At 33.2% G+C, this 144,179-nt stretch overlaps 2 pseudogenes; one reads left to right on the forward strand and one right to left on the reverse strand.

Annotated features, from left to right (window-relative positions):
* Nucleotides 1-26,140: 26,140 nt before the first annotated feature.
* On the reverse strand, nucleotides 26,141-86,613 carry LOC143389918 (lipase member I-like; annotated as a pseudogene).
* Nucleotides 86,614-107,526: 20,913 nt separating this feature from the next.
* LOC143389947 (splicing regulator RBM11-like) lies at nucleotides 107,527-115,859 on the forward strand (annotated as a pseudogene).
* Nucleotides 115,860-144,179: the final 28,320 nt, after the last annotated feature.

Consider the following 144,179-nt stretch of genomic DNA (forward strand, 5'->3'; position numbering starts at 1 on the left):
AGAATGAAAATTTTCTGAAGGACTAAAAATAAACAAGTACATGTATTTTCATGGGTTAAATATCCCTTGGAATAAGATAAACACATCAATTGATTTTTAAGTATTAGGTTAATATCAAAAGTTTTTTTGCAGTATAATGAAAACTTTAACATAGTTTTCTGGTATTTAAAAAAGAGGAATTTTGTTTCATTCCAGGATTCATAGTTTTACTGCCTTTACAGTACTATATCTTAACTTTTTCTTTAACTTATATGTTTTGATTTTGTTGCTCTGTAAATTTGTATCTATAGAATTCTTATAGACAAAAACAAATCAAGTAGTTTGGACCTGATATATATAGTATCACTTATAGCAAATATTTTCTGATAATACTCTTGACTCTATGTTACTTATCTGCAGTTGATTTCTTTTTGCCTCATTTTTCTGATTTTTAAAACTTTTTAAGCTGCCATAAAGATCTAAGTTAAAATAAACGGAAGAAGTATTAACTCATTAGATTTCTAGGAGTTTTACTACTTCTCCAACACCCCATTAAAGGTCATATTTTACATTATTGCTCATAACAAGAGATTAATCTTCAAGACTTAGATGTGTATGGTTGTGCACTTGTACAGTATGGTTGTGCATGTATATACATAGCAACAAGAATATTTGTTAGGGGGCTGGGAATGTGGCTCAGTGGTGGCGCACTCGCCTGGCGTGCGTGTGGCCCGGGTTCGATTCTCAGTACCAGGCACAAACAGGGATGTTGTGTCTGCCGATAATTAAAAAATAAATATTAAAAAATTCTCTCTCTCTCTCTCTCTCTCTCTCTCTCTCTCTCTCTCATATTTGTTAGTATTTTGTATTGAATATCAATTTATACTTAGAAAAAAATTATAATAGCTTTAAAACTATATAAAAGTTCACTGTCAACTTCACTTTATTCTTTGCTTCTATTATTATTATAGACAAAATGGATTTTTCCACCAACAGTTGTGAAAATTACTAAAACAATAGAATTGTATTTTTAAGGGAATAACCATGCATTTATTTTACCTTTGACAGGGGAAAGCATTCTTGCCATCATATCCCCAAATGACTGATAAAATAGAAGTATGGTTCGGTAATTTAAAGTGCCTATTTAAGTGTGGTAAGGAGAAGATGATGTTTTTTTTTTTCCTTATACCTGATTCCCTGTGTCTATAACCTGAAAGATTATAAGATCATGGAAGAATAATATTGGTATCTAAAGAGACTGTACAGATTGATAGTTTTATTATCCAAAAAAGATTGATAATTTTAATAAATTTTAAAGCTTTCTTTATTTAATCAAATAAAATCTTATTTAGTTGTTTCTTAAATGTATAGAATGTACTTCAGAATTTATAATTGAAAACTCTCTGATCAGCAGCTTCAATACTGGGTATATACCCAAAGGAAATGAAATCAGTATGTTGAAGAACATCGATTCTCCTGTGTTCATTGCAGCACTATCCATACAAAGAAATGGAAGCAGCCTAAGTGTTCATCAGCTTATGAATGGATAAAGAAAAATCTAATACCTATACACAAATGGTGCATTATTCAGCTATAAAAAAAGACTGATATATTGTCTTTGCAGTAATAGGGATGGAACTGGATGTTGTTATGTTAAGTGAAATAAGCTAAGTACAAAAGAACAGGTACCACCTGATCACATTCATGTGTAGAATCTCAAAAAGTTGATGTTACAGAGGTTGAAAATAGAATGGTGCTTACCAGGGGCTGGAGAGAGGGATGGGGAGAGACTGATCAATGAGTACTAAGTTTTTATCATAAATAAATGATAAATGTTAGACTGATCAATGAGTACTAAGTTTTTACCATAAATAAATGATAAATGTTTGAAAGATAGTTGTATTTAATCTGTTTTAAATATTGCACAATATATTTTTGTATTGAAAAATCACTTTACACCATTGATACATATAATTTTATGCTTCAAAGTACCAGTTCAAAATTAAGTTTTTAAAAGTCTAATTAAAACATCAAGTGTTTATATTTCTTTCCTGTAGATTGACCCAACATTAAGAAGCATCGAGAACAGTTAGTCTTTGAAGTTGGATGAAAACTAGACAAAGCTCAGATGATTCATTTTGAAGAGAGAACTGGTTATTTTTCCTCAACGGATTTGGGTAGAACCGCCAGCCACTGTTATATTAAATACAATACCATTGAGGTAATATTCTGAGAGGAACAAATGCAAAAATGTTTGTTTTTTATAGTCAAATACTTTCTAGACTTCAAAATATATTAATAATGCCAAATAACAAAAGCAACTTATGAGCAAATACGTTTAGTTTATATGAATTCAGCAATATACTTTTAGTAATGACAAGAAAAAAAATGACTTTAGATAGCAATGGTGCTCTTCTGCCATCCTGTTTCATGAACATATCCTAAACACTACATACACCTGAAATAGTTGAAGCCTATTGGTGAGTCTTACGGAGTGTATGCCAGAATGATTTTAAGCTGGACTTGATAGCTTAATTATTTCCTTGAATAAAAAGTTGAAAACTTAGTTGCATATTAGTAAGAAACACTAAGGAAGAGTTTAAGAAACTACTAAAATTACCAAGTCAGCCTGTTTGTACTAGATGAGTAATTTAAGGAACTTTTAAGGCCAATTTTGACCATACAATTATAAGAGGATTTGTTGCTTTTTAACTACGTCCTGTTTAATACGATGTGATACTTTAATATTTTTACTTTTAAAAAGCATATACATTTCTTTATGTGTTTTCATGTACGTATATCAGTACATGTCAATACAATGATAACCTGTTGGGAGAATACTTAAATATGAAGAGATTGAAATAGGTTAAGTTGAATTTTTATACTTTTTTCAATAGATAGTGTTTTGAGCTTTTTCTTAAATTCATTTTTGCCTTTTTTACATAAAGTTGTTTTCAAAATAGGAGAATAGAAATCATCAAAAAGAAAAACTCAGCTTATTTGAAATCTCGAGTTTGTAGATTTAATATTTGCTTATATATAAGACAGGTTTCAGAAAAACACCTTTATGTGCTTACTTGGTTTTCCTCATTTTTTCAGAATAACCTATATGTGTATGACACTAGATTTCTGCAAGACCTCTTCACATATTATCTCAGAGCTGTGATTTGGTGGTTCCTCAATCCCAGACCTAGTCCTTCCTCCTTATATCACCTACTCTCATCTCATTGTCTCTATGAGACAGCCTTTCTCATTTGTCCTCTTGCTAGTAGACTGCTTCCAAACTACAGCCTAACACTTTCTTTTTTTGCAGTTCTTTTTCAGCAACTCTAGCCCTGTAGTACCTTTGTCTTCTCCATATGGCCTTTAACTGATTTTTCTGTGTATTCTCACTATTCATATTTTGAGACTCTTTGAATTGCATGCTGTCTAGTTATTTCCCTCTGAATTTTATATGATGTATGTGAGCTTATAATTAGTAAATGATGCAGATTTCCATATGCCTATACTGAAGTCAAGACCAGAATGTTATGTTGAACATTTTTAGACATTTAGTATAGATTTCATTAGATGATTTTACTGATCTTTTTTTGGTTCTAATGGCTTTCTTAACTATGTTTAAGAGTGTTTTATAATCTTTCATAAATTTGATAATATCTTTTGATATTCTATTTTAATTAAATGTGACACTTACTTTGGTAGACCTTTAATGAACTCTTCGATGCTCACAAAACAGAAGGTGACATATTTGAGATAGTCTCCAAAGCCGAATAATTTGATCAGATCAAGGTAAGATTACTTGAAATTTCAGTCAGATATGTACAACATAGACACATTTATTCATTTATGAAAGTTTGAAATTAATTGTTTTTCCTGATACAATATAAAAAAGCCATATGGCATATTGGAGTATCAGCAGTGTTTTCTATTGTACAAGAAAACTCAGTGTTCTAGATAATAATATCACAGCATACCTAACATCATGCTTTGCTTTGTATCCCAAATCAAGAAATTTAAATAGGTTGTGTGTTAATGAATTTATGAAAAATATATTGTATATGTTTTGGTTTATTTGCAATATAGTTCACTGAAGAAAATGTTAAGAAAATCCATGATTCAAACTAATACAGAAATGAATATTTCTGTACCCATATTATAATTTAATGTTATTAACAGTGAAAACTTTAATACTTTGAAATAGTACTTCACAATTTTAAGCTATGAATGCATTATGCCATATAAAAATATATGACTATAATGAATGCATTTGAAGATAATCAATTTTGCCCTAATCAGTCTGGGCAGAGGTTTTACTCTGGTCAAATAAAAAATGAAACCTCATCAGTTGAAAGATGGTGAGGTCAGATGACTTAATTTTTGTGGCATATCAAATTTTAATGTGTCAATGGCAACTTTAATATTGGTGATGAACAATAAATATAATTGTACCTGCCTCAACATAATTTTATATTATATTTTATAATTTACCTATGGGAAAATTACTGTGTTTTAGCTGTACAAGAGTAAAATATTACATTATACTAAAAGGCAATCTTAGAAACATTCAATATGATTTTTAAATAAATCAAACCAAATATTAGTATAAAAATATTGACTCTTCTAGGTCAGAGAAGAAGAAATAGAGGAGTTAGATGCTCTATTAAAAATTTTTTGTGAACTCTCAGCTCCTGGAGGTGTAGAAAATAGTTATGGGAAAATAAACATCTTTCTTCAAGCTTCCACCAGCCGAGGAGAGATGGATAGTTTCCTTCTTATGTCAGATTCTGCATATGTTGCACAGGTAAGAATCTTACACCCCATTTTCTCTTCTTTGTTTATCTCTAGAGACCAAGGAATTAATTCTATTATTCTGTGAATACATTGAGAAATTCTATGAACTACAGTTTCTCTTTAAAGATATTGATTTGTACATCTTTTATGTAACCTGTGCTTGTAAATCAGGACTGGGGGTGAAAGTTAGTGGTTTGTTTGGCTTAGTAACAAATCTATCTTATATAAGGCCTAATATATATATTCCAGTATGATAGGTCTCTGATTTTAAATATTGAATACTGAAAGAAAATTGTTCCCTAAACCTACAGCTCATTTAATTTATAACTTTTAAAAACTGTTATTGTAAAAAATTCTTCATATATTTAAACCATCATGTGAAATAAAGTAAGTTATTTTTTGTCTTCTTTGTCTTTCATTTCTTTTCTTTGTTTTGTTTTTCATAATACTACAGATTGAACTGAGAGGCTCTCTATGACTGAAATATATCCTCAGTCCTTTTTTACTTTTTTCTTTTAATTATTTATTTTAGTACTAGGGATTGAAACCAGGGGCCCTAAATCACATCTCTAACCCTTTCTATTTTTTTTTTTTGAAATAGGGTCTTACTAAATTGCTCAGGGCCTAGCTAAATTGCTGAGAATGGCTTTGAACATGCAATCCTCCTTTCTCAGCCTCACACACAAGCACACCTGGCTTTATTTTTTCCTTTAAGACAAGGTCTTGCTATGTTGCTGAAGCTGACCTTGAATTTATGATTCTCCTCTTCAACCTTTGGAGGTGCTGGGATTGCAGGTGTGTGCCACTATACCTGATTCTAAGCATAAATTTTTTAAAAAAATCCTAACCTTTAAAGTATACATTTTGATTATTTTTATTTAGAAATACCTTTATTAATTTGAGAAGTAAACTTTAATCTTATATAATTATGTTATCTCATGTAATTATTCTATTACATTATATTTGTAATTTTATTCAAAGATTTAATATAGAAAAAGTATGTTTTAAATGTTTTTTGTTTTAAAATTCTTATTTTTATTTAAATGTAATGAATAGTGTTGTTGGGTTTTTAAATTTTATTTATTTATTTTAATTAGGTATACAGGACAGAAGAATGCATTTTGATTCATTGTACACAATTGCAGCATAACTTTTCATTTCTCTTGTTTGTACATGATGCAGTGTCACATCATATGTGCAGTCATTTATCTACCTAGGGTAATAATGTCCATCACATTTCACCATCTTTCCTTCTGTCTCCCTATCCCCTCTCCTTCCCTCCCACCTCTTTGCCCAATCAGAATACCTCCATTTTTCCCATGCCCTCCCCCATTATGGATCAGCATCCACTTATCAAAGAAAACATTTGACCTTTGTTTTTTGGGGATTGGCTTACTTTGCTTAGCATGATATTTTCGAACTCCATCCATTTTTCTGCAAATGCCATGATGTTATTCTCTTAATGCTGAGTAATATTCCTTCGTGTATATATACCACAGTTTCTTTATCCATTCATCTATTGAAGGGCATCTAGGTTGCTTCCACACTTTAGTTATTGTGAATTGAGCTGCTATAAACATTGATGTGGCTGCATTACTATATTATGTGTATTTTTAAGTCTTTGGGGTAAAGATCCAAGAGTGGGATAGCTGGGTCAAATGATGGTTCCATTCCAAATCTCCGTACTGCTTTCCAGACTGGTTGCACAGTTATGCAGTTCCACCAGCAATGTATGGGTGTGCCTTTTCCCCTCGTCTACACCAACACTTCTTTTTGTTTGTATTCTTGATAACTGCCCTTCTGACTGGAGTGAGATGAAATCTTAGAGTAGTTTTGATTTGCATTTCTCTAATTATTAAAGATGTTGAACATTTTTTTCATATATTCATTGATCAATTGTATATCTTCTTCTGATAAGTGTCTATTCAGCTCCTTAGCCCATGTATTGATTGGGATTTTTATAAGTGTTTTTTGAGTTCTTTATATATTCTGGAGATTAATTCTCTTCCAATGTGTTGTGGCAAAAATTTGCTCCTAAAATGTAGGCTCTCTCTTCACCTCATTAATTGTTTCTTTTGCTGAGAAGAAGCTTTTTAGTTTGAATCCATCCTGTGTATTAATTCTTGATTTTATTTCATGTACTTTAGGAGTCTTTTAAGGAAGTTGGAGCCTAATCAGATGTGATGAAGATTTAGGCCTACTTTTTCTTTTTTCCTCTGTCAGGCTCAGGGTATCTGGTCTAATTTCTAGATATTTGATCCATTTTGAGTTGAGGTTTGTGCATGGTGAGAGATAGGGTCTTAATTTCACTTTGCTGCATATGGATTTATAGTTCTCCTATCACCATTTGTTGAAGAGGCTATCTTTTGACCAGTGAATGTTTTTGGCTCCTTTTTCTAGTATGAGACAACTGTATTTATGTGGATTTATCTCTCTGTCTTCTATTCTGTACCATTGATCTACATGTCTATTGGTGCCAATACAAGCCGTTTTTGTTACTATAGCTTTGTAGTATAGTTTAAGGTCTGGTATTGTGATGCCTCCTGCTTCACTCTTCTTGCTAAGGATTGATTTTACTATTCTGGGTCTCTTTATTTTTCCAAATGAATTTCATGATTGCTTTTTCTATTTCTATAAGGAATGACATTGGGATTTTAATTGGAATCACATTGAATCTGTATAGTGCTTTGGGTAGTGTGGCCATTTTGACAATATTCATTTTGCCTATCCAAGAACATGGGAGATCTTTCCATCTTCTAAGATCTCCACCAATTTCTTTCTTTATTATTCTGTAATTTCCATTGTAGCGGTCTTTCACCATTTTTGTTAAGTTCATTTCCCAAGGTTTTTTTTGTTTTGTTTTGTTTTGTTTTTTTTTTTTGTTTTTTTTTTTGCTTTTTTTAGGCTATTGTGAATGGGGTAGTTTTCCTGATTTCTCTTTCAGAGGATTCATCACTGATGTAGAGAAATACATTTGATTTATGGGTATTGATTTTATATCCTGCTGCTTTGCTGATTTTATTAATTCATTCTAGAAGACTGAGTTTGAATAATAAATTAATGACAAATTTAAAAATACATTGGACCTAACAACCAATCTCCCCCTTTTATTCTTCAGAACGCAGCTAGAATTGTTCGTGCCCTTTTTGAAATTGCTCTGAGGAAACGTTGGCCTACCATGACCTACAGGCTCCTGAATCTTAGTAAAGTCATCAACAAGAGGCTTTGGGGTTGGGCTAGCCCTTTGAGACAATTTTCAGTGTTACCACCACACATTCTAACAAGATTAGAAGAAAAAAAACTTACTGTAGATAAGCTGAAAGATATGAGGAAAGATGAATTAGGTAAGAAGGGGGAAAAGTGCTTAAATGAATTTTTCTGTGAAAATAAAATATTTTACCAGATATAAAAATATTGTGGGGGCTGGGGATGTGGCTCAAGTGGTAGCGCGCTCGCCTGGCATGCGTGTGGCCCGGGTTCGATCCTCAGCACCACATACCAACAAAGATGTGTGTCTGCCGAGAACTAAAAATAAGTAAATAAATATGTAAAAAAAATATTGTGAATTTTCATATTATTTAACATAAATTTATTTTCTTTTTTTTTAAAGAGAGAGCGAGAGAGGGAGAGAGAGAGAGAAAGAATTTTAATATTTATTTATTTATTTTAGTTATCGGCAGACACAACATCTTTGTTTGTATGTGGTGCTGAGGATCGAACCCGGGCCGCACGCACGCCAGGCGAGCGCGCTACCGCTTGAGCCACATCCCCAGCCCCAATAAATTTATTTTCTCACTTCTTTTTTTATTTGTTTTTTTAGTACATTATAGTTTACATTGTTAATTTTGACATATCCATGAATGCGTATAACTCAATATAAATTTTGAACCTACATGTGAAATCTCTTTATTTATCCAAAAGAGCAAAAATCACTCCAGATTTTATGAAGTTATTTAGCAGAATTAGCAATTAAGGCTGGATGTGGTCACACATGCTTTTAATCCCAGCAGTTCGGGAGGCTGAGATAGGAGGATCACAAGTTCCAGGTCAGCTTCAGCAACTTAGCAAGACCCTGTCTCAAAATTAAAAAAAAAAATTAAATGGGCTAGGGATATTGCTTGGTGGCTTAGCTGCTGGCCCTGGGTTCAACCCCCACTACCCCCTCCAAAAAATTAGCAATTAAAATAGTTTATATTAGCAAAGTTTTAAGTATTTTAAATGTAGATCCTACCCATAAATGATAATAATCATTCAGTGATATTTATTATCATTTTGTTTCTTAATATTGAACTAATTTCAAAGATGTTATGTATATCAGCAGTATCACAGTAAAAGTTTAAGTGAACAATAAGCTCTACATTCTCCAGAGTTTCTAAACAAGCTTAATCACACATAGATGCCTTTAAATCCAGTTGTCATCAGTGCATACATAGTATTCAGTGTCCAGCATTTTGTGTAATATTGAAAAGTTATTCCTAAACAGACATTTCCACAAATCTGAACATTTATGGAATAAATGTATAATGCCTTGATTAGACAGTATTGACTTCTGCAGAGGATAGACATTACACATGAAAAGAGTCATTCTGAAGATGAGTTAGGAGGAGGGTTACTGTTGGCCAGAATTCTAAAGAGGAAACTGAGCTCGTGGCACACCCCAGGAATCCCAATGGCTGGGGAGGCTGAGACAGGAGGACTGCAGGTTCCAAGCCAGCCTCAGTAAAAGCAAGGCACTGAGCAACTTAGTGAGACCCTGTATCTAAATAAAATTACAAAATAGAGTTGGGGATGTGGTTCAGTGGTCAAGTGCCCTGAGTTCAAGCCCTGGTAACAAAAAAAAAAAAAAAAAAAAAAGAAGAAAGAATTCCAAAGATGTTTAGAGAGGCTGAGATAGTCATAACATTTGTACTCTAAGATAGAGTAGGAAAAAGGGCAGAAAGAAAGACAGACTATTAACAAAAGTAAGTTGACTGTACACATATTGCACACTTGATGCTTTAAACATGATCTATTTTCACTTAATTGCTCAAATCAGTTAGTCACATTTGTTTTTTAACAGCCTCTACCCTTGGTATTCCCATACATGTCTGCATTCCAAAACCTGATTATTTTATGTTTTCTAGAAGTGGGCCTGGGTGGATGAGTTGTTTTTAATTCCTGAAGCATTTCTCGTGATTTTAGAGTTCTAAAGTAGACCGTGAATAAACCAGTGGCTATGTACATAAAATGTTAAATATTTCTGTATGTGTTCTAAACTAACTCAAAAAGAAGTAGTTCTGTTTAAAGTAGTTTAAGGACAATATCAAGGCTCAGAACCCTAATAATACCTAAAGGAACCTTGATACTGATTTCCAGAGCTATGAATTGCTGCCCGAGGCAGCAAGAGTCACCCTATTGCCCAAGGCAGCAAGAGCCACCCTATTGCCCAATAGTAAAGGTCAAATATACAACTCAATCAATCCAGCATCACAGCAATTATATATAGCTTAACTCAAATCATCATCTCAATGGTTCACTGGCATCACCTTTCAAACATTCCCTCTGGCAAATGCCAGGCATCATTCTGACTGGGCTGTGGCTCTCAACAATGCCAGGTCAAGTCAGATTATATTGCTTTTTTTCTGTCTGGACACATTACTTCTATGTGATATTTTTCTTTCAGGTCACATTTTGCATTGTGGATATTGGACGGAAGGTCAAACAATGTGTTCATCAGATTCCTTCTGTTATGATGGAAGCATCCATTCAGCCTATCACATGGACTGTCTGCATCTACCCTGATTTCACATGGAATGATCAGGTAGAAGTGGAAAATATCTATATCTATATTAAACTAAAACGTCTGTACCTCAGATTTTACTACACCTCCGTCCTCAGAGAGCCTAGGGAACTTAACATTGCATCACTGGACACTATTTTAGTGGTTTCAAATCCATGAGAACTTTGCCATTTATTTTTGCCCTCTCTATTGACTCTCATTTTTACTTACCAAAAATCCATTTTTAAATCATGATGTCTCTCAAAATACTGTTCTCTCCTTTTCTTAAACATTAGACTTGTAGAGAAAGGTATTCTACATTTTCTTTCTTGTCACCAGTTTTTTTTTCTGCTGAGACCACTTCCTCAAGGATCTCTAATATCTGATTGACCAGATGCCATAACCAGCCGATTTTTCAGTTATTTCCCTTCTCTGATTAGATAGCATTTTATATGGAGCTCTTCCCTAGGAGGTCCTTTCTTGATTCTTATCATGTTTCTATTTCTACTTTTATTCCTCCTTTTCCTCCTTTAATACTTAGAAGTTCTTCAATGTCTTATATGTGTTTACCAACATAATGGTAAACATACATGTAAAAACCTACTTTGTATCCTCTTCTTATTCTATCAATAGTTTTTAAGATATATCCTTTGACTAGTTACTGTGTTAGAAATTGTACATACAAAAGGCAAATAGGACTCAGTCTACAGTTTCAAAAAACTAACTGGGGAAGGCAAGTAAATCAGAAACTGTATACAACAATGCTTTACATCAAGTAGTCTTTTAAAATTCTAGTTAAATGTATTTGGATACTTCCTATATTAGTTAACATTTGTACATCTTTAATGTAAATGAATTTTGTTCAGCAGTGTGTTCTAAAATCACCCATCCATGTTATAATTTAATTCCACATTGTCATTAAAGCATTCAGACCTTTAATTCCTAAAGCATTCCTCATTCCTATTTTTCTCACAGTATATGAGCATTAGTTGATAACACCAAATTACAGTTAATATTTTTATAAATATGAAATTTTATATAAAATATTAAATTATATTTAAGTATAAGCTCATATTTGAAATTTTTGATTGTTTTTAAAGGAATGGAAGTTTCATTATTTTTTCACATGGTTTTCTACTATTGCTATTCATAATACATCATAATTTAGTTTTATTAATTAATAGGAGAAAGTACATGTTTGTTTTTATGATTAACTCTCTTATAATGCTATTAGCTTCAAGAATGTAAAACCTAACTTGCCTCAGTCTGATTTACGTAAGGTAATATATCCTTTTGTACAATAAAAGGTCCACAGATCAGATGGGCCCTAAGGAGGGTCCAGTCTTGAGGTTAATAGTATTGTTCAAGGCCCAAGATCTTTCCACTTCTTTGCTCTGCTCACGCTGTTGGATACTTCCCCAATGTTTTCCTGCTTCTCTTTCACTTTTAATGGAGTAAGGGGAACACATACCCACTTCCTCAGCCCACAACATAAACTGTAAGCCCTCTTCCCACAAATACATGCTCCCCCCAGTCTAATTATGCCAAGTGTTTGTTATGGACTTCTCCTTTACTATAGATATTGTCACTAGAATGTCATGAGGTGATTGGCTTTATGTGAATCAGAATTATCCCAGGGGTTATGGTTTAAATGTGGTGTCCCCCAAAAGCTCATGTGAGACAGTACAAGAAGATTTGGAGGAGAAATGATTGGGATGTGATCTCCTTTTCATGAGTCCCTGAGGAAGAAGTGAATTCTGAACAGTATTGGACCATATAAGGAAAAAAGAGAGATTGGCTTATATAAAAAAAATATGATATATGTGTCCAGTGGAATATTATTTGACAATAAAAAGAAGCAAAGTACTGATGCAGTTTAAACATGGATGATTATAAAAATAGTATGGTAAGTTTAAAAAGCCAGTCACAGAAGACCATATGTTATATCATTCCATTTAACAAAGTGTTTAGAATAGCCATGTCCATACTTCTAATGAATATAAGTACTCTCTTGGAGGTGATAAAAATGTTCTAAAATTAGATTATGTTCATAGTTGTACAACTTTGTAAATATGTTAAAACCATTGAACTGTATACTTTAAATGAATGAACTTTGTTTTATAAATTATATATCAAAAAAGTTGTTAGACTAATAGGTGCTGATATGTGAACAGTACTGTTACTTGAGTTATGATTTTCATAGTAGTAGGATAATTTTTATTCTAGGTCCATGGGACAGTAGGAGAACCCTGGTGGATTTGGGTGGGAGATCCTACAAATGATCATATTTATCATTCAGAGTATTTTCTAGCTCTTAAAACCAGGTGAATATAACCTTATTATTTAACTATCATAAAAAAATATATAAACAATTTTTGTTTTTTACTATCTCTCTGATTTCAGAGTGCCATGAAAGTTTTGTTATGTTCTGTTTTCCTGTTTTGTTTCAAAGGAACAGAGATTCAGTGTGACAATATTGATTATTCAGTCTGATCCTAGTTCAAGAAATTCATTTATAATCTTTACCATGGTTTAAGGCATGGCTTCTAGAGGCGTGGAATATATAAAATAAGGAGGGTTAAAATAATTTCCTGGAAAATAATAAATTGCTTAGTGAAAAGATCATTCCTTGTAAAATTATCTGTAAAGACTCAATTGTTGTTACATCTTTAACTCATGTTTTATTTGTAATTTCTCTTTTTATCAAAGAGAAAGCAAGCTTCCGTTTGAAAATCTTGACTAGATACCGATAGTATTTTATAGCAATATTTTGTTTTCATGCATTTATCTTCTTGATAACCATGTAACATATATATTTTAAAAGATTTCAGATATTCCACTTAAGATACTGATCAGATTTAAAGAAAAATATTAAGTAAATAATAATATGGTACTTGAAATTATAGAAATTATGAAATAATTGCATGAATCATGTTTGGGAAATTCTGATAATGAATCAAACTGGTAACATGTCATAATGATAACTTATATATACATAATATAAAGTGAGTAGAAATTTTTACCTTCTGTTATATCAAATAATCCTCAGAAGGAAATCATCTACAAGTTACTATAGTACCTGAATATCTGAGCTATTTAGAAATCCAACATAGTTTATTTTTATTACATCTGGTATAGATACTATTAAGAATTGACTACTAAGAACTTTATTTATTTTAGACTTTATTTCACATTAGGTCATTAGTAAAGAAGCTCAACTACTGGTATTTGCAATCCCTATTTTTGAACCTTTGCCTTCCCAATACTATATCCAAGCAGTTTCTGATAGACAGTTAGGAGCAGAGGCTGTTTGTATTATCAACTTCCAACATCTGATTCTACCAGACAGGCATCAGCCCCATACAGGTAACAAATTGAACATTAATGTGTTGATGTGAATTATTGACTTCCCAAAATTGTTATTTTAATTAATGTTGACAAGTATAAAGTTGTTTTATTCTGAATCAAAGTCCAACTTACTTGAAAAATTGTCTCTAAACTGTATGTTCAAAATTTTCAAAATCAAATATGTATATGTAGATAGTCAAATTGTGGACCTTTAATTTTTGTTTATTTAAGCCCCAAAAGCATTAAAGTAGGCTTAGTCAATTCTGATAACCATAGTAATGATAAGAGTTACTATTTCTTTGTTACTGGACTTTCATCTGTACATATAATCATTATTTCTCCATATAGCCTTCCTTTTTCATTGTAATTGTCATTTATCATTTAATCTGTATTCTCTGTGAAAGTTTTGAGATATCTCTTTTTTCTTACATTTATTCCAATTCACATAAACTTATTTCTAGTACAGGTTATCTTTTATCCAAAATGTTTAAAACCTGAAGTGTTTCAAATTTCACATTTTTTTTTTTTTTTTAGATTTTGGAATGTTTGTATATATATAACAAACTATTAAAAGGGATATATAGTAAGAGCATTCAGCAGCATTTTTATTGTTGTAATGTATAAACTCTAGGTTTTCATAAAATGAACAAATGCCTTTCTGTTTTGATTAAAAAAGCAAAATTTTATGAATAAATCTTTGCAGTGATACTTTCAAGTACCCCTGAAATCTATTTTTAAAACATCTCAAAACTAGTATACTAATTTTATTTTTTGAGAATTCATAATTGAGGAGTATTGATTTTCAGAGGTCCTTAATTTACTTTACAGACATAAATTAGGAGTCAAATTTTCTTTCCCATGTATATTTCAGACACACTGTTTGACTTTTCAGAATAAAAATGTTTTTCTGACTACTTTAAATAGCATGCTATTTGACAGTCCTTTCAGAAGTGAAAGGAGACCTAAATATGACTTTATAATCTTTCATTTTTTCAAATGTACACCTTATTCATATTATTCATTGAGAGATTCTTTATACTACATCTCAATTTCTCTTTGATATCTTGGCATAGCAAAACCAAAATATTTTATCAAAATAGAATGATATTGAGACTGTATAATCTAGTAATCTACTTATTGCAGAGGGTCTTTCTGGTCTTATTTCATCAAATGTGTTTATGTGATATCTAGAATCTCATAAGTTCAAAATATGTGGAAGTGATGATGTTTTAACTTAAAATATACGCTTCCAATATCATTGCTAGGTTTCTTTCTTTCATTAAAGTACTTAATTTCACATATATTAGTATTATATGTTAATGCCAATTTAATAATTTCTTTCTTAAGCAACCAAATACATATCAACCTATTTATATAATTAGCTGATATTGTATAAACATACCATTTAGGTAAAATCACTGTAATAGATCATCTTAATTTAACATTGTCAATAACTGTGCATTTGACATTGTACAATGTTTAATTTTTAGTCTTATATTTTAAAAAATATGTTTGATTAACATTGCATGCCTTATCATGCAATGTCTTCCTCCTTCCTGGATTTCCAGAGCTATGGAAAATTTAAACAATCATAATCAGACACAGAGAGTATGAAGTTAGCTCTCAGCTATCCTTGTAATAGAGTAGAGCAATGGGTGGGGCAAAGATAACTTCTTAAAGTCATCTTTTTATTTTGTTTTGTTTTGTTTTTCCTTTAGGGACAAGGTACCCAGGATTGAACCCAAAGTGCATTTAACCACTGAAGCACATCCCCAGTCTTTTTATTATTGTTATTATTTTGAGAGATAGGATATCACTAAGTTGCTGAGTCTGAGGTTTTCATTGTTTTACAAATTATGGCAGATTTATTTTTGTACCATAACATACATATTGTCATGTACTTTTATTCAAGTTATTTCCCTTTTTGGAAGAGAAATATATAGTTGGCTTATAGGGGATTCTTCAATAAAAGTGTTCTGTTATCAGTTATGTTAAATGTAGTGACTAAATAAGATGTGTCACTGGTGTATAAGAACTTATATTGAATATGTTCTTTTCTAGAGATAATTAGGAAATGTTATTCTTTATAATACCGTATTCAGTATTGTGCATGTTTTTTCAGTTATTGTATAGAAGTAACTGTTGGATCTTTTCAGAATTACTGGATCTTCAGCCTTTGCCAATTATGGCTTTAGGATGTAAAGCATATGAAGCCCTGTACAACTTCAGCCACTTTAACCCTGTGCAGACACAAATATTTCATACACTGTATCACACAGACTGTAGTGTCCTAGTTGGAGCACACACTAGATCAGGAAAGACTGTTGCAGCTGAATTAGCTATTTTCAGAGTCTTCAACAAGTAACCCTCCTCAAAGGTATGTTGAACATATTGTGTGCTTATTACATTCAATCAGAAAAGATAGTTAATGTCTCTAAACTAGCCAGGTCCAAATATTCTGGCATACCCTGGTGAATAGCTTTGTTATACTCTCAGTGAATTTTCCAGGGGGCCAGATCAGTATTAGAATAATTGTTGCAAAAAAAATTGATATCAACTTTGGAGTCTTCTAGGTGAATTTCTCATGTATATAGTGCTCACACATCCTCATATCTATAATTCATGGGTACTTCTTTTATGAGGTAATTAATTCTTAGCTGTACTTGTTAGGTATATAATGATTCATAATAATTCTTTGGATATGAATGAAATGCTAATACTTTAAAACACTTCGATTATACACAGGAAATATAGACATAATTTATGCTACATTCCTCCAAATATTGATATTATCAATTAATGTCAAATAACACCAGTAAATTTTTCCCAATACTATTTTATTTTTATTTTTAATAGAAATGATTATATTTGAGGTGTTCAATGTGATAATTAAATATACATATACATTATAAAATAATTGATAGAATGAAGATAGCTAGATATCCATCACTTCAGATAATCACATATTTTTGCAGTGGGAACATTTAATATCTAGTCAGCAAATTTCAAATCTATTAATACGATATTATTAAATACAGACACCCTTCTGTACCTTAGATGTCTAGAACTAGTTCTACATAAATGAAACTTTGTATCCTTTAAGCAATATCTCCTCATATCCCCCACTTTCACCCCTCTTAACTATTATTTTAATCTGCTTCTATGAATTTGACTTTTTATTATTGCACCTGTTAGTGAAATTATTCAGTGTTTTGTTGTTTTCAGCTTATTTCTCTTAACACAAAGTATAGTATTGCAAATGGCAAGATTTTCTTCTTTTGTAAAGCTGAAAGATCTCCCATTGTGTTTCAGTTTCTTTTTTCATCCCTCTTGGGTCACTTAGACTGTTTCTTTATCTTGGCTTTTCTAATCAATGATGTAATAAACATAGAAGTGTACATGTCTTTGAGACATTGATCTCATTTCTTTTGGATATGTATTCAAAAGTAGAATTCCTATGATGATGATGATGTTTTCCATGTGTAATTTTTTAAGGCTGTTCATGTGTATTTTCCATAATGGCTTCCCCAACTACATTTCTATCAGCAGTGTGTAGCAGTTTCCTTTTCTCCACATCCTTGCCAATACCTTCATTGTTTTAATATTATTAATTCTAACAGATGTGAGGTCTTGACTCATTGTGATTTTTTAAAAAATATTTATTTTTTAGCTGTTGTTGGATACAATACCTTTATTTTATTTATTTATTTTTATGTGGTGCTGAGGATCAAACCCAGGGCCTCTCACATGCTTGACATGTGCTCTACCACTGAGCCACAACCCCAGCCCTCACTGGGATTTTGATCTGCATTTCCCCAATGATTGGTGAAAGTAAGCACCTTTTCATGTCTATTAGCCATTCTATATTTCAACAGAATGATATCTATTGGCCTCATTTGTCCCTCCACCTTTTTTTTCTATAATAGAATTTTTAGCCTTTTTGTTCTTGGGCTATATAAGTTCCTTATAGGTTTTTGATATTAACACATTACTAACATCTGTAAGTATTTTCTCCTATTACATATGTTATTTTTAAAATTCATTGATGGCTTCCTTTTCTGTGCAGAAGGTTTGTAGCTTTGGTGCACCCCTATTTGTTTATTTTTACCTTTTTTTCCTGTGTTCTTGGGAACATATTCAAAAACTCATTGCTAAGACCAGTGTCAAGATCTTTTCCCCTGTTTTCCTCTAGGAGTTTTATGGTTTCAGATCATACATCTAAGTTTTTAATAAATTTCTAGATGATTTTTGCATATGGTGAAAGACAAGGTTCCAGTTTCGTTCTGTTAAACGTAGATGTTCAGTTTTCTCAACATCATTTATTGAAACCTATTCTTTTCCTTCTTGGTGTTCTTGTTAGATTAGTGACAGGATGTTTGTTTATTTCTAGACTCTTTTCTGTTCTGTTAGTCTATATGTATATATTGGTGCCAGCACCATACTATCTTAATTATTGAAGCTTTGTACTATAATTTGTAGTCAAGAAGTAGAATGCCTCTAACTTTATTTTTTCTCAAGATTTCTTTGGTTTTTTGGTTCTTCATGGTTCCTTAATAATTTAGATTTTTTCAATCTCTAAGAAAAATGCTATTGGCATTTGTCAGGAATTATATTGAATCTGAAGATTGTTCTGGGTAGTTAGTTTCTTACTTTTTTTCAGTTAAACATTTAATTTTATTTTATATGCTTATAAAACAGCATAATGTGTCTCAGTTTGCAATAAAGTCTACATTACTGGAAGTGGAAGCTGGAAAAGGAGACTGTGATCCAGAATAGGTAGACACTTTTTAATACTTTATGATGGCAAGTTTCACAACTTCACTGGAGCTTTATTCCTTGATGAAACAGATGAACTGTGATTGCACACGTTTATTCTGGTTCTCATTGTTGAAGAATTTTTTCTGTTGTTGTAAGTACTCCTTGAATAAATGTAGGAACAGGGCAAACTTAATTTAACTAAATAAAACTCCAAAGAAAACATAATGATTTCATTACATGAAATCAATCAGGGGCTTCCAAATTTTTCCACAGTTTGTTAAAGAAAGAAAATCAGGTTTTTGTTCTACCCCCACTGCTAATTTATTGTGTGACACAAGGAATGTCACAACTTCTCTGGAACTTTTTCCTAAAAAATTGTATGAAATCATTTCTAAAGTCCCCATCATTTCTGAAATTCTAGAATTCTTTGATTTCAGCTATAACATTATGAAAAAGAAAGGGTTTTTTTCTTTTTTATCATTATTATTTTTTTACATGACAGTGGAGTATACTTTGAAATATTATACATACATAGAATAAGAATAATATAAATATTATACATACATAGGATACTGTTACTGTGGTTGTACATGATGTAGTGTTACACTGGTCATTTATTTATATATGAGGATAGGAATGATATTCCATATTCATTCTACTGTCTTTCCTATTGCAGTCACCCCCTCCCTTTGCTTCAATTCCCTTTGTCTAGTCCAGTGAATTTCGAATCCCTCCTGTTTGTTGTGACTTATCATCCACGTATCAGAAAGAGCATTCTGCCTTTGGATTTTTGTGACTGACTTATTTAATTTAGCATGATATTCTTTAGTTCCATTTACTTACAAGCAAATGCCATAATTTCATTCTTCTTTATGACTAAGTAATATTCCATTGTGTATATATACCACAATTTTTTCATCCATTCATCTCTTCAAGGGCACCTAGGTTGGTATCATAGCTATTTTGAATTGAGCTGCTATAAACATTGAAGTAGCTGTGTCACTGTAGTATGCTGATTTTAAGTCCTTTGGATATAAAGAAAGGAGTGGAATAACAGTGCAATACAATCATAATTTTTTGCATTACGATTCTTAATACACATTTATACCATGATTTATTAAATCTCTGTATTTATAGTGTTGACTCTAGCTCAGCAGTTCCTTCGACACAGAATGTACAACCAGTCCAAGTGTTCTAAGGAATCTCCAGACTGCTTTCTGAGTATTTTCACCAATCTCTGCTGTTTGCAACAATCCTGCCCAGAAAAAAAATCACTCTCAATTGATTGTTACTTTTTCATGCTGCAAACAATTGTACATCTGCATCTTCTATTTCATTTTGTCCTTTTGTTATCTTTGTCCACAGTGTTAATTATTTTTGGATGTTTCATCTCATCCTCAAACAATATACTTGAAACACTCCTGGGGATGCATTGCATAAATATTGAATGTGTTAAAGACAGAGTCTGAGGTAATTCAGAATGAATTTAAGTAAGTTGACTGGAATCAGTTTTTACTTAGGAAATCTTCTAGGAACAACCCTGGCATATTTAAAATAACTGTTCATAGAGATGCAATCTGCATGTGCATTCCAGAAAATCCATGAATCACAATCATAAAGGAAAAACACCAATTAAAATGCAGGAAAACTGCTAAAAAGGAATTTAGAAAAACATTACCAGTTACAATAATAAAAAAAAAACTAGGAAAATGCTTCATAACAAAAATCTTTTAATAAGATCAGATGAATGGGGCTGGGGATGTGGCTCAAGTGGTAGCATGCTCGTCTGGCATGCATGCGGCCCGGGTTCGATCCTCAGCACCACATACCAACCAAGATGTTGTGTCTGCCGATAACTAAAAAATAAATAAATATTAAAATAAAAAAAAGATCAGATGAAGATAATGTGACAACAATGAGATGTTAAATGAAAAAGGAAAATGTGGAGTATACACAAGCTGCAATTACATACATGTTTTATGGATTTAGTGGACAAATAGGAGATCTGTTCCACCTGACAAACAGAGAAGTGGCAACAGTAATTAGAAGTCAAATGCCTTGCATTGCATTTGGAATAATGTCTTGGGTCTGACACCAAGGACACAGGCAATTAAAGAAAGGAAAGCAACCCACAGAAGAGAAGAAAATATTTACAAATCATATCTAGGATACATAAAGAACTCCTAAAATTCAATAACAAAAACAAACAACTTGGTTTTAAAATGAACAAAAGACTTGCATAGACATTTCTCTAAAGAAAATAATCAATAAACACATGAAAAAATACTATAATAATTATTACAGAAATGCAAATCAAAGCCACATGAGATCCACTTCATACCCATTAGGATGGCCCTAATTAAAAAAAAAATCAGGAAATAAGTGTTGGTGAAGATGCAGAAAATGAGAGCTCTGAGGTATTGTTGATGGGATCATACATTAATGCAGCCACTCTGGAAAACAGGATGGCAGTTTCTCAAAAATTAAAAATAAAATCACCATATGATCTAGTAATTCTATTAGTTGGTATATAACCCCCACCATTTGAAGGCAGGGTATTGAAGAGATACTTGTATACCTGTGTTCATAGCACCATTGTTCACAATAGCTAAACCTAAGAAGCAGCTTAAATGTCAAAGGATGAATGAAAAAGCAAAATGTGACATAGAAACATCTAATGAAATATTATTCTGACAGATGCTACAATATAGATGAACCTTGAGGATATTATACTAAATGAAAAGAGCCAGCCCCCCCCCAAAAAATAAAATACCATATGATTCCACTGATAAGAGGTACCTAAAATAGTCAAATGTATTGAGGCAGAAAGTACAAAAGTGGTGCCAGGGCTGCAGGGAGAATTAGGAGTTATTGTTTAATAAGTTCAAAGTTTCAGTTTTGTAAGATGAAAACTTCTGGAGTTGAAAGGAGGTGATAGTTGCATAGGAATGCAAATGTACCTCATACCATCTATCTACAATGTTTAAGATGGAAAATGTTATGTTGCGTATTTTTACCTTAATACAAAAAAGGTGTTATTAAAAATTATTCAAGTATATTTAATGAAAAACAATGAATTACAATAAATGACAATATCATCTAAATGTTCATTTAAAGTTCATTACAAAACACTATTCGGCCAGAATTATATAAGCAAAAGCGAGTATTATAAACAGAAAAGTTTCAAGACCATTTCACCAGTTCATTTCATTAAAAATTTATTTCAGTAACCTACTAAATACTAGAGATGAAGTTGTTGTTTCTATAAATCTTTAAAAATAAAGTGCTGAAACAAATTTCCATTCATGAAAACTTAACTATGCCTTCTCCTGCCAGGATCCATATCCCTAAATTAGGGGAGAGTAGGGTTAGAGTGTGAGGGTGAGTCAGCTTCCCTATCACTCAATGTAAGACTGTCTATTACATACTAAAATGTTACTGGTTGACTAAATAGTGGTCCTTTAGTAACACCAGAACCTCCAATAAAGTGAAACCGAAGCAAAACAGATAACCAGAGAGTCAGAGATTCCCTCTCCTTTATCTCTCACATCTCTGCCAAATATCTGAAACCCATCCCAGTGAGCTCACAGAAAATAGATGAAGGGGTTTTAATTATTTGTATTTTGCTCATTCCTTAGTATTGTGAAATATTGTAGACCTATCAAAAATACAGAAATGTTAATGTACATTTATTCACTGTCTCCCAAATTTATTGAATTATAACATTTTTCATATTCACTCTTTTTTTAAAGAGAGAGAGAGAGAGAATTTTTAATATTTTTTTTTTTTTTTTTTTTTTTTTTTTTTTTTTTTTTTAGTTTTCAGCGGATACAACATCTTTGTTTGTATGTGGTGCTGAGGATCGAACCTGGGCTGCATGCATGCCAGGCGAGCGCACAACCGCTTGAGCCAAATCCTCAGCCCCATATTCACTCTTTTAAAGAGAAATGAAACATTACAGGTACTCTTCACCCTTTCCCAATCCTGCTCCCACCTTCTATTCCAAGGGCCAGACCTCACCCAAATTTCATATGTTTCTTTTAATAATATTATTATTGATGTTACTACAATTTTTTCATATTTTATACTATTTTAGCATTTATTTTAATACATTAAAAATAGTAATCAGTTGTAACAGCCTCCACTTTGTTCCCTGATGATCCCAACCTTCTGTTCTTCACACCCTTGGGGAATTTTCTCTCATTAAGTGAACAGAATATGTAATGTGATGCCACTTAGAAGGTTAGGTCATAAAATGACTATGACTTCTATCTTGGGTGATCTCTCGTATTCTTTCTAGGATTCATCTTTTTGGAGGAAGTCAGCTGGCCATGCTATGTCATGAGGCAGCTCTGGAAAAAGATCTACATAGAGGCACCAATAGTCAAGAAGTGAGTTTGAAGGCAGCTTCATCAAAGATTCTGAGCCAGAGTGAGCTGCTAAATCCTTCCAGGATCCCTGATTAACAGAACCTACAAGATAATAAGTGTGTATTTTTTTAAGCTAACATGTTTGGGGTTTATTACCAATAAATAACTAATACAGAAGTACCTACCAAGCTTTTAAACTTTTTTCACACAAAATTAGTTTATCACACTGTATGAACATAGCACAGTTTGCTCATTTTTAAGTTGATGAGCTTTTATATGCATGATACTACAAATAATTGCTGCAACAAAATTTTCCCCACTTCTGATCTTATCATTTTAATTTAATAAAAATGCACATAGCCAGGATGGAGATATAGCTCAGTGATAGAGTATATGCTTAGCATGCATAAGGTTTTGGGTTCAATCCCTAGCAGAAAAAAAAATGCACATAGGTAACCAATATTCAAGTTCAAATTTTAGTTCAGGGATCAAAAGAAATCAGACAGAATAAATAATTATTTGCCTAGAGTAATATGACTTTTGGGGGGGTGAGGAGCTGGAATTGAACTCAAAGCCTTGTGAATGCTAAGCATGTGCTGTACCACTGAGCTACACCTCCAGCCCCTTTTCTAAGCAGGTGATTCTGAAATTGTAGAATGAAGGCAGCCACAGAACATATTTCAAACCCAGATTGAGGTACACAGGGCAACAGTTTCTCACAATTACCCTAAAGATATCAAGATGACATGGTTAGCATGCTCTTTGCTTTTCTGCTGTTCTAAACTAACGTTCAACTGCAAAATTTCCCAGTAACTCCTGTGATTTTTGTGATTGGGGAGATATCCTCTGGGAGAATTTCCTGGGAATCACATGAAAAAGAGTCAAGAGCCCCCTCTTTTCCTGCTCTCCCAGTGAGACACAGCAAGCTCTGCCCAAAAGTGCACAGTGAAGCCCCTGGGCTGCCCGTGTCTCTTAGTGAATCTCCTAAGCAATGGGAATGTGTCCTGCATTCTCTCTCCTAGCAAACCAGGGTGGCTAAAATGCTAACATGAATTAACAGTGCTTCATGGTGTGACAAAGGTCTTTAAGGTTCTCTTCTATTTTTGATTTACAGAATTTTAAAGCTGACATTAACAATCATTCCTTCCTTAGAGTATCTTGGATGTAAAATTGTATTCTCTGGGGTATTCATACTAACCATATTTCTTTATGTTTTTATATTTTCTATCACATGGATAGGAAAAGAAAACCCAGGAAATTATTACTTCCCAGTTTTAACTACAACCATTGAAACCAACTACTTCCAACATCACTACCTCCAACACCACCCTCACTGAGACATAAAAGTGCTAAATAAGAAAAGGTGGCTTTGATGAGAAATGCAAATACAGCAACACCATGCAATGAACTGCCTTGAATGGCTGCCGTTCTTATGCACACCCAAATGGGGGGATCTATTTAAAGAGATGTCAGACTTGTCAAAGCACCTCAGTCACCATTTCATCACAACTTAAGATTTATTAAAAAAAAAAAAACAACAAAAAGATCATGTATAAAATTCCTTCATCATTTGAATCATTTTTAGAAGCAATCCGTATTCCTCTCAGAATAGATTTCACCTCATATGCATCATCAGAAGAAATACATACAAAGTCCAACCTTCCACCGAAACTGACCTGTGCAGATGCTTCAGAATAGAAAAGACAATAAGAACCGGCCCTGGATGGTTTACTTGGCCCTGTCCTGCACCATTTCCACCCAGTGAGTCACCACCACCTCTGCCAGGACTGTTCTCTGTTTTCAGGCACAAGTTCACCTTGTCTCCTCACCTGCACACACAGCCTTGTACAGAGGAAGTGCTTGAGAATGATCTGTGCAACGCATACAGATTTAAAATAATGGACTTAAGGAGTAAAACAGACAAACTAACAGGAGAAAATGAACATTTCAATAGAGCTTTCTCAAGCACTCCTCATGCTCATTGTCCCATCTTCTCTTCAAAGGATCAGTTGTGGCTCCAGTGAAGGTAAATAGAACAAAGTGAGGTTACAGAACATCCTTCGTGCCTGCAGGTCATTAGGGAGACAAATGCCCTCCTTTGGCAGGAAAGCTGACACGAAGGAGTCCAAAGTACTAACAGAATCTCGGAAATTAGAGGTATTTTTCAGACAAAGAGTTCTATAGTAAAACTTGGTCCCTGACGTCTAAAAGCCACTGCTGGAGAATATTCTCCAGCCTCCACCCCAGACTGCTATTCACTTAACAACATGTTCCCTACTAAGTGTGTATTGTCTAAAGAACTCAATGCTCTCCATAGAATAATTCTGGAAGGCAAACAGAAAATTTATGAGCAGTGGCTTCTTGAGGAGGGGACTGGAGGGAGAGACTTCATGTTTAATATATTGCACCATTTGAATTTTTTTGTAACCTCATGCTCACATAGTAATTTTCCATTGAAAAGAGTTGGTTTCAGGCTGGGGATCCAGCTCAGGGGCACAGCACTTGCCTAGCATGAGGCCCTAGGTTCAATAACCATCAGGACAAAAAAAAAAAAAAACGTTGGTTCAAATGTTGGATAAAAGAATATGTTCAAACATGAGGGGGGGGGAGAAAAGATGGATCCACTGAAAATAGAGCAGTGATTAGTGGAGTGAAGGAAGGGGATTGAGAAGGAGGGAGGGAGGACTTGAGAAGGGAGGAACTTCATAATGAAATTAATGAAATCATGATATGAACACATATGAATAGACCACAGTGAGTTCCATCTTTATGGATGTCTGTAAAGCACGAATTAAAATAATAATAAATAAAAGGAAGCCCAGTAGAGGAGAAGAAGGCAAAAAGGAAGAAGGAGGAGGGGAGGGAAGAGAAAGTACTTGAGACTGAAATAGAGCAAATTGCATCCCATGAAGATATGACTCTGTCAAAATAAACCCACTATTATGTATAACCATAATGGACTAATAAAAACATTTTTAAAAAATAAAATGCTCAAAATCATAGCCTGCTTCCAACACACAAAGCCAAAAGATGAATACAGTGTTTCCTTCACAAGCGGTTCGTGAGCTGTGTATGTGAAGGGAGAGGATTCCATGGGGAGTTGAGGGAAAAGTTTTCATTTCCTGCCAAGGACAACTTAGGGGGAAAGTGATTTTTCATCCATGAAGAGGGTCCATGTGGAGACCCTCCTCTGAGAAGGCACAGGTCCTCCAAAGTGTTTGCAGTCTGGGGAAATCACGCAACTGCTGCCCAAAGCCCTCAAATCCTCCACAAAACTCTGATCCTGAGGAAGATGGTCACCAGGGATGAGTCTGTAATAGAGGATGATTAAAACAAAGGTAGACCTGCATTTTGCTTTAGGCAGAAAAAAAGTTGTGGGTTTTTTTTTGGGGGGGAGGGGGGTGGTTAGGGTGGAGGGGTGTTAAAATTTATAATAATTTTACAGGATTTCTTAGGTTCTCTCTATTTAACCCGCTCCTTCCCACATGTGAAAATAATATTGTAAACAGATAATAAAAAACTCCTAATAGATATATTAAATAACATTATTAAAATTAGACTACTGTTTATATGACTGAATTCATTTTTTTCTTTTTGTGTTCTTTAACTCTTATCTAGAATGCATTGATTCCAGTGATCCACATCTTATGATTCACCTAATGATTAATAAGTGACCTAGTAACTAGTGCAAAGCTAGTCCTCAGCTAGTCATCAGTCTTTCGAACATTATTTAATTCTGTTTTCAACTTTTATTTAGTTTCATTTGAACCAGTGAATTTTGATTTGGATGAGAATTGTGGGACACTAACTATCTGGCCTGGTTTTCAACCTGACATTGCCCTTTTTGCTAGAGGATTCTGTTTTTTCCTGTAGTGTTTCCCTTTTCACAGAGCACACAGTTTGGTGATGTGTGTTTCTATTACACTTGCAGTGGTCACTAATGGCAGACAGACTTATTAGTAGCTTTGACTAAATTAAATAATTGAATATATCTAATAATTAACCATAACAGTTTCTCCTGATAAATAGAAACCCATTTTCTCATATTGTAAACCCTTTAGATTTAAAATAATTAAATTTTAACCACTGTTAAATATATATGTATGTATATGTATGTGTATATATATAAAATTTGACCAAAGGAAATGTATCCTGGTTATAAAAGGTAAATATTTATAAATTATTCTTTATTTAATTCTTCATGTAAACTTCACCTGTTAGATTGTTCAAATTTATATACTCTAATGCATATTTCATGTACTCATCTCCAACATTTAACAAACTAGTGTTAAATATTTAACTTTTATTAAAGTCTTTCATGGTATGATGAAAAAACTTGAGGGGATTAAAGGTGGAGAATTTTAAAACAGCGAATTTGGCTTATGCAGTGGACTAAGCAGAGGTTCCTGAACATTGAACACTGTTGGGTTTTAAAGTTGATCATAACTGAGATTGATTTCAGTAGGACCTGCAATGCCACTGTCACCAAAGAGAAAGGCAGTAATAAATACTTCCTTTTTTAATATCCATACTTTTCACTTTAACCTTAATAACTATCATGTTTTTATTTTGTTGATGGAATACATTCACATGTCATGTAATAACAGCTGATAAATATGGAACATGTACTGTGTACTAGGCACCATTTTATATATGCTGAGATTATTTAAGGATCACAGCACCTTTTAGCATAGATATGGTTACTTTTTATAGATGATGAGACTGAAGGTCACAGAGACAGTAAATGGCATGCTTCTTGGTTCTGCCCCTAGTGTTGACCCCATAGTCCATTTTGGGGATCACCATTATGGTGAGCTATCTTCCAACATAAAAAACTTCTATGAACCTCCCTCTGGTTTAAAAAGATATACCTTCAGCACACTAGGTGATTGAATTCTGATCAGTGCAAAAGTACAGTTACTTGGAGACTATTGGGAGCACATCCTGAAGGACACAGGAGAATATATTCTAAATGGAAACTTGTGTATTACTTAAATAACTGTGGTAATTTAGGAAGTCTACTTTCTAGCTGTAAGTATTCCTGTGTTTGGAGCCTTTCCAATCTTTTGTATTAGGATATATATACAGTATACATATCTAAATACACCTAGCTTTCTTGGCTACAATCTAACCAAGAAATACTTAAGTGTTCTAATGTAAATACTCCATCTTTTCCTGCAGACTTTCACCCAAGAGAAGGATATGTTCAGTAGATACAGATCATCTTTTCCTCAAGACCAAGTACTCCTCCAGGTTTTCTTAGTAGTGATATTTTAGTCAACCCCCCAAAACTTCAAATTTGACTTTTAGTAACTTTCTTTGGCTGTTACCTTAGCTGACTGAAGCTCTTTTCTAAGAGTCTCTTTTTATAAAAACAACTAACCTCTTCTGTATCCCATAGGATGACTGAAAATATAAAGCTATTTTTTAAATGCTATTACTGGTGTTACATCTCAAAATTTACATTTCTATTATTAATCTTGTGTTGATTATCTAATCTCACAATTCTTATTAATTCAGAACTCCTGCTTTTGAATCATCTTATACTAATTGTTACATTTATATTTTGTCTCTTTATTTAGCAAGTTTTCACTATTAATTATAAGATGGAATCTAGTTATGATAGGCACAAGTTCTACCTCATATCAATTAGTAAGAATCATGTCTCTCCTAATGTCCTTGTTATGAGGGTCTGTGGTTCAAACTGCAACTCTAGAAATGTACACCCATTTATACCAGTGTTTTGTAGAATGATTATACCGTATATGCTTCCCAAGGTATCCATAGCTTTGCATTCCCTCAATTGTCTTCATAAATGCTATTTAGTTATTCTGACAAATTTCAAATTTCTTGTTCATAGAAATATACATATTCTGTACAAAAATGCTAGCTTATTTTAGGATCTCCAGACTCATAAATATATGAATATGTGAGTATTCTGTATTTGAGTTGTGGATATGTTCACATGAATTTGTGAGTATAAAAATTCCTCTATTTTTAAAATTTCTATGCTGTCTGCTTTACTGTATTATGAAAATCTTTAGCTCTTAAACACTATTGTCTGTGAAGTTCATATCATGACTGCTTTAAGCATGTAATAGGTGAGATCCATAAGTGACAGTGATTGAGAATATGGCCTAAGGTAAAAGTATTTTTATTATATACCTCATGAAAGCAATCAGTCAAAACATGAGAAACATGAAACTAAGGAGGAAGATCAAAGATGTCATACTTGGTGTGCTTTTACTGCATTGTTACTAATAAATCAGGTCTGCAGTGAGAGTGATGCTTGGATAAGGCTAAACTGAAGTCAGTTTCTCAAGAAATAACATCTTTAGATTTTTATACAAATATTTTAAAATGTTCTTTTAGCATTTAACCATCTCCTTGAGTTTCTCTGAATTTGCTAATACTATGAGAGATCAAGTGAAAGTTTCAGACCACAGAGGCATTATAATCTACTCAAATCAGTATTTACTGCTAATTCCTCACTATGTTTCTATATCATCTGTTTATTACTGAGGATCCTTCTCTTGAATTATTTCAGAGGTCTGTTGGGGATCCATCCCATGACCTCCCGTTGGGGGATGATCACAATAGTTAATCAGAATTGACTTTAGTGGTTCAGAATCAAAATATGAGTTTGAGTGGCAGGTTTTCTTTTCTTGCTAGATTATTAGAGGTCTGAGTTCTGAAAGAAGGAACAGCGTAATGTGATGGCAAGGGCTAGCTATAACTATATACCAACTGTTATGGTAGAAGTTTAATATTTTTGGGGATGATGAGATCACCAGCCACCTTATCTCTCCTTCCTTAAGAGGAATTATGAATGAGGGGTTTGTATAGTATAGAATCTGCCATGTAGGCTTGTGTTTCTGTCCCTTTAGTGATCCATCATTGTCTTTAGTATCTCACACAGTTGGCAATGATGATAGCTTTTAAATCATTTTTTTTTTCTTTTGGGGCAGGTTTCTTTCCTCTGGCAGAAGTATTAGAAAGTTATGAAATAGCAAATTCATCACTTTTTTCTGCATGTATAGCAAAGCACAAAGACAGAGAACTTCTTATGTATTGGACTATTTTGCTTGGATGTACTTACATGGTCCTGTAAGAGTGGAATGACCCAAATTTACACAAACATCTAGTCCAAGTTTATCAAGACTTCTTACCCATGAAGAAGAAAATACAGAATTCATTTTCCACTCATTTAAATATTTATTGAGAAACTTCTGTATGCCAAACAATTGTTCCAGAATTATAGCAATGAGCAAAATAGAAAAACAAGTTCCTGCACTTACAGCCAATTCCAGTGGAAGCAGATAATTAACAAGTAAATAAGCCAAAAGCTGTTGAAGGCTTATAGTAAAAAAAAATAAAGCTTGGAAATGGGATAGAAAATTTTGGAGTCAGGGAGGAAGGCATTGAAAGGTGACATGTGAGAAATAACCAGAAGGAAATGAGTGAGGGAAACATTAAGCTATCAGAAGGAAGAATGTTGTAGGTATAGGAACAGCCAGGGTAGCCATCTCAGGAACTCTCCAGGCACCATGAGAGGCAGCAAAAAGGCCAGTGTGTCTGGAGTGAGCTATTCTGTCCTTGCAGATGGTCAGAGACATCTAGGAACCAGGACATCAATTAAAAGGACTTAGATTTTCTGTGCCAATTGGGAAAATACTAGAAGGTTTTGAACAAAGCATCCTAAAGTGACTTACACACTGTAACAGGATCCTTTTTTTCTGCTATGTTGAGAAAAGACAGTTGGCATGCAGCGTAGAAGCAGAGCCCTGTTAGAGTGTTGTCAATGATTCAGACTCTATGGTAGAAGTCAAGCTGATGCTTGGTGTCTTTTAAGGGAGGAGTCAACAGGGTAGACTTGTAATGGATGATGAGAGAGGAGATGACAGCAAATAGAAAAATGACTTGCTTTTTGCTGAGATAAAGACCATGAGAAGTACAGAGTTTGGGGTAGAAGGAAGAAAATGAATGACTGCTAAGATTTCAGGTTTAGACGTGCTAAGTTGAAGTGGCCTTGATGTGGAGACCAAAACAGGTCATCAGATGGAGTACACATAAGTTTACAATCATCAGCATGTGTATAAAACTTAAAGAAAATAAATCATCAAGAAAGTGTGAGTATAGATATAAACAAGAATATGGCCAGAGTTCTGGTGACACCAATGTTGGTCAGAAGATGAAAAGTAATGCACCAAGAAAGCAGAGCAGCCAGAGTATGGATCTGTTGAGAGTGAGAAATGTGGTGTCCTGGGTAAGAAAAAGCACTACAGAAAGGAGGTCATGTGTGTTTATTGCTGCTAACAGGTCCAAAAAAAAAAAAAAAGAGTTCTGAGAAATGACCACTGATTTATTTGTAGTCAAGGTCATTGGTGATTTTGAGAGGAAAAGTGTTAATGGGTCAAGGGTTGGTAAAAGTTTAATTGGGAAATTCAAGTGGGAAAAGATAAATTGCAGAAATAAAATATGAACAATTCTAAGTTTTGTTATAAGTGAAAGAGCATAGATGGTGTGGCAGTTGGTCAGGAGGCATCAATCTGCCTGAGGAGGCAGGATGGTCCTAGGTTCTGCAGACATTCACCTGCCAGGAATGTGAGCAGTAGCCATTTGTAGTCTGTGACCTCAAGGACCTTATCTTGGGTAAATATAAATTCTTGAAACATTTTCCACTGATACACTGGTGCTAATAAGAGATAGATTAACCAAGCCAGCTATTAGTGTACCAGTATTCTTCCTCTTTTTAACCCTTACTTTGCATTCAATAATTTCTCTGATTCTTCTGTAAAAATTAGTTTTTAATTGTATTTCTCAAAAGCCTTTTACACTTCAATTTGTTATTTTCATATTTGTCCCCTGTCCTAGTCTAAGTTAATTGAGGAGGGATATATTTTATTTTTCCTTACATTTTACCTTACATCTGCACAGATTTTCTTTTGTTCCATAACTATTTTTTTAATAAATTACTATTGTGCTTCATTGTGGTAGATGATGGATTTGTTTTAAAGGTCAGTGTCTTCATAAGGTTTGCAATTAATTTCTAAATATAGGATTGTGTTTGGTGGTTTTGTTTTTTTACAGAGTCCCTGTGAAGCAAGCATAGTGAGAACAGGTTCACTGCAGCTCAGTAGCTCCTCCATCTGGGAACTTCATCTTTGAGGAGAACAAAGCGAAAAGCACTTTCCCCATCCTCCAAAGCAGCCCAGCGTTCGAGTGATGGAAATGGCCGAGTGACTGGTAATGTTACTTTTCCCATTAACACTATCATTTGTATTATGTTCTGCTTAATACAAACAGAAATGATATATGTTTGTCTTTTTATTAAATAATGATATTTAGGATTTATAAATAGTCCCTGATTATTCTCACTTGACTGCTTTCTATGAATCTGCAAAACAAAATAAAATGACAAAATTATATGGCTTCATTATCCGAAAATGAGCAGATTGTAATTTGTAAACTTGTTTAGAAAACATTGCCACTCCAGGATTGACTTATATAGTGAGAGGAATGAATCTAAGTGGAATTTTGTCATTTCACAGTTGGGTACTAAAATGACTTTTAGCAAGGTCAAGGCTCAATTCTTTTTGGATTATACATAAAAAAAGCTACAGTGAAGCTATAAAGGTGCTTTATGTATGAGGCTTGTTTATAAATTGTGTTGTTCCTTTCAGCCCTGCAGTTAGTAGATGGGATTCCTCCAGACAGTGCTTTGGAAACAAGCTCTCCTGAGAGGCCATCCAGCCCAGGTATGACACCTTGACTCCACTCTGTGTCAGTACTGAAAAACAATTTCCATGACAGTTGAGGAATGGATTTAATTAGAATGCTCTATGAAAGAGATCAGATTCTTTGACCTCATTTCCCAAATTTATTTCGTGAAATGAATTCTCCTTCCCTTACTCCCCACAGGAGTAGAGATTAGAGTCTGAAACTGGCACACAATCAACATTTCAGTTCTGGAATTATACCTGGAGGACTTTCCCTGTTTGGTCTCTTGTTTTGCCTTATTCAATGTCAGGTCGACATTTGTTAACCTCCTTCCCAAGTGTACTGACACATCATAGTCAGAAACGTTTAGTATGTTTGGGGAAAAAATTTACATTAAAATTTAAATTAAAGTAGGACCAGGTATCCTACCGTCATGGTAAAAATTTGTTACTCTGAAAATACTTTCTATTATATAACTTGCATTATCAGTTCTCCTCAAATAAGTAACTGAACTAAATTTTATTAAAGCATGTACACTATGATAAAATTTTATGTGTATTTTGACTTATATGTTCAATTATCAATATTAAATTTGCATATATACTGGTATATATTGTTTATAGGATATATTCTTCATCCCCATGTTTACCAAATTTGTAATCACATGACTCACATTTTACTTATGCCTGTATCAACATGTGGTTTTATATATGCTTTCATACATAATTTCACAGTATATTCTTATGAATATTGATATTTCCCAATTCACATATTCATTCTTACACTAAAACCCTAACACAATCCAAAATTTTATATTCACCTTTATATTACTTCTATAAGAAAGGCAAATTTTACTTCAATCCTTGTACACCAACAAGAATTTTAAAGTGTATTTTGACTTTTATTTTCAATGATCAATATTAAATTCACATACATATCACTGTATATAATTTATAGGGTATATCCTTGAAATTCCCTATTTACAAAATGTCTCATCATATGATTCATACAGCAGTCTCCCTAATGTCATACCATGCATGTTTTTTATATATTTTTAACATATTTTCACACATTCATCTTATGAATACAGATATTTCCCAGTATACATGTTCATTCTTTAACCCTAATCCTAACTCAAACCAAAATTTTATATTATCTTTACATTACCTTTTTATCTAAATCCAGTAACTTGAATCCATGAAGTCCAATAAATTTTAAATTGTATTTTGACTTCTATTTTAATTGTTTAATGATAAATCTGCATCTATACTAATATATGTCATTTATAGGTTATATCCTCACCTCCACTTGTATACAACATGTGTAATCACATGACTCATATTGTATTTTTCTCTATGTCATATGATGTATGTTTATATATGTTTTGGTTCATTTTTAATGTAAATTCTTAGGACTGTTCATATTTTCACATATATATGTTAATCTTTAACCCTACCAATAACTCAAACCAAAATTTCATATTAACCCTAACCTTTCCTCTACATATTAACCAATTTTACATAAATCCATGTGATCAGGTGTATCAGGTGTATATTTATGCCTGTGAGTGCTAGCTGTGCTTACTGGTTCAGATATGTACATGTGTGTATATGTGTATATATATATATAACTGACAGGAGACCTCAGCAGTCTTGTTCAGCCAAGTAATTGCATCATCACTACCAGGTCCCTGGATTGGCACCAGCAGGTTTCCATGTTTGGCCAGAGTTATTTAGTGCTGAGCACCGCATTGGCCAGAACTCCAGTCCTCCCACAAGTTGAAGCCAGGAGGTCTGTGAGAACTCCCTTGGCTCCAAAAAGCAAAAGTTGTGCATTGACCCCAACCTCAAGCGCAACTGCAGTGGAGGGGGGGAACAACACAACATCCCTGCGCTGCCTCCTATACTCTGGCCCAGACAAGGAAACGGCAGGCACCCTACGCCACCTCCTGGGCAAGTTCTGCAGTGCCCCCTCCTGCAACACAAGCCATCCTCCCCATCTTCCCGGGAACTCTGCTTCCCCCTCGCCCTCCCTGCACATCATGTGGCCCCACCCCTTTGTTGTTGGGCACAGCCCTGCCCTCAACTCATAAGTGAATGCAAGATGCGTGCACGGACGCACACACGCAAGCACACACGCAAGCACGCAGGCATAGACGCACTGCGAACTACTTCTGTGCAGTGGTTTCCTGTGGCCTAGAAGTTTCAGGCAGATGGTGGAGAAACACGTGTCTTCAAGTAGCTGAGGACCTACCTTTGGAAGGCTGCCTGGCCTGCTCTGCTCCTGGCCAAGAAGCTTTGTTGCCCTCTGGGATGAAGTCCCTTCCAGCTTTCCACCTTGCGGTTCCTGGTGAGGATGTGAGGCCTCCCACAAAGGCAGCCTGGCACTCACCACTGTGTCCCTGTTGGCCATTGTGGATTCCAGTGGAGAACCTCAGGTAGAGAGGGCACCAGTGTGTCCAGCAGTTTGTGGGGTGCACACTGGCTGGAGTGGCGTCATGGGACCAGAGCTGGGTAAGTAATGCATGGGAAAGAGGCAAAGTGTGTCTCTCTCCCTGTAAGGTGGTTCATGGATGCGCGGACCCTGCTGAGTCCTGTTTGGGATAGGAACCTTGCTGGATAGTTCTTAGGGAACCAGGAGCAGGGTGGGGTAGGAGGTGTGAGGGGTAGGATGTAGGTGATGTAGGCTCTCCGTGGGGTAGGAGCTGGGTGGGATAGTGCAGGGGAGGGGATGCTCTGTGCTATCTCTGGAGGCAGTGACTAAAGGGGTGACCATGCTGAGGCTTGTGGGGGAAGGGTCCTGGATGGAGATCTTAGGGGACCTGAGCTGGGTGGGGTAGTGTCTGGGGAGAAGGCGCACTGTGCCTGTTGCTGCTAGGCATTACCTTGTAACATTCCTGGGCAAAACCCCACCCTCAACACACAGGCAGGTGCATGAGGCACACAAGCTTGGGCGGGCATATTGCAAACTGTTTCTGTGCTCTGAGTTTCCAGGCATCCAGAAGTGGCCAGTAGACAGTGGAGAAGCATGTTCCTCAAGTACCAGAGATCCTTCCTGCTGAACTTGGGAGCAGAGCCAAGGTAGGGAGACCTCCAGTGTCCTCAGCAATGTGTGGTGTATGGCCCTGGCTGGAGAGGTGTTGGGGGGACCAGACTGGATGGGGTAGGTGCTAGGTGTGGTAGTGTGTGAGGAGGGGGCATGCTGTTTCTGTAAACTGGTGCCTGGAGAGGAAGCTCATGCTGAGGCCTTTGGGGGCATTGCCCTGGCTGAAGAGCCTTCAGGGGAACGGAGCTGGGTGAGGTAGTTGGTGGGAGGGGGCACACTGTGTTTCTACCTGTGAGTAGATGCCTGGAGGGGGCGCTCTTGCAGAGGCCTGTGGGTACAAGGCCCTCACTGGAGAGGTGTTAGGGCACCAGGAACTGGATGGGGTAGTACATGGGGAGGGTACTTGCTGTGCCTGTCACTGCAATGCAATGCCTACAGTGGATGCTTGTGCTGAGGCCTGTGGGGGTGCAGTCCTGGCTGGAGAATTATTGGGAGACCAGAACTGAATGGGGTGGAGCTTGGTGGGGTAGGAACTTTTGTGAAGAGAGGTGCACTGTGCCTGTTCTTGCTAGGGGGTAGCTGGAGGGGGCAGTTGTCCTGAGGCTTGTAGGGGCACAACCCTGGCTGGAGAGGTCTTAGGGGACCAGAGCTGGATGAGGTAGTACCTTGGGAGGGATGAACTGTTTCTATAACTGTGAGGTAGGGCCTGGGAACATCCCTGCACATAGCCCTGCCCTCAACACACATGTGCATGCAGTGTGCACACATTCACTGATTCATGCAGGAACTTATTCCAAACTGCATCTGCACAGTGAATTTCTGGGCAGCCTAAAAGTATACTGCAGATTGTGGAGAGGCTAGGACCTTCAAATCACAGAGATCCTTTCTACTGATGGCTGCCTGGGCTGCTCCAGTCTTGCCCCTGGACTATGTCACCCTCTGGGAAGGTGTCCTTGCCGTCCTTTCTCATTCATGGTTCCTGGTGAGGATGTTGGGCCTCCCACAGGGGCAGCATGGCCCTCACCACCACCTCTTGTTGGTCTTTGTGGACTTATGAGGACAGTCTCAGGTAGGGAGGACTCCAGTGTCCCCAGTGGTATGTGGCATATGGCCCTGGGTGGAGAGGTTTTAGGGGACCGGAGCTGGGTGGTGAAGTAGTTCGGTGGGTAATGTGTGGTGATGGGGCACACTGTGCCTGTCTCTGCGAGGCAGTTACTTGATGGGGCGCTCATGCTGAGGCCTGGAGGGGGCGCTCAGCCCTGGCTGGAGAGGCATTGGGGACTGGAGCTGGATGAGTTAGAACTGGGTGGGGTAGTGTGTGTGGAGGGGGCTTGCTGTGCTGGCCCCTTGAGAGGGCCCTCTTTCTGAGGCCTGTTGGGGTTGGACCCTTGCAGGAGAGGTGTCCTGGGACCAGCGGCTAGGTGGGGTAGTGTGTGGGGAGGGGGCACTCAGTGCCCGTGGCTGCAAGGTGATGACTGGAGCAGACACACGTCTTGAGGCCTCTGGGGGTGCAACCCTGGCTGGAGAGGTGCAGGGGGACTGGCAGCTAAGTGGGGTAGTGGGTGCATGCTGTGAGGGAGTGCCTGGAGGGGGCACTAGTGCTAAGGCCTGTTGAGGTGGGGAAGTGTGGCATTGGAGTTAGTGTGCTGTTCCTGGGTGCTCTTGGCAGGAGCTGAGTGGGTGTGGCAGAGGTTGCAGGGCAGTGGGGCAGAGGCACTTGGGTGCTGTTCCTGGGTGTTCCTGGAGGCAGCTGAGTTTGTGTGGTGGAGGTTTTAGGGCCGGTACCTGGCTTCAATAGTGGGACCTTGTTGGGGGAGTAAGTGTGAAGGGAAACTTTGGTTGGGGGCTGACCTGAATGGGGGAATGTTGAAGGGAGAAAGAGAAACACCTGGTTTAAATGGGAGTACACATGTATCATTTTTAAAGTTGTGCATATGGTGTATCATTTTAAAAGCTGTGTTCTAAACTTTATCTGCCAGTGTTTTCTTTTGTTTGTCCCCCCAAAAGAGTAAATTACAAGTTTTCAGTGTAAGTCTATTCTCTACATTCTGTACATATAATTTATGTGTTCTTCTTGTACCTTATATTTTATTACAATTAGGTGATTTGTAATGATTCATTGTTTATATATCAATGACTTTCATATTTTAAATCAATCATTTTTATGGATACCATTTTTGTAAGTCCTCATTTTCTTTGCTTTTTAGTTCACTATTTCCCAGTAAGTACAATTACTCATCCATTGGCATTTCCCTTTTTGCTGTGCAAAGGGTATATTCATTCTGAAATACTTTGATGTGTATTTTGTCCAGTGTGTCTTACTCAAGCTTCATGGAAATTTAATTATCAGTTGTTTTTGTCTTAAAATTTGAGATAAACTATTGTTGAAATGGTCAGGTTTTTAAGGCATTTGTCTTATGTTGACATGACATTTTGCTCTTTTGAGACATGCATTTTGTAAGTACATGTCTTTATAGTAACACCCATATTTCATGTCAATTTTTTTGTTCATACAACCAGTTTTAGTAAAAAAAGGCTTTCTATTTTTTCACTTCATCATTCGATATGTTTGAGCCTCTGTTCATATTCTATAGGTGGGAATTGATTATGATCACCATTCTGATAAAAGAAGCTGGTAGCAAAGTTAGGGCTAATTTTTATTTTTACCACAAGGTCATTTGTCATAACGAGTTTTTACTTAGGGGTTTTACAAGTTAGCATCAAAGTAGGCAATTCAGAATATAAACATTAACCAGCACTATTATAATTAATTTTTTTTTACTTTTGGGATTTCACAGTGGGATTGAGAACTATATGAGGAGTATCATTTCTTAGAAGTATTTTTAAGTATAGCAGCTTAATAAATATGCCTAGATGCAACCAAGCATATTAATATTTAACATTAATATTTCCATATTTTAATGGAAATATTAAGCCCTGAATTCCTGGGCTGGGGTTGTGGCTACACCTAAACATATATGCGTGGTGTGTGTGTGTGTGTGTGTGTGTGTGTGTGTGTGTGTGTGTGTATGCTCTGAAATCCTGTCACTTTTGATTTTCAATTATGTAGAATACCTTTCTGAGTGTTGATTATATTTGTATAAGTTAATTTCATAGTTTTTGCTATTTAGAATACCTCAAAATGCAAATGAGGGCTCTCGTGAGGAAACTAAATGTGTAAATTTTGGTTTCCCACAGCAGTTCTGTGACATACCCCAGGGTCTCCAAGCCCCGACTAGTGGTTTGGTTTAGAATGATGATGGTATAAATGGAGAAAAGGGATGCATACTTGATTGATTTATTTGTTCATATGAGTTATAATTGACAATAAAATGTATTTTGACATATCATACATAAATGGAGTATAACTTCTCATTCTTTTGGTTGTATATGATGTAGATTCACACTGGTCATGTAATAATATATGTATATAGGGTAATAATGTCAAATTCATTCCACTATTCTTCTTAACCTCTTACCCTCCTCCACTCCCTTCACTCCTCTCTGCCTTATCCAAATCACCTGTATTCTTCCCTAGAGGGCATCCTCCTATCTCAGTCTCTAAACTAATGGACATTACAGGTGTGCACCACAGTGCCTGGCTTTTCTTCTCATTTATTCTGACCTCCCAGACAATATTTCTTCTCTCAAAGATTTATTTTGTTTAACACCTCATAAGTACATATTAGTATGTGCAATGTAATTACTTTGATTCTTGGGTAATATCTATCTCAACTTTTATCATTTTTTATTGTAAATATACTTTAAATATCCTCCCTTCTATCTAGTTTCAGTTATTCAATGCTATATTCACCCTCCTCTGCCATAGAACACAAGAACTTATTCATCCTAACTGTAATGGTGTTCTGGTTGACCAATTTCTCTCCATCCTCCAATCCTCTACACTCTTCCCAGCTTCTGGTAACAACTATTCTCTCAACATCTATGAGATTGACTTTTGTAGAATTCACATATACATGGAATCAGGTAATATTTGTTTTTATGTTCCTGGATTATTTTATTTAACTTAATGTCCTCCATGTTTATCTCTGTTGTTGCGTATGACAGGACTTCTTTTAATTTTGTGGTCGCATAATATTTCTTTGTATATATCACATTGTCTTTATCCATTTGTCAGTTTATGGGCACAGCTGTTGTTTTCATTTCCTGGCTATTATGAACAGTGCTGCAATCAGTAGGGTAGTGCAGGTGTTTCTTTGTCATGCTCATTTCATTCCTTTTTGTATACCTCCAATAGTGGAATTTCAAGATTATATGGTAGCTCTATTTTTAGTTTTTGGAGGACTCTCCATACTTTCTTCTACAATAACTGAATTAACTACATTCCAGCCATCACACTCTTCAAAAATGTTTTTTGTGTCTTGCCTACCACATGTATCCCAATATTTTCCTAATATTATGGCTTTCCAAGTATGAGAATATCTACCTAGCCAAACCGTTATCTCACTGTCCTCAATACTGTCATGTAAATAAAAAGTTTTTATAACTGTTTCTCAAACACACAATGACAGTTTCTGTTTGGAAGTTTACTAAATTTTTATGCAAAATATCTTTAACTTTCTCAATAATTTACATAGTTCATTCCAGTATACGTAATTTTAAGTGTTTACTATGTTATTATAAAATTGATTTGTCATTTTTACTTTACCATATTTGTTAATAGTAGCTCAATTTTACATTTATATCCGAAGGGGATTGAATCTAGGTCCTTGTGCATGTGAGGAAAGCACCCTACCAACTGAGCTATATCCCCAGCCACAGACTATATTATAAAAATGGGGAATTTCATAGATACCATTAAATTTATGTATTGAGATGCAAGAATAAATAAAATGGCCACACGAGTCATGAATAAAGAATATTTTGAGATTATTCAAGAATAATATCAATAATGATGATATAAATTAAGATATTAACAATAATTAAAATGTCTATTTTCTAGCACTTAAGACAAATAATCAACATAGTCAGCAAGAAAATGAGCACGTGCATTATTATCTAGGCAGTATATATATCCATGTAAGGTCTAAAAATATTTGGCTTTTATTTGGTGCTAAAGTTAAGAAAAGTCACACATCACTATTGCTGCATTATGTAAATAAAATTCTTTTTGTTAATCTTTTCTTTTTTGCTGGCATTGTAAGGATTTCTAGTAGGCTTAATGTATTAATTTATTGAGGTATTCTGCATAACTTGCATCATAGACTCCTCAAGATTTACATTTAATATGTAAAAATATTTTGACATGCATAATCTATTTTTATTTCATCAACACATTTTCTTAAGTGATGTATTTATGAACCACATAAACAAAAATATTCTACAAAGGTAATAACAAAATGAAGAGAAGTAAAACAATTCCATTAAACATATAATAATCTATGTTCACCGTTGAGCATCAAATTTTTAAATTATCATATCTTGGCATTTTTCCCTTATTTCTTAACACAAATTATATTATTCAATACATCTTATACAAAAACCCTTTAATTCTTAATGTTTTCCAGCTAAAGCAGAATTTTCTGAATATTTCTGTGTGTGTGTATGTTTGTGTGCATAAACGTGTATGACTGTGTGTGTGTGTGTGTGTGTGTGTGTGTGTGTGTGTAGAGAGAGAGAGAGGGGGGGTGTAGAGAGAAGGGCAGAAAGACTTTCTATGTTAGGTAAATATATTTGGATACTCTGGTATAATTTTGCTATAAAATTTGAACTTAAAAATGAAATATCTGATATAAATAGTTTATAATCAGAAAAATGAAATATCTGATAATAAACAGAAAAATGAAAATTGAAAAAGTATTATTTGCTGGTACATTCTTTATTTTGTAATTGATCTTTTAATATCAGATATTGATCAGATAATAGCAGTACACAGTGAGACTAATTATTTGGGATGATCATCAATATTAAATGCATTTGAGAAGTCCAAAATAACAGCTATGTTTCCATTTTGTTTTCCTTTTATTAGTTTTATCTTAGTTTTTTTCACTCTTTGCAAAGTATAAACTATCACCACCTCTTTTTCTCATATACTATAGCTACCTAAATAAATTGTTTAGAAAATTTACAATGTATTTTCCAGTATGTTACATGATCTTTAAAGTTTGAGACAAATGTTTTCAACTCTTTGTATGTTGTTTACATTGTTGTGATTTTTTTTATTTTATTAGAATACATGTAATGGGAGGTAATATCTCTATATTTCAATGTTGAAAATTTTAAAGGTCTTAATCACAGTACTGGTTGTAATATAGAGTTATATACATACCAGAGAATAACATTAATTTGAAAAGATAGGACATAAGGGCAATTAAACAGGAGGATTGAAGGTTCAAGCGCAGCCTCAGCAACTCTGTGAGATCCTTTCTCAAAAATGGTTTCATCTGCTTCACTGAAATAAAATGTTGGGGATCTAGCTCAGTGGTAGTGCATCCCTGGGTTCAATCTCCAGTGTTAGAAAATAAATGAATAAAAATAAATGAAAAAAAGAACCAATTAGTTGATAACAATTTCATGAAATGAATGTGTATTTTATAAGATAACACATGAAAGGTTGTTTTTTTTTATTTAGGTAGAACAAACAAAAAGATAAGGTTATTTTGTCCTAATCATAATATTTATGACTTATGGGATTTATTTTGATAATTTTAAATTACTGAAAAATTGGTATATTACTTTAGTTATTTATATTTCTTTTTGTTAATAACTAGTTGTCAGCTAGTTATATCTAGTGTATAGTGGGCATGGTTTGGCCACCATTCTTTGATGATATAAAACATTTCATCATAAATATGGCTTAAGAATCTTAATCTGGAGGCTTACTGAAGCTGGGGTGTGAGTGGCAAATAATGAACTATAAAAATAATAACAAGGACTTTGGAAAATGTTTATTTTTCTCTCTTTCTCTGATTGATATAAGAGTCTATCTATATGTTTATCCATTTATTTATTTACATGTTTGATTGGAGATTGAAAAGGCAATTTGATATGGTTTCTTTTTATATGACAAGGGAGGAAAAAGATCACCTTGTCCTCTACAAAGGACTCCAAGATGGGTGTTCTGTCATGACAAGTCATCAAGATTTGAACCATTTGCTATTTGGGAACTGAGGCAATTTTTTTCTGTTCCTATTTCTCTATCTAAAAGATAGCAATAAATATAGCAGCTTGTTTATAATTTCCATTAGTTTTAAATAAATGATGTGGAGACAAGCTGCCATTTAGACAGTGCCCAACAAAAATAGCAGCAGCTCTTGCCACTGGCATCTATCTTGTGGTCCTTTATTGTCATATCACAACAGTGTTGAAGTATCAGAGAGATATAATCCCTGACAGTATCATAAATTCTCTGTGATCTAAATAGTGACAGCTAATCATAAATCAGTTGGTGATGAATGGTTCCTTTTCCACACAGGTGTTTGAAAAATTTTATGCATTGTTCATACACTGTAGGGTGACATTCTTGGAACACATTCAACTGCAGCTATTTGAAATGTTATTACTAAGAGCCCCCCCCCCCAATTTTCTTCATGACACCTATCTTCTGTAGCTTTTCCTATTATTTTCACTTACATCAGAAATTTCTTTCTAAAAATGTTCACTCTTGTCACATTATTTCAGATGTACCTTTAGGATAAAAATACAAACAAAAAAGAAACTAACATAAACATAATGATAATGAATTCTTTTTGTTAGTTGATAAGCTAAACATATTATAGAAGTTCTCTAATTTAGTCCTTCCAGTGATTCTTCAATATGGGTGATTGTTTTCCCAAGTTTAACTGCTGAAGACTAGCCGAAGTAAGATGAATCATGTTTTAGTGGCATCATCTTCTCTTTGTTATTGAGACTTAATGAAGAATCTGTCAGTTATTTTCTCCTCCTTGCAACTTAGAACTTAACATGCTTTTATGCACTGAAAATAAATACTAAAAATAAAAGAAATTCATGTTGCACATCTTTGTTAAGGGAATAGTATACTAAAAATCCTCAGTATCAGCAGTCAAATATAAGGTAAAAATAAAATTTTTTAAGATATCTGCATCAGTATTTCTGAGAATAATTTGAAAAAGTGATCTAAGGTATATGAAAAAATGTTACAACACTTCACTGAAATAAATAGCACTGTTATTGTTTTTGAGAAAAAAAATAAACACTCAGGATATTTTTAATAAAAAATAAGTTATAAATTTAAACTATAAAGGATAATACTTAAATAGTTTAAATTTAACAAAAACATTTGTGTAGGATGCATAAGTGTGCATCAAGAATAGCTAATCATAATAGAGATACCTGTAAAATAAAAATGAGTAGTTCTACAAAATATTTAACTGTATCATTATACTCTAGTAAAGCATTATAGTGTGGACACAAGGTAGCAGGTCTATTATATGAGAATAAAAATGGATAACTAGAAAATTTCTAATTTTTGAAAATAAATCTAATAAGTTAATTGTAGAACTTGAAATTTTTATACTATTAATTTCATTTCTAAAAATCTTGTCCAAACTTACAGAAAAAATGTGTGACGTCTTATGGATGAGTACATGCATTGTAAGTTAAACAGTAGAACACATTGGTGTTCAAGTTCTTACAGGCATGACATTAAGCACCTTGCAGCAGAAGAACAAGCTGTAGGTAAATTCTTCTCCATTACATTATCCCCTGTTTCTTTAGTAAAGTTCAGAATGAATGCAAATTTAATTCAGGATGACAGTAATTTTTATGAAGTTTTTTATCTGCCATCATTAAAAATGTAATTAATATATAATTTTCCTACAATAAATATAACATTAGAATTTCAACTATTTTGCAGAAATATTATTCCTGTCTCATCACAGTGAAAACTTTAGTAAACTTTGTATAATCCTTAAAACATTTTTATAAATATTATGCTAATTCAATATTAATAAGAGATCAGGCTAGTTTATATTTTTTCCTAAAAATGGCATTTTAAAACAAAATTGCATATTTATACCTACTTCCATTTTGTTTTCAGATGTGCATCTATAAGAAAAAGTGGATTTTTGTGAAAAGTAATAAAAAATACTGTTTTGTTAGCTACAATGTGTAATATGCAATTTTCAAAGAACACTGTGAATTATGTACACATTAAATACATATAATCATATATGTAAATATTTTAGTGTATATATATATATATATATACACACACACACGTACGCATACACACACAATATAAAGCAATGTTTTGATGTTCTAGAACAGAAGTATCTAGGGAGTTCTTTCAGATTTCCTTACACTAAATTCTAAATCAGCAAGGTAAAATGGATGTATTTCTCTCAATACAGCATAAACTAATAGAAATAAAGAAAACTATGATTTCTAAATTAATTTAAAAACTACCTGTTATGTTACAAAATGGCAAGATTGGGGCTGGGATTGTGGTTCAGCGGTAGAGTGCTCACCTAGCATGGGCAGGACCCGGGTTCCATCCTCAGCACCACATAAAAATAAAGGCATTGTGTTGTGTCCATCTACATCTAATAAAATAAATATTTAAAAAAATAGCAAGGTATTAAAATTAGAATTCAAATTCATATCTTTATATATTTTCAAATATTTGAGCTCTTTTTATTTTTGCACATGAGTCCAAAATAACAATGAAAATACCTAAATCCACACCATACTAGCCAAAATTTTCACAATATCTAATTACATACTTATTCTATCCAGATTCCATGGTAACTCCTGGCAATAACTAAAAGTGTTTCTAGTAGTAGTAGTAATAGTAGGTAAATGTTATTTTTTTTAAATCTAAAATTATTTTTTCAATTTGTAATCTCTTTATGGTTTATTTATTATTTCTGCCCATGTGTGGTTTAGAGTTATGTGACAGAGCAGCCCTGAATGAGGCTATGTAAGTTTTCTGGAAGTTTCATAACAAAATACCGCAAACTGTGTAGCTAACAACAGACATTTATTCTCTCAAAAATCTAGCTGTCAGAATCTGAAATCAAGGTGTGAGCAAGGCTGTGCTCCTTCTGAGACTCTGGATAAAATCCATTCTTTCCTCTTCCTAGCTTTGGTGATAGCCATTAATCCTCTTCAATTTTTGTCAGCTTGCAGCTGCCTCACTCAAATCTCCTTCTGTTTTCACAGGTCCCTCGCTTCTCATTATCTTATATATAAGTCCTTCAAGCATATTGGTTAAGGGGCAACATTAATTCCTTCATGTTTACTGCAAGTAATAAAAACATAATGGATTTTACCATCTTAGCCATTATTATAGACTGACAGATTAGTTTTGTTCAAATTATAATTTAAAATAAACAACTTACAAGAGTGACAGGCTTATTGCATATTTTATTTTACAGTCCCAACCTCTATTAAGTATCCCATTTTGTAATGGCATTTGAACATTTTTAAGTTAGATATGTAAATAGTTGTTTTGTATTAAAATATGCTGGTATTTTAAATCGATAATTTTCAGTTAGGAATAAATTTTCTTAAATGGTACTAAAAAATCAAATAGTAATTCTTTTAAAATAACATCTTAGCCATTTTAAGTGTGTAATAGAGTAATATCGACAATTCACATTGTTGGAACAACCTAGGTACCCTTCAACAGATGAATCCATTAAGAAAGTATGGTATATATACACAATGGAATATTACTCAGCCTCAAGGAGAATGAACATATGGCATTTGCTCGTTAATTGATGGGACTGAAGCTGTCATGCTAAGTGATATAAACCAGTCTGAAAAAAACCAAAGGCCAAATGTTCTCTCTGAGATGTGGATGCTAACCCATAACAAGGGAGGGGAAGTATAGGAGTTCACTGAATTGGACAAAAGGGAATGAAAGGAGGGGTGGGATGAAGAAAGAGAGTAGAATTAATTGCACATGATCTTTCAATGTGATTATGAACACATGACCAGTATACCTGCACAAGAATGGGATAAAAATTGGAATGGTTTGCACTTTATATGCACATAAGAAAGGCCTTAAAAAGACACAACAAGAAGGAATTTATCTGCATTTCAAGGAGAGAGGCCTCACAGGAAACCAAACCTGCCAACTCTTGATCCTGCACTCCTAGGCTCCAGAATGCTGAGAAAATACATTTCTGTTGCTTCTACCCCTCAATATATGGTATTTTGTTCTGGAATCTATGAAAAACTAATACAGGAGGTATGTTAGTTAACTTTTCATTGCTGTGTCTAAGACACAAGACAATAACAAATTAGAGGATGAAAAATTAGTTTTGTGTTCACAGTTACAGAGGTTAAGTCCATGGTTGACCAATTTTATTGCTCTGTGGCCCAGGTAAGGCAGAGCATCATGGCAGAAGGGACTGGTGAAAGAAAGCTGCTTACCTCAAAGCAGTCAGGAAGCAGACAGAGAGAGAAACTTGAACCCAAGGTACTAGATGTAATCCCTAATAGCATGCCTCAGAGCCCTACTTCCTCCTGTCATGACCCAGTTATCATACAGTAAGTAGTCCTTTTAAAGTATTAATCCATCAAATGGATTAATCCACTGATTAGGTCACTGTTCACATAATCAAATCCTTTCACCTCTGGCCATTCCTCATTGTCTATTACCTGAGTTTATTGGAGAACACTTCATATGCAAACCATAACAGTAGACAATAAATACTATAGATACTGACTATTGGTGATAGTCTGCTTCAGAGGAAAACATAAAAGACAGGGCATTGAAACATAAGTGAGAGGGAACCTTGCCCAGAAATTCTTGAACTGAACAGATAAGTTGGAAAATTTCAACCGTGTTCATATTATTATTTTGAATGTGATAATTAATAAATATGGCTACTAATATGGTTAACACTCATAAAACTTTGAAGAAACAAACAAACAACAACAAAAAAAAAACTATAAACCCAAACTTCTTAGGTTTGAATTCTGGTTCTATGTGTGATCCTCGGTAAGTCAGTGAACATTTCTAGGCCTTAGTTTCTTCATCTATGGAGAAAACAAGACTAACTTCATGAGTTTTTGTAATATTCAACTATTTAATATTTTCCAAGAACACAATGATAAATATATGTAATAGCTATCATCATTCTTATTATTATAGACATACACTATTTGAAGTTCTTTATTAAGTCAATCTTCACAAAATTTTCTTAGATGATTGAGACATGTTAAAATAAATTAACTTACTCAGGATTTCAACATTAATAAATAATGAACACAGGATTTAAACATAATTTTAGAGGCCTATATGTTATTTATTTACTATGTTCCATACTAGCAAATACTTTATTTACAAAACTTTACCAAAAGTACCAAGTATTTATATTTACAAAGATTACATTAGCCCAAATTTATAATTTTTAAAAAATTAATTTATTACTGCAATCAGAGTTGTACAATGATATTGATTAGAAGGAACCCACTAAGTTCTTCACCATTTTTCCTTTAGAAAATGTTTTAACATATGAGGTAAACATTCAATGGTAAGTATATGATTTAGGAAGTAGATGAGGTAAAGAGAAATAAACTGCTTTAGAATCTATCCAGAACATTTTTTCATATGCATTTTTATTTTTAATATTCTTGATTCTTAAAATTTTACTTAAGAACTCAAAGCATCTGATTGAACAATGCATTCTAAAAGAAAGAATGATGGTATTTTTCTAATTTAAAAGTTCTTTAATTCACAAATAAGTTTGCAGTTGATGGGAGAAGGAGTTTAAATATTCTTTGCTGTACATGCACGTAGTTTAAGAAATATTTATTTTCCCTCTTTAAGTGTAAAATTATACCTGCAGAGTGGTGGTCTGTAAAATAGAAAAAAAAAGAGAGAAAGATATTGATTAGTAAAAGAACAAATTTTATTTCCCTTTTTTAGAAGTATTAGGATAGTCTATGCCTGTAACTAACTAGTTCTCCAAATGCACACATTTCCAACAAACCTACAGACTCAAAGACATTACATCTCCTTTAGTCATGTAGGGATGAAGAAGATATAACACTGATGAAGAAGAAATTCTCCATTTCAGCATATGTACTTTTTGCTTTACTGGAAAGTTCACATTGTATGGGAGACATAGTTGGACACTGAAATAGCTTAACCTGTATTCACTAAGTGGCCAGGCCACTCTCATGACTACCTCAAAAGAAGAGTGAAGTTAATTGTATAGGCAAATTTTCCCTAAATTCTTCAATCAGTCCCTTTTTTTTCTTTGCCACCTATTAAAATGGACATAACAATACAATCTCTCTTGGAGAGATTATATGTATACTACGTGAAGAGTGTATCTTCAAATGCAAGATAAGGCATCTTGTCAAGCTATAAACTTTCCTTTTAATGTCTTGAAAAACTATCAAAAAAGTGATGAGCTAAAATAAAAAAGGTGGTAAAATCTCAATAAAAGACAAAGTAAAATAGTAAAAATAAATTTTAAAAAATCTGTATCAGCAACCATCACCAGTTAAAGAAAAGGGACTGCAGAGGTGGTGGCAGCTCACCTTAATGTGTCATGGACAGCTCTCACTCAGAAGGTCCATGGCTCCCAGGGTCCTCCCAGCTTGGTTAAGATACCACTGAACACATTTTGTAAACACTCAAGAGCATTTTAAGTTTAAATCATTCATTTTTTAAAAAATGAATTAAATTTCTACACATGCTCAGAAGTCACAAAAGTCATAAAAGATAGACGTTCATCTTCATTTCTGGAAGTTGATAAAGGATAGTACAGTATTTTCCATTTGAACTAATAAAGGCAATTTGAAATTCCATTTTAATACTCTAACAGTAAATGTGAAATAATAATGTTTCAATGTGAAAGATCTTTTGGATGTTGGCAAAGTAGTTTTTTGGTAAGCCATCAGAGAGTAAAATGTGCACATCTATCTTTAGAATGATTTCATATAATTGAGAAATCTGATGTTATCCTTCTCCATTAAGAAATAAGTAGATGAATGATTTTTTTATTCCCCATACAAATGTATATACAATTATGATAACTTGTCATCTATTCTTATCACTGAATGTACTTTCAATGCACTGAATTTCCTAGACTCATCTCATTTTAAATTTATCAAGTTCAGTAAACATGTCATTAGAAATATTACCTTTGTCATTTAATAATTTTTCTGTTTCATATCTATAATATAATATGAAGGCAAGTATGTTTTTGTCTCTTTTTTACAATAGAATGAAAATGCACAATCTTATGACCATTGATATGTATTCTATTGTTAACATAGTAAATACACACCATTATTAAAGATCCCACACTTCATAAAGCCTCTGAAAGCATTAAAAAAGCTTAAGCAGATTTGCAATGCCTGCCAAAGTTAAATTTCACCAAAACATATAACTACATTTTATTTTATTATCAATAGTTCCTTCTGTCCAAACAATATGAAATGAAAAACAGCATAATTTAGAAGATAATGTATGATCTATGTGAAACTACTTTGAGAAGAATATTGTGTTTACTCTTTTAATCTCAAAAAGTATACCATTACATTTCCAATGTTTTTCTGACCATAAATTCACAGAAATGAGCACATTACCTTGACAGAGTATAAACTTTAATGAATGTAACAGAAGAAGTCCTGAAATAAATAGCCCCTAAAATTTAAATACAACATAGTTTTTAATTTTCATCCATATATTTTAATCCATATATATCACACTAAATTATAAGAAAGGAATGTATTTTTTTTCAGTTAAAAATCTCTTTTTTGAGACTCTTTTGTTTTACTTAGGATAAGATTCTAAACACTAAGACAGGAACAAAAATAGTGCCAGTTCCTACCTGCCAAGTGGAAAAAACCAATGATCCAAGGGCACAAGATAAAGCACACAAAGAAGTCTTTTTTTAAGTAGTGCAAGTTATTAAACCTAGACTGAGCACTTGGCCAGACCTGGCTGCCTAATTACATGTTGAAAAAAAGACCAGAAATGAATACTTGACTACAGATAACTTAACAGAAGCTTGAAAATAAACCTCAAGAAAATGTATAGGAACACAAATATAGAAAATCCACATGACTAAATGCACAATGTCTGACAGTTAATCAAGAATTAGCAAGCAGGGATGAGCCTGTATCTCAGTGGGACAGCACTTGTTTAGCATGCACAAGGATCTGGGTTTAATCCTTAGCACCAGGGGAAACAAAAGAAAGGAGAGCAATAGGTTTCTCATTAGGATCAATGTTTGGTAGATGCTGCATTGTATAAAAATGTTAAAATAATGAATGTAAATTCTGTACTCAAATGATTTTTCAGAATGAAGGCAACATCAAGATGTTTTCAGACACCCCAAACTTAAATCACTTACCACCTGGACACCTGTAGTATTAAAGTATGTTAAAGAAGCTACTTCAATTTGGAAGAAGAATTATACCAGATAAAAGCGTGTACTTACATAGGGGTCTGAAGGGACCGAATTTGGAAACTCTGTGGGTAACTATATGTGATTTTTCCCAGCTACTTGTATCTCTTCAATTGATTGTTCAAACAACAATGATACAATGTATTATGGAGGTTTTTAGCATATGTGTAGGAATAAAAGCTGGGTGAGAGATTGGAAGTATGCTACTGTGTACATGTGAAATGATAAAATCCACTTGAAGATAAACTATAATGAACAAGATATTATAATGCAAACCCCTAAAAATATCAAAATGATAAAACAAAGATACATATCTAACAACCCACAAAGAGATAAAATGGTACCATAAAACTACTCAATTCATCCAAAGGAAGACGGATAATAAGGAAAAATGAAAAAACAGGTGGAAAAATAATTAGAAAAACAGCAAGGTAATAGAATTAAAACCAGCCATATCACTTATTGCATTAAATTAATATGTAAATACCCTCAATTAAATGTCAGACATCACCAAAGTCATTTTTTTCATTTGAGAAATGCAAATTTAAAATGGCAACATGCCTCTAGACATTCATTTGCAGAGCTAAAATGAAACCAACAAGTAAGCAAAACAACACAACAAACTGATAAAATACAGTTTGGGTGCAGGAGAGGAATAAAACTTCTGGGTATATAGTCACTCTGGAAAATCACTGAGTTTCTTATAAAGTTAAATACACACTTACATAACACCCAGCAATCCCTTTTTGAGATATCTATCCAAGAGAAACAAAAACTACGTTCACATTAAAGCTTACATGCAAATATTTATGGCAGTTTTATTAATAGACAACAAAAACTTCAAGGAAGCCTTATGACCTCTACCTGGTAAATGGATAAATGAACTGTGGTCTATTTGCACCAATGGAACACTATTCATCTACACATTCCATTGATGGGAGCAGCAATATGGATAAATTTTAACCAGCTAAATGAAAGAAGCCACACCTAAAAGATAACATATTACACAATTCCATTTACATAATATAACATATTTTGTTTATATCTGGAAAAGACAAGACCAGATTGGTTGTCAGTGGGTGGGGATGGATGGCGAATGGGGTGGAAAACCAAGGGGCAGTACCATGGAGTTTTGTGACTGTTTTAGTCAACTTTGTATTTCTGTGACCAACATACCTGACAAGAACAACTTAGGGGAGGAAAAGTTTATTTTGGCTTAGTTTCAAAGCCTCAGTTCATGGTTGGCCTACTCCATAGCTCTGGGCCAAAGTTGAGGCAGAAATCATAGCAGAAGGCTGTGATAGAGGAAAGCAGCTCAGTTCAAGACAGAAAGTAGAGTCAGGAAAGATTGGGGGTCCTGGGGGGGAGAGGTGCCAGGGGAAAAAACATAAACTATAAAGGAATGCCCCCAATGACCTACTTCCTTCACTATCTGCCTAAATTACTTCCCATTAATCCATCAAATGGATTAATCTACCAATTAGCTTATGACTCTTGTGATCTAATCGTTTTACTTCTAATGATTTCTGTACTCTCTTTTAGGAGCATGAGTTTTGGGGGACACATAGCCCAAGTATTCTCCAGAAGGCATCCCAGGTCACATCTGCCATGTATATTCTTCACTCCCTAAATTCTAAGGTCCTACTTAACTGTCTGGAAGGAAAGAGTGCTTGTAGTCTCTATCACACTCATTACAGAAATAATTATTGTTGAGTGCCTGCAGTTTAATCTAGACCATAAGGCATCACATTTTTATAACTCACATTTACAATAATTTGGCAGTGCTAATTCTCATTAATTGCACATTATCTATATGGACAGATCTAAATAGAAAAATCCACTAGATGGGTTATAGCAATTATCTAGGTAATTAAACTTACAGCATACTTTCATCTAAGCATCTGTTAGCAATCTCCAGCCAGCAGGGAATGTTAAGTTTTGCTACACACCCACAAAATGTATTTTAGGTATCTTTTTTCTGAGTAGAAACAACTGCTTCCAAATTTCATAAACATAGTGAATTTTCATATTCTATCCATGATTTAGATTTCACATTAAATTTAAAATTACAAACCAGAGCATTTTTTTACACTGGGGCATATCCCAATAACTTCACTCTACTTCTTAACCTGTGAATAAATTTTACACAGTATTTGATAATGAATCAAATATAATGGTGGTTATCTGTGTTGCCTCTTCTGTTTCCTTTACCAACTATAATAAGTGACCTTAAAGAAGGAAATACACTGGGATAACAGAGACTACCTGTAGGTTCTCCAACAGTCTGAATAAAGGTATGAGCATTATGGGATGAAATGAAAAATTTGAAAATGTTTCTCCTTCTTAATCTCTCAACTATGAATACTTAAGAAGAAAATTGCTTAAAATACAAATAGTTATATATGTACATATATTCATTGTTTATCATAATAGCACATTGTAAAAAATGAAGGATCTGAAAATAATGAAATATAAGGTTAAATATTCCACAAAAGGTGAAATACAATGTAGCCATTAACTTATAGTTAGAAAGAAAAAAATGAAAATGGCTGATAGCCTGGTCCACAGTGCAGCACAGGTTGGATACATTGTGTTCATGTTGATGTCCCCAGGAACAGTGAATACCTGACTCTATTGCAGTCAATAAATAGACTGCATGATTTCACAAATAGACCCTGCTTCTACCATGATATAAAAAATTAAATGCATGGTTTAATTGTAGCATGCATGCTTATACTTATATGCTTAATATGACAAAATATTAATAATTGTTATCTTTTATTTGAAGGATGATATAATTAAAACTTTCAAAAGTTCTGCAGTGAATATTAGAATATATTAAGTAGCTAATAAAGCTTAGATATGTTCTTTCCACTAGTGAATTTCTGTCTCCTTGCTAAATAAAACAAAATTTCTCAAAGACTTGTGTTAAATATCACAAAAAATAGCATCTGCAATTTAGCATATTATATACAAATGTTCACATGATTATTTACCTATAAAGCAGTTCAATCATATAAAAATTCTCAAAAAATGTATCTTTAGTGCTCAAATATTTAAAATTATCCATCCTTGGTGCACAATATATTGCATTTAAATTACGTGTGTTGTCTAAAACCTACACCTTGGATAAAACTAAAAGTCCCTTCAATTTTCTGCAGGAAGAGGTTAAACTAAAGTTGGGATAAATAACTCTGAAGATAAATTCTACCTTATGAGATGCAATTTCGATCAATGAAAGATTTCTTTTTCCAAATTTCTTAGTTTTGCTCAGTCTTCCTATATCACCCCAAACTCTCTTGGATTAGAATGCATAGCACTGCAGTTACCAGAGTGGTAGAAGTGAGAATAGAGCCTTGATAAGAAGTCAAGAGTGTTCTAATAATTGCAATATTTACAAGAAGCTAGGAGAATTTATATGGTTATGCAATAAAACCTATTAACAGAAGTATTGGGAATAGGGTTGGAAATCGTTTTATCGATAGTTTCAACAATGGGAAAATATGTTTCATATAATTATTATCTTGGTCTGTCTGCTGATTGAACTATGTATTTACAGATGCAAGGACGTGTATGGAAAGGTAAATTGTGGAATAAACAGTTAAAGGAAGAAAATTAGAAGAAAAGATGGAGTATCCACTATGGACAAAATATATACTTTACACATATTATGTAACTGAAAATGTATGGAACAAATTACAAGACAAATATAGTAAGAAAAGCAATTATTTTATGAACCAGAAGGACTGATTATTAAACACACTTATCTACATATGTAATATACTTTTAATAAAATTTTATTGAGATTTTAATTGAGGATTTAATATTTATGCAATAATATAATAGTTTTAAACTACTTAGTTAAAATATACATGCTTCAGTTTTCAAGATTACCAACTTAAAATTGTTGATTACACTGTGTAATTACACAATTACTACCATAAACTATTTCATAATAACTTCCAGGAAAATTAATGAGAGACTTTTTTATTTTATTTTTTAATTTTAAATTAAGTTCTTTTAACAGAAACAAAACCATGAAAATTGTTTCATGGAGTACTGTGTGTAAACATATGTAAACTATGTAATGTTTAAATCAGGATCAACATGTCTGTCTCCACAAACATCATTTCTTCAAGGTAAAGGAGATTGAACCCAGGGATGTTTAACCACTGAACCATATCCCCCAACCCTTTTTATTGATTATTTTTGGAGACAGTGTCTCACTAACTTAAATAGGGTCTCAATAAGTTGCTGAGACAGGTCTCAAACTTGAGGACCTCCTGCCTCAGCTCTTCAGTTGCTGGGATTACAGATATGCACCACTGTGCCTGGCTCTCAAACATCATTTCTTTATGATAGAAATATTCAAAATCATTTCTTCAGATTTTTGAAATATATAGAATACTGTCATTATTTTTAGTCACCCTGCTGTGCAATAGTTCAGTGGAATTTCTTATTTTCTATCATTTTATACAATAATTCATAATTTTAAAAATCATTCATTTTATTTTTGTTTTTTTTAATTTCTTTGTTTTTGTTTTTTGAGATGTGGGTCTCACCAGTGGCCCAGGCTAGCCTTGGGCACACAGTCTTCCCATCTCAACCAGCTGTGTGGTTCAGATGACAGGCAAGTGCCAATGCACTTGGTGTAAAAAAAAAATCTTATGTAATGTAACTACAGGAAAAAATGATTTAAACCAAATAGTATTAGAAGTAAAATATAAATAAAATGCCCTTTCCCTTAATATGATTATTAAATTGTATTTCTTAAAATAATTAGACTTAATTTTCTTTTTATTTAGTAATGACTGTACTGGTACACGTGAGGAGCATTCATTTCAGGCCTCCTAAACCTTTTAGATTCTTTTTGTTGAGGTGTGCCTTACACTCCATACAGAAATGCACTGTTATGGTTTGAATGTGAGGTGTCCCCCAAAAGCTCTTGCGTGAGACATTGCAAGAAGATTAGAAGAAGAAATGATTGGGTCAGGAGAGCCTTAACCCAATCAGTGAATTAATCACCTGATGGGATTAAATGGTGGCTAAAGGCAGATGGGGTGTGGATGGAGAAGGTTGGGCTTTGGGGCTATTGGGCCTTGGGGTATATATTTGTATCTGGCAAGTGGAGTCTTTCTCTGCTTTCTGATCATCATGTGAGTGAGTTCTGCTTCTCTCTGCCAAAATTGTCTGCCATGATGTTCTACCTCACCTTGAGCCTGAGATTTGGAGCCTGCTGTCTATGGATTGAGATCCCTGAATCCCTGAGCCCACAAAGTTTTCCTTTTCTTCAATTGTACTGCTTGAGGCTTTTATTTCCAGCAGCAAAAAGCTTACTAAAACACATGTATATGTGCCTCACACTACTGACACTGGGGTGCTTTATCTGTGCCACCTGTCCACAATCCCCTGGAACTGGATCACATCATTTGAGAACCAGGGGTGGGGGGGAGTGGATAGTGAGGATAGAAAGGTTCGGATTGTATGGACACATTTTGGAAAAATGTACTTCAGAGGTTTTGCAAAAGTTGCTACTTTTATACACCTCAGAGATCTGGAGTACCAATTCCCACAATTTCTGAGTACTTTGGTGTTTTGGGCATGAAGTTTAAAGGACAAATATGAAATCTCTATTTCACCACAAAGTGTGTAACTATAAATTGGCTTTCTGAGGCTATTTTCTAAATTAAAGATAGCTTCTTGACTCTTCTTCTTCAAATGCTTGCCCTTCATTAAATTTAAGCCTTATGTATATTTCCAAAAGAGTCTTGAAACTATTGAACTATATGAAACTACTTTTAAGTAACCAGAGAATTTAACATGAAATAAGGAAAATATTTAGACTAAATTTGCAGAATTATTATATTAGTATATATTTAAATTATTTTCATCAATTCCCCCCAAGAGAAAAAAATATATTTCATTAATTTTTTTTCCTAATTGTGGAATACATTGATTATATTTGAAAAACTTAAGTCATTAAACAATATACTGTGTTAATTGGCCCATTTTGATGACTACCTAACATTTCATACTATAGATATTCCATAATAAATGTATCAATTATCCCACCAAATGCAGTTAATTTATTTCTATTTTAGTATTGTAAATCAAACTGTGCATACATTTCTTATATAGAAATACTTATATATATTTCTGATAGTTTCTTTAACAAACTTTTACATAGCACTTACTATAGCCAGGCAATAGTTTAAATATCCAAAATATTGTATCTATTATAGATTTCCTTTATACTATTCAACCTTCTTAATTCTACAAAGTAAAATATTATTATTCCTATTTTCAAATAAGGACACTAAAGCACAGATGATTAATTCATTTGTTCAAGATGAGAAAAATAGTAATTAAATGATCAAACCCAGACACTCTGACTGCAGAGTTGATGCTCATAAACACCACCCCAAGTCTCTGAAATGTAAATTCTTAAAAACGAAATGATATATTAACATTTGGGAGTTCTTGATATATTTTACTAATTTTTTTCTGGAATATGTGTAAAAGCTTACATACCTACCAGCAGTAAAACAGGAAGGCAATTTCAGTATGAATTCAATAACAGACTTTGTTTTGCCAACTTGGGAAAAATATGCTATGTTTCCTTGCCTTAATTCTAAAATGACTATTAACCATTTGTTACTTCAACTTTTAAAGTTGTTCTATGACAATATACATCTGCATTTCTTCATCCAATAACCATTCATTTAGTGACCAATATGTCCCAAGCACATTTTAAGGCACTTGAAATATTTTTAGCAGAAGAGATAAAATCAGTGCCCTCAAGATGCTTATAGTCTACCAGGGAGAAACAAACAACAAAAATAAGGAATAAGTATAGAGTTCATCATAAATAACGAGTGCTACAATGATAAAGAAGCAGGTTAGGAGTGGTAAGACTGCTGGGTACACTGTGAACAGAATGGTAAGATAGGCTTCATTGAGAAAACCATGTTTGAGAAAAATTTTGGAGACAAGAAAGTTAGCCAGGGGCATATCAAGCAGCAGAAATTTCCAGGTAGAGGAACCAACCAGGGGAATAGCATGAAGGGAGAAGTTACAGTAAGGAGTATCAGTCCAGGGTATCCAAGGACATCAAGAAAGCCTTTGAGAAGAGCTAAGTGAGTCAATTTAACAGAACCTAAGTCACCATTCACAGGATCACTCTGGGCACTGTTTTAAAAACAAACTATAGGCCAGGCACAGTGATGCACATGTAGAACCCCAGAAACTGGGGAGAACAAAGCAGAAGGATAGAAAGTTCAAGGCCAGCCTCAAAAATCTTAGTGAAAACCACAGCAACTTAATGAGACCCTGTTTCAAAATGAAAAAGGGCTGAGGATGTAGCTCAGTGGTAAAACATCCTTGAGTTCAACCCTAATACCCAACCAAGAAAAGGAGAAAAATGGGGTGGTGGTGAAGGAAAAGAAAAAAAATAAATTATAGGATATTTGACTAAGGTAAAGAGAACAGGTAAGAGGCTATTAAAATGTTTCTAGAGTCCAGGTTAATAGAGTTTGCAACAGTGGAGATAGGAAGAATGGATGAATTCTGAGAATGATTAGAAGGTAGGGACAAGGAATACCAAAACTGGATGTGGAGTGTAGGATAAAGAATCTAGGCTATGATAAATAAAGATAGACTCAGAAATTGGGTTTTAAATAATTTTAAGGTCCTTTACTCCATACTGCAACTAAGATGCATTTTAATAGGTTTTGTAAAAATTATTACATATAGTTGAAAGTCATCCAATATCATATACATTATAAAATTTTCTAAGCTTATTTTATTTTTGTTAATGGTATCTTTGACATATACATACTTGTTTTTTTAAATTTTTATATTGGCAAACTGATTAACTTTTTTTTTGTTTTCTATCTCAGCTTTAATTTAGTGCAAACACAAACATGTTCTAAATTTCTTTCTGTTCTTTGTTTACCAGTTTACATTTAATACTTTACTATATTTGGAACTAATTTTGATGTGTAATAAGAAAATGTCAAACTCTTTACTTGTCAATCATTTGGTATAGTGTCATTATTTCACTGCTATCCTCAACATCCATAAGATTTTGGGGGTTTCCATTTATTCATTAAACTACATTTAAATTCATCTGCCAATTTCAGTCTTTTTAAATTATTGCTGCATGGAAGCAACGATAAACTCTTTACTGCTTCACACTTAAAGTTATAAAAATTATACTAATTACTCAAGCTTTCTTGGCTCATCTTGATATTTCTAATTTCAGATTGGTTAGAAGATTCAAATATTATATTTTTTTATTGGCTTCACATTAAACCTGCACATGCATTTAATAAAAACTCTCTTTGCTAAAACATTGAATTTTCTACTCCCTGAGGATTTCTTTGAATATTTGAAAAATTCTCTTTATCATCAAAATTTTAAAATAAATTTTATAAGAATAGTCTAAATGTTGGCCTCTTGGTTTCCTGCTTTTAGTTCAGCCTTTCCATTTGAGATCTTTATCTTCTTTTCTTCTACTGAAGGGAGATTTATTTTATCACAAATGGAGTTCTTCTCTCTGTCTCCTCTTTAGTGACATCAGGTATTCACTTTGCATTTCAATTATTTTCCCATGTCCATATTATCCAATATTCTCAATTATTTACATCTCCTTATTCAGTAGATTATAATGTATTTTCTACATTATTGAACCTTTCTTTACTGTTTGCAATACCAATACCAATTTTGACATTGATTTCAGTTATCTCAGCCAAATCTCTTTTAACCACTATCATTTGTCTCATCATATCATTCTTCACTTGTTTTTTCCTGAATTTGTTTTCTTAAATATCGTGAGAACCCTGAGCAATACTTTATGTAATTTCCTTGATAAATATTTTTAAAGTAAACTTATTCCTAAAGCTTGACTGTAAATTTTTCTTTCTTATGTTTTCAACACTCTATTAGAACCTATGTTCTTATGTTTTCTGTTCATTTCAGTTTAAACAGTAAGTGGACTGTATACCCCCATATTTAGCCATGCTCACAAAGAATGGAGTCTGAGTGGTTTCTTTTATTGTATGCATGCTTGCAACAAAATTTCTTTTGCTCATCTTGAGCTTGTGTGCTGTTCTGTATGCAAATATTCTTGTTAAACACCTGGTATCTTGTCAGGATTTATATTGGGTGCTTCTCCTGGACTGAAAAGAAAATTCTTCATTTTCTTTCCATTTATGATACCAAATAAAAAAGACTATTCCTGGACAATATGAATCCCTTAAAGTCTATAGACAAAATGCAAAATTACAACCGCCAGACTTCTGCATTGATATCTTCCATCTTTATACTCAGAAAGGTATGAACAGAGGAGATGCTGTAATAACTCTGACCTCTTCTAAGCCCAGCTTTGGGGACTGCAAATACAATTTCTATGCTTGTGTTTAGTGGAGACCTTGTATCTTTAACAAAGTAAATAAGGAGATTGGCTGAAGATTTAAATATTTACAGTTTTAGTCATTCAAGCCATGGTCTCACCACCATCATTACCTTGTACTTTGGTAGAGAATGATAAAGCAAAATGTTCCTGCTAAAAATGTCCATATATTTTTTGCAGACATTTCAACCCAAGACAAATGACAATAAAATAATCCTTAGTTTTTGTCATTATAATGGCATTTTGTTGACATTTTAGTGTCTAAATATTACCCCCAAAGTTATAAAATGACCTATACTTCAGAGAATTTTCCCAACTCCTCTCTGTTGATATAGATTTCATGTAAATCTGTATTCTTATCATTTTTATTTTTACTCTCCACAAATTCATATTTACTATTGTCAACATTCATAGGAAGGTAATTGGGAAATCAAATATATAAATACACAAGTACATAAAGATAAATGAAGAGAAAGCATCATAGACAAGTAAAGAAAGGAGATTTCCAGCAATTCACACATGGCTTTTCTACTGGCTCTCAGATGATGCTTACTGTTGGAAACACTCACACATGCAAATGACAGGTGACCAACTCACAAAGGAGCTCCTAGGTGTTCCTAATACCTTCACGAGAGTGTTATTGATGAAGATATGAATTCTTTGGTGAACATTTTCATCACCACCACAAAGACAAGGAGTTCTCTGTGGCTGTGAGTATAAGAAATCAAGAATAGTCAGTGGGCTGAAGCAAACTACTGCTAAGCTGATGATTCCCAAGACAATATACCCCAGATGGTCATGATGGTGTCACATTTCAATAGGAATGGAGGCAACAGTGACATAAGTGACAAACAAGACAGATGACTATAATGACTATAAAACTAAAGTGTGTAGAGTCAGCTTCTCTTCATGCTGTTGTGGTATGCATCCCATTGTCTCACTCTGTTCTTGTGTTGAATCTCCAGTTATCTCCAGAATCTTAGGGGCATCAAATGAAAATGGACTTTCTTCCTTCCCCAACCAAAGGGTAATAAAATTGGGAGAAAGAATGAATGGCTAGAAGTCATGATGGCCTGCATTTGCTGTTACCCTGTGTTTCATCATAGTTTTCAACCTCTGGACACCACCTAAAGGACAGCTCTCAACCACTCCGTGAAAATGTATTATAAATAAGAAACTATAGATAAACCTCTAAGGCACACATTGTCTCACTTTTTCATGTTTGTTGTGTCTCAGGAAGTGACTGTGTGTGTGCATTTTCTTTGCTTAGGTAATGTAATTTCAAAATAAATTTTATCCAAGCCAAAAAAATGTATTTCATACCTTTTTAACACTCTAATGTCTACATATAATATAGTCTGAAATCAACAATAAACAGATACTTGAATATTTATACATGAATATTTACAACATTACTTAACAAGGGATTTTCAAGTTAAAGATGACACATTGAAATAAAAATTGAGTGGTCTTACCTTTCTGGGTATGTGAGTGATTTTAACATGAGACTCTGGATCCTGTAGTTACATGTGGAACATTGTATATTTGAGGTCTGGAAGTACGTCAAACCAATGCTTGAAATATTTACAACATCAGTGAAAAATTGAGCAAGAATATTGACTTCTTGAAGTCTATAAAATGGTTTGCTCTTCCTAAATAAAAATTTGCATATTAATGATTTTAAACATACATTATGTCTAAAATCAGTATAATCCTAATGAAGCAGGATTTAGAAAACAATTTGATATGGAAAAGGCCAAATAAAATACTTGTTAAATATTTATTAAAATAATCTAAACAGTAATTTACTATAAACCTAATAAAATAATAATAATAAATACATTACCACAGATATATTGGGGGAATACTTTTGAGGAAAAAAAGTGAGATATCCTGTCTCACTCTAGTCAGAATGGCAGTTATCAAGAATATAAATAACAATAAGAGTTGGCGAGGATGTGGGGGAAAAGGTACAATAAAACATTGCTGGTGCAGCCAATCTGCTGGTGCAGTCAATCTGGAAAGCAATATGGAGATTCCTTAAAAACCTTGGAATGGAACCACCATTTGACCCAGCTATCCCACTCCTTGGATAGTCCTATACCCAAAGGACTTAACAGCAGCACACTACAGTAAAATAGCCAAATCAATGTTTATAGCAGCCCAATTCACAATAGCTAAACTGTAGAACCAACCTAGATGTCCTTCAATAGATGAATTAATAAAGAAACTGTGGTATATATACACAATGGAGTATTACTCAGCAATAAAAGAGAATAAAATTATGGCATTTGCAGATAAATGGTGGAGTTAGAGAATATCATGATGCTAAGCCAAGTAATCCAATCCCCCCCAAAAAACAAACAAAGGCTAAATGTTTTTCTCTGATAAGTAGATGCTTATACATAATGGGGTGCAGGGGCAGGGATTAATGGAGAAACTTTAGATTGGGCAAAGAGGAGGAGGGAAGGGGACACAGGGGTAGGAAAGATGGTGATATGAGATGGACATCATTACCCTATGTGCATGTATGATTGCACGAATAGTGTGACCCTACTTTGGGTACAACCAGAGATGTAAAAAACTGTGCTCCATTTGTGTATAATGAATGGAAGAGCATTCTGCTGTCATGTATAACTGATAAGAGCAAATAAATAAATTTTTTAAAAAGTGATATATCTTGTTTTTCTGAGTGAGTGCCTAGATTATACATTTGTTTAAGATTATTTGTTTTACATTTCTTTCTTTGGACACTTCAATATCACAATTCCTTAAACAGATTAGAAGTTCAAATAATAACCCTACTGTTCTATGCAATCTTATCAAAGATTTCATACTTAAAGTGATAATCTATAAAAGCCGTGACCCATTCATCATTTAGATCTCAACTAATTCAAAAGAAAAATTAAGGGTAATATTTAGTGAGTACAATTTCCTCAGCACTCATGATGTACCCAGAATTCTAACAATGCTCCACATATTAGACCTTATTTGACTATTTCAACAACTCTTTTTATTAGGAATTCTGAGCATTACTATTATATATATGAGAAAAGTGAGTAGCAGAGCATCCAGGTGCCTTTCTTAAAGTCACACAGCTGATAGACAAGCACGTGGGATGTCAACAGCCTCACTGGTGCTTCTCTGCCAATTCTTCATTTCCGTGTCCCTGGAATTGTTTGAATTAGCATGGATTTACCTGTCTGCAAAGAGACTCAACCTACTCCACTGCATTTTGTCTCTTTAGATAAAACTAAGAGCAAAAAAAAAAAAAACAAAACTGGAGGCAGCATATGAGGGGGAGGAGGATCAAAATGGAGGAAAAAGGGAACAGGGCAGAAGAATGAGAGAAGGAAGGGAAGGAGAGGAAAAGAAAAGAAAGTTAAGGAGAAGAAAGGAAAGAAGAGAAGGGAGAAAATTGTTTTTTAAAGTCTATTGAAATAAAATCTGTAAAAACATTAATTAATTAATTAAGTAAGTAAGTAAGTAATTCTATAAAAAGAAGCTCCTCTTTTGAGAGAAGAAAGACTTGCTTTAAACGAAGGTGACAATCTCATACAGAAACACTGAAGAACAAACATTTCCTACCATATCTTATTTTTTATTGCCCTCCTGTTTTATTCCTTTACAACAGCTAGGCCCAAAGAAGGATGCCATCATTATCCTTAAGGTTTATCCCAGCTCCCTCCCAGCAGAGCCACCTCCTCCTCTTTCACAGAATATGTTATTGAATATCTCCCTAATGTTTTTCCAAGAAGTTATCTGGATTTCAATACTTCAAATTCAACATATCCATATAGGAACATGTTACCTTTCCCACCAATTTGCATCCACCCCAGTGTTTTTAAATGCTGACAGGTTGCTCATGATCACCAAGTAGCAACCTCAAATTGAGAGTCCAGAAACATATATCCACCAGTGTTCACTTTGACATTTGAATATCACAAGGATGCCTAAATCTTAGAAGTTTCAAATCTAAACGAATCATCTTCCCCAACACCTTCCCCTGACCACAAAAAGAAAATAAAATCTAAACAAAATCATAAATTTCCTAATGATATTAAAGGGCATTATTATCTTTATGGTGTTGGAAAAGTAAATTAATGTGTTGGATAAGTAAATTCATACTACCATCTATTGCCTTATCCCAAAAATCAGGATTCATCACTAATACCATTCTCCTGTCAATCCCCACATCTAGTTTATCATAAATGCTTAATATGAATCTTACCTAAAAAATATCTTGAATCTTTGAATCCAATCTCATTTTTCTATCTCCGTTGCAAATCATCTTACCCAGGAGACCATTGTATCTTGCCTATATATATATATATACTTGCAATAGCACTCAATCCCCTCTCCAATTTCCTCTCTAACCAATGTGGTCTATTGTTTTTCCAAAATAAAAATACAGTCTTGGCCCCAGTCAAACTTCCCAATGAAAACATTTCAGTGATTTTCATTTGTCCAGTGAATTTATTACAAATTATGGAGCATGGCCTATGAATTCTTGTTCCTGCGATATCTGGGAGCTCTCTCTCACTCTCATCTTTCTCCCTCCCCGCCCCTCTCATTTGTTCTACCTCTATTCTGAAACACAGAGCTCCTGTCAGGTCCCAGAGTGGCTTGTGCTGCTTTCTGCATCAAGTTCTTTGCATTTGTGGGTCCCCAGCCTAGAATGCAGCAGGAGCCGTGACCTATTCATCATTTAGATCTCAACTAATAAAAAATACCCACAAAATGTTTTAATGACCCCACTAATTCATGTTCCCTACTTTAAGTTTCCATACATGAGTATAAATTTGTCTCAAGATATTTTTCCTGGACAGATTTTACTTTTATCTTATTTATAATTTGTCTATCCTTCTATTCCTCACTATGCTGCAAGCTTAATGAGGAGAGGATCAACTCTGTTTTGCTCATTGCAATATTCTAAACACTTGGCAGAGGGCCTGACTCAATGTACATAAAATTGTTTGAAAATAGGGATGATGGACCTACTTGTGTTCTTTCTATCATTAATTTAAAACCAATATGCTGAAATCATATAAGGGCAGAGATCCAATTTGTCCAAGAGTTTCTTTCCCATCCCTAGCATTGTTCCTGGGCTATGAAAATTCTCAACATTTTTAAATTTAATGAGTAAATTGGATCATCCCCAAATAAGTCTTACCTCACTATGGAATAGCACTCCACTTTTTAAATAATCACCAAGCTCCACACACGAAGTTACTCTAAATAGATTTCTTTTCTTGATTTTCACATTCATTTAATCATAAAAACACACCACATAACTATTTGTAAGCCTTAAAACCTCTAGAGTCTCACACTTCTTTTTCATGCCCACTGGCTTGATCCACGCCCCCTCATCTTTTATTGGAATATGGCAGTAGCTCTATCTGTGGACTCTTGGCACCAATCTCGTTCCCTCTAATCTACCTACTGCTCATCCATCTAGGGAATTGTTACAATCTGAACTTGTATTACTGGTATTTCCTGTTTAAAATCCTGCATTGGCATATTCATAATTTTGGTCTCATAAGATCTAAGTGATTTTTAATCGCAAGGGAAATGTGTCCACACTATATCACTAAGTATAACAATCAGGATGCAGACCACATTTTCAGTAAGATACACATTTTGCTAAATAAAAAAATATATCCACAGGGTCATGAGCAAAAACAACAACCACCAAAAAAAAGAGGCTCAGAAGAAGACAGAGAAGGAAAAGAACAAGAAAGGGGAAAAAGAGGAGAAAGAAGGGGTGGAATGATTATTTTTTTAAAAAATGGTTAAGTGTGAATATTCTTGGGTGATACAATTACAGGCAATTCTCATTCTCCAGTCTATAAAATGACACATTTTCTACAGTGAGGAAGTATTCCTGTTTCAATTTTGGAAAGGCAAATAAAAGATCATTAACATTCTCTGACTCCCAGAGCATCTAAAAAGTAATTCAAATCCCCAATAATAATTAACATATAAACAATAAAGCCATTATCCAGGGTTAGATGGGCAGATTTTACCACGGAATATTCCCATATTTTACATTTCTCCATGGTGTTCCATATGTTTGCAAAGTAAATCAAGACATAAGTTTGCTTTCCAGAAAAATTCAAAGCAACTGCTTGAGAACTCTACTCTGTGCACTATTCTTAAATTATGTGTTTTCCCATCTCCCTAACTTTGAAAATAACTTCTCTCTGTTTTTGGAGTCCATCACCTTATTTTCAAATGCTCCCTTGCTTCTCCTCTGTGCTTTAACAGTAACTTAGTGATATTCTATCATAAAACTGAATTCTCAGAGATGCAATTATGGCTTAGTCTTCCAGTATTCTGTGACTTCCTTGTGAACAATAAAACTATTTCAGTTTGAGTTTTAGTACTCTGTAAAATGTCTGAATAAGATTTGTGATGAATAATGTGTTAGATAAGTAAATTCATACAAAAGCTAAAAAAGCATATTTCTGATAAGACTAAATAATTGACTATATGAATATGCATAAATATACATACTCAAATTAGAATTACATACAATGTTACAAAAAAGTAGTCAACTATTTTGCAATAATATATACAATGACAACACATTTGACCAATGTTCAAAATTAGGTAAATAACGCTTTAAAGCTGTTTATAATAAAAGACCTGGGCTTGATAAAAGTAAAAAATCTGGATTGAAATTCTAATTTGATTTCTTTTATCTTCTTTTGTAAGTGAATACAGAAAGCTTTAAAAAAGGAAAAGAACAAGAATAATTGGTACTCTTGCATTATTATTACATTTATTTTTTTTTCTAGAGAGAGAGAGAGAGAAATTTTTATATTTATTTTTTAGTTTTCAGTGGACACAACATCTTTATTTTTATTAGTATGTGGTGCTGAGGATGGAACCCCGTGCCCGGCACATGCCAGGTGAGCATGCTACCACTTGAGCCACATCCCCAGCCCTACTACATTCATTTTACCATTAAATTATCTGAAATGCTTTTACTAACTTTAGAAAATTAATGTTAGAGTTTTTAATATTAAAAAATTCATTTTTCTCAAAAGTTTTTAAAAACTGCCTGACTCTCAACCAAGAATATTATTCCTGAGGATGATCATTGCTTCCCATGATGGAAGGTCTTTACTTTTCTTCAGTATGGAGGTTTTCAGTGATTTTTATCAACATGAACTTTTTAAAATCATTTTCTTTGTGTAGTGCATGGTCTAAAATATTTTGTCTTAAACACTGTATCAGTTGTAAAGTGTGTCTCCTTTTATATTTTAATGTTATTCTTATTTTAATTAAATGTTAATAATACAATAATATTAAAGACACTGCTATTGTTGTGCAAATAAAATTGGCAGGAACTTTTTCCTAGTTCATTGTTAATGGCTGAATAAATCAATATATCACTGTATACTCAGGTCCGAGGTCCCTCACACATTAGACTTAATCAATTTGCCAATTCAGGTACTAGGACTACCTAAAATGTGACAGGAGCAAATGTTTGAGATACTAACTAAACCCCCTGAAGCTTCAATATCATCAATAGCCATTCAAAAGTTAAAACAAACTATTATAAGTGCAGCCATAGCAAAATAAAATTTATCTTTTATTTAATCACCTGACATGGTAACTGTGAGTCTTTTGAAAGCAACTCTGTTTTTTAATCGCTTTCCAGAAGTCCAACAAACTATATTGGAAGTCATAATTTCAACTCTAACATGTACCTATTTGTCATACTTTTGAGAGAAAATAAATTTCCTGCTTTAAGGATTTATTAAACACACAGGAATTCAAGAAACCCACATGATAATTGGCTTTGAGATGATTAGATAACATTATAAATGTATATACAATTGAACATGCATAAGAAGCTAAATAGAAGATTAAAGAAAAGCATCCCTCTCCTATTATTTAGGAAATTTGTGGCTGAGCATGGTTTTCTGAAATACTAAAATGGCATCACTTGGTTATTAACTGATGCCACTGGACCTTCACTTTCGCCACTGTAAACATGATGTTGCATGAAAACTGGAGAAATTGGGAAGGCAAAATTGTTAGGAAGAATACTGGAATTAAGAATGGAAAGATGAGGCTGAAGTCATAGCTCAGCGGTAGAGTACTTGCCTAGCATGTGTGAGGCACTGGGTTCGATTCTCAGCACTACATAAAAATAAATAAGGTATCATGCCCACATCCAACTTTTAAAAAAAAAGAATGAAAAGACAGAGAGAAAACAAAACATTTCTTCTTGTACTCTTGTAACTGAGTTAGTAACCAGTTCTATAATATTAATTAGCTATTCAGCCTCATATTCAATATCTTCCTCTTTAAAATGAAAGAATCCAAAGTTGACACATGGGATCCTTGTAATATCTAACATTTTAATACTCGTTGGATAGAAATTTACTCTGTTTGGACTATCTTCCAAACTGGATACTCAAGATAGCAAACATTTAATGTATGAAAGAAGAAAACATGAAATGGTACTTACTCATAGAGCCTTGGATTTTCAATGGTTCCAAGTTGGTTTAATAATCTAAATGAAATATAGCCATCACTCATAGCTTCACCCACAGCAACTATACTGAGAACAAAATAATAAGCTACAAAATAAAAATATAAAAGGCCATTCACATTATTTTTAAACTTTAATTTTGGTACATATACAAATACACAGAGGTATATATTATTTAATTTAGTCCTATATTATATATGTTAAATGATATTCATTAGAAGCTTTCTTTTTGTCCTTAAGTAATATATTTTGCTTGTTTCTTAGCTTTTTTTTTTCTTTGAGGGAGGGAATACCAGGAATTGAACTCAGAGGCACTCAACCACTGAGTTACATCCCTAGTCCTATTTTGTATTTTGTTTAGAGCCAGAGTCTCTCAATGAATTTCTTAGAGCCTTGTCATTGCTGACTCTGGCTTTGAACTCAAAATCCTCCTGTCTTAGCTATTGAGCTGCTCAGATTTCAGGTGTGTACCACTGCACCTGACTTGTTTGTCAACTTTTGACTAGTCTTAAAAACAAAGAATAAGAAGCTAGTTATGGTTGTGGTTAGGATTTGGCCAATACCTAATAAATTCTAATTAATCTGCAAATCAAAAAATAAACAACATTCAAAATTTAGGCCAATTAAACAATTTGTACTTTTCAATAAGATTTCTAAGGAAATATGATAAGGTTTCTTAATTATCTGATTAATAGTCCAAGCTATATCTGCTTGACTACCATCACCCCCAAGTTTTGGGGCTGCTGAAAGATTAAATTAAATGACTCTATTAAATTAAATAACCATAGTAGGGCAAGTTCACAGTAGGTCCTATTCAAAATGCCCTCATGAAAATTTAGTATGGTATACCTTCCAGAGGCAAAACTACTGAAATCACCCCTATTTTCTGAACAGTTTCAGGATTACACAGGAAGCCCTGACTCTGCCAGTTATCTTGAGTCTTCCCTAGAAGACAATATACATATTCAAACATAATGTGAAATCTGTAAATTTTCCTGTGAGATAGACAAAAGTTATAAATGCTCCTGGTAATCGTTTCCACTAAATAGCCAGAAGTAACATCATTCATTGTGCTTAGTATTACCTCAAATAAAGTAACACATTTATGACTGCATCCTGTAAATTTCTAATGCAAGAGATGTAAAGGAACATTTCTTATTCTGCAGTTTATGCCCAGCTTCAAGCAGAGTATTTTCACCCACCTCACCCATAAATTGGCTCAGGTAATTTCTGGTAGCATCGTATATTAAAATGTTACAGAATAAGCCACCATCCTACTATAAGTATGTAGAAGTGGTAGGTGAGCAATATATATATTTTAATACAAAATCAAGCCCAAAAGGAGGAAGCACAAATGAAGAAAAAAACATTCAAGGCCATAAGGGTTGAAGCCCTGGGACCTGAGAACTGGGTGAATGAAGGAAAGTGAGGCTGAAGTGTCAACCTCCACAAAGGAAAAAGAGACCTGGTACTAACTGACAGAGCTGAAATGCAGGTCCCTATAGAGATCCAGGGATCTCAATTTCCTGCCTCATCATTGAAGTGATCAAAGGGGAAATTACTCCTCCTGGCTCTGTGCCTGTATGAATCTTTTTTTAAAAAATCATTTCTTTACTTCTTTTTGAGTTTCTAAGGATTGAACCCAAGGCAAGACAGGCATTGTACCACTGAGGTACAAACCCAGCAGGTATTAAGGTTAATAAAATAATGATAACATAAAATTTAAATTAATTCAAGTCATTTAATGAAGAACCCCAAACAATTTACATAAGAGTCCTCTAGGATTGTAATGATATAGTTCTAGAAAAAAAGGAGTCCAATGTGCTCTGAGAGAGAATTTTGAAAAATAGCTCGCTGCTGAGTATTTTCTATATATATGAAACACATGAATTTCTGATTTAAAAGAGCACAGATTTTTTTCATTAACAATTAATCCAGACTTGAAGGGAGCATCAATATTGAAAAATAACACCCAAACAAAATAAATTAATAAATACAATAAGAGAAAAGTGATAGGTTATCTTCAGGAAATAATTAGGTTCATAAAACCAAAAAAAAAAAAAAAAGAAAGAAGCAGCTTGAATGAACATAAGAGAATTAATATTTTCAATAAGCTGAACAAAAATGTTGATGTAGAACTTATCTCAAACTATGTTTTCATTTCTAAGTGAGAAAAAAATAAGAATATTTTCAAGGAAAAAAAAAAAGAAAACTGGTAGAGACCACTAGCGAAAAGTCACTGATAGGGTATATGTCAGGAAAAAGTTAACACTGAAAGGAAGAAATGCAGGATCAGGAGAACTCCAGACACAAACATAAAAAAAAAATGGGGAAATAAAATTGAATAGTTAATGCAATAATGATATTTATAATTAATATTGAGTATTAAATAAATGGAAGCAAAATACCACAGAATAAAGTATTAAAGATAGATAAAAAGACAAGATTCAAAGAATCTGTGAGGTAATTTATTGCTGTGAATATAATCTAATAAAATAGTCCATGGGGGTAAGATAAATTTTTACATATAAAGCAAAAATAAAAGAAGCAAATATGATATATAATATATTCAGGAAAACATAACAGCACTATATACATTCCAAACAGCAAAAGAAGAACATAAATTTATATCAAGCATCCATATAGAATTCATTTCTTATCAGAGTAAACATTTTGCTCTGCAAGTGACTGTGAAAAGTATGAAAAGACAAATTACAGCCAGAAGACTTCTAGAGCTAATAAAAAGTTTTAGTAAAGCAGCAGGATAAAAGATCAACACACATAATAAACCCAATAATAACCCACTGAAAAAGAAATTGGGAAAACTATCCCATCCACATTAACCTCAGAAAATAAAATAAAATACATGGAAATGAATCTAACAAAAGATGTCAAGGATCTCTACAGTGAAAACTATAGAAAACTGAAGAAAAAAACTGAAGAAGACTTTAGAATATGAAAATTTCTAATGCAACAGATGTAAATATCATGAAATTACCATATGATCCAGATATACCACTCCTCAGTACATATCCAAAAGAACTTTAAATCTTGTTCTTGGATCTGCAGAATCAATATTATTAAAATAGCCATACTACCAAAAGCATTATATAAAGATTCAATGCAATCTCCATTGAAGTGCCAATGATATTCTTACAGAATTATAAAAAGCAATTCTAAAATCCATTTGGAAAAATAAGAGATGTAGAACAGCCAAAGAAATCCTGAAAAAAAAATATGATGCTGTAGACATCACAATACCAGACTTTGAAATACACTAGAGAGCTATAGTAACAAAACAGCATGGTGCTGACAACCCAGACAGACATGAAAATGAATGGAACAGAATGGACACAGAGAAAAATCCATGTAGATACAGTCATCTTAAACAAAAGAAAGTTGCTAAAAATATACACTGGAGAAAAGTTAGCCTTTTTAACAAATGGAGCTAGGAAAACTAGAATCCTATATGTAGAAGAATGAAACTTGGCCTCTATCTCTCACCCTGCACATAAGTCAATTAAAAGTGGATCAAAGACCTCAGAATTAGGTCTTTAACTATCCAACTGTTCAAAGAAAATGTAGACCCAACACTGTAACATGTTTGCATAGGAACTACCTGCTTAGCAAGCCCCTTAAAATGCAAGAAATAAACTTAAAAACCAATAAGTAAGATCTCATTGAATTAAAAAGCTTCTATACAGCAAAGGAAAGTAATAAGAATGCCTACACAATAAAGATCTTTGTCACCCACACCTCTGGTAGGGTATTAATATTAAGAATATATATAAAGAACTCAAAAACTTGACACCAAAAACAAATAACCTAATTTATAAGTAGGCAGATGAACTGAACACACACCTCACAAAAGAAAAAATACTATTGGCCAAAAAATCTATTTTTAAAATGTTCAACATTGCTAGTAATCAAGGAAATACAAATCAAAACTATGGTGAGACTTCATCTCACTCTAGTCAAAATAGCAATTATCAAGAATACAAATAACAGTAAGTGTTGGTGAGGATATGAGAGAAAAAGTACACTCATGCATTGTTGATGGGACTGCAAACTAGTGCAACAAGTTTGGAAAGCAGTATGGAGATTTCTCAAAATCTAGGAATGGAATAACCATATGATCCAGCTATACCACTCCTCAGCACATAATCAAAAGAACTAAAATCAGCATACTATGGTGACTCAGCCACATCAATGTTTACAGAAGGACAATTCACAACAGCTGAAATATGAAACCATCCATATTTCAGCTTCAACAGATGAGTAGATAAAGAAAATGCGGTACACATACACGATGGAGTTTTACTCAGCCATAAAAATGAATAAAATTACGGCATTTGCTGGTAAATGGATGGAACTGGAGACTATGATGCTAAAAGAAATAAGCTACACTCAGAAAGTGAAAGGCCCAATGTTTATCCTCATATGTGAAATCAAGCCCAAAGTAAGGAGGAAAAAATGAGAGAAAGAAAGAAAGAGAGAGTGGGAAACAGTGGGGGGATCCCATCAAATAAAAGAAAGATGGGTAAGCTAGGTGGAGGAGACTAAGGGGGAGGAAGAAGGGACAGGATAATGGAAGAATAAAGGAATGAATCTAACCTAACTTTTCTATGCCTATATATGAATATATCACCGTTAATCTCACCATCAGGTATCTCCACAAAACACTAACAACAACAACAAAAAGAAACCTAAAAAATAAACAGGAGAAAAGTCTATAGAGTAGAGGAAAGGAACTGCAAGAGGAAGGGGAAATACTGGAGACAGAATTTTAGTAACTTACATTCCGTGTTTTTTTAATTATGTAAAAATGAATCTTAATGTCATGTATAACTAACATGAAACAGTAAAAAACTGTGAAGACGAGTTGCAGAACCTGAGAAAATATTTTCAGACCAAATAACTAATAAGTAATAATTTCTACAATATGTAAAGAAATCTCAAACTCAATAGTTAAAAAATAATCCAATTGGAAAATGTCAAAAAGGCATGAACACACTCTTCACCTAAAAAGGACTGATAAAGAGATATTCAATATAATCACATGTCAGGCAACACAAGTTAAAGTCAAATGTGGTGTCAGTATATGCTCATCAGAATCGGTAAGATTTCAAAAATAATGACAAAGCCAAGTGGGAATCAGAGAAAATAGATCACGCATAGTTTGCTCAGGGGAATACAAAATGATATAGCCATTTTGGAAAACAATTGTCAGTTTCTTATAAACTTAAGCAAGCAATTAGTTTATGATACAACAATTGCACTCCTGAGCCTTGTGACAAAAATGAAAACATTTTCACACAAAACTTTGTACACAAAATTCTTAATAGCATTATTTGTAATAGCCAAAAACTAAATTCATCCTCTATGTTCTTTTAACAGCTCAATGGTCAAACTATAGTGCATACATACTCTGGAATACTACTCACAGAAGAAAAGGAATGAATTATTCTTACATGTTACATGAATGACCTTTCAGCTTATGTTGCATGACGAAGAGCCAACAACAAAATCACATACTAAATAATTCCTTTTATGTAACATTTTTGAAATGACAAAACTTTAGAAATATATTTTAATGGATGTCAGAAGTCAGAGACAGCTGGGAAATAGCATATATGGTTATAAAAGCACAACATAAGGAATCCTTGGGGTGATGAACTGCTAAGTATCTTAACTGTAGTGGTAGAGACATACCATATACATGTGACTAATCTGTATACATATTATACACACACACACACACACACATATATATACACAATTTAGGAAAAGATCTGAATAAAGAAGATGGACTATACAAACATCAATATACTGCTAATGAATTTATATTACCTATAGTATTATAAAATGTTACCATGGAGGGAAATTGGATAAACGGTGTGTAGCTCTGTATTAGTTCTTCTATTTGCAAATCTAAAATTAATAAATAAAAATTTTAATTCATTAGTGGACAGACTCAATTCAGTATAACAGGACATACAATTAAGGTTTAAAGAATTATAATGTCTTGAACTGACAGTGAGTACAACTTCAAAACCTTAACAGTAACTGGCCCTCCTAAATTCCTCAGACACCAAAGTCAATGCCACTAACTAGAAACTAACCTCATAATATCCATATAAAGTGATTTCTTTATAAATCACTTCCAGCTTTTCATCTCTAAAAAAAATAATTGTGCTATCTTACATGGGTCCTCTTTAAGTTAATTATGTAATACAACTGGCATAACATTCTCTCCTGTTCTACACATTTTCTCTCATTTAACTCTAAATATATTAGGGAGATTATTACTTATTTGCCATTTTCAGATGTATACACTTTAAGTCTTAATTTGGTATAAATAATATATACAAAAGTCTTAGGCTTCCTAAGATTTATATGCTGAAATGATTTCTGGAAAACAAATCATGTTATTTTGAAGGAGGCTAGGATCATTTCTTTGGGAAAATATTATACAAGCATCTGATCAACTTATCTAAAAAAATAAAGTCCTTAGTCAAATTTGTTCAACTATCTGTAACAAAATTTTTAAAGTGATGGAATTTGGGAGAGTGCAAAGCATATTTTCAATAAAATAAAAAGGACTACAGCAGGCACGGTGGCACATGCTTATAATCCCAGCAGCTTGGGAGGCTGAGCCAGGAGGATCTTGAATTCAAAGCCAGTCCCTGCAATTTAGTGAGGCTCTCAGCAACTCAGGAAGACCCTGTCTCAAAATAAAACATAAAAAGGACTGGGGATGTGGCTTAGTGGTTAATGCCCCTGAGTTCAATCCTTGGTGCAAAAAAAATTTTTTTAAAGGACTACAAAAAAATAATATTTTTTCATTTATTAAAAATGTTAACAACTTACTACAAAATGGACTTGTACTACTAGTATCCAAATACACAATGGTCCTATGAGGCCATCCTTCCACTCTTCCTTTTAAGCCAATTTTCCATAGCTCAGCTTCATAACCTAAGATTTAAGAAACAGAACATTGGATATTGAACTTCTATCAAATAACATGAATATTTCAAATCACTAAAATATAAATAAAGAATTAATAAGCATAATCATTGTAATAATCACAGTCATAGATTTTAATAATTTAAAAAACATTTTTCAAATGATGTGGTATTGGTAACTGGAGCTGGTCTCAGTGGTACAGTACTTGCCTGGCATGTGTGAGGCCCTGGGTTTGATCCTCAGCATTGCATATAAATAAATAAATAAAAAGGTCCACTGACAACTAAAAAAAAAAGTATAGTATTCTACTTATTTCAACTACAATAATAACTCAAATCCAGGATTCATCAATAAATCCACTCTCTAACAGTCTAATCAGAATTTAACATGTCACAAGACTTATAGTCTATTTATAATAGGTTTTACTACTATATTATGAATTCATAATTGTACTTGTAACTCTTTAGTAAGTTCTGCAGAATACAATGTAGTAAATGAACATATAATTTAGTTCTTTGGGTATAGCCCTCAGTTTTCCTATATATACATGCATACATACATACACATATGATATGTATGTATATATATATGATGTACAATATAAATATGTTAATAGCATAAAGGGCATCTATACACAGTCACATAGTAGATGACATATTTAATAAATGTACACATATGCATATAGAATTGTATTATATATAACAGATTTCCATATTTATAAAATTTAAATATTTATTAAATATATATGCACATACACATTTCAAATGCTTCTTTGTTCCTCAACTCCTACCTCCAACATGGAGATTTGAATGAAGTAGAAAGAATGCTTAGTGGAGATTTCACACGTTTAGTTCCTACTTATGCTCTCTTTTTTTAACATTTATTTTTTGGTTGGACACAATATCTTTATTTATTTATTTTTATGTTTTGCTGAGGATTGAACCCAGGGCCTCACATGTGCTAGATGAGCGCTCTACCGCTGAGCCACAACCCCAGCCCCCACTTACACTCTTAACCAATCTGGGTCAAATATGAAAAAACAATAAGACCAAAAAAACAATCCTAAAAGAGCTCTGCAGAAAATGAACCCACATGATGTCACGTGGGCAGACGTGAACTAGGATAATAACAATTTTGTGTAATGCATACCTGCCTAGAGATTTTCCATATATCTTAGTTCTGCTAAAGAAAACTGGTTGCATATGATTGGATTCAGCCTTTGTAATCACTACTTACTCTTAGAGCTCCTTTGGTTTTAGAAACATTTCTGGAATATTTTTCCTTGATACTGACTGGACGTTTATATGCTAGGCTCTAGTATTTTCTTTGGAAAACACTGAACAGTCCCTGAAATTCTAACATTCTATTTTCATATGCATTCTTTTTGCTTTATAATTTTCCACTGGAAGACTTTAATTTTCAGAAGCTGCAATGCCTAAATGCTCTTACCAAGCTTTATTGATTTTGAAGGTGTGAACCATGTAGGATTCATGACTACTTGCTGATACCAAATGGAAATCTATCTGTAGTTCACACCTCTTCACTTGCTCCTGAAACTTCACATTAAAAACAAATTCTCAGGGCTGCAAAGAATGGGCAAGTTTCTTTATTTAAATGTAAATATAATTTGATGATAAATAGTTAGATCCATTTGGCTATCAAGAACATGGGTCATAATGAGGGCATTGAAATCTGCCCTCTATATTAAGTACATGAAGGCAGTTGATCTATTTCTCTCATTAATTATCTTTTAAAATTTAGTAGTAAATAAAATATTTATTCTGACAGTACCACATCTCCACAGGTGCATTTTCCATAAAATGTTAGCAAATTAACACATAACACAAATAATTGATTTTATGATTTAAATTCAGCAGAAAATACTAATAATTATTCATTTTCAAAAGGAATTACAGTAACAATACCAATTCCTCTTACCTAGCCTAGGACATGAGTTTTCCTTAAAGCTGCCACAGTCCACACATAAGCTAGCCTTGTAATCTCTGTATGAAGAACAAGGAAATGAAACAAAAATGCAGTTTGTTTCCAAAGTTGCCATGAACAAGTGATTGCTCACTGGTGGTCACACTTAATATATTCCAATCCTTTAGGGAAAAAAAAGCAAAAGAACTATAGATGTATTAAACTGAGGTTAATTAAAGAAAAACTAAAGATTAAGTTCTACTAAATTCTGTGCACCTCATAAATATGAAATTGTTGACTACAATTTAGTTATATCTCAAGCCCCTTAACAAACAGTACCATTAAAAACTTAACTTTAGCATATCTTTTGCAGGAAAATTAATAATATTTTTCATAAAATAATTACTAATACAGCAAGGATGATTAATTTCAATAGAAGCAGGTTGTAAAAACACAAAGCTAGCACATTTAATAACTAGTATATATCTCTCCCTTCTAATTCTCTACCTCTAAGATTTCCATCCAGCATTAGAAATACCTATGGAAGCAGATGACATTGAAACTTTATGATCTCTCTTTCCTATCCCAAGGTCTAGCATCCTCTCCCTTTGACCAAACTCGTCTATCTTCAACAGCTTTTGGCCCTGTGTTATGTCTTACTCATTACTGCTGTGAACCTAAGAATATTTATCACCATGGCTCTAAGATGAGCCAAATTCCACACCTGTAGCAGCTGTTCATCTATCTCTCTATATAAGAGAATCAAGAATTGAGAATATTTGTTTGTACAATAAAATGGTGATGGTGAATATTGAATTTTGAGATCAAATGTGTGTTACATGATACTTTAGCTACATGGTGGTTTCTCAATAACTTAAAAGTTTTCCTAACATTTAAAATGATGAACTAAAATCACTGGAAACATTACATAATAGGTCTCATTCATAACCAAATGATATGACTATGGGAATCTTTATGAATGACTCAGGGTCAAATTAAAGTATTTATGATCAATAACTATCCTGAATCTTGGGGAAAAAAAGATTAAATCAAACTATTGCACAAAGATTAAAAAAGAAAAAATAAATTATTTTCTTTCACCATTTCCAACTTGCAAATACTATTTCATATACCTGAAAAAATTGACTTAGGACATCCAGGTTGTTTTTTTCCTCCATTTGGATAAAAATCTATATGTCCCAATGGCTCTTGGATACCTAAACCTAAGAAGAAAAGTACCCAAGAATCACAAAGTGTATATAATCAGGTAGGCAACAATCACTTAAAACAAAATTGCTTACAAAATCTATTGAAAAGTACTCTAATTTTTAAATTGAAAATAAAATAAAAGCTATTTTTCAGATATGAGTTTCTATCATGATAGTTTTTCAAATTAATTCTTTGTGAGAATTTATTTTATTGATTTTATTTATTTACCAGTCAGCAGTTTACTATGGGCCAGTCATAGTTCTTTATGCTATTAGTGCATAAATAAGTTTTTAAAAAATAGAGCAAAAATCCTTGTAGTGGAATATACTTTCTAGTGGAAGGAAAGTATGAGACAAATAAAAATATAATATTCAAGATAAGTGCTGTGGAGCAAGTGGAACAGGGCGCAGAGCACACCTAGCTAAGGTGGTAGCTGAACTTTTCAGTAGTTTGTGCTTCCCGCTGAGGAGGCTGAAAGAGAGTAAAGATATGGAGGATGTGAGCAGTAAGCCACGGTGATATGTGTGCGAGTAGACTTGGAGTATTTAAGGAAGCCAGGTGGCTGGAGCATAACATGTAAGAAGGATCATCAGAAGACAAGAATTCACACCATATATGACCCTTCTGGTCAGGGTGAGGATTTAGTCTCATTTGGGGTTATCATGCCTGGGAGCAGCTGATGCTAACTGGTAAAACCTAAAGAGCACACTGCCTCAGCTGGTATGACTTGAGTCAGGGTGGCTTGCAACATAAAGCTATGAGTCCCAGGATTCTGTAGATCTGTAGATCTTTGGGGCACTGGTGAAAGTTGAAATTCTAAGTCCATTATCAATATGCAGTCTAATACCCAGGGAGTCACTAGAATGAAAAAAAGGTAGCAAGCTCAGAAAATTCAGGACTACAATTATAAAACCCTGTTGCCAAGTAAGATTGAAATGTTTTGGCTTAAGGAACAAGAAATTAACACAGTTAACACTTGGAAGAAATCAGCAAAATGTTTAGCATAACAATAAAATAATTGAGTCTGACATTAAGAATTATGATGCCAAAGATTCAGCCTCAGCAATTTAGTGAGGTCCTAAGAAACTTAATGAGACCCTCTCTATAAATTAAAAAAATATATCTATCTATATTTTTATCTTTATCTATGGTAATATGCTCAGTGGTTAAGCTGGGTTCAATCTCTGGTACAAAAAAATAAAATGCCAAAGATTAAGATCCAGCAAATTTAACTAGTATATAATACTAAGAGAACACAGTAACAGCTAGGGGGGTATTAGAGGGACATGAGAGCACTTATGATATACATAATGGTGGGAAAGTGAGGACCTTTAGCGTATAAGGAAATATAAAAGACAACTTAGATGACTTTAATTAACGTCGCCAGATTCCAGGGCAGCTTATGAGTTGTATGACTAAAAGAAGTGTCGAGTCCCTCTTTACATCTCATCTAATGATCAGCTTATGGCATTTAAGCAAAAATGAAATCCAACAATTTGGAGATCTCTGAAGTTTCCTAACATCTAAGTGCAACGTTGGGTTCTAATTTTGGAATCTGCTATTTCTCCAATCTGCCACTGGGGTTGACCCAAACAGGAAAGCTCCAGGATGAAGGGGAAGCAAAAGATACTTATTATAAACTTAGAAACAGCCCTTCATTCAGGCATGTTATTTTTCTTCTTATCAGATGCAGGGAGCTGGGCGGCTTGGTCAGCTTAGATCATTAATTCCCTTGATTTTAAGAATGATGGGGAGAACAATTATGGCCTTTCCATTTTCTTTTTATTATAAATTATAACAACATAAGAAAGTAACATAAAATAAAGGGCTACAAATATACTATTATGAGGCAAGTAGCCTCGTACCTACTCATGTCAAGAAACAGCACCTAGAAACCTCATTGGCCTTTATTCAGTCACAAGATTTTATCTATCCTCTAAAGATAACCAACATCCTTTCCTTTAATGAAATCATTTTTATATAAATTTATATGCTATGAATATATACAAGACACTACATATACATAAAACATATACATATGCTTTTGTGTCTGGTTTTTTCTAATGATCAGTCTGTGGTGTTACTCCACATGATCAGGTGTGAAGGTTATTTACTGCTACGTAGCCCTTCAGTGTATGAGTATTCCACAGCTTTATTTGTCCTCTCCAGTTGGGAGACATTTGTGTTGCTTCTATTTTCAGGATAATATTCATTCATACTCTGAATAGTATTGAACATATATTCATGTACATGCAAAGGCAAATCTATTGACTGTACACTGGAAGTGGAATTGCTGTTTAATAGACCATGAATATCTTCAGTTTTAATAAATAATGCAAAAGTGTTTCCAAAATGGCACCACCAATTTGAGCCTCTATCAACCACATTTGAATATTTCTGTTGTTCTATAACCTCTTTAACAAATGGTCTTGCCAGGGTTTTGAATTTTGGGTCTCTTTATAAGCATGTGGTATTTCATTCAAGTTTTAATTTGCATTTTTCTTTTTTCTAACTTTAAAAATGTTCCATATGGTTATTATTTATTTGGAATTTTTCCTTTATAAAAATGCCTTATCAAGTCTTGATTTTTTAAAAATATTTTTTAGTTGTATATGAACACAATATCTTTATTTATTTATTTATTTTTATGTGGTGCTGAGGATTGAACCCAGTGGCTCATACATGCTAGTCAAGTGTTGTACCACTGAGCCAGAACCCCAACCCCTTGCTTTTTACTTTCTGAATTTTTTTTTATTAAGTTCTCAGTCTTTATGTAAACAAATATTTAAGTCTTCTGACTTGGGTTATAAGCTTTGTGTGATTTGGAAAAAATACTATTCTCTACTCCAATATTATGAAGATTTTTAAATTGATACTACATAAACTATTTGCTTTTCCTTTTCCATACTATATGCACAATGTGGACAGGATTTTAATTATATGTGAGTTAGAGGGTTTTTCCCAACTTCAATAATTAACAGGTTGAAACAGAAATATTTGTTGAAATTTCATTTTCATTTTATTTTGCCCAGCTGTGCCCCACCTGCCATGAATCTCAGAAGTTTTACAAAAAACTTATTTTATTTTATTGAATTTTTTGTCTTCCTTATGTTAGTGCCACACTGTCTTCATTTCTATGAGTTTATAATAAAATTTGACATCTGTGAAAAATATGTACCTTTTTCTTCAAGACTGCCTTAGCAATACTTAGCCCTTTTTATTTCAAATTAATTTAATACTTAGATTCTGAAGTTATTTTTTAAAAGATGGAATTTAGGTTTAAAAAAGGGGGGAAGAGGATCAAATCAATGACTATTAATGGCTTGAATAGAACAAATTATGTTACCCAAAATTTTTATTTTTAGGATGATGTGCTACTTCTTGAAACCTGAATGAGGCAAACTGAGACAAGCAGTGTCATTCGACAATGCAGGAAATCATTAACATGAAACATCTTATCCACATCCCTTCTTCCTCTTATTATCTCCTCTTCTCCAGGGTCTACATTTAATTTTTCATTTTTAAATCATTAAGCCACTGCTTTACCTTTGGCATCAGAATGGATGACATCTACAAATTTTGCATCAGTGTAATCTAATCTACTATTTGATGGTTTCCAGTAAATTTTGGCCCAGCAGGATCAAGACCTGAAATTCAAGAAAGGAATGATTAATCTAATCAAGTCTTACTTGATGCTCATTTATTGCATGGTTGTATTATTAATATTACATTAGAAACATACTAAGCACTTTAAGTTGAAATCTGCCCCAAAACCATATTTAAAGGTAAGTAAAACTTGATAAATAGCATGTATCTTCATTATTTGAATGCTTAATATCAACATTTGAAGACAGTCAAACTAAACCACCTTAGAGATACCTACACACAACATTTTGAAACATTTCTAGAATTTTCATTTAGGTAACAATTGTTAGCAAATTAGAAGTTCTGTGTTTAATAGCAACTATAACTTCTCCTGGAGGGGAAAAGATAATAAATAGTATGTGTACACATTCTCTTAAGAAAAAAAATATTTAAAATTTCTATGTAATATAAGTATTACTTATAGAGTAGCTTAAATTTTACATAAAATTCTAGACTCATGACTTTCTGAATTGTATCAAAAGTCAGGGGAGATAAAATTAATTTCCTTGAAAGCATCTATGCAGTGGAAGAAAGTACCATCTTTAAAATTTATTTGAAAAATATGTTGCTCATCTTGGGCCATTCTAGTATTCTTATTTTATTTAAATAGTCCCAATATGGAGCCATTAAATTTGACTAATAGGTAGAAATATATATCCATCCATACAAATTTTTTCTCGTCTCCTTATCCTCTTTTCTAAAACTCAACTAAAAGTTTATTGTCTTTTATTAATACTTCAAAATGTTATCAATATTCTACAGACATACATATAAATAACTGTTTTAAAAATAACATAAATTGTTCAAGGAAGGATATTGTACTTCTTCTAAAATCACCACCACTTCTAGAGGAAGAAAGAAAGTTTATGTTGGCATTATTTGGTTACTGAGTTTTGTGGATACAGTAACTCTGTCATGGGAATATGTGGAAAATTGGGAATCAGAACTCCTCAAACTTGGATACCGACTCTTGATTCTTCTAGCACTCAAGTATAACACTTTAAAAACTGAAATACAGTTTTGTGAAAATTAAGTACACTGCCATATTCTTATCATTCTTATCTCAGCATACATGAAGTACAATAAAGTCTAATTTAATGTGCCGAATTTTCCTGTGTATTCTTACAACAATAATTTAGATAGAAATACAGGGATAGATCTTTTCCTCTCATTTCTATCTCAAGTCATATGAGCTGTTTTCAGAACTAAAAAATATTTTGGAATCTTACTTATATCTAATATTTGAAGACGAGTACAGAAAAATAAATGTGCATACATAATTTCTATTGCTTCATTTTTGTACCTGCTAAATTTTAAATAACTTCTGATACTTAAAAGTGTGCTAAAATAATAATTTATTAAAAATAGTTTTACCTGTTATTCTTCCAAGTCCACCATGAAATATCTTTCCAACAAAACCACTAATATGAGCTCCCAAGCTCATGCCTATGAAGTGAAAATTGTCAAGAGATGCTCCATGTGTCTACAATTGAAATTAAGAATGTCACAATTTTCATTTTGAGTATTTACAAATCCTGTCTCACACAACCATGTTCTAAAACTCATTCTTTTTTTTTTCTCATGGCTTAATTCATTTCTGGGAGAAAGAGAAGATAACTTTTTAAATTTTTGAAACAAGTTAAACTTTTATTTAATTATCATTAAACTTTTATTTAATTATCATTAAACTTTTATTTAAAGGTAAGTCACTATGTATAGCTTGTTTTTTGTTATAGCAGTTCAAATGAATTAAGACATACCCCAGATCAATCTGACTCCAAAGTTTATGCTAATCTGTCTCTCCATTTTCTCTGTTTAGATTCTATCAAAAATCCTAGAAAAGCTGGTGAAAGTGTAATAATCATTTCTACTTCAGAAATGATAAAATGAGGATTATGGATTTTAAGTGGCTTCCCCTATCACAAGCTGGATAGTGATGGAATCAAAACCTGTTAGTCAATGGGTAGAGGTGGGAAGATGGGGGTGTTAGGAGCTTACATGAGGGTGTATTTCTTCCACCATATTCATAAGAAAATAATAGAAGACTTGTGGGCAGATCATGTCTAGTCTACATGCTGACATGCCTGAAGGCTTACAGAAAGATGTAAATTGCCACTAAGGGAAAACTAGACAGGCTTTCCCAGCACAAAGCAATAAAATTCTTAAAATACTTCAGAGCAATGCCCCAAAACTTGAAGGAAATATTTCTCCAAAGTTTAGTGCTACTGAACAATTTGTGTTATTTTTTAAAACAGTTACTGACCTTTGAAGTATTGCTAGAAATTTATCTATGCTTCAAATTTTCCCAAGTTTCTCTAGTTATCTCTCACCCTTTCCATACTTTGAGGTTCGTTTTTATTATGTAAAATCTATAACCACTAAAAAATTGATTGTGCACTTTTATAACCTACTGATAGCAATGAGTAAGGCAATTATCTCCTTTGCCTTTCATAGGGATGGTATGATTTTTTCCAAATTAGGAAACATAAAAATAATAATGAAAGTTGATTGTATTCAATGATTACTAAATGGTATTCATTGGTTAAACACATACATACACATGAACATTTTTTATATATCTATGTATTCTTCTAATATTTCTATAAACATTATTATACAATTTTATCTTAAATGCAAAAATAAGGAAATGCACATACAGAGGTTAATGAATTGTGATGGTTAGTGAAGAATCTGGACTTTGAACCACTGAGTCTGACTTCTAGCCACTATATGTAGCTGCTTCTTGGATTTGCTATGCTTGTTTAATTTCAGCAAAGACTTGGAAGTTCAGCACAACATGTGCAATTTCAAGCCCAAGAATGTACCACAAACCAAATTAACCCTTCTGTCTTTTAATTACCCATAACCCACCACCTCTCAGGACAAACATGAGTCTCCATAAAGGTTGACATGGTTAAGAAAACTCATTCAAACTATAGATGACCCAGAACTGGCCTAAATTTACCTGACCCATCCCCACTTTGAGCAAACCTGAATGGAATTTCCTTTGACATTGATAAAATTAATCTACTTTTCAGACTGTTTTCCCCTGTCTTTTACCAAATTCATATTTGATTAATGTAAACATGTTAAGACATATTTTAGGGAGAATATCCAAAGAATGAAAAGATCATATACTTTATCCCCTCTGCCCACTTAGGATCACTACTTTATTCTGAAGTTAATTTAGTTAGAGTCAAAAAGTCTTACAATGTTTTAAATTAATCATAATAAATGTTTATGAGAATTATTTTAAAATAAGGTAAATCTAGATATACAATTATATTTTGATGCAAAGATAATAAGACTGCACAAATTAGAATTTCAAAGCTATAATTCTAAATGCTTATGGGAAAAAAGTATTACTTTTATTATCACAAGTAGTATTACATAACACATTATATATTGTATAGCAAGATTAATGATAAAATTTCCAGACTTACCAAAAGATATTGAATGTACTCAGTCAAAGTCTCAGCAACTTTTCTGGTGTTTTTAACTGCTCTGTTGTAAATAAAAGTTGTAGCACCATGGTTCCAGTCTACTACAATTACATTAATATCTTCTTTATGCAATAAACTCCTTACAAAATTTGAAAGCCATGATGGGGTGGAGCCCATTGGTCTGTATCCAAGAATCAGCCAGACTGTTTTCTTTTGTGTGTTGAAATTAGCATTGAGTGAGTTATTGAGCCCTAAAAGTGGCTCAGCACAGTTCAGGTTGTTCCTTGTATAGATCATCAGAACTATCTTTAATCTGGGAATAAACAAATCTTTTCAGGAATCCTTTATACTTAGATGAGAGAATTCAATGCATCGTCTTTTATTCTCTGAAATTGAAATTATAAAAGTCAATCAACCTGAGAACTTAGATATTATTGGATTCTTGATGCTGTTATAAAGAACAAAATTGAATATGAGGGTTGGGGGATTTCAAAATTTTCTTAGCAATCAAATATAATTCACTAATCAACTGCACTGTTCAAAGTAATGCACTGATCAAGCAAAAAAATATAATTTCTAAACTAGAAATAATAAAAAAGTTACAATAGAAAATATAAATAAATATGATTGGTTAAAAATCATGAGTTGTTTATCTGTATAAAATAGGAAATTATAGCAATGTTTGTGACTAAAGTCATGAATATTGATAATAAAGAAGTGATGAGCCCACCACCAATAAGATAGATAAATTGATTTTAAATTATGAACTTTAACAATAGCTTTATAGAATAGTACTTATATATGAATAATAAGCTTTAGGTAAAAAGACATTTTACTTGACCAGTTCTCTAATGAATATGAATAAAAACAAGATAACATTTTCCTATCAAATAAAAATAGAAAAATCTTCCTATACCATTGATAAGGGTAAATACCAAATGACTGATAAACACAGTGAGAACATATAAAATGACACACTCTTTGAAAAATTTATATTTATGTGTGTATCTCCATATGTGTGCACCACACACTTATTCTTGGCACAAAATTATAAATCACTTTAAATGTCATTATGAAACTATTTGTGTTCTCTCTCCCTCTCTCTCTCCCTCTCTCTTTCTCTTTCTTTTTCTCTCCCTTTATAATTCCCAGAAGAAACCAAGGCAGAAAATAAAATAAATAAGAAAGATTAAAAATGCTCATTGCCACATAGTAAAACAACAGTCGCTTTTTATTTTCTCTTTCATAGATTCTCAGAATTGTAACTCTTTTCATAATAACAACATAATCCCAAAAGTTTTTTTCAAATAAACTTTTAATGAGAATGTGTGCTTATATTCCTTCTTGAACATTAACTCCATAATATTTGGAAGAGAATTTGTCAACATATATGAAATATTCACAAATGTGTTAGTATATTTTATCTCAGCAAATCTACTTCTAAGAATCTATCAGAAAAAAAACAAAAATAAATGAACTAACAAATATTATTTTATTACTGGACATATATTTTTTATAATAATCTTAATTGTGAATATATATTTGCAATATTGTCATAATCACTGAGGTACAGTAAAAGGAGAAAGACATTGAAGGAGAAGCAATTTATACATTCAATTCCCAGGCAAAAAAAAAAAAAAAAAAAAAAAAAAAAAAAAAAAAAAAAAAAAAAACTAGGGTATCCTTGGAAAGTTAAAACCTTGATTCTTTATATGTTTTAAGTACTAGAGAATGAGGAATTAAGAGAAGGAATAGATTGAATCATAGTGCCTATGAATGCTTGCTACACTGTTCAAGTTGTGTAAGAAATTCTGTACCTCCACCTTATCTTATCAGCAGAAATTGGACAAGGGCCAAATGCAATCAATGAATCCAAACTGCTGACCCACTCCAACTCTAGGTAGCTGTTACATGGCCCTAGAATGAATAATGGGGAATTATTCAGTAGGATTACTGTGAAAAAAAATTAAAGGAAAGAAATTATCACCCAAAACCACCAGCATACAAATATATTATTTATTACCAGATGTACAAATAATTGCAGAAATAATTTCTATAGAGATAGCATCCCCATTGGAATGCGAAGAAAAATCTCATTTCAGAAACACAAAGCAGGAAGCCATTAAGAGAAAATTAACTGAGGTTAAAAAAAAAACACAGCATCACATGGAGAACAGAATAATGAAATATTCTAGTTTATGAAAGTAAAAAGAAGCTATTGCAGAATTAAAATTCACATTATAAATGTTATAACAAACATGGAACTCTCTTGTAGCAAGAAATAAAACAAGAAAAAATTAAAATTATGAAGGGAAACATACATTCAAGAGAAAGAAAGATGATTCAAATCTTAAAATGTTGTTGTTCCATGGGCTGGGGCATTGGGTAGGGGGTGGGTAGAAACTACAAAAATTAAGGGAATTGCATACCAGGAGTTGCAAACTGAGAAGGTTCACTACAATGCAGAGAAAGTCAGTTAATCAGACTCACCAAGAGGTTTCCTAGAAATTAGTTTGGAGTTCCATGCAAGAGAGAAATATCCTAAAAATAGTAAGGCAGAAAATATAGGTTACAAACAGAGGAATGAAGTAATGATGACTTCATGTTTTCCTTTAAATGAATACATCAGACAGACAAAAGTTATAAGTGGAAAGTTTGGGGCCTAAGAAGTCTATGTCTTTCTAGAGGACTCTACTAAGAATAATACAGCACACTTTCTGAATAATCATTGTTACTTAAAAATGTTAGCTTTATTGGAGATAAGATCGACAGAATTTCATAGTATAAAAAAGATTGAAAGTGAATGTGCAAATAAGGTGAACACTGATTTAGGTTGAATGTTACAAAATTGGATAAAACAGAAAAGCAATAGCAAAAGTTATTTCTGTATGTCCAAATTAAACTAATAGACAGAAGCATATATTAAAAGGAGTATAGAGGAAGTGGGCTTGGTGCAAAAAGTTGTTAATAGAGGAGGAATTTGTAAAAATTCAAAATTTTTAACTGTAGAAATAGAAAAATAGGGTATTAAAAAATATTGAAAACCCAAATGTCAACTGCTATGCTATGCAAAACATAACACATAAATTTCTAAATATAAAAATATTTAGAATATAAATTAAATATTTACTCATATAACAGTATATATATATATATATATATATATATATATATATATATATATATACACAAAAATAAAAGAAAATTTGAAAATTGAAGTAATGAAACTAGAAAGCATAAGACAATGATAAAGTTACACTAGGGAGAAAAAATATATGATATGTAAATAGACATGTAACTGTAAAGTTGGCCTATTAAAAAATAATCAATTTCAGCTTTTGTAAAAATAAATAAATAAATAAGAATAACACATCTAGAATAAGAACACAGGGCTGGGGTCGTGGCTTAGTGGTAAGAGTGCTTGCCTAGCATGCATGGCGTTGCATGCATGAGGCGCTAGGTTTGTTCCCCAGCACCACATAAAAAAATCAAAGAAACAAAATAAAGATATTGTATCCATCTACAACTAAAAATATTTTAAAAATAAATAAGAATATAAATGGACAAATAAGTATATTCCTCACAAAAGGGGCATAGGCAGCTTTGTTAGAGTGCAATGATGGCTCCAATTCATCACCCTTTCCCAAGTCTGGGCCATTTACTGTGTCACTTTGAGGTATTCTCTCATTTAAGTGGGGTGATTTGCCCCAAACCCACAATGAAGAAACAAAAATAGGACTTTCTTTGACAAAAGTACCTTAGGAGACTTGAAGGAAGCAGAGGCTTGAAATGGACTTGTACCAGGCGACTTACACTTCCACACCTCTGCCATCACATGAAAACAACCCTGGTCTGTCCAGCTAGAAGATGAGACATGTGTGGAAAAGCTTATTTCCTCAGTTGTGCTAGGCACTAGTCAGTCCAGATGATGGCCACTCAACAGTCAGACATGCTGGTGATCACAACCAAAAGCAAGAATAATAATTGTTCCTTGTTATGTTCACTGAGTCCACAGGTGAGAATAATGGATTCACATCAAGTGCCACTAAAGATGTTAGCATTTACTTTGTTTTGGCTTTATTTTTGCCTGATTATAATATTATAGGAAAGAGAGTGAAAACAAGAGATACCAAATAATACAAAAGAGTTAACATAGTGTATTGTTAGACTTAAAGAACATTAAATTGATTTAATTCTAGATCTTTGGAGTAGAAAGAAGAATAAAATTCTAGGCATCAAAAATATATCAGAATCCTCATAAAATTATCCTTAACAATTAGGTATAAATTGAAATATTCCCAAACAAGCTGGAAGCTCCTTTACTTACTAGACTTGCCCTGTAAGAAATGCTGATGCATCTTTCAAATTGAAATAAAAGTCCACTAGACAGTAATTTGAAGTCATGAGAATATGACAAATACAGAAAACAATACTATCATAATTTTGGTTTATAACTTTACTTTTCTGTAAAAGCATGTCAGTATGAAAATCAACTAAACATAAGAAAAGGTAATAATGTAGGAAATGAGGAACAAAAAAGGATTTAAAAGACAAATTAATAGAAATTACTGTAACTGCATGTTCAAGGGTAGACAATGTATAAAGACAAAAGTTTTGTCATCAGTAACATTAAGTAGGGTGGAGTGAAACTTTAGAGAGGTAGTATTTTTATGGGATTGAATTTAAGTTAGTATCAGTTTAAGTTGGATTGGTATAATTTTAGTATGTTATTTTTGGTCTCCATGGTAACCTCATAAAACTATCTATAGGATTTATAAGAAAGGGAATGAGACTAAAAGCATGTCAGTATGAAAGCCAACTAAACACAACAAAAGGCACTGATGTAGGAAATGAGGAACAAAAAATACTTGAAGACATGTAGAAAACTAATGACAAAAGAGTAGATCACTGCAGGTGAATGTAGATGTGTTGAAACCCCTAATCTAAAGGTGTACATTGGCAGAATGGGAAACAAACAAACAAAACAAAACAAAACAAAGAATACAGCCTCCAACTATATTCTATCTATAACAGACTCATTTTGCAAAAGATGAAAAAAAATATTCAATTCAAAAGAGAGTAGAAATGCTACACTAATACCAGACAAAATTGCTTTAAATTAAAAATTGTTAAAAGATTAGGAAAAACACTATAAAGCTTAAACAATAAAACCTCCAAAAAAACAGAAATAGAAAACTTTATTAGATTGTATTTAGCACTGATTCCCTGATTTCTCAAAGAATACCAAAAAGATTTTAAAAAGCACAAGCAATAAAAGCAAAAATAGATAAGTTTAGTTTTATCAAAATTAAAAGCTTTTGTGCATTAAAGAACAGAATCAACAAAGTGAAAAGACAACCCACAGAATGGGAAAATGTATTCATCAAAAAGCAGATAATTTTCAGATGAATACCACAATGTAACAAATAAAAATCAAACACTCAATTTTAAAAAAAAAAGTGGGCAGAGGAGTAGGATAGACATATCAATGAGGAAAAGTAAATGGTGAATAAACTGATTTAAAAAATATTAAATTTAAGAAAATTAAATTAAAACCATAATTGAATATCACTTCCAACTCTTTAGAACCTCTACTGTTTTTTAAAACATCAAAAAATACAACTATTGATGAAGATATGGAAAAATGGAATTCTTGTGCATTGATGGTGGGAATGCAAAATGGTACCACTGCTGTGGAAACAATATGATGTCTTCTCAAAAAAAAAATTAAATAGAATTACCACAATGTGTTCCCTGAAAGAAGAGAAACAAATCCAGTAATTCCATTCTTAGGTAAATAACCAAATAATTGAAGGCTGAGGCTTATGGCAGTATTATTTACAATAGCTAAAGAGTGGAAACAACCTATATACCCATCAATAAATTAATGGATTAGCGAAATCTCTAATATACAATGGAATGTTATTCAACCTTAAAAAGGAAGAAAATTTTACACATGTTACAATATGGGAAAACCTTGACTAGATATGATAAAGTGAAAATACAAAAGTCAAAAATAGATCAAATATTCTATGGTTCCACTTACATGATCAACCTAGTTTCAATGACCAAAATAGTTGATTTCAGAGAGAAAGTAGAATGGTGGTTTCCAGAGGCTGAACAGAAAGCGGTAAAGGGGAGTAATGTTTCAAAGGAACATTGTTTCAGTTTGGGAAGGAGAAAAAGTCCTGGAGATGGTTAGTGATGATGGTTACATGACAATATTTTTATACTTAATGCCACAGAATTATACGCTTGAAATGGCTAAAATGTAAATTTTTATGTGTTTTACCTCAATTAAGAACAAAAATAAATAGATAAGTAAATGCTTTACAGAATCCAATTCCTGTCATGATGGATATCCATTGCAGATATTTCTCTAAAAACAGAACACTGGATAAGAATTGGAACAAATAAGTTTAAAATTTGACAACAACAATCACAGGAATGTGTTCCCTGAAAGAAGAGAAACAAATTATTTGAATCCTATAATCTCTTTCTGCTAGGAGGTCCTTTCTTGACTGCAGTGTAGGAAGGGTGAATCCAGTTATAGCATGGCGATCTTGCTAACATAGGAGAAAGCTGGAGTTTGGCCATTGAAGTTTGAACAGCAGAATACTAGAGAGGAAGAAGCCATGAAGAAGAAGAGCTTTGAAATCTATAGGGCAGTTTCTTTGTGTCTGTTGCTGTATACAAACCTACACATGCATAGAATAAAGCACAAGGAGCTACAAGCTGAACAACTCCAGAGGTCATGCAGGGAAAGAAGACACTAATGTCTCAACTAGATAGAGTAGAAGGACATTAGTGAAAAGCATGTCCATCCTCTAGAGACCCCAGAAAGTCAGACATTAGTTGCCATGCTGCTAAACCACATATAAAGTAAAAGATAACTTCGACAAGCCCTTTCGCCCTCTCATGTTTTCAACTCTACTTGCTTTGATTCAGTCTCATTTAATGGCAGGAAGCAGAATATGTACATGAATTGAGAGAAAACATTAACGATCTTGAGTGAAGCCAGGATTTCTCAAATAAGAAACTGCAAGAATGAAACAAAAAACAAACAAGTGATATATTGGACCTTCTCATAATGAAACCAATTTGCTCCTCAAATAACAGTGTCAAGGATACAAACATGCAGACCTGCAATATGTATATCTGACAAGTACTTGGGCTCAAACGATTTGTTTGTGTGAGTGTGTGTAGAATATACATATAATAATAAAACACACCAATATTTTAATAGGCAAAAGAACTGAAGACATTTAACAGAAGATTGTAATAATGGCCAAGAATCTCAAGAAATGGTGCTCAATGTCTTTAGACATTCAAAAAATGCAAATTAAAAACAAAATAATACACCACTACTCACCCACTAGAATTTTAAAAAACTGGCAAAAGCAAGCTGAAACCATTCTACATTAATGAAGAAAAAGGACAAAATAATACAATACTTTGGGGAAAAAGGTTAATAGCTTTTTTATAAGGCTAAATATGAAATTACATAACCACAAAAAGCTCACATCTAGGTATTAACCCTTGAGAACTGAAAATATGTCCTCACCACAACATGTACATTTTTATAGTAGCACTTTTTCTTTTCTTTTTCGGTACTAGGGATGGAACTCAAAAATGTTCAACTACTGAGCAACACCCCAGCCCTTTTTATTTTTAATTTGGAGACAGGACTCAAAATAAGTTGCTGAGGTGGCTTTGAACATGCAATTCACCCACCTAAGCCTCCTGAGTTGTTGAGATCACAGGCATGTACCACTCAGTAGTATTTTTTCATATAAACTCTAAATTGGAGAGAACCCATATGCTAATCAAGAAGTGCATGAATAAACAAAGTGTGATTATCTATATAATGTAAGGCCACCAGCAATATAAAGGAATAGAGTATTTATTCATGAACAACTTTGATGAATCACAAAAAAATATATTCTAATCAAAACTATAGCTATAAAACCTATAGAAAAGAAGATTTCATTTATATGAAATTCTAGAAAAGGATCTTGAATCTAGAATGTCAGAAAATATGTCCAGTTTATAAGGAATCAGAGAAGGAAAGGGAATTAATTGCAAAGAGCTAACTTTTAGGGTAAAATAAATGTTTAAATCTTAATATGTTTTTACTAAGACTTATAAAACCGTACACATATATATTCATAGTTCATCAAAATATAATTAAAGTATATATTTTACTGTATTTAAATTATACCTCAATAACCTTAATTTTATAAAAATGTCATAGTAAGTACCCAATATTTAGCAGCAAATAGAAAAAAAAAACTTTCAAAATCACTTTAAAAAGTTCAATAACCTTAATACCAAACATGAAAATAAGACAAAGACACACATGCACAAAGCCCATGCATACACACACACACACACACACACACACACACACACACACAGAGATACATGAATTAGAAATTATTCTAAGTCATGCAACACCTTAAAAGCAAAATGCCTAAATAACATATTGACAAAAATACACAGCATTAGACAAAATTAAAAAAAAAAATTTAATGGATCAACAATGATGCTTGTTAGTTTATACCCAAAGGGCTTAAAAATCAGCGTAATACAGTGATGCAGCCACATCAATGTTTATAGCAGCACAATCACAATAACCAAACTGTGGAACCAACCTAGATGCCCTTCAACAGTTGAATGGTTAAATAAACAGTGATTTATATACACAATGGAATATTACTCAGCATTAAAAGAGAATAAAATCATGGCATTTACAAGTAAATGGATGGAGTTGGAGAATATCATCAAATCATGGCATTTACAGGTAAATGGATGGAGTTGGAGAATATCTTGCTAAGTGAATTATGCCCATCCCAAAAAAGCAAAGACCAAATGTTCTCTCTAATAAGTAGACGCTGATCCTTAATGGGGGTTGGGAGAGACATGGCAGGAATAGAGAAACTTTAGATAGGGCAAAGGCAAGGAAGGGAAAGGGAGAAGGCATAGGTATAGGAAAGATGGTGAATGAGACAGACATCATTACCCTACATACATGTATGGTGACATAAATGGTTTGACTCTACATTTTGTACAACCAGAAAAATGAAAAGTTGTGCACCACTTGTGTACTATGAACTGAAATGCATTCTGTTGCATGCATAACTAATTAGAGCAAATAAATTTTACAAAGTATTCTACATAAGTTAAAACAGATATTATTTATTAAAATGAGAAAATCCTGTGAATTTCATGCTAAGAGTCATAATCCTATTAATGAGGAAATAATAATAGCATATATCCATTACAATAATATAAAAAATATAAAAATAAATACTATTATATTATGCATTTTTAATATTTTTAAATTAGCAAAAAGAAATATGATGTAATCAAAAGAATGCAGATATTATTCTTTATTATTTCATATGACATGATATTCTACCAAAAATATGAAGATGGCAACTGAAAAAGTAATCCAGTGAGAAACTTTAGTGTTTATATATGAAAGTCAATAACTTGGCTCACAGCAACAGTAGTCAATATAAAATATAATTTTAAAAATATTCAGAACCACAAAAAAGATTAATTAATATTACAATCTGTATAATTTGTTTTTCAGCTCTCCTGCCTTACATTTTTGGAAACTTCTCCCAATCCTAAATGATTTTTTTAAGCTAATTTGCAAAGGTATATTCTCTCTCCATCTCAGTGAACTCTGAATACTCAAACAGAGTATTGGATTGGATCCACAGGAGTGTGTGAAATCTAAGCAGACCCACTTAGGAACCTTTTGCGAGAGGCATTGAAATAAAAAGTGCCTTTATTCTTTTGAAAGCTCAAGCTAGAAGGAAATACATCCTGAAGCTATTATTTCCTGAGTACTTGTATTCAGTGGTATTTCATGCAAAACTCTTTAAGTTATAGAAGATAATAAACTCATGTTTTTGTTTAACCTAGTTTGAACAAGGTTCTATGATTTGCAAGTCAACTAGTTCTTTCAAAAAAAGAACAGGAAGCAGAGTGTAAGGAGAAAGGAGAAAGAATAAGAGGTATTAGGAGAAAACAACAACAAAACATTATAGACAGATAGGTAGATAGATTAATTGATTGATTTTAGGTGATTTTTTTTTGCTTGATGAGGTATTAATATCAGAGGGCCATCTTTATAGAAGAACAGTTGAAAAAAGCAATAAGGCATAAAGGCAGGTGTGCAGTAAGTATAAGAAGTAAGGAACAGGAACATAGAAATCATGATGAAAAGAAGAACAAAGCAAGTCATTTTCCACAACAATATTACCATTTTTTAAAAATCAGTAGATAATGTTATGGCAGTAGATATTGTTATGGTTTCAAATTTTATGATGATGAATAACAATGTATATTTTGTGCAATAAAATAAATACTTCAAAACCTTTAAAAAAAGAATAAGAGGAAGAAAAGGAGGAAGAAAGGTAAAAACAAAGACAAAAATATATACAATAAACATTTTTTTAAATGAAAACAAAGCTATGAAGCCAAGGAAACTGTACATAGAAATAGAATGGATTCAAATAACACTAAGATATACCACAATCCAGAATGGCAGATTTAATATGAAATAATTTTTATTCAAGTTAATTTTACAATTCTAAAATTAAGATGTTAATAAGATGTCACAGGAAGGGGAAAATGTATTTAAAAAAGAATGACCTTTTGAAGATAATAAGGGGCATGGTTAAAATTATCCCAATATTATAAATAAAGAGGCCTGTGAAATTGAATCAAGAACTAATAGATGAAACAAAATGAGGACACCAATAAGTATATTATGTTATCTATGAAAACGAGGGCAATTAAAACAGTCAAAGGCAGTAGATTTTTAAATAAACAATGCTAAGATGATTATTTGAGTCTACCTATACTAAATCATTCCATGTAAAAGCCAAGTTGTGTGAACTAGAAGGATACAATTAATACAATTACAGACTGAGAAATGATCTTAAGCATAAAAACAAAGGTGGAAATATAAATACAAGCCAACATATTTCACAGCACATAAACTTAAAATGTCTGTATATAGAAACTATAAACTAGCTAAAATATAAAAAAAAATTAGAAAAATATTTTCAATATAAGGTTGAAAAGAAAAATATATATGCATTTTTTAAAAAAACCATAAATGAGTAAAGGAAAATGATACTTGTAAGCAAAGGAAAAACAGATACTATCCAAAGTAAAGGGCTCACAAAATTATTAAAATATCATCAAATAAATAAAATTTAACTAAAATATTACCATATTATTTTTACTATCATACCAATTGACCTTATTAGTATTAATACATCAAAATGTATTATAATTTTAATGGTCAGTATTTAGGAATCAACTAAATTATAGCAATGAGAGACTAATAAAATAAATTATAGTGGATCCTTAAGATGAAGGCTATGAAACAAATTAAAAATCATTTATAAAAACTAGTGATAAATTATAAAACTTTTTATATAAAATAAAATAAAAAGAAAGATTACAAAAACATATAAATAAATCACATAAATATATTTCTATGTGTAGTCCATAGGTATAGTCCTAATTTCATCTGTAATACTTAATGTATGTGTATGCACAATACAAATATACACATGTATATGTGCACATACACAACCATACATATTTATTGTAATAGAACCAGGATACAGATCCATAAAGTATAGTTTATGGCGATGCTACTATTACAGCGATTTTTTTCTCCTTATTTGTACTTTTGTCTTTTCTATTTCCTGTATTTCTATATTTTTTTAGATTTTAGAATCTAAAATATTCACGTTTTGGTGTTATTGTGAAGAAAAATGGTTTAAATTGACCCCACTGAATTAAAATTGAAAACACCAAAAAGTAATGTTATTGGAAAAAAAAGTCAAAGAAATCAAAGCAGAAAAAGAAATACTAATTTTTGAATAACAAACTGAGGGTCTGAGGATTAGATTATGTAACATTATTGTGATTAAAAATTGAGAATTGGGAAACAATATAGGAGTTTATTGCTAGTTCTTAGGAAGATAATGATTCTGGAAATTGTCAAAAGAGAGGTACACTGATAAAGAATGCTGAAAATCATTTTAGGTTTCAAATTTTAAATAAAGTAGCAGAAAAATGTTAAAAAAATGTCAGATACATGGTGAAGTTAGGGAAAATTGTTCTACACTGTGCAACTGTATCTTCACAATACATTCTCATTACAGTTACAATGGCTGTAATAATGAGAACAGAATGATCACAACATTCCAAAGAATGAACAGTGCCCTTGGCATGAGCAGCTAAAACCCAAGGGCCTCTAGTCCCTCTCATACTTCCCTTACAGCTCTGAACAAATTCTTATGCCTCTCAAACCTGAGCCCGGGTTTCTTCACTTTTTGAAATATTTTATTGCCTTACTTTATGTAATCAACCATATAATAATTGCATGTTTATGGAGTACATTTCAACACATATATACACTAAATAACTGGCACATGCCTGTAAAGAGGCTGAAGCAGAAGGATTACAAATTCAAGATCAGTCTGAACAACTTAGTGAGAACTTGTCTCAAAATAAAAAATAAAAAGGTTATTGATATACATCAGTCATAGTGTGCCCCTGGTTTCAATGCCTAAACCTTTAAAAAAAAACTGAATCAGATTGGCATATATAGTACCTCAATCATTAGTACCTCTTTCTGGTGATAAGTCTAGATCCTCTTTTCTAGCTATCTTGAAATATACAATATATTATTAGATATTGTCACCCTAACAGGTGATAAAACATAAGTGCTTATTCTTATCCAATTGTAACTTTGGATGTGTTGACCTACTTTTCCCTGATCTTCCTTTCTCACTTCCCCTCCCAATTCTCTGGTAACCACTATCCAACTCTCAACCTCTACAAGATAACTTTTTTAAGATTCTACATATGAATAAGATCATGCCATGAGACATTTATCTTTCTGACTTACTCACTTAATATAATAATGCCCTCATCTTTAAATGGAAGGAGTTGAGACAAATGTCCTCTACTACTATAATATTATTTGACTCCAAACACATTTTATCTTGTGACTTTCAGTGTTGACCAACACTTGCATAAAAAGTTACAAATCCTCACACATATCCTAAATTTAATCCATTGTTCTATGATAATCCCCTTAAACCACAATCTCATCCCAAAAAGTGTACCCGAAAATCTCCTTCCTTCTCTTTCCCTATTTCTGAAAACAAAATGGATTTGTTATCAACAGCATTCATATCAACAATAATCATATGGCATATGATTATTTAGCACTCACTCCATGCCAAGTCCTGTGTTGTTTTATATTTCCTTACTCTTCACATATTCTACATATGAATAAAGTGATGATTAAACAGATTAAATGACCTAAGGTCATAAAATAAGAAGCAACAGAACATTTTCAGGTGAAATCCAAAAAGCCATAGCAACATATTTATGGTATAAGCTATTTTGTACACATTTGAGCAACACAAATAAGACCCCCATCAGAAGTTCACTAGTCCATTTGCCTATTTGTGTGTATCAAGAATAAAGAGCCTTTGGGGACAGCAGAATCCCAAACCTGAAACAATTGACCCACTGATGTCACCAAGACAGGTGTTTATGTGGTTATAGCAGCAGGTAAAACAAAATTGTATAGGTGAAACTCTCAGATCCCTCAAGGATAGAGGCCAAAAGCAAAAGTAAAGGCAAAAATGTATTTTAAATTTTAGTTCTGAGCCACCAATGCAAATTCAGAAAATAAATATTGATTTAATGTGTTATACAAAATCAAGATATTCAATCACTTTTTTATAAAAATATGTGGACAATGACTGACAAGGAATCTGACTACACAAGCAAAACAAACTAGGATTTCCCAAGCATAGGTTTAAAAAAAAGTGTGAAAAAATACTGGGTACGTTTGTTCAGAATGTGGTTTCCTGGGGCAATTTCCAGAGATTCTGATTGGTAGGTAGATTTGCATTTTTAAATGTATAACCTAGGAGATTCAAGTAGTCCATGAAACTGCATGGAGAAGATCTACAGTTGGAAATTATCTGACAGAATTAAAAGAAAATGCATTTAAAGGGAAAACAGTGAATTATTGCTTTACAATCTATCACATCACACATTTACATTATCTCATTTGAGCTTCACAATTCTATGAGGTAGTATTGTAACTATTCTTTTCAATTAAAAATGAGCAAACTGAAGTTCATGGAGGATGACTCACTTAGCCCTGATATCTAGCCACCAGGACATGAATTTAAAATTACACATTGCATGTTCTTTCATATCACCCTTGTATTAAAGTGACTTTAGTACAGTAAATTAGTCATTTGTATGCACTTGATTTTCATAAGTCAACAGTTATAAATTACTGGACACATCAGAAGAGTATTGGTACAATTTAGACAAATATAATAATTTTGTTTGAGACAATGACCTCAGAATCCCATGGGTCTTGGAAAAGTCACTGTCCTACATACTGGCTATTAAGGTTGCATGACTTGCTATGCTATTCCCTTGCTACTTGAAGTGTGCTTCTGTACCCATGTATCACCTAACAGCTTATTAGCAATGCAGAAACTGGGGCTTCCTCTCCAGCCCATGAATAAGAATTTGCATTTTACCAAGTTTGCTAAGCGTACTTTACCATAAATGCAAGTTTCATGATTTTTAGGAAAATGACTCAATTTCCTATATTTCACTTTTCACGTCTATGAAAAGAGAAAGTTGAATTGATCTATCTTTTACATCTTTGCCAGAATATTAGAACACAGGATTTGGAAAACTATATCCTATGAGACAAATACTGTCAGAAATCTAAGAATAGCTTTCATATTGTTAAATGACTGAAAAAATCAAAATGATAATATTTTGTGACAGGTGAAAATTATAACTAATATAAAATTTAGCATCCATCCATAAGTTTTGTTAGAACATAGCCACACTCCTTTTTTTTACATACTGTCTACAGCTCCTTTTATACTATGTTGGCAGAGATGAATAGATGACCCTCAAAAACTAAAATATTCACCCTCTGGCCTTTTGCAGAAATATTTGCTAACCTTTGCTGCAGAAATAATAGCAACAACAAAAACTGCCATTTTTACAGGTAGTATGAGTCAGCAACTATACTACAAATATATATGCATATAATTAGAATATACACAGAGAGACATATAAATTATATATTGTTTTTATTGTTACCTCTCCACTTCCATTATATTCATTTTTCTTAAAATACCTGACTAGTTTCACTTGTCAGATATTTTTTTTCCTTTTTTAAAAGACAGATGTAATCAATGATTTCTCATGTCAACAAGAGCAAAGCATGCCATCCTAGAGGTAAATATATAGGGGTTTAGGAAGAGCAGGTATGATTTGAATAAAACAATCATGTGAAATAATCTACTGAAAATTCAACACAATTCCCTTATCAAGTATCGATTCAAGGAAGATGAGAGTTTGCATGAGTTAAAAATGATTTTAAGACACACCAAAATTTTTGATTACCTTATTTTCTTTTTGCTATTGTTAATATATAAAGGTTCTATTATATTTTAATTATTATCATACATGAATGAAACTGTCAACAGAGAAACATATTGAGTAATATTCTTTGAGTTTTCCTAATTAAAAAACTCAGGCAACTGACTAAAGCTTTAATGAAAACAATCTCAGGAAGTCTGCCCAACAGTTCATAGTGAAACTACAATATGAAAATGATCACAAACTATGACATTAAAATGACACATTAGGTTAGGAGCCCAGAGTTCAAATTTCCCTAACTATTAAAGTGCTCAAGTAAAGTACTACATAAACAATACACTTATTAAAAGACTTATGCAACAGAATACAAATATAAATGATAAAATAAATATGATAAACTGTACACTACTATTCTTTATATTCTGTTTTGAAAATTTAAATGTTTCTAGAAGTAATAATTAGTTTAAATATGCAGTTGAAAATATAAAATTAAATATTTGCTAATTTCTATTTCATATTTTATTTTTAGTATACATGCAAGAATATTTTAGGAAAACATTTAAAACATAAAGAAAATAATCTACTTTCACAAAATTCCTCAGAAAACTCTTCATTTTGAATTTTGAACTTGCTGTTTTTACTATCATAAAGTAGAACAAACTGTTCTACGTTATTGATACTATTTTATTGCCATAAAAACTAATAAAGTAGTAAATTACTATAATTAGTAAAGTTTGTTAACATAAACCAGTAAACCAGGATTGAATAAAGTTTTTCCTTATGAGCATATACCGGCTTTGGTTTGTATTATGCTAAACAAGGAAGAAAGTTGTATTTTATGATTAGTTTGCTTTGCAATTCATAATTTACCTGTGTAAAAAGTTTTCTAAAAAGGAGGGCTATTTGAATTAATTAAATTAAAATACAACATTTATTAAGTTATGATTTTTATCACTGAATTAATTTCTCTATTATTCAATTATTTTTCTCTTTATAAATTTATTCCCTATGTAGTCTTCTTGTAAAAGGTTTTCTAATTATTAATTATCTGAAAAGTAAATAAAATACAGAACATCAATTTCCCAATATTAAACACACAAGTATACATATACATACAAATCATCATAGTAATCTGATTTAATATACCTATGATAATAGCATATTTTTTTCATACTATGATGTCATAGCATTCTTTATCCCAGAATACAAACTGTACTAATTATTTTATATGCGGTTTTAAAGACAAATCATTAATAAGTATTTTACCAGATCTTACCCAGCACATAAAACACAGAAAAATGTATACTCTCTTTTGGAATCTGAAAAAGTAAAAGAAGCACTCAGATTCACACACACAAAAAAAAGAAATTCCGTAATTCATTAAGGTTTCTCTTTGATAGGCTTGTCACAAGCTGGCAGGCTTTACTGTAAAACTGACTTTTGCTCCTCCCTCTTTGTTGAAAAGGTGAGGTAGTTTCTTTTTCCTTTTTGACTTGAGGTCATGAGAAGAATATTCAAGTCAAAGTTTCTGTAATAAGTCACAAAGCTTCAACTACACAAGTTGAATTTAAGGGAATGAAAAGGCTAATTATATATTTTATTTCTTTTAGCCTCAGGATTTCAGAAGTGGTCTAGAAGAATCTATTGTGGAAAGCCTAGGGGAAAAAATGTGTTGCTAGAAAATGCCAGAAATGGAAAGAGTCAGAAAAAGTTGTGGTTTATGTTCAGTTTGATTACAAACTAAGTTGTCTTTATATACCAGAAAACCAATAATGAAATCCAAACCCATGAAGCTGTTAAGTGTAAACTATGGGCTTTTCAGGTTTATATAATTTTGCATCCAAAACACAGAAGCTATTTTAAATTTAAAATTCTAGCTTGTCTCTTAAGGCTAGAAATTTAAAATAAAAAAAAATACTTTTGCTTTTACTGTAATTTTAAATTATTACAAGCTTTCTTTTTACATGTTGACTTAAGTCTTATTTTCCTCCCAGCTATGAACTTCAGCAAAGAAAATTGAGAGTTTTCTAAGTACATGGGTTATAAGTTCAAAAATTGAATTTATTTTTAGAAAATTCATGTCTCTGTAACTTCCAAAGATTCAGTAAGAACAGAAGTGTTTAATGTACATCAGAGATCAGCAGAAACTCATCTGAGTCTGGAATCATGCTTCAGAAGTCCACAAACAAATATTCATTTTAAAATCATGAAAATTTAACTGCTGATGAAGCATCATCATTTTGACATGCTTGATCTCTGAATGTTTATGTGAGGGTTTATTTTGAAAGGCTGTCATTACTATAATTTGTTTACCACCAAATAATGTAGGTCCTTCCACAGCACTGAGCTGTAGTAACTGCACTGGGATATAACAGAGATATAAATAAACCACATCACTTCAGAAAGTGGAGAAAGATAATGTACACATTATTCATGTAAAACATTTTTTAACAAATGTATACTGAATAAATTAAAAGATAAATATTTCCTATTTTATTTACAATTTCCCTTTTCTTCATGCTTTTGAGGTAATATTATAATATGACCCTTACACATTATTTTCATCTTTATCATTCTAAAGAGATCATAAGAACTTGGCATTTCATATAGGACAATACAAAGCAGAGTGTCAAAATACATGTATTAATTATCATATACTTACTGTCAATTGGGAAAGTTGGGGTTATTAAAGCCTATTGGATTAAATAGCAAATTATAAAGAAATGACAAAATAATATATAAAATGCCAATAGTTTAATAGGTCCTTATTTACTTGTACACTTATCTAGTTTTCCTTGGATATAAAAAATGGCTGACATGCATACAGTGTGAACAAGAACATCAAGGTGATGATGACATTGACAATAATGGTGATGATAATGATTAAGAAGAAAGAAAACTGAATTCTATGCACCAGACTTGCTTGTGAGGTAATTATAAGAGTTGAATAATATTTATAGTGATGGCAAAGTAACTATTTATCAGAATGCACTTTACTACAACCTTTTATTTAACTTAGCAATGTGTCAAAATGTTTAGTAATCTTACCCTTTCACTCATCAAGGTATTTTTAACACCAGGATACTTTTCTACAAAAATCCAAGGTCCTCCAAAGTAATAATAATCCACATGTGCACAAATGTATCCAAACAAGGATGTTCATCAGAGCATTGGTATAATAGCCAAAAAATGGAAAAATATAAATGTCTAACCATGTAGGATTAGCCTAATTATATCCACACTGCAGATTAAAATTTATAAATCAGACAGACCCATATTTATACGTGTAGAAAAAACCTTGATTATGCTTTTAAGGATAAAAGGATTAGCTCAAAAATGATATAGACAGTATGATTTTAAAATTGTGTTATATGTATATACATATTGTTCAAATTCCAAGTTTTCCCTCCAAAATTATTATCTCTATGTGATATATTTTCTGGTAATTTTTAATTTTATTTCTTTAAATTAAAAAAATGTTTCTTTATAATAACCACATCTAAAATACATGTAAAAAAACAAGAACAAAAACTGTTATATTTACTTGGGGGAAAATATGGGCAGGAAAATCATAATAAAGACAAAATTAGAATTTTTAAAAATGAAGTCAATTTTTTAAAAAAAAGAGTCCTTTAACAGTAAATTTCCAATTTTCCATTTGGACATTCATTTGGTCATTCATTTATGCAACTTTTATTGAGCACCTATAGATTGCCCGGCATAGACTAACCTGCTGGGAATACAAATACAAAGTAAGAATATTCATTTATTCACACAGTATTATTTCAGCAACTATTTATTATTGGCCTATAGACATGTCAGAGATTGTTCTAGGTATTATAGTATATTTACTGCATGACAGCTCACAATAAAGGGGGGCTTGAAGAAATACTTAGGAAACTGTGATACTTATACAGGTGGGGCCCTCAGCTAATCTAGATTGCAGAGTTCAGGGAATCCTACGTGGACTGAGTTAAAAAAGAATGAGTCATCTGGGTAAAGAAGAAAGAGTAAAGAGCTCCAGTTTTATAAGCATATAAACTAATTTAAATATATATTTTTTTCAATTTGACAGGTTCATACAAGTAGAAGTATAAGACATCCTGGTATGAATAAAGAAAAGCTAATTCTTTATAATAAAGTATTCCTCAGATTGAAACAAGCAATGCCTTCTATGTGACTAATGGTCCAGTAAATGTTGAGAGTAAAGTGCATTATTTTTTAGTTATTGCTAGATTTCCTATCATGAGTTAGGAGACACAGTATATATACATTTTAAAAAAAAGATCTATTGAGGTTAAATTCTAAAAAAATAGCCACAGGGGCTGAATTTTATAGTTTATAACATTGAATAAGTACTCCAGAATCATAAGCACTATAAATCATGTACAACCAAAACAGAAGATGTATTAAGAACACCAAACTCATGTGCATCTGTAGACAAAAGAATGGTGTAAATTTCAATATAAAAACATAATATGATATAATTACACTAATTATTTGCAAATACAAAGATTTATAGCATGCACAGTCAAAAATAACACTAAATTTTTACAAAGAAAGCTGAAGATACAGCTCCAAGACAAGTAGTGTCCGAAGGTAGGTTAAGGAGGAAATATGTTGGTTTGTATAAGATACATAAATACATGTATATCAGGAGATATACACATAACAGAGACTTGCAGGTAACCATTCATTTGGTCATCATTTCTTTGTTATTTGCTTAAACTGTACTACTTTCCTTAACCTCCTTCTACCCTACTATGTTTATACTAGTGACAAAGGGGGAGAGAGAGAGAGAGAGAGAGAGAGAGAGAGAGAGAGAGAGAGAGAAAGAGAGAGAGAGAGAGAGAGAGAAAGGGAAACAATTTATAGACTCATGAATTATCAACTAAGATAATTACTAGAGTTACTGACACTTTATTGCATTTGTATGTATAGAACCTCTGTCTTTCCCATTATGCAGAGTTTTTATGTTCACTTTCATTTCATAGGGACCACTCAGAAAATACCTATTAAATGAAGTCATTATATTTAGTCTGATCCATTCCTTAAGGAATTCCAAACAGAAGTTATTTTTTCAAAGTCATAAAGCTAACTAATGTCAGAGTAAAAGGAGAAAGTAGATTTCCTAAAATGTATCTTTTTTGGGGGGGGGAAAGATGATTTTTCTAGTCCATCAGACAAGCAAAAACTTGCCTCCTCAATTCAAAATGAATTCCCAAACTAAAAGGAATGGTGTCCTCATTACTTTTACGATATTTACAGGATGGTTTCAGGATCCTACAGAGACATTTTCCAAGGATTCCTTGATATGACTGTTTTCTCAAGTTCAACTGCTTTCGGAGCCCACCAAAAACTTGGGTTGCCATTTTCATTCTTTAAATATCATTTTCTATAACAACTTAATTTTAAAAATCTTAATGACTCATCCTTTGACTCTTTGGAGACAAATTATTCTTCCCTTATTAGCCTAGAAGCTTCTGAGAGTGAAGTTACTAAATCTTAAGTCATCTCTGTAGTCTTTGACTTTGGATTTACTCAACCGACATGTTAAATAAGGAGTATAAAAAGCAGGAGAAAATAGAGAGCACCCTCTACAAGCAAAAGGGCAAAGCCCCTTAACAACAATCTTCCTTACCCAACACTCTTCCAAGGCCTGATTCTGGCGGTCCCCGCGGGCTCCGGGGGGCATGGCCCGCAGCTTAGCTCCACTACTAGCGCGCTCCCTTTCCCGCCCCTCCTCCCTCGCCCCAGCAGCGCAGTGAAGCGGTCTGGCCCTTCCTCCATCCCGGGGCTGACACCGAAGGGATGTTCCCAGCTCAGGAGGAGGCCTACAGGACCGTATTTGTGGGCAATTTAGAGCCCCGCCTGCGGGAAGAGATTCTTTAAGAGCTATTCCTTCAGGTACCATCCTCGGGGAAGGGGCGGCGGAGGGGCGGGGCACACCTGGATCACCGGCGGCCAGGCACCCTTCCCGCCCCCTCTTGTGCGTGCTTTTAATTATTTTTGACTGGATGCACCTGTCCCCAGGGGAGCGGCTGGTGAAGGATATGGTTTAGCCCCATTCCCACTGCAGAGTTCTGAGGATGGGCAGTGGCTGGGCCCTCCCTAACTCCCAGCCCTCATTAAGGGCTTACCAGGCCTTGGATGTGCTCCAGTAGAAAACAGCCCTGTCACTGTCTTCCTTCAGATAATAAGCACCCTTATGCTTTGCATTCTGCAAAGTGAGAGGTGTCGCCTTTAAAAATGTTTTCATATATATTACTCATCCTCCTAAGCCCTTTTATGCTGAGTATTTTTATTCTAGAATGATAAATGAGATGTGAGATGATGGACAACCAATATACCATGACTGTGATCAACTGATTCCCTGGTCATTCCAAGAGGACTTTAGGAAACTTTTTGAGGTCTGGATTAAGTCTGGGATTCAGTCTCCTGTGTTCTGTAATCACTTACCTGTGGTGCACAGGACGTCTCACTTGCCAATGCTATATCTTCATTCAGCCACTCATCTAAGCATTTAATGATCCAGAATCACAGGGAAAACACAAGTATGGTGCTGGACATAAACATTTTAGAAACATTCCTTACACTTTGTTAAAGGGGAAAATGAACATTAATTACCATTATTTAGGGTAATCTACCAAAGACGGGGATAAATAGTATGGGAAAAGCATGGCTCTTAGATCAGCAGTGTGACTTTTGGCCAGTACATAAGTCTCTTAGTTTCCTCAAATGTCAAATGGGAGTAATACTATCTACAATATGATGAGACTCTGAAGAATAATATGATGTAATTGTGATGAATAAATGAGCTAACCTAAATAAACCAAAGCTATAGCTGGCATTTACTAGGTGTTTGCTGCCTGTATTAGTAGTAATGCTAACTAACATTAACAGAAATAAAAAGTAACTTCCTCCTGTCAGAATAAGGGAAGGTTCCAAGGGAGACAATAGTAGAGCTAAATGTCTAGGATTAAGTATAAGTATCAGAGGTGAAAGAATTTCTTTGGTTTTGAAGGACCCACTTTATCTCTAAACTAAAGTGTCTCTATGTTAATAATAGATACACATAGGTTAGTAGAGAATATTCTGTTCAGGACCACAGTTTCTTCTCAAAATGTAAAACTTTCTATTATTTGAAAAATATTTTTAAGACTTTATCCTTTTAATTTGTTACCTTTTTAAGTTTGCCCTTTAAAACAAAACCTGTAAACCTTATCTTTTTTTTTAACCAATATAATTTGAATCTTACCACCAAAAGGAAGAAAGGAATGTAAAATTATTGTCTTCAACAAGGGTTTTTCATGTTAAGCGCCCCCCAAAAAAATGGGTGGGGAGAGATGAATGTGGGGTTGCAATTACCTGTACAAAAAATATATGATTTCTAGTCCATAAGGACTGGATTCTTATCAATTGTGTGGACCCACAAGGCAATATATATTATCTTCTCATTTTTTATAATTTCCTTTTTCCACTTAAATGAAATGTAAACCTCATGTAATAGATCAGGAAGTAAGCTTACGTTTTTAGTTTTTGCCCATGGAGAATTTGCTAAAGAAAATATAGAGGAAGTATGAGTAAGTGTGATGTTTGTAAGGAAAATGCATTATTAGCAGAGCTACATAAAACTATTGCTAACCTTTTTTCTTTAAAGTTTAATTATTTTTTCTGAGTGTAAAAATAAATCTTTGGATTTATGAGAAAATAATTTTTAAGTTTCTCGTAGGCTGGGCCACTAATCAAAGTGACTATATGCAAAGATAGAGAAGGAAAGCCAAAATCCTCTGGATTTGTCTGCTTTAAGCACCCAGAATCAGTGTCTTATGCAATAGCGTTGCTGAATGGAATCCGTTTATATGGAAGACCAATTAATATGCAGTATCGATTTGGTAGGTTCTTTCAATGATGAATTTTCAAAGTGTGTTTTGTGGTTGCTGCTATTCTCAGAAGTTGTAAGCATTTTGTTTTCCTTGTAGTATAGGACAATTAAAGTGTCTCTGTAGTCTCTTAATTTTTTCAAACACATATCTAATTTATAATACTATATAGTTAATTTGTATTGCCAGTTATATTACCAAATTTGTAGCATCTCTTCTAAGTAAAATTTAAAATGTACTATTTTAAAATCAGGAGATAGCTATGATGGTTGCTATTGACTAAAATTGATCAAATTTATATGAACTGAAGGTACATAAATAGCTTTTATGTAGCAAGGTTGTTTGCCAATCTTCTTGTCACTGCTAATGTATGGTATCAAATACCTACTATTTGGAAGATAAGTGGAAAAATTAGCCCTTCCAAATAACTCATTCTGTTGTCTGGAGCTGTTTTAAGCCCCTATAAGAACAAAGTTGACAAAGGTACCTGTAGAGCCTTGCTAGAAGGGGAGGAAAGATTCCTGACTCAATGGCTTCAAATCCTTGTCCTGAATTCATGCTAGGAATCAGGCATATGTGATTAGCTGCCCAGAAAACTATTACACTTGGCCTCACATCTTTTCAGGGACCAATTGAGACCATCTGAGTGATTCTTAGAATATTGTGTTTAAGCATTTTATAAATGGTACAGACTTATTGATGTATCACTGCCATAAATCGTTCAGGCTTATTGATGTATCACTCCTTTGGTTTTTATTTCTCTTGATCCACTAAAAATGAAAAGTAAGAATTAAAAAAGCAATATCTTCTTGCATAGTAAAAGTTCTTCTCTTTGCATTTCACATTTTCTTTTTTACTTTAATGCATGGATGCATCATGCTCTTTGATTCTACCCAGTTAACTCACACAGGCTGATAAAATAGGCCAGAGCTTATTATATTCTGACACATCCTATAAAAAGTTGACTTGGCTTTTGAGCAATTTAGAGAACTCATGCCTTCTACCATGGAGGCAAAGAGTGCTGACATTTGTAATTATTAGTTTCTAGGTAAGTATTACAAAACAACATCATATATCCTATATAGTTCCATATCATTTTATTCTTATTTATGACTTGCTTTTGGATAAATATTGATTATACTTCATTCATTTACAGTAATATATACAATCTTTAAATATGACTTGAGAGATAGATATGTACATATTTTATGTAACAGTGGAATTTTAAGTCACTACTATATCTTTAGAGATTGGTTTATATTATGTTTTAATATTTAAACTCCAAGTAGTTGAACCCTAAAGTAATCATTGTATTTCTTTCAAAGGAAGTTCTCGCTCTTCAGAACCAGCTAACCAAAATTTTGAGAGGTTTGTTAAGATAAATTCACATACCTACAGGTAATTAGAAATATACTTTTTCATAAAGGTAAAGCAAATAAATATGTTCTTATAATCTATATTAATGAAACATAATAAATATGTGAGAGGATGATTTTTATCCTATTCTCGACTATTACAGAATATTACTATTTATACATAGGATTAGATTAAGAAGTTTATTTCTTCTGAACCCATGGAAAGTGGGAGAAAATATTTTCATTTAAAGGTCAGTTTTAATATTTAAAGTAGTAAGTGACATAGATTTACGTTTCAGGTATTCTTTATGATTTTCTGTATGTTTTTCATAGCTGTTAAATCATTTAAGCATACAAAGTCTTGCTGTGATGGATCATAGAAATATTGTTATCCATATTTTATGCTTCAGTAAATGCAGACATAAAGGTTAACCAATTCTCAAGGTCACAAGGATGATAAAGTGCTAGCCTTGAAACTAAGTCTTCTGATGTTAAGCCATTTAATTATTTATTTCACTAATGTTTAGAACTTCTCTGTGTTCTAGAATTTGGTGTAGCCTGATATATTGATGCAGTGATAACCTTCCAGTAAACTGTCTGGCAAGGTATCCAGAGGTTATGGTACCTAAAGTCTGCCAAACCAATTTAAGATTCCAAAATCACAGTGTTTATTAAATCAGTGTAAAAAAACACAGTGAAAAGTAAGAGCAAGTTTGGTGGATAGTTTAGCACACTTCTTAGAATAGATTGTAAGTGGGCAGAAGGATGAAGTAACTGAGTTCTGGTTATATTAACATTCAGACACTGTTTCTCTGCTGTCAACCTTCCCTACTTATAGTGTGGTGATGAGGACGAGAGTGTATGTTTGAGCAAGGCTATCCCTTCAGATGGAAAGTTCCTGGAACTAATATTACTTACTTGATGAGGAGCATCCTGGTTCATCAGCTTGTTTTCTGTAGATTTTATCTCAGATTATCTTGGCAGAATGAAGGGAAGAAGAGAAATATAACTGTTAGGCATGATCAGGAGTAGGTATCCATCTCTCTTGTGTGTTATAAGATCTAAATCATTCACTATCCATTAGTATATATTATGAATACTATCTTGGCTTCCTAGGTTTCTTGCTTATTTTATCCCTCACAGTTCCATTGCTATTAATAAACTGCTAGCTTACTTACAATCTACACTAAGCATTTTTAAGAATTTTGTCCATCCTGTTTGTTTTCTTGTTGTCTTTGGCAGAACTGAATATTTTCAAATAAACTAATAATAACCAAACATCCTATCCCTTGTTAACTGTATCAGCCCCCTAAGGCATGGAAGAGTGACCTTTTGGGACTGGCAAATCCCCAGAATTATCTTTGGCAGAAGTATTAAACCCCAAATAAGTGTGCTCCATATTTTTATTCTCCCCAGAATTTCTATATTGGGGAGAATAAAGAGAACTTAATAAAGTAGGTAATAAAATCAGATTGCCTGGATTTGAATTCTGCCAGTGCCACTTTATTAATGCTGTGACTCTGAGGAGGTTATTTTACCTTTCTGTATCCTTATCTCTAAAATTAAAATAATACTTAAAAAGTTTTTATGAGGATAAAATTTTATAATAAATACAAGGTACTTAAAATACTGAATATATTGTAAGTATTCAACAAAAGGAAAATTACTACTAAGATAGGGAAATCATTATAGACTTATGGATTGAGCCATATATGTGATGTAATAGCTTCCCCTCTTCTTTAATACCAAGAGCAAAAACCAACTTCATTTTCTTTGGGTTTGGGAAAAGAACAAAATATTTGTAGGATTTGGAGTTTAAAAGACTAGATAGGCAAAAGAAGATTGCAGTATAACTATCTTATGTTTGATACATGGTTTGTAAATCATCTCAGAGTCTAGACTATAATGTCAAAAAAGTGATATGTATATCCCATGACACTACATTTCATTGGTAGTACTTTTTTCTAGTATTTGGTATTTCATAAAGGAAGTATGAGAATGAGTTATCATGTCCTGGTTGTGATGTGCAAATATAATCTAGTCTTCAGTAGTCTTCCTTGTAAATGGGTTTTTTGACTTCTTATTGCCTCTTTTGCCTTGCTCTTTATTGAACTAATTTTTAATTTGCTAGAGCCACTGTAACAACATACTATAGAGTGCTTAAACAACAGAAATTAATTGTCTTAAAATTTCGGAGGCTAGACATCCAGGATCAAAATATTAGAAGCACTGGTTTCTTTTAAGCTATGAAGAAGAATCTATCCCATGCCTCTCCCCTATTCTTCTGTTGTTTTGATAGCATTTCTTTGTATTCCTTGAATGACAGAAGCTTTACCCACATTTCTGCTTTTATTTTCACATGTTGTTCTTCTGTTTTCATCTCCAAATATTCCTTTTTTATATGAATACCAGTCATAAAGTGTTATGGATCCATCCTATTCCAGTATTAACATGTCTTAACCAATGATATATGCAATGATCCTGTTTTCAAATATGGCCACATTCTAAGGTACTAAGGGTTTCATTAACTGAAAATGAAGAGAATGTATCAATCCATAACAGTTTTTAATTTACATATGATTCCTCCATGCAGACAACTATGTGTCCAAAGATTCACGTGGGAAAAATACTGGTTTTAGACAATTGAAACTTGTTTTCATAATCCAGCTTATGTCACCTCTGCTGCGGAGTCTTCCCTACTCTGTAATTTCCCTTCACCTTTCACCTTGTTTCCTATCTGGGCTCCCATATTTTTCTTCTTCCTCTCACTAATAAATATTTTTATCTTTCACATCCTTTCTTCCTGATCATTTTTTAACCCCACTGTTATATGAGAGCTACTCTTTTTAAGGTGATGAGTACTTTCTGATCAGCCTTTCAGCAGCCTCAATGTTTATTCAGTTTACCCCTATGGAACAACTTATATTTTTCTAATTTCTTTCTTAATGAAGTATGGACTTCTGACTTCTACTGACTTCTGGGATACTACTCTCAGTATTTATAAATGGGGTCTCCCCCATCCATCTGACTACATTCTGTCATTTCTTCCCATCTGCCAGTGCTGATTTCAGCCTCCCTTATAGTATGCTTCCTAGCCTAAGGATTAGTGGTTAGCATTAAAATTAGGGTATACTATAGAGCTAGTAGACTATTGAAGAGTAGCTGCAGAACCTAGCCAGGATTTATAACATCTCCATAAGAGCAACGATCACATGTATAAATGAAATGTGGGGAACACCACAGTTTTTAATTAGAGATGTTTTGATTATCTTAATGCCTGGAAGTTATCAGTCAACATGTTTATGTTAACATTAGTAGTCCACTTAGGAAGGAGTACAGTTTATATATTTACATAGTAAAGATACTTTAAAAATAAATTGATGATAATTTCTCCCTCTTTGTTTTTATATCTGTAGAAGATTGAAGTGTATGTCCAGTGATGATTAATGACTTGCTATTGTTCTGTTACTATCTAAATGTTGTATGTCTTCATATAAATACAAGCGCTGGTCTAACATTTTCATATCAGAAAACCAAATGTGACTCTGAATGTTGAAATTTCAATATTTAGTAATGAAATAATTAATGTATTGTTTTGACACTACATTATCAATATAATAACATTATTTGCATGTTTTTGTTTAAGATATTTAATTCTAACTGCTACCAGAGAAGCTCTTTCTGTCTCTGTTTCTGATTATGGACAATCCTCGTTAAGTTGTTAAGAGAAAAGAATATTTGTACCTAAGAATTTTAAGGATTTTTTTGCTTTCCATTTTATTTCTCAAAAGGAATGAAGAAATCTTGGGCAGATCTTCCTTTCCCACGCAGTTTTTTCCCATTAATAATACTGCTTTACCTCAAGAATATTTTTTCTTTCAGAAAATGGTAAGTTTGATACCCATTTAGTTTAGCATATATATGACACAAATTTATGAAGAACATGAAAAGCATTCAAGCATTCATAGTATTTGGTGCTCATATAGTTAATATTAATGAACAACCACTCATTACCTGAAACTATGAAAGTATTTTTCCCAACATATTCCATTCTATTCTTTCTCTCTCTCTCTCTCTCTCTCTCTCTCTCTCTCTCTCTCTCTCTCTCTCTCTCTCTCCCTCTCTCTCTCTCTCTCCCTCTCTCTGTCTCTCTCTTCCCCCCCCCTCTGGTAGAGATGGAAGTGAGTTGAAAGACAAATTCAAGGTATCACAGTTTATTTCTAATCGGCTGTGAGTAGTTAGAAATTTTAGTTACCATGTCTCTATCATATATTGAGATTAATACATTTGTAAAAAATTTTATCTGTTTCATTTTATTCTTATATTGTGGCTCCTAGAAGAGTTAAAATTACATATGTGGTTTGCATTATATTTCTTTGATAATCTATATTGTAGTAAACTAATAAACCTTTAAATGTTTATGTTAAGGATTTAAGGAAGCTCACACACTCCTACTATGAAGTCACTGCCTTTCTTATACCAAAATACAATTTGATTTACTCTTGACTATTTGAATAATTCATGTTACTTTTAACATGCATTAGACTTTTTAAAGTGCATTTAACTTAGCATTTTGGATTTGTTTTGGTATATAAGTTGACTTTATTTTTCCCCACAGCAGCTTCATGCACATAATCCAGTGCTGCAGCTTCCTTACTATGAGATGACAGCCCAACTTCCCAGTAGTACGTCTGGGTCTTCCTCACTGAGTCATGTTCCAGATCTAGATGCTGGACCTAGCTCCTATGAATGGACTATCCAACAACCAAGTGACTCTAACCTTTATTAGATGAATACCCGAAAGAGGCAAAAGCAAACCAGTGACAGTGATAGTAGCACAGAAAACAATAGAGGAAATGAATTTAGCCAAAAATTCCGAAAATGTAAGAAAAAGAAAAGATATTAGTATTACCTTCAGATAATACGTATCTTCATTGATCTCAATTCTGTTTAAAGAAAACTGACCAATTTCTTGAGTGTCTTGTCTTTTTTGAAATATATGAAAACATGACTTATCTGATTTGCTATTCAATTTTTGCCTCAAATGATAAAAGCTTTTAAAAATAATATAATGTACTACTTTTGTATGTCATAATATATTTGACCCATTGCCAATAAAAAATATACTTTGTATCATTTTATTTTAGTACTGATCATGAAATTTCATTAAACTATTAACTAAAAGTCAGCTACTGAACACTTGTGGATAAGGTACTGTGATTTCTCTATATTGTTAATATAATATTCAAGTACAATTAGGCTGTAATTAGGAACATTAGATTTGCCAAAAGAAAGTAATGCAAATATTTAAGAGTTGCATGTGGTTCCTAGTGAATATATTATAAATAGACTTTGTTTCCTTTGTTAATAACATTTTATTTTTTACATTCACTCAAATTGTTTCTGTGCCTTAATGTACTTCAGGTTTATTTTATCAAATGAAGACATATGACAGTGATACCAAAGGAAAGATTATTATCATGGGATTGGCTTTTGAGTCATTTGCCTTGGGTGTAAATCCATATTTTTCTTCTTCTTGGCATTCATTATATCTAAGAATTCCATGTTAAAACAAAATGGAAAAAAAGTTCTAAATAAACAAACAAAAAGAGCTCCAAAGACACACTTGAAGGGCTGGAGCCACATTGAGGGTAAGACCAATAAAACTAATAGGTGGTGCCTTGTACAATAACTCAGAGAAAGACTTCATCAATTCTGCTAGCATTTAAGAAAAAGGGCTTCTAACTATGCCCCCACCTCAAAAAAAGTGCATTGTATTTAGAAAGGCGTTTGAACTGTAGTTATGCAATGTCAGACTTCCTAAAGTTGGCAACAGATCTTTCCAAATACTCTCACAATTTTCCAAGAAACTTCAGAAAGACAACATCCAAACACTTAATTTGGATTTCACTTTATTTTGTATATATGTTTTTGTCAGGTGATTTGGAATGAAGATGCTATCGTGAATCCTTGCTGTCCCTTAGTTATTAATAGGAAACAAAAAGTAAAATCATTCTATATTCAACAAATGTTTAATGGACACTTATTCTTGGGAAATTACTGTCTTTAAGAAATACTTTTGTGCTATAATTGCTTTTACAGTTACATTTCTTAAGTTCAAATATGTAAAGATTACTCTTGTATTTGGAATTGAGCTAGTATGGGGTTAAGTGGTATCATATGGATTATTTTAGACATATTTCAGGCATAAACAAAGAGGAGGAACAATTTGTTTTGTATTTCTTGTGCAATAGTTTTATCACTACTACAATTGTGAAATTTGAAGTATCATCAAATACATGTAAATTCACGAGAACAATACAATTTACAAAGTACTTTCACAGTGTCTTCACTGTGAGACCCTGTCTCTAAATAAGATACAAAATAGTGTTGGGGATATGACTTAGTGGTTGAGTGCCCCAATATAAAAAAAAAGTGGTGAGGTCTTAGAATGGGATTAAGCCTTTACAATATCCTCATAAGTGATATTAATTACCTTATAAAAGGACTAGAAGGAAGTAGCTATGCCCTCTTGTCCTTCTGGCATGTGATGACTTGGTGGTCATCCCTCCTGCCCAGCAAAGAAGCAGGAAGAAGATGCACACCAGACAGTGAATCTCTTGGTGACTTGGCCTTAGACTTTCAGCCTCCAGAACTGTGAGAAACAAATTTCTGTTCTTTAAACATTTCCCAGTTTCAGGTAGTTTGATGTAGCAATGGGAATAGATTTGTGCAAATTCTGAGAATGATGCCTGGCATATAAGTGCTATGTAATTATTTACATAATTGTATTATTTCCATTTTCTCTAGCTTCCAACATACAGGCAAGTTTGCGTTGGGTAATTTAAGGCTAATGCTATGTTAAAATAAAAACCTATAAGTCACCTCATCTTTAATCATAACCTATTAGTATTTTCTCAGGAGACAAATCACCATTCTCAATCTTTGTAGTTCTTACAATAAAAGACACAATAGCAATATAATGATTTTCTTTCAAGCTTAGGAAGCTGTGAGTTTCTGAATGTTTCTCTGTCTTTATAATTGTTTTTCAGTAAAGCTAGGAGGGACTCTGGTGAGACACAAGATGCCATTTAAAGCTGTAAATTTATTTTCCATTGTGAAGATCAAGAAATTAACATTTATTCAGCTTTTACTGTGTATGAAAACTGTAGTTAATAGGTATTTTTAAGACAATATCAGTCCCATTACAGTATGGTGGCATTGAGAAAGAACTTAGAATCAAGCAAAATACATCTGAATTCTGATTTCTTTACTTACTGTTTGCTATGGAGAAAGATAATTTAATATGCCTGTGCCTTGGATTCCTCAACTTTAAAATATTAATATTGGTGCCTAGTGATGTTTTACTCATCACACAATTGTTATATTAAGCTAAATAATGTATGCATAACTCTTTCTATAGTGGCTAAAACATTTACAATTCTTTATAAAGTTTGCCTTTAATTGGTCAAACTAGAAGGCAGAAGTAAAGCAAATACCTCTAAAACAACCTATAATAAGTCTGATAATTAATGAAAAAATATGTACTACAGAAATATAGAAATGGAAAAAAATATTTTCTTCAGGTATTTCAATGAGAGGTTGAACTCCATTATAGCAAACAAAGGTGTATTTATTTTAATTAATTAATTTTTGGTTTTTATTTATTTATTTATTTATTTGTTTGTTTGTTTGTTTGTTTGTTTGTTTATTGGAGAACTGATATAACCCTGAGGTAGGACAGTATGTTAGTCATTTTTCCATTACCTCAACAAATACTTTAGGAAGAAAAGGCTATAAAGACAAACGTTTATTTTGTTTCACAGAATTTTCAGTTAATGATCAGTTGACCCCATTATTTTGGACCTCTAGTGGCACAGTACATTTTGGTGGAACCATGGGGTAGAGAAGGCCATTTTCCTCAGAGTGAGGAAGCAAGAAAGAAAAGGAAGAAAGGGCTGGGGTCCCAACCTCCAAGTACACACCCTTAATGACCTAAATTCCTCCCATTAGGCCCTACCACTTAAAGCTTTCATATCCTCCATACACCATTTAGGGTCTGGTGACTAAGCCTATAACATATGGACCTTTGGGTGTATATATTTTTAAGCTCTAAAATATAGGACCTTTGGGTGTACATTTTTAAGCTCTAAATTGTAGATGAAAGTGAAAACGTGTTGGTTATCTTGCCAATGGAATTCAAAATATTTCTGGTAATTTCCATTTGGAGGTATGGGTACAAAAGTATTTGCCTTATTAGTGGTTGCATGGCAGACATCAGAAGATGTATTAGTTTGTTCAAGCAATGCATTTGGTACAACTGATTAAATTGAAAATAACACTTATTTTTGATTATGAAAAACTACTGCTGTTCTCCAAGATTCATCTGCTTTCTGCAAAATTCAAAGAGCTAAATTGAATGGAAATATAGTAAGACTTACCACTTCTATATATCCTACAAATTCTTCATAGTGGCACTAATTTCTGAAATCCTTCCAGGAAGGTAATATTGCTTTTGGTTTATGATTTCCTAGGTAGAAGCAGTTCAAGTTGCTTCCACTGAGTTTTTCCAACATAATGGCTAGCTCTGCATTGGTCAGGAAACAAATATGATATTTCTGCCAGTTTCTAAGTAATTCTATTTCATTTATACATTTAATATTTGAGGAAATGACCTTAGAATCAATTCAGGAAACTACTGGACCTATTTTGATATGACACTAAGCAAAAACTTTATGGATAATCTGATTTATATAAGCCAATACTCTGGAAGAGCACAGTGACATTTTAAATTTTCTTGATTTAATCTCAGTTATGAACCATTTTCTACTAATCCTAGAAAAAAGTATTATTTCCTTCCCTTATATGAGCATTTACCCTTGAAAAGGCTGTATGTCTCTTCAGGGAATTCTGGGAGAAAAATTAAGAGTATAAATTTTCACAGGGAATCATAGACCTTCCTCAAAGAATCCAGACTCCTCTTTATTGAAGAGGCTCAGGGTTTGCAAATTTATTAACAATTACTTTACATTTTTTATTAAATTGGACATTAATTCAGCTGACCTAGAATTCTTCCACTATATACAGAAAGTACCAATTAGAAGAAGTAGACATCCTGTCTGTCTATTTTAATTCTAGGAACATAATGATCCACTAACCAATGATACAGGTTGTGGGGACAAGTGCATGGAGTACTGAATACATGGCATATGTTAAGGGCATCTGAGTGGCCAACCACTCCCCTGAGCTAGGCCTATAAAAGGCAAACTGCTTACCCCATAGGCGCAGCCCTGAGCTGAGGCCACGTATTGCAGTCCCTGCACTTGCCCCACAGCCTGCTTCTTTATTGGTCGTTGCAAGGCCAGTTGGCCAGAAATTGTGTTGGTGGCTGCCTGTAATCTGTTTAGCTACTGCCTGAGTATATATACATGGTAACTGCACATTAAAATCACACCTACTTCCTGCTTGGTCTCCAGAGGTCTTGATTAGCAACTCCACAGCTACACACTCCTCTACCCTGTTTTGTGGACCTCCTTGCTGGATGAGAGAGAGCCCATGGAGCTGGCACTTGGAGAGAGACCTGAGGTAATCCAATAAGGCAGGGTGTGTCTCCTCACAGAGCAGTGAGGAAGGGGAAAGGGAGAACTACTAAAGTCTCACAGATGCAAGTGCTACCCACTCTCTTAGATACCAGAGTTTCTACCCTGAATAAGAGTTGTGATTGATACCAGTCCGTGGATAAGTGCTGCTAATGTTTTTTATCCTAGGATATGGGACAAGATAATGGCAAATGCGTGGAAAGCTGAAGTAAGACAGGGGTATAATTTACCACTACATTTTTTTTCCTACTGTGACAGCCATTCAGCAATGTTGAGGGGGCCCTGCAACAGACCCTTGCCATATAATGATGGCTCTGAGGGAACATGAGGCTGTGAAAGATAGGCAAGGGAAAAAAAAGTGGAGGTGACAATCTACCTCTAAGCAAGCAAACACAGCAGGCAAAGGAAAGCAGGGACGACAATCTGTTTCAAAGAAAGCAATCAAAACAGGTGCAAAAGGGAGAGAGGCAGGAAACAGTACTGCTAGCCTTCATGGTACAGGAAGAGGTGACCACAAATGATGTAAGTGCACTTTCTACTGACAGGCAAAGATTATATCCTTTCCTGAGTCAATGGCACCTGCCTCCTTATGAGGCAATGTCACAGCCAGCAAAGAACTATGACAGCTTAGAGATGACCATCGCACCAGACATGCCCAAGCCATGATCTCCCAGAAATTCATTCCAGGAGGCCAGAGATCCTTTTGAAGATTTATGTATGATAAGAGATGAGAAGTGGGGTAGGGGAGTGCAAGCATTCCCCGTCAATATGGCACCCTGCCACTTGGTAACCACATGCATAGGGTACCCTGAAAGAGTTCAAGAAGGCAGTAAAAGAGGATGGGCCCCATGGGCCATTTAAAACAAATGTTGGAATCACTCAGTCTTGGACTTAATTGCCCTCAAGTTTGGAAAGACCTAGTCAGAGCAGCTCTTGAGCCTGCAACATTTTTTAAGTGGAAGACACTCTTCTATGATGAATGTGAACAGCAGGGGGATCATAACCACATCACAAATGTTAACCTCCCAGCTGAATGCTTGCAGGAAGAGGGAATCTACAGTTCCCCTGTGGTACAGGCTACAGGCTCACAAAATTATTTTGATCATGTGCAGCTCTGTGTTCTGAGAGCCCGGATGAAGTTACAAGCTGGGGGAGGCACAGTTTCTCTACAGGGCTTAAGGCAAAAAGCCACTGAGGACTTGCCACAGTTTACTGACAGAGAAAACAAGGTGGTAGAAGGGAAGGTGTTTCATGAAGGAGCTAGGGAAGCCCTAGCCAAGGAATTGATCTGGGATGGACTCAATAAGTAACATAAAGCAGCAGTAGTGCCAGTGCAAAATGGCACACTTTATGACTGGATTTTGGCCACCCAGGTTATAAGGACACAAGCAGCTCAGGCCTCTTGCTGGCCTTGGCCATGGCAGTTGCATAAAAGCAGGTTTACCAATAGCTTGTCAGAGACTCAAAAACGTACACCTTTTCTCCCCATTGGTCTTTTACAATCTGCTAGAGTGAATACCTGAGGATTAACATCTAATGGTTTATGGCAAATGGATGTCACTCATTATGCAACTTTTGAAAATTTAACATATATTCATGTAATTATTGATATCTATTCAGGCTGTATAATGGCCACAGCCTTCACAGGAGAAACCACAAAAAAGCGTCATCTCCCATCCACTTAAATATTTTGGAGTTATGGAGGTTCCCATGTCTATAAAAACTGAAAATGGGCCAGCCTATACTAGCAAGACATTTCAAACCGTTTGTAATGATTGGCATATACAGCACTTAACTGGGATACCCTATAACCCTCAGGCTCAAGGCATCATAGAAAGAACACACAAGGAATTAAAGATCATGCTACAAAACAGAGGGGGGAAATTATAACAAGTCCCCTCACAATGCCTTGAACAAAACCTTATTTGCTTTCAATTTTCTCTCAATGTCAAAATTTTCTGTATAAACAGCAGTCCATAAAGATAGGCCTCCCCTCAGGGGGCCCTCCCATCTACCTACGGTCTCATGGAAGGATCCCATAACAAATGCATGGGATGGTCTAACCATTGGTCGAAGGTTTGCATATATTAAGAGGAGCCTCACCCCATCAGGGTGTCTGCCAGAAAGTCAAGCCCTGAACCCCCAGAACCACCATCAAAAAAGATGAAGGACCTAACTCTGGAGGAGAAAACCCACAAGCAAGACTCAACAAGGCAAACGGACCTCACGTAAAGTAACTTGGGCTCATGTTAAAGGTCTTGTTGACTAAGACATCAGATTGGCACCTTTGCCTGGTGGCAACCTCATCCCCAGGCCTATGATGATGGTCTTAATGTATTCAGTACTCACTGCTTACAGTGAAGCCTCCTGTCAGGTAAATTGGGCTTTGGTCACTAGGCCACCACTTTTAGTAGTGGCCAATTGGGAAGGATCCATACCTAAGCTTCTCTAATAATTCCAACCTTATTGATCCCCCCATGACAAATGCAAGAAAACCTTGCTGCCAACATGCCCAATGATGCTTTTCGGAAAGCCCCCTCAGATAATGATAGAATTCCATGGAATCAATATGTCACTGCATACCTTATCTCCCTCATAAGAGGAATTCATCTGGGGAAAGCAACATCTATGCACCTGTGTGGGCACAGCTCCCTATATGAAATTCCCCAAAATTACATGAGCTACTTCAGTACCTGCTAAACGGGACAAACAGTTACCAACTATTATGCAGGAAACCAGTATGGCATGATGGATATTATGCCAATATTGCTGGCTGCTGAGCCCATCAAAGGGGCAGCAATTGACTGGACTAATGGATCTATATTAAGTCCAGACCCTCATCATGGATTTGTCTTTGTGACAAACTATACCCACATCCACTATGCGCAAACTTGTGTTATGCCACCCTTTGCCATGCTAAGAATCAATGATACTGATGCATAAATACCTTTCATACAGAGATCCATTGTGCAGTCAATCCATGGTTAGGGCACAGTTAGGACCAAATGGCTCATCAGGTCATCTGTTCTGAGTGAGGTTTTTTGAGGCAATACCTGCCTGGTGTCACTTGGAGCAGGACATAAAAACTCTGGGCCTCTCTTTTCTCAGATACTGGATGAGGGATGAAAAAAATACCCATGCCAAACCAGCCATCTGCACTTGTGAACCTGAGCAGAGTGGGCACATCAGACAAACACACTCAGTCACCCTTAATGTATGCCATGTATGCAGTGCTCCATGCACTTGTCCCCACATTTCCACCCTTTGACTATTCCACAAGGAATCCAGCCAGCATTGCTCTTTTTTGATTGGTGGACTTTAAATGATACATAAACACCTCAAAACACAAGAAAAAAGTATAACTATTATAAATAGTAGGGCCAGGGTAATACCACTATGAGCCTTTGCAACACAAACAGTCACTGCCTTTCCTCCCCCTGATTCCACCAGGCTCAGCACAGAGGGAACTGGCCTATACAAACAAAATTTGAATGTGTGATTTCACTTAAAATGTTTGTCCTATCATAGAGGGAATGCTCTTTGCATGTCAGCACCTGTGCAAGAAAGGCCAGCTCCCCTGGAAAAGGTGCAGAACTGGAGGCAATAACAGATGTAAGTGACCAAGAGTGGCTAGGAGCCACTTTTAGGAGACTGAGAAGATGGTCTCATATCCACCTGTGGCCCACTTATGCTGCCCTGTCCTGGGATTATTGCATGTCTAGGTCTGGGTGTCCCAAGTGTAGGGAAAAAAGAAAATGTATAGAGTGAACTGCCAAGAAAAGAAGAAAGTGAAGGCAGAAGTTAGTGAGGGTTGTCGGAAAGAAAAAAGAAAGAGAAGAAAGGAAGAAATACATGGACTAATGGAAAAATTCCCCTGGAATTTAAGGTAGGTTAAAGATCACTTTCCTGAGTGAGCCACTCTTCTCTTAATAATGTGGTTTAATTCTTTCATAAATAATTGTGGTTATCCTATTTGTCCTCCATTTATATATCCCACACCTCATTCTCTCAAGTAAGACTTGAATTTTATGTGGATCTATCTTCAATGGTGCATGGAATGACATATCTTATCCTAGAGCTGGAAAAAAAGTTCTATACTTAGTGGAAATTCTATCTTGTCCAAGGGCATATGGTGTAAAAAATTTGAATGTCTTTTAAACAGGACTCATATTTATGTATGGTTAAAACATTCATTTTTTTCTTATTTGTTATAAGTAGTTATACAGGACAGTTGGATGCATTTTTACACAGTGTAAAAAAAATCTTCTGTCTGTCAATAGTGTAGGGTCTCAAAAGTAGTGTAATTATTCATATGTATAGAATAATAATGTCAGTCTCATTCCACCATCTTTTCCAATTCCATATCCAACTTTCTTCCCCTGATTTCCCTCTGCACAACTCAAAGTTAACATTTAAGTTTTGATTGCAGTGTGATGTGACTCCAATAACCTTTTTAACAATTATATATATATATATATATATATATATATATATATATATATATATATATATATTGCTGAGAATTGAACACAGTGCTTCACACATGCAAAGAAAGTGCACTACCACTAAGCCACATTCACAGCCCTCCAACGACATTTTCATTTCGCATCTGTATATCCATTTGTCTAAGCACCATCAGTGATATGACTGTCCTTTAAACATTGTGTATTCTAATAAAATATTCATAGGCAACAGACACATTGGTTTAATTCTTGATTATCTACTTTTTCCTTTCATCAATGTGTGTGTGTTTTTATGCCAGTAACACATTTTTGTAATTTCTATAAATTTCTATAGTAAGTTTTAAAATTACGAAGTCTGAGTTTTATTTCTTTTAAAAATATTTTATTTTTTGCTATTTGTGTCCCTTTTCTGTTTAGTTTGAATTTGATGACCAGCTGTCCTATTTCTGTGAAATAAAAAAATGTAGTTGGGATTTTGACAAAGATTATTTTAGAACTGTAGATTATTTTGTTCACCATTTCCCTTTTGTCAAACTAACTACATCATCTGTGAACATGGAATATCTTCTTAAATATTTTGCATGATTTTATTTTAGGAAAGTTTTATACATTTATGTACAAGCTTTTTTTGATTTTGGTTATTTTTTCTCTGAATTTATTTTTATGCAAATACAAATAATTTCTTTAAATTTTTACATTAAATTGTTCATTACTATTATATAAATGAGATGATCTTTTCAGTATTTATCTTGTAACCAGTAATTTTGCTGAATTCATTATATTGTCTGTGGCAGTGATATTTTTAACCTACATTATTTGGCATCTTTTATAAATGGGATCGTATTATCTGTAAACAGAGATAGTTTATTTCTCCCTATCTAATTTTGTTGCTTTTTCCCCAACTAAATATTTAAATATTTATTGTCACCTGAGACAAAAATATTTATTGTTCTTTTACTGATCTGCTATAAAGAATTGAATGATTTTACCACACCTTTCTCACCACTGAAGAAATCTTCCAAAAAAGTAGAATTAAAAAACTATAGAACTATATTTATTTATATTTATATTTATATTCATAGAACTATAGAACAATATTATTATAGAAATAATAATATCAATAACATGGACTTTAATGACATATAAAGAATACTTCAACCTGCTTCCAGGAAATATGCTTTCTTCTCAGCAGCACATGGATCCTTCTCTAAATAAACCATATAGTATGCCACAAAGCAACTCTTACCATATTAAAAAATAAAGTAGAGATACTACCATGCACTTTATCAGATCATAATGGAATAAAATTGGTAATCAATGACTAAATAAAAAATGAAAATTAATCCCAAACCTGGAGACTAAATAATATGCTACTTAATGAACAATTGGTTGCAGAAGACATCAAGAGGAGATTAAAAAACTTCTTAGAGGTAAATGAGAAAATAGACACAACATATCAAAATATCTGGAACACTATGAAAGCAGTAATAAGAAGAAAGTTCATTGCATGGAGTTCATTTTTTAAAAGAACAAAAAGTCATCAAATAAATTTCCCCTCTTTTTATCTCAAAGCTCTAGAAAAAGAACAAATCCAGAGCAAAAGCAATAGAAGGCAAGAAATAATTAAAATTAGAGCTGAAATCAATGAAATAAAAAAATTAAAAATTTACAAAACAAAAAGTTGGTACTTTGAAAAAAATAAATAAAGTTGACAGATCCTTAGCTACACTGAAGAAGAGGAGAGAAAAAACCCAAATTACCAACATATTTCATAAAAGATAATGTCAAAACAGACATTACAGAAGTACATAAAATAATTAAAATTTAATTTTAAAATTTGTAATTCAATAAAATAGAAGATATTGAAGGCATTGACAAAATTCTTAACTCATACAACTTACGCAGATTGAATCAGGAAGATACACACAATGAAATAGAAGATCCTATCAGAAGCCTACCAACCAAGAAAAGCACAGAGCCAGAGAAATACACAGCCAAGTTCACCAAGACCTGAAAAGGAGAACTACTATCAATACTATTCAATTTATTCCAGGAAATAAAAAAAGGAAGCACTTCCAAACTCATTCTATGAGGCAAATATTACCTTTATTCCAAAACCAGACAAAGACACACCAAAAAGAAAAAAGAAAACTTTACACTAATATTTCTAATAAACATAGATGTGAAAATTCTCAATTAAATTCTAGCAAATCAAATACAAACATACCAAAAAGATTGTGCACCATGATCAAGTAGGGTGCAAGGTTGGTTCAACATTTGGAAATCAATGAATGTAATTCATCACATCGATAGACATAAAGATAAGAATCCATATGATTATCTCAATAGATGCAAAAAAAAGCATTTGACAAAATAGAGCACCCCTTTATGTTTCAGACACTAGAAAAACTAGGAATAACAGGAACATATTTAAACATCATAAATGCTATCTATGCTAATCTTTAGGTCAATATCATTCTAAATGGAGAAAAATTGAAGGCATTCCCTCTAAAAAATGGGAGAAGACAGGGATGCCCTCTTTCACCACTTCTATTTAACATAGTTCTTGAAACACTGGACAGAGCAATTAGACAGACTAAAGAAATTAAAGAGATACATATGTGAAAAGAAGAACATAAATTAGCACTATTTGCTGATGATATAATTCTATACATAAAAAAACCAGGGAAGTTCCACCAGAACAAATTCTAGAACTAGAAAATGCATTTAGCAAAGTATCAGGATATAAAATCAACACCCATAAGTCAAACGCATTTCTGTATATCAGTGACAAATCTTCTGAGAGGAAAATAAGGAAAGCTACTCTATTCACAGTAGCCTCAAAAAATAAAATACATGGAATCAACATAATGAAAGAGATAAAAGAGCTACACAATGAAAACTACATACCCTAAAGAAGAAAAAATTAAAGAAGACCTTAGAAGATGGAAAGATCTGCATTGCTCTTGGATAGGCAGAATTAATATTATCAAAATGACCGCACTACAAAAAGCACCATACAAATTTAATGTAATTCCAATCAAAACCCCAATGGCATTTCTCAAAGAAATAGAAAAAGCAATTATAAAACTTATCTGGAATAATAGAGACCCGGAATTGCTAAATCAATCTTTAGCAGGAAGAGTAAAGCAGGTGGCATCACTATATCAGACCTTAAACTGTACAACAGAGCAATAATAACAAAAACACCCTGGTATTTACACCAAAACAGACTAGTAGACCAATGGTACTGAATAGAGGACACAGAGACGAATTCACAAAACTACAATGATATTATATTATACAAAGATGACAAAAAACATACACTGGAGAAAAGATAGCCTCTTCATCAAATGGTGCTGGGAAAACTGGAAATCTATATGTGACAAAATAAAATTAAACCCCTGTCTCTGACCACGCACAAAACACAACTCAATATATATCAAGGACATAGAAATTAAACCAAGACTCTGCATCTAGTAGAAAAAAAGTACACCCTAATCTTCATCATGTGGGATTAGGCTCCAAATTCCTTAATAAGACTCCTGTGGCACAAGAATTAAAATCAAGAATCAACAAATGGAAAAAAATCAAACTAAAATGTCTCTTTGTAGCAAAATAAACAATCTGTGAGGTATATAAAGAGCCTATATCTTGGAAGCAAATTTTTACCTCTCATGCATCAGATAAAGCATTAGTCTCTCAGGTATATAAAGAACTTAAAAAGCTAAGCACCAAAAACAAAACCAAATAACCAAATCAATAAATGGACCAAGCAATATTACCAAAAGTTCTTTATAGTTTTTATGTGATGCCAATCAAAATCCCAAAGGCATTTCATGTAGAAATAGATAAAGCAATCATGAAATTCATATAGAAAAATAAAAGACCCAGAATAGCAAAAACAATTCTAAGCAGGAAGTGTGAATCAGGCAGTATAGGGATACCAGACTTCAAAATATACTACAGAGCAATAGTAACAAAAACAGCATGGTACTGGTACCAAAACAGGTGGGTGGACCAATGGTACAGAATAGAGGACACAGAGACTAATTCACAAAATTACAACTATCTTATATTTGATAAATATGCTAAAAGCATGCAATGGAGGAAGGATAGCATCTTCAACAAATGGTTCTGGGAAAACTGGAAATCCATATGCAACAAAATGAAACTGGATAACATTCTCTCACCATGCACAAAAGTTAAATCAAAATGGATCAAAGAGCTTGATATCAAATCAGAGACTCTACGTCTGATAGAAGAAAAAGTTGGCTCCAATCTACATATTGCGGAGCCGGGCTCCAAATTCCTTAATAGGACACCCACAGAACAAGAGTTAATAACAAGAATCAACAAATGGGACTTACTCAAACTAAAAAGTTTTTTCTCAGCAAGAGAAACAATAAGAGAGGTAAATAGGGAGCCTACATCCTGGGAACAAATTTTTACTCCTCACACTTCAGATAGAGCCCAAATATCCAGAGTATACTAAGAACTCAAAAAATTAAACAATAAGAAAACAAATAACCAATCAACAAATGGGCCAAAGACCTGAACAGACACATCTCAAAGGAGGATATACAATCAATCAAAAAGTACATGAAAAAATGCTCACCATCTCTAGCAGTCAGAGAAATGCAAATCAAAAACACCCTAAGATACCATCTCAATCCAGTAAGATTGGCAGCCATTATGAGGTCAAACAACAACAAGTGCTGGCGAGGATGTGGGGAAAAGGGTACATTTGTACATTGCTAGTGGGACTGCAAATTAGTGCGGCCAATTTGGAAAGCAGTATGGAGATTCCTTGGAAAGCTTGGAATAGAACCACCATTTGACCCAACTATTCCCCTTCTTGGACTATTCCCTAAAGACCTTAAAAGAGCATACCATAGGGATACTGCTACATTGATGTTCATAGCAGCACAATTCACAATAGCTGGATTGTGGATCCAACCTAGATGCTCTTCAATAGATGAATGGATAAAAAAAATGTGGCATTTATACACAACGGAGTACTACTCAGCACTAAAAAATGACAAAATCATGGAATTTGCAGGGAAATGGATGGCATTAGAGCAGATTATGCTTAGTGAAGGTAGCCAATCCCTAAAAAACAAATGCCAAATGTCTTCTTTGATATAAGGAGAACAACTAAGAACAGAGCAGGGACGAAGAGCATGAGAAGAAGATTAACATTAAACAGGGATGAGAGATGGGAGGGAAAGGAAAGGAGAAGGGAAATTGCATGGAAATGGAAGGAGACCCTCATTGTTATACAAAATTACATATAAGGGGAAGTGAGGGTAAAGGGGAAAAAGAGGGGGAGAAATGAATTACAGTAGATGGGGTAGAGAGATAAGATGGAAGGTGAGAAGAGGGGAGGGGGGACAATAAAGGATAGGAAAGGCAACAGAATACAACAGACATTAGTATGGCAATATGTAAAGTGGATGTGTAACCAATGTGATTCTGCAATCTGTATACAGGGTAAAAATGGGAGTTCATAACCCACTTGAATCAAATATATGAAATATGATATGTCAAGAACTATGTATTGTTTTGAACAACCAATAATAAAAATTAATAATAAATAAATAAATGGGCCAAGGACCTGGACAGACACTTCTCAGAAGAGGATATAAAATCAATTCACAAATATATGAAAAAATGTTCATTATCTCTAACAATTAGAGAATTGCAAACCAAAACTACTCAAAGATATCATCTCACTGTATCCAGAATGGTAGCTATTATGAAGACAAACAACAATAATTTTGGTGAAGATGTAGGGAAAAAGTTACACTCATACATTGATGGCAGGACTGCAAGTTGGTGCAGATTCCTTTGAAAATTGAGAATGGAACCACCACTTGACCAGCTCTCCTTTTTTTGTTTATAACCAAAGAACTTGAAAAACAGCATATTATAGGGACACAGCCACATCAATATTTATATCAGCACAATTCACAATAGCTAAACTGTGGGACCAAGCTAGATGCCCTTCAGTAGAAAAATGGATTAAAATCTGTGATATATATATACCCATTTAACTTTTATTCTATATAGCACATATTATTATCATCTCCACTGTACAAACCAGAAAACTGAGGCACAAATAAGTCATGTGACTTGTTCAAGAGCACAATGCTCTTAAATGGCAGGAGTAGAAATTCACAGCCATATTTGTCTGCCTGTAGAGCCCAAACCACCAACCACAGGGCATACATAGGGTACTTCCTAATTAACTTTCTATTCACCCATGTCTTACCACATTTCTATACTACTGACATCTCCTTTTGGTTTGGCACTCACCTCTCAGATCAGCTCTTCTTTCACTAATTCCTTTAAGTGTTATGGGGAGATCAGGAATCACTGATTAGTTCTTTCCTCATATCCTCTAAAATATATATTTATATTTATAGTTTTTTTTAGTTTTCTAATATTATTTTCTACATTTATGAGTTTGGTCCATTTTGAGTTTCTGTAGATGGGATAAATGGATTTCCAAATTAATTATTTGTATTTAGATATCTATCATTTTAGCAACACCTGTTTCAAAGCTATTCATTTAAAATAATTTGTGAATTGGCAAATTTGTAGACTCTCAGCTCTATTCCTTAATTCCACATATATATTTTTCTGTCGATACCATACTATATTGATTACTGATGATTTTTAGCAAGTTTCAAATAGAGAAAAAGCATAGTCCTCCTAGATTTTTTCCCATTCAAGATTGTTTTGGTTATTTGAAAGCCTGTGTGATTTCATGTATAAACTTTAGAATCAGACTGTCAATTTCCATAAAGAAACAATCTGAGATGCTGAAAGTGAGAGCAGTGGCATTTTAGGCCAATAACACCATGTTTTGCATCTCCGTCTTTTCACATAAAAAATGGCAAAATTACTACATATTTGCAACCCTAAATTTCATCCTGATCCAACTCTAATTATTTGAAAGTAAAGGATGCAATCCTTGCCATTGTTTGTGGAACACAAGTCTAATTTCAGTTACATGGGAGGCTGAGTCTAGAGGATCACAGCTTTTAGTTGAGTCTCAATAACTTAGAAAGACCTTGTCTAAAAATAAAATTAAAAAGCCTGGTAATATAGCTCACTGATATAACATATTTAGGCCCAATCTGCTGTACCACAGTGATAAAACATAATTTCTGCCCTCTTTCTTTAAAGATAAAGCCCTTAGGAAAAAAAGAGGACTTAGGGATGTGACTAGATCTGGTAAAAGAAAGCCATGTGTTCTATTTTTTCATTTTTACCTTTTAAGAACTTTCTAAAAATTATCCTAAGTATTTTGTTTTTGATATGATTATTATGAAAATGGTTTTTAATTTAAAATATAAATATTCATATTCTTATATACATTAACAACTGATTGATCTTTAATCTTGTTACTTTTCTGAGCTCACTTATAGATATTAAAAGTTCGTCATAAATTTTTACTTTTAAAATATCCACTTGAAAACACTTCTATCTAATACCTCACTTGGAAAAAATTAAACAATTGAGGCAGTAAGAGAAAGAAGCAAGTTACAATGCCTCTTATTTTTACAAAGGCAAAAATATTGCTGAAATCTTCAGCCATCTGTAATCACTATGAGTCAGAAAGCAAGACAACAAATTTCCACAAACACACATTCAAGACACAGTAGATGATAGATACAGTAGCCAGAAAATCTTTCTTATCCCAATCTAGAAGGAGATAGAATGAAGAAAGTAACCCATCAATCTTAAAAACTTAAAAATAATAATTGCAAAGACATTAATTTAAGCATCATACCTCCCCTTATATAGAAAAGGGTTGTTCAATGCAAATAAAAAAAAACATGTCATATTTTGCTTGAAAATATTTCTTCAGGTACAAATCATGACAGGTAGTCTAAAGCAAAGTTGGAAATGTTCTTAATAGCATAATACATAGTTTCCATTCCATAGAAGCTTAGTACTTTAGATTAAAGAAGTTTTATGACCAAACCATTGATGTTTCTGACAAAAAATAGTAATCTTAAATTATATTTTGCAAAAGATTTGCACAGCTTTGACAATTACTATTTAGTTTTAACATCTATTTTTCATATTAGCATTTAATCACATAGTTAATTTAAATTTCAGAAAAAATCTTACTTTTCACTTGAAACATAAACATAAATGTAAATGCTTAAAATAATAGGAGTTTATTCTTTGAAAGTGAAGAATGTTTAAGTATCTTGCCAACAGAATACTCTCACTTTGTCCGCAGAGCCACACTCCTTCAAAACTATGTAGGAAAAAAAACTACTCTAGATTCCAGTGATTGTGGGCATTGCTCTGCTTATGGTCATAAAATATTTTCTTGTTTTTGTTCTGATGTAACCCTAAAAAATAACACAATAGTACATGATGCTACACAAACAGCTACCATCAAAACTCACACAGTCTATGTCCCTAGCACAGAAGATGGCAGATACCTGTGAGCTTGTCTTTGCTTACAGTAATTACCAGAATTTAAGGAAATGAAGCTATAAGGACAATACAAGGAAGAAAGGTATGGCACCATGGGCCTTCAAACTGAAGCAGTTCAGGAAACAGATTCACAAAAATATGGAATGAAGAGAGAGCTGCTTAGAACACTACCTGTGAAATATTTAAAAATTCAGAGATCATCAAACCTAAATATGCTCATTGGACATAGTCAAACTCAAAAGCACAGCAGAGGATACAGCCCTGTTAAGATAGCAGGTATTGGCTATGTATTTAACTTGATTTTGAGAAACTTTCCTAGGTGAATATTCAATAGATCCCCCCAACTAAGATCATTTTCAACCTGTGTGGATGTCCCTGCTAATCCCAATATGATGTGCCCTTTCATAACATCTCTGGGGGTTCTTATATACTTCAGGTATTTCATTTAGTTATTTCATTCTTTCTAAATTCAACCTGGTAAATTTTTAGGAGATTGCCTCCATGAATCCTAATTTGGTGCCAGTGATGGTAGCACATGTCTGTAATCACAGAAATTTGAGAGGCTGAGACATGAGGATGATGAGTTCAAGATGAGCCTCAACAATGGTGAGGCACTAAGCAACTCAATGACAGCCTGCCTCTAAATAAAATACAAAATAGGGCTGAAGATGTGGCTTGGTAGTTGAGTGCCTCTGATTTCAATCCCCAGTCAAAAAAAAATCTACTTTTGTTTTTATAAGTCAGTGTGTCTCCAAAGTCCAAAGGTAAGATCTAGAGTGGGAGATATACTTAGTTAACTCTTCTAATAAAGTGCTTATAGTTGATAATATATGAAGTACTATTCATTTCTTTGGGGGAAAAAAGACATCACAACAGAGTACAACACAGAAGAGAAGTTTCAAAAAATATTCCAAAGAAGAGAAAATATTAAAATGAAAAATAAATACATAAATGAATAAATATGTGAGTATAAAGCTATACTATTTAAAGAAGTTAAAATTCAAGCCAAGACAATATTGTATATTTACCAAACTGTAAAAAAATAAACATACACAAAAAGAGACTAATGGTCACAGAGATGTTAAGTGACAAAAATTGTCAAATTTGCTGTGCTAAGGTCAAAGATAGAGCAACGTTGCAACATGGTGTGATGCTATCTATTCAGGCTTATGCAATGAACACTTAATTCTACCTGTAGACAGAAGAGAAGAAAAAATATATATATATTCTATGAGAAAGCTCTAACTTGCTCCTAAAACTGCCACATTTACCAACTGAAAATTTTTTTTCATCTACCACCACACCCTACAGTGCAAGAGGTTTGATCAGTCCACTGAGGCTCAGTTTTCACACCAGTCCAAACATGGCCCAAACATCACATAGAGGAGACCAGATGGCAATGGTTTATTTAGTAAAAATGATCTGAAGAATAGAAAGAAAATTGAAAGAAAGTCAAGCTAAAGAGAGAAAAATATAGAAATGGAAGAGGAGAACTATAAGGGGGGGCTTTCCTATTAATGAGTAAAGAGGGAGTCAATTTCTTTAAAATGTTTTAATAGTATTAGATGAAAACATAAAGTAGTCATTACAGTTGGGGATTACGAAGGGTAGTAAGAGGAATAGGACATAAAGAGGTTGTTAGGGCATAATTAGTGTTCTATTGCCTACATGAAAGTGCTGTAATTACAAAGCAAAATAATTGCCTTTTAGGTCCAAAACATGAGGTTTCAAAGTCCTGTAGCTAATAATGTCTATACCTTCTTTATTTCAAATTTATTGCTGTGCTTGCATTATTATATTTTTTTGAAGGATCATGTGTTGATCTAGTGTTTCATTTCAAACAAATCTCTAAAAAGTACTAAGAATTTTTCTTCTAACGTCCATCACTCATAGTATTAGTACCATGGTTATATGGTGAATTTTGAGCCTAAAGGAGAAGTTTACTTAAAATTTAAAAATTATGTGTCACTGAAAAGGTAGAAGATATATTATATTAAAGCTGACCTTGTTGTCTAGGAAATAGGAATATGTCAAAGGAATTATTTCCAGGTATTTTGTCATTTTTGATGTACTGATCTGTGTATAATAAAAAAAGTTTAATTATATTTGCAGATTTATAAATGTGCCTTGAGAAAGAATATTAGTGTATTTTGCTTCTACATCTATGTCTAGAAAATTTACATAATATAACAAAAATTACATGATTTGTGGAGAAATGCTATTCACTGTATCTTTATAGTATTTTGGGTAGATTCATGGCTTTGGAATTTTTGCTTCAAATATACTTTGTCAAAAATAAACAGAAATTGTTCATAAAGCTTTTTGTTTTATATTATATCATCAATTTATGGTGACATTATTATTCTCTTTCAAGCACAACCATATATAAAAAACAGTGATTCTTTTTCTTGGTGCCATTTTATCTTCCAAAATTCTTATCCTTTGTAAAAAACAATGATAATTTTGTAGTGCTGAATTACATCCTTATAAAGCCTATTTTATTTCCTCAATTTTAATCATGGATCTAAATTTATATTAAAATGTATTGAACATTTTTGATTGTGTATTATAAGCCCATAAACTAAGGAAAGTATTTTACTTAATGATCCAGATCTTCAAATATACAAGTCTATTTTACCCACAATGAATTAAAGTAACAGTCAAAGAGAAACATAAAATGAGAAAAACATCTACAATGAAAAGAGGAGGTGATCTCCAGTGACAAAAGACTTCAAAGAACTTCTGGAAAACAAAAAAGTCTGGAAGCAGATTAAGGATGCATTTGAGTTCTAATTAGGGCTCCCAGGGAGGTAGACTAAGACCATGACTAGGCATCTTGGAAGTCCATGAGTGAGTATGCTTCAGATAGCACAATGGAAATAAAGGGAAGGAAGCACATTTGGGTGCACAGAATCTGGGGTTGCAGTCTGATCTCAAAGGAGGCTTCTGCTTACTCAAAGTGAAATTTTGGAGCTGTCTTGCACTCTCATATTTGTTCCTACATTGAGACATGGAGTGTGATTTACATGAGTTCCAAACAGTCTTGAGTGTAGGAAGCCTTGAATGGTCATAGCCACAAAACTCTCTTCTCCTGATGAAAGTATTTTTAAAAGACCATTTTCAGCAATTGTCTGGCAAATGAGTCCTTCAGTCCTAATGGTGCCATAAAGCACAGTTCCCTATAGTTACACCACAAAAATTCACTTTTCAGTCTAAGTTCTGTACTTAGTTCATGGTACTGGTGAGACTCTATTCCTGAAGAAAACTTATAAGAAGGGAAAACAGTGCAATTAATTACAGTTTTGACAGCTGTGTTAATTGAATGCCATACTAATGGTCATCTTATGTCTCTTCTCTTGTACATTTTAAATCCCCTAAAAATATTTCTTTTGATCTCTATAACTTAGCTGATTGAGTGAAACTTATACTCTTCCCCAAATTATTTGAGCCTCCTCACCATAATTTTCTCAAGAAACAACTACTACTCTTTTTTTTAACCATTCCTGTAGGGCAAGTGAGTACTAAAAAGTAGAAAATAGGATCATCTGTTTTCAGATTGCATTATCTGATTTTTGTCTTCATTGCAACATGGAATAAATGTCCTTCTGTTAAGGAGAATGAAGTGACCTAGCTAGGATTGTAATTTCTTCTCTTCCTTTCTGTTTTCTTAGTACATAGAATTTATAGTTCTCATGTGCAGTTTAAATTGTATTTGGAATCTTGATAGACATCCTGTTGGAAAAGTGTCCTCTTAAATAATTAGAATTTCTAAAACTGGAGGATGCAGAAGAATGGTGTAAGAAAATATAATTGCCAAGTTGGTTAATGGAAATGATCGTGAGTGAGGACTCTTCAACTTTGACTTTCTGGCTCCTGGATGTATGTAGTCTATCTCTTGGTAGCACAAACTGATATAATGAAATTTAAGTCATGGTCTTAATCTGCCTCCTGGGGAGCCCTAATTAGAACTCAATATTCCAGTATTCTACCATGCCAGTAGCTTTTTGTTTCTTTTGTAGATAATAATAGAGTTGATACCATGGTCATAGACCAATAGTAATATATTTATTTTTGTTAAGTATAGTCTGATTGAATTTTAGGCATAGTCTCTTGACACTTTATTAGTGGTGTTTGCTTAGCATTTATTGTCTCTAAAAGCAAAATGTAAAAAAAAAGTTTGAGTTTTTCTGGTTAAAATTATTTCTCAGTTAAGAGGTCCACTTGTTAATTTATTATGAGAGAATGATGAAAAGAATTATGCTGTAACAAGAACCTAGAGATAGACCTCTCCTCCTAGCTGGCTGGATATTTGGAAGAGGTATTTGATAGATAAAATGCAGTTATGGAAACCATTATGGTACTCAGTCCTCATTCATCCTGTGCAGCATCCGAGGCTGGATAAAAATAACTAGCCAAGTCAAGTTGTCAATTTGGCTGTCTTGTTCAATGTCCATGATGTATGTGCTTTCGTATGTGATAGCATGAAATCCAATGATTTACATTGCATTGTCTCTCTCCTTATTACTGTACCCCCCAAATTTTATAGTCATCAAAAGTTTCTTCTACACCCTTGATCAAGTGTTGTTTCTTCCTATTAGTTTATGTACCTTATTACCTGAGGTAACTTTTTTATCCACATAAAATTAAGGATGAAGTGTGCTGCCAAGTATTCTGCTCTTTAGAACGAGTTTTTTTTTTCATATTTTAAGGCAAACCCTGAAAGATACTGTACAATGGTCTTATTTTATTTTAGTTTACTTCTAAATGAAGAAAACTCATATTTATTTCCAGTAATATTTTTATAAAGGTTCACCAATTTCCTCTTCTATCTGATTTGCAAAGGGACCTTTTTCCAAAGAAGGAAATGAATAGGCGTTGTACCATTTCTTTGCTCTGAAATTGATTGGGGTTTTCTGAAAAAGATTGTAAATTCAGTGACTATCTTCTTGGTTAGTTATTTACTTAGTTATTGGTCACACTCTACAAGTGTGACCTCAGGGGAAATGCCAAGGAAGATATACAGTAAAATAAGTAGGAACTATCAATTGATTATACCTTTGTAACTTAAGTAAGGTTTTTGAAGTACTATATGACTTTAATATCTCTCTGCCTTCCATTTAAAATCAAAATATAAAATTCATCTTTATTTTTTATGTATCACCAATAACTTTCTAAAAATACAATTTACACCTATTTTTTTCTAATCCTGTTCATGATTTCTCTATTTTCTTGATTATATGATTTTTTATAACTGATACTAACTTGATAATCTGTATCATTTCTTGGTTTACAAACACTTATGGATTTTTGTCTCTTTTTAGTTATAGTTGGCCTCCAGTAACTAAGGGAAAGACCCCTTTCTGGCTACTCCTCCCAGCCCTCCTCCAGCCTCTCAGCTTCCCAGACCCTTATGCAGTTGGTTGTAAATTCTACAAAATTTTTCACTATTTTTTAAGATTAAAAAAATGAATAACTTTAAGAAATACTTTGAAAAAAATGTGCAGGGAGAAAGCAGCAACATGTTTTTTCATAATTAGGCTTTTTAAATTTTTTAAAAATATTTGTCTGTATTTAATGTGGTTCAGCCACTGATACTTCATCAAAATAACAGTTTCTTTGCTGAGTTCAGGTGACCAAGGAATAGCCACACCCTCAGAACAAAACAAAACACACACACACACACAAAAAAAAAAAAAAACAACAACACAGAATCATCTTTAACCTAACTTTTTAATAATGTTTCAGATCTCCATAAGATTCTGTGTTTAGTTGAATTTTAACTTCTTTTTGTATTTGAAGAGAGTGTGACTCTTGAACTTGAAACCTTTTATTCTAAGTATCTTTGTGGTTTCTGATGAGGTTAAGGGGGTGAGAGGGTGAAGGGAAAGTGGGGGATTCTTTTGTATCATAACATGAAGTTTCCCACACAATCTGCTTTCAGGTGCCAGACTTCAAGTTTTTGTTACAGTGGTATACTTTGATTATTTTTACTTCCCCTTTACCCAAAAGTATTAACAGCATTTTATCAAACTGCACTTATTAAGAACAATTTTTAAAAATATAGTTTTAGTTCACTTCACCAGTCTGCACTTATTGCTATGGCTTCACTCCCCTGCTATGCCACTTTTTGGTGTCTGAAAAATAAACATAGCATTTTCCATATTTTACCCAGTTTTCTATAAGTATATACTGGAAAGAAAATCAGGTCTGGAAATATTCCACTTTGATTGAATGCTATATTCAAGAAAATAAAATTTAAATATGCTAAATCTATCTCCAGAATTTCTCAAGTAGCTACGCTTAAAAAAAAAAAAAAAAAGAGAGAGAGAATATCCTGAAAAGAAAAACCATGGACAGCTTCAAGAAAGCAAGAATAGAACCCAAGTATTTATTACTATTAATGGATTATAGATGATAAATACAGAATAACCTCATGACTTAAAGGAAAACTAGCATTCAAACTGGTATTCTAAACTGAAGCAGACTGTCCTTTAATGATAAATAAAAATAGATTTTCATAAATGGTAAAATTCTAAAAAGCTATTTTCTGTGCCTCATTTCAAAGAGAGTTACTCAATATAGAAGAAATATAAAACAAAGGGAGCTGAATTTGTGGACGAAACAGTGGCTGTAACTACAGAGCTGAAGAAAATTATGCTGATTCTTCAGTAGACTTTGAAAATGGTTTTGTTAGCATACCTCAGTCCTACCTTCAAAATGATGATTTAATAGAAATATTAGCTAGTGAGTAGTCAAGTGACTGAATGTAGCAAAAGTTAGAAGATTCTAGTGATCTATTTTCCTCACCACACACACAAAAATGAATATTAGAAAATACAGAAAAAACAAATTGAGGAAAAAGAAAGTAAAATCCCAATAAACACAAATAATGGAAAGTCAAATTCTGCATATGAAATACAGTAAAATGTGCAATTTTTTAACATTTGATGGGATAGAAGAAAGTAGTGTTGATTGTTCTTGATGGGAAGAAAATCCCTCCATGAGCAGCATTCATGTCCTGATATTGGATGTCTCAAAGGCTAATAAATTAGACAAAGAAATAATTCTTACTTCTGGTGTGTGTTTTGCGATGAAAACTATTTTAAAGTCAAATCTGTGAAAATTCCTACTGGTTTTTAAACTTTATAAGTTTTATGTAGACAAAGAATGCAACACATAATTATTTTTAAAAGAGAATAACTAACTGATGAAGCATGAACACAGGGACTTGTAACTATTAAATAATACAGTGGGGTGTAGTGGAATGTACAGATGCTGATACTCAGAAAAAATAAAGTGTCCAATGTAGATTAAGCAGGAAATCACAGAACACATATCATTATGATTACATAAATGATAACCAATTAAACACTAAAGCCTTTTAATATTTGACTCTTTGACCTTAAGAGAAAGAAATGGCCCCATAAGCTGAATTGTTTTTCCTCCCTCTCTTATGGCAATTGGAGAAAATAATGGGAATCCTTAATACTTTGTTAAGGGTCTTCTATGTATATATTTCAAAATTATGATCAATATCAGACAACTAGTAGTAGGTATTGCTAAATATAGTTGCCTTTTAGAACTTTACATAGTTGCAGATAGAGTGGAGGCTACTGATTTGGGTGAAAATTTTGGAAACTACTGTTTTATATATTCCTGGGGATTGAACCCAGGGGTGATTTGTTACTCATATATATTCACAATTCTTCAATATTTTATTTTGAGACCTGGTCTCAGTTACCAAGGCTGGCCTTGAAGTTTTGATCCTTCTGCCTCAGACACTATGATTTTTGAGATTACAGGTGTGTACCACCACATCAAGACTGGACACTACCTTTTATTTTTTTACATGAATCTAATAATCAAAACTATTTTAAATATCCCTGCTTTTTCTTTGTTATAAAATATTTAATACTACCTTCCCTAATTGGTTTTCACCATCACATTCTTTTTTTTTCAAAAGGACAATCTTTATATTGTGTAGTTATACATTTTTTTACCATAAAAATATACTCAATAGATTGCATTCTGAGTTAGCAAGTCAATTTTATATGTTTCAGAAAAACAAATTGCCATAAATTGTTCTGGTCATGCTCTTAATAGTAGTACCTTTCTCTTAGTCATCATCAAAAAAATAGGAGGAAATTTAGTAAAGTCAAAAGCTAAGATTCAACAATTGGCTAGTTGTTTCAACCAGATGTTTAGATTTGATTGATTCTCTTTAAAATTTCTTATTCTGATTGTTCTGATGGCTTTTCCTATGATATTTAACAGCTCAATTTAAAAGCACTAGTTTATGTGAAAAGTGGATACTAAGGGAAATAAATATCTGGAATAAATTAATATTACTCAATATGTTTCTGATGATTATATACAGCTTCCTCCTACCATTCTGACATTGCAATTCATAGAGTTTTAAATGACTTCCATTCCTCACTATATTTCACTAATCAGCACATGCAGAAATAATTTCTCAACAAATTTATATTAAATAAGTAGCAATTTAGAGAAAAGCAGATGTACTTCACACCTGTGAAATTAAAAAAAATATATATGTGGCATTTTGCCAAAGAATGCTTGGCATATTCAAAGAATAAAATGAAGAAATATTGCTTTCCTTTATGTCATAGGGCACAGTTTATTGTCATGTTTTTTCAAAAAAGCATTGACAGGATTCTGGGGATGTGGCTCAAGCGGTTGTTCACTCACCTGGCATGAATGTGGCCCGGGTTCGATCCTCAGCACCACATACAAACAAAGATGTTGTGTCCACGGAAAACTAAAAAATAAATATTAAAAAATTCTCTTTCTCTCTCCCTCTCTCTCTCTTTCTCTCTCTAAGAATGGACAGCTTCCTTATGAAAAAATAGTTGTTATTGTTTAACATCAATTTTACTTGAATTTTTTTTAAAATTTTTACCCATTTGAACACTGAGAAGGTATTTGCTGAGGTCAAAGACAGTGAGATACTGTTGTAAAATGCATATCTGAAACATTTGCAATTGTTTTCTTTTTATATAATAGCATCATGCACACTCAGCACAAGAAGAGGTTGCTCATTAATTTTGGTAACAATACTGGTACATTGAAAAGATGCTGAGAAAATTACTTCTATAATGGTGGGATCTCCCAATTCTTTGTTTTCTTTTTTCCTGTGGTGCTTCTGCTATTGATATAGTATGTTAACTTTAATATGAATTGTCCATACAGTTTCTTAAAACATAAGACACTTAGAATTGAGGAAGTCACATATAGCATGTTTATTTCATAAACTGATATAAGATTCAATAAAAGACTTCAGCATTATTAATGCACATTTTATCAAAATTACATTAAATCACAATGTGAGATACAGTATTAAAATTTTATATAGCTAAAGGTTTTTTGACAATGAATTATAGGCACCCTAAGCAAGTATGTAGTTCCAATTATTCATTTACTTAACTTCATTCATTCATAATATAATAGTGGATTAAAAACACACATCAGAGTGTATGTTTTTGAAAAAAAATTGTTTGGTGAATTACTAACAATGCAGCATGCGATTTTTATTTATTATTGGTTCATCATACCCGCATCTTACCCACATAGTAAGATTGTTATAATATTCAATAAGTTGTAGCTGAAAACATGAAATACCACATATCATATTGTACAGATTATATATATACTCGTATTATTTCTTCATCCTTTTCACAAATATTTACCAGAAATTTACTATATGCCTATTAGAACTAAGTTCATCCTAATTATTTCAGATATTAAAAAAAAAACCTGCAAGACCTCATTTGAAAAGGACAATATCGATTTCAGAATTAACTACTGTTTTTCTAGTGAATAATGTATATAGAAATCTGCTAAGGTGTTGGGGTATGCAAATATATTCAGGATGCATCAGAGAGTGCATATGAAAAAAAATACTATTTATCATGTTATAAAATGAAGTAAAATATCATACCAAAAGTTTAAGAAAATTAACTTTTGGGGAAAAAAAGCAAAAGGGTGCACTAGTATTTGAAATAAGCTAATAATAAATTTTACTATAATTAGTTGTTTCTGGGACTCATTTCACACTTTACTTTAATTATCTATCCATTTTGTTAAATACCCCTAGGGTGTTATTTGAAAATATTGGCATTCAGTGAATAATGCCACCAATTTTCTATTCTGCAATATTAAAGAACTATTTCAAATTTATTGCAATGAATAGTTTTGTTTAAAGGTAACCATAGTTTTTCAATGTAGAAATTACTACGATAAATTTGGGTGGTCCCATAAAGTCTTTAACAACCATATTTGATGCGTTGGTTTCTAGATTGTGATGGATCCCTCCTAGTAAATTCAGAGATGTGTGAGAGGTTTAACAAGCATAGAAATTTGCTTATGAAAAATAAGCCATGTTGTACATGGGAAGTAAAAAAGAAAAGATGCAAAGTCCTCCTCTAAACTTGTATATGCTGATACTACACAAGGTTATTCCAATAATGTCTGGTTTGGGGTAAGGAAGCAGCTTTTCTTATACATTATGACACAAAGTTCATGCGCTGACATTCCCATTTACACTTTAGTAGAAATTCATTGGATTGCAAAAAGGGCCTTTGGTCCAAATCCTAAACTCACTCTTCTTCCTTACCATACACTGGAATCCTGCCTACTCTCTCTATTTCACTGCAAGTTCTCTTTTACATTCAGTAGTCCCAG

Source organism: Callospermophilus lateralis, unplaced genomic scaffold (genome assembly GCF_048772815.1).
Source record: "Callospermophilus lateralis isolate mCalLat2 unplaced genomic scaffold, mCalLat2.hap1 Scaffold_74, whole genome shotgun sequence".
Taxonomy (NCBI): Eukaryota; Metazoa; Chordata; class Mammalia; order Rodentia; family Sciuridae; genus Callospermophilus; species Callospermophilus lateralis.